Here is a 115,322-nt window from a genome sequence, read left to right on the forward strand (position 1 = left end):
AAGAGTGAACATGTCAATCCAACCCACTTTTATCTCAAAATCAGGTCATTGTTAAAGTGATGTTCAGTTCAGAGCAAGATCAACTAAAAAAAACAGTGTTACTGATGTGTAGCACTGAATGCAGACTGAGTCAGGAGACTTTTACTGAAGACTTCTACTGAATTCAGCTGGGTCACTTCATCTGGGTCCAAGTTCAGATCTGTAGATGTTGACCTGAGACATCACTGATCATCTAACAGGTCTAAAACAGACCATCTCAGCATCCTCAACCAGCTGTTATAGACCTGCTGCTGACACCAGTCTGGAACTGGAGCTTCACTGGATTATGTTCAGATTAAAGGGCCAGGATGAGGGTTGGGATTAGATTTTGGGTTTAGGTTAGGGTTAGAATTAGGGTTAGGGTTTAAAGATAAGGTTAGAATTAGGGCCAGGATAAAGGTTAGAATTAGGGTTTGGGTTCAGGTTGAGGTTAGGACTAGGGCCAGTGTTAGATTTGGCCCACTTGCTTCTTTTCCTTTCAGCAACAGTCCTGTATCTCTCAGCTTGTCCAGAAATGCATTTGAGAAGTGTGTTTTAAATTTTTAATTTAAACTTCCATGGCATCCAAACTCTTCTGACGCTGTTATTTTTAAGAACAGTGTACCTTCTCCAGAGCAGATGGTTCAGCTTCTTTTTATCACCAGCAGCCAAGGACAACAAAAAGCTAAAACGCTGCCGATCTTGGAAGGCGAAATGCAAAAGCGGACCACCGCCGGTGAGGGCGTGCTCGCAACTGGAACCCACCCTTAGAATGTGTGTTTTCAGCTAATAAAAGAAAAAAAAACCTTGCAAGTCGGTGGGTTCCTCTGCACGAATGAGCTACGATCCAATTATAGCCACAGAGCCCCAGAGAGCGTGAGGCGAGCTGAGCTTCACGCAGTGTGTGAAGAGGAGCCTGTGATGTTCACATTGCTGCGGCGTGTGGGGATGTAGGCCAAGAGCTCACACGTGGCGATGGCAGATCACGCAGGTAGGAGAACAAGGTGCCTCGGGCCTAAAGCGTGCCGTTTCGCTTCCGCTCCCTTTACTGCACTGGATCGTTATAGCTGTCGTGCTTGGATTGAGGAGGTTCAGTGTGTGTGTGTGTGCACATGCTGGGGGGGTTGGAGGGGGGTTGTGTTTGCTGCTGGGCTCCAGTAGGAGTGATCTGAGGAGGGAGGTGCATCCTGCTGTGTTGCTGGGGGTGCACAGCCCACCCTGTAGCGTAGGAGTGCTGTGTTTGCTAATGCTAATATTGAAAATGCTTCTAGAGAGGAAGCTCAGTCTCCTGGGACAATCTCTCTCTCTCTCTCTCTCTCTGTCTCCATGTTTCTCAGTCTGTGGGAGGTGGTTGTCAGCCGCTGTGATTGGCAGGTCAGTAAGCAGGGCAGAACGAGCATGACTGGGTTGTGTAGTGTAGGTCTGTTCATCAGTCTGGGCAATTTTTTGTCTGTTGCTTGTTGAAGCATTAGTTTGGCCAAAAATCTAATTTACACAATCTTTTCCTGCCCAAATGTAGTTAATAAATGAAGGCATGTTTGGTATTTAAAGTTTGCTTCATTAGTTTTGCACTGGCGCTGAGAGGCTAATGTAGCTAATGAAGTAATAATACCTTGTACCCCACCAATTTGATGACCAGACCATCTCTTTAACCATAGTAGCAATCAACACATCCAGTCTATTGTGCAGAGTAGCACATAGAACATATTACTCATGTCACATTATATGAATATATAGATGTAGTAACTTGACATAAGAAGTACCATTATATAAACCGCTATAAATGAGGAGACCGGCCATTGGTTGAAATTTGAATGGGACTTCTCGTAACGCTCAACAATGGCGTCTGCTTGCGGATAAAGTCTCGCTCTTCAGCAAACAAGAAAAAACAGGCAAGCCTAGTTTTGCCAGACCTAGTTTGGCTGCATAGAATTGTCAGTAGAATTTCAACATTGGAGGTTGGGGTCAAAATATCTGCTCTTCATTTTGAAAAGCTTCTGTGGCATAAAATGACCTCTATTATGTTTCATGTACCATTTCATGTGACCCTGCCTGGAAAAGGACTCAAGTTTCGCCCCCAGAGCCTTATAATGTAGACTAGTTATTAACTAGTTTTCAGATGTGAAGACTCACGCCACGGTAGCAATGCTGGCTGAAGCTGGCAGCCGTCGCAATAGCAGTGGGCCTTGCCATGGTCTTAGCATTGCGGATCAGTTAATGGATCAGACACAGCAGTGCTGTTGTCGTGTTTAAATACTGTCTTCACTCACTGTCCACTCTATTACACACTCCTACCTAGTTGGTCCACCTTGTAGATGTAAAGTCAGTGACAGAAGCTCATCTGTTGCTGCACAGATTGTGTTGATGATCATCTAGTCCTTCGTCAAAAGCTCCAGCAGCACTGCTGTGGCTGATCCACTTGCACCAGCTCAACACACACTACTAACACACCACCAGCATGTCAGGGTCAGTACAGTGCTGAGAATGACCCAACACCCAAATAATAGCTGCTCTGTGGTGGTCCTGTGGGGTCCAGGCCTTTGAAGAACAGGGTAAAAGGAGACTAACAAAGTATGCAGAGAAACTGGAGAAGATGGACAACAGTCTGTAATTACGGAACTACACAGTGCTCCTGTGTGGTGAGTGGAGCTGATAGAATGGACAATGAGTGAAGAAACAGGAGGTGGTATTAATGTTATGGCTCATTACTTGTATTACTTGTTACATTACATTTAGACAGGAAGCTTCAGTGCAAAACTAGAGAAGCAAACTTCCAAGCAAAGAGCAAAGAGTCCAACCATGTCTTGGCTGATAGACTGTGATAGACTTTGCCTTGACAGTCCCAACCTGCCCCTTTTCATTAGTAAGACTCGCATACTGCGCTCTGTCTTCCTCAGGTGTTACACAGGGTCAGAAACTGAGCATTGTCTCTGCTGCTGTGTGGGTAAAGAGAGAGAGAGAGAGAGAGAGAGAGAGAGAGGTTTGTTGTGTTTGTTGACATGCAGACAATAAATAAACTCATCACTAAAATGATAGTCATCAAGGTTTATTGAATATTTTTGGGTTTGGCCAAAATTGGATGGCTCTCTGAGATTGCTCCTCTTTTTGAGGTTATTCTGGAGTCAGACAGATATTTTTACATATTTTGTGAGAGTATGGAAAGTTGTTGCATTTCATATTACTGCTTCAATTTAAATGCATGAATTTTACATGAGGCTGGAAGATTGTCTACAGAGACACTCAGTGCTGAGCACTTCTCTAAAATGACTTTGTTAGATTGCCTTATTCAGAGATTGATAGACACATTACATTATACAGAGATACAGAGAAAGATACACGTCACTGCTGTCTTATCAAAACGCCATTCTTTCATTTTTATATTTTGCAGAGTTTTAAAACACCAGCTGTCTTTTACCTTATGTGAACGTTCCATAATAAGTGAACCAATAAAGGTGGTCTAGAAATGTATTAACACACATTAGTCCTTCAGTACAAAAGTGTTTTTTCTTTCTTTCATAAAATCACTGTTTCTTAGAATTTAGGGTTTCTTACAACATTGCTATAATGTACAGTTTAATGCATAGGTTTGGCCGCCTCTAGTCGAGAAGCAGTAAAGTCAGCCTCCTAAAAGCTAATCAAACATTAAACACAATATTTTAACACAAATATTAACACAAAATTAGGGATGTCCCAGTCCAATACAGTGCATCAGAATCAGGGCTATCCAGGTATATTATAAAGGACCGGGTATTGGCTATTTTAATATCAATCCAGTTCTGAGTATTTGTTTCAACCACAGTGTCCTAAAGGCGCCATTAACAGACATTGTTTCAGTGCGGACGTTCTCAGACGGTAAATAAAGGAGTTGAGAGTCTGCAGTGTGGAGCTATTTTACAGTGGAACATGAAAACAGAGCATAATATCTGACGCTTTCTAAAACCATTACTGAAACGCTCTGTTTTACCAGCGGGAGAACCGCACACCCTTCTCTGTTTTTAAACCAGCACTATAGAACACATTCAGAATCGAGTGGAGGCTAACGCTAATGGTAATACACACACATATGCTATAGAAATCCAATCACACACTGTTACACATTCACCCACTATAAACCAGTTATTACACACCAGTAGTCGACAATAAGAGATATTGGTTCAGAGTGTGTACCACTACACACACACACACACACACAAAGGCAGTCTTTTGACTGCAGTGTTGTAAAGGAACTGGGAGCTGATTGGTCAAGGAGGAGAGACATTAAAAATAAAGGGATTTTACTGAATGTATCAATCATCAGCTCATCTGATCTAAACTGTGTTACTGTGTTATTTATATAAACACAAAGATCAGATCAGCTCAGATCGGCTGATATTCAGCATTAAGAGACTCAGGTTTGATCAGGGGGTAAAATAATTTACATTTACATTTAAGGCATTTAGCAAACACGCTTATCCAGAGCAACTTACAAAAGTGCTTTGCTATTTAGTCCATGAAGCTTGAGTGCACAGCGTTGCTAAAACCACTAAAGGGCATCTCGAGGTCACACACTAAACAATATATTGCTGTAATAAACTCTCGATTAATCCCTTTACCTCTCCAGACCTTAAAACACACCTTGAAGTACACAGTGTACTAGAAGTGATAGGTGGAGAGCTACTGCATCATGGACGGTCTGAACTGTCCCACCCGCCTTTCCTCCACTAATTCTCTCTCTTCATTCTGCTGCTTCTCATATAGTGAAGTTGTATATTCAGAGGCCTTTTTTTCTTTTAGATGTTCTGTCCCTGAAAGGGTCTGTCTCCTTTTTGCAGTTATGCTGCTATGGGAAATGGAACTGTATTGCTTTGTGGCCTGTGACGGCACAGAGAAATGAGAGAAAGAAAGAGACAGGCCGAGTGTGAGTGAGAGAGTGATTACACGAGTTTCAGACGAAATCCAAATCTGAGTAATTGTACCCTCACTACATTGTTACATGTCCCTAATTTGTGTTCATGTAGATTCTAGCAGTTACCCTATAAAGTTATGCATTAGTCCAAGTTGTTGGATTCCCCGAAAGGAAGTTTGACTCCCCATTTGTGATTCAGTTAGCCAATCGAAATGCATGAACAACCATTGGTCAGAATGATTGAAAAACAGGAGGAAATAAGATGATGATTAAATTGAACTAACCAATCAGAATGAGCATTGTTAAAAATTCAAAAAGCCAACGTGAACACATAAGGGAAAATGTATCCAAATAAGAACACAAGAAGGAACAAAAGGGCAAACTGATTGCAAAAAGTCAGCTAGCCAATTAAAATGTAGAATGTAAAATTACAATACTGCAAAATATTTAAAAAATCAACTAGCCAATTAAAATGTAAAATGTAAAATTACAGCATTGCAAAAATATTTAAAAAATCAGCTAGCCAATTAAAATGTAAAATGTAAAATCACAATACTGCAAAAATATTTTAGAATTCAGCTAGCCAATTAAAATGTAGAATGTAAAATCACAATACTGCAAAATATTTAAAAAATCAGCTAGCCAATTAAAATGTAAAATGTAAAATCACAATACTGCAAAATATTTAAAAAATCAGCTAGCTAATTAAAATGTAAAATGTAAAATTACAATACTGCAAAATATTTTAGTATTCAGCTAGCCAATTAAAATGTAAAATGTAAAATTACAGCATTGCAAAATATATAACAATTCAGCTAGCCAATTCAAATTCACAAGGTAAGATTAAATAAACAATAATGGCTTTAAAATTCAGCTAGCCAATAACAATTCAGGAGGGAAGTCTGAACTAACAAAACACTTTGCAGGAGGAAAAGGGACTATTTCTATTATTTTTAAAACAGTGGAACTTAAAATACATTTTGGATACTCTATAGAGCTTCGCGAGACGTCCTAAGGGTGAACAATACTTATGTATTAATAATGATCCCCACCATAGCCTGTCAGAAAAAGAGACCCTCATATAGAACCTCAGTGAACATCATACAACTCATCTGCTGATGAAGCCTCCTTGAATGAACTTTGGACAACCTTCTCAGCTTGTCTGTTGACCAAGCAATCATTTGGTTTGCTTTCCCTCCAGCTTCCCTCCAGCATGTGCTCCCCTAGCTTTATAGCTTTACATGTGTTTTTGTGGTTCGGCCTGAAAAGGGGATCAAAATAACCTGCACCTCTGCGTCATCAGAGGCTACGAGGTTTTCTCTCTGTAGAGTTATTGAACTTAATACATCCAAATAACTGTGTGTTAGTGCGGCAGCTGTAAGAGAAAACATCACTGCCAGTAATATTATGTTATTACTGTAATGGCTTTGGTTGGAACAACATCTGTGTCACTAAAAATACAGCCAGAACTCCCTCTGCCAATTGCTGCATTTTTTCCCATTATGGGCTGACAGAGTGACAAAATCATGGGCAGGGCTTTATTTCCGTGCTAGCACAGGTGGAACAGAACTTTTCCAGATTTACTGTCATATGTCAAAGACGTTTATCCCAACTTTTAAATGGTTCTGCAACCAGTAAACCACAGAACCATATAAGCATTTACATGGTCATTATTTTTAGTAAAGAATGGTTGAGGAGCTCCTTTTGCAAAGCGTATAAAACCTCAGTAAAGCAAGTAAAATGATTTATTACAAACCACATGCTAAAGCATGTTATATACACTTTATGGACAAAAGTATTGGGACACCTGCTCATTCAGTGTTCCTTATGAATGTTTTAAAGAGTTTATCCTGCTTTTGTTGGAAGAACTGTCTCTACTGTCCAGGGAAGGCTTTCTACTAAATTCTGTAGCATTTCTATGAGGATTTGGTTGCAATCAGCAACAAAAGTGTTGGATGATCACCTCTCCACCTCATCCCCAGCTCCCCAACTCATTCCAAAAGTATTGGATGGAGCATCATCCATCATTCCAGATCACAGTCCCACTGCTCCACAGCTCAATGCTGGGGGGGCTTTATACTGGCGTTCATGTTTATCTGCTCCAGAGAGTCCTATTCAATTGGCAATACTTTTCTACAGGGAATAGACAAGCTGTGTGTGCTTCCATTTGCAGTACCACATTGGGAGGAAAATTCTAATAATTTGTTAAAAATACATATTTTTAAGTAATATTTAAGAATTCAGGTACAGCTATCTGCAAATGCTGTTTTGCTGATTTTCTGACTGAAAATTTGCAAACATATCCTAAAATAAATGAAATTAATGGTTCTTCTTAAGGTTTCTTCCTCCAGCTCTGAGGGAGTTTTCCAACCCACTGTCCCCTGTGGCTGCTCACCATGGGTTGTAGGTTTTCATGTTGAACTCTTGCCCTATCACTGACTCCTGCATAGCACTTTCTACACCAAGCAGCTTTACAGGAATCAAAATGCATTTGGCACACTCTCCCCCCCATTACACGTATTGCTCCTGACACATGGAGGGTGAGGACAGCAACCAGCCACCACCTCTTTTCAAACTGCTGATCATGCAACGGCACCGGGCAACCAACACGCTTGGAAGAAGGCGCCGGGTACCCAGCTCTGATGCACTGGCTAGCAGAAGGCCATGCTGGCAAGCATCACACTGAAGTGATGTGGGAAGAGTGAGCGAGCCATCTAGCCACCTAGAGAGAGCAAGGCTAATTGTGCTATCTTGGGCTCTGGCTGCTGATGACAGGCAGGTGGTGACATGATTTTTAGCCTACCATCTCCATGCCACCAATTTTTGATAATACAGTTTACTGCAAACCCTGTTGAGCTACTCAGTATCAGTGCTGCTCACAGCAGATATGTTTTATTATTTTGGGACTTCTCCAAGTTTGTGTGAATGAACGGCAAGATGATATTTACACTCATCACTGTGAGGCAACCAAATGACCTTGGATGAGATTACAGTGCAGATGGAGAAAGTGGAGAGCTATGGCTTTCACATATTGAGGCCATTGAGTAGTATAGGCCATTAATGTTCCAGACTATCTGACTATTTCACTGCTTTGCTTATCACAGTACTGCTGTCTGTGCATTCAGGAGTTCTTTGGAGCTCTCAGCTGTATTTCACTCAGCCTTTGTGGAACGGGACGGTCTGTGCAGGGCTGCCATTCATATCTGCCTGTGGCCATGTGATTTATGAACCCCCGCCTGCAGTGCCTCACCTTGAATACTTAATTAAATTAAGGCTAATGGGTGTTGTGGGCAGACCTGGTTCACATTTTACTAGGGATTTTCATGTCCCAACTTATTTCAAATACTTTTATTACTAATGTGACCTGTTTTGATTGTTATATAATATTTAGAAAGGGTTATTTGACTCTTTTTGGTGCTATTTACACATGGTTATATTTGCTTTGGTTATATTTTTACATTTGTATTTGCTAAATATACAGTACAAACAATGTAAAATGATTTTTGAAAAGTTTTTGAAAATGACATGCATGTACAAAATTACTTTGCCTGGCCATCTGAAATCAGAGGTCTGGGGTTTGCCTCCAGGTCCACAGCAGGTATCTACTCTCTAGACTGCTTGTTTTGCTTGATTGTTTTTTTTGCCATGGATTTTGCCAAGTGACTGCTTTGACTTCTCGCCTGCATGGCTAATAACCTTCTTTGAGAATGGATCCTTGTTTGCAGGTGTTCCTGCATGATAAAATGGCTTGATTGCAGAAAGTGCTGTTCTTCTCTAAATGAGAGTTTGTATCCAAACAAATTCAGGAAAAGCAATAAACGGATAATCCTAGGTCCTACTATTTTGCAAAAATGAAAAATCTGAAATTGCAAACTATCTACGGTTCGAATGGAATTCTTCTGTGTGAAAGCACACCAGCAATAATCAGATCCTCCTCTAAACAAGCCCATAATATTGTTCCTGGGTACCGGACCCATGTATTCAGGCCAAAATGCCCTAGCTTGACATCTCAAAGAACCTTTTGGACGTTAAGATGGTTCTTTGATGCCTGGTTGTAGATGGTTCTTATATATATATATATATATGTGTGTGTGTGTGTGTGTGTGTGTGTGTATAAAATATACCATATATATTTTATATGTAATATATATATATATATATATATATATATATATATATATATATATATACATACACATATAACACAAAAAATATATAAACTATACAGAAATAGTTCTATGTATCCCCAAAATAGGTTCCACTATCTTTACAGTCAAAACACCTTTTTATAACTTCCAAATGATCGTACTAACCTTTAATTGGGTTGCACTGTATTCTGAGAGTTCAGTACTTTGTAGATGGTCAAGATAGTCTTCAACTACAATTCAACTAAACATAAATGATATTTCTTCAAACATTGAGCAGAATATAATTCTAATAAATCTGCCCTTCGCTTAACCCTCACTTTAATTTCAATTTAAGATCTAAACTTGACACTTAACCAAGTATTTATTTAACTACAATATGCATTTACATTTAAGTGCTGTTCATCTCAAAAAAATGAGCAAGTAAATCATCTCCTGCCTAATGATGCTTTGACTTCCATTACGTATTTACTGACTGAGTCCCGCCACCAGCCCTTCGCTTCCCCAGCCTGCGACACTGTGCAAAAGATTCAGTACTGAAACCTGCTCTAGATGTTGTGAGAGCAAACATTTAACAGCCATTTCCTGTGTAAATGGGTGGGCAAACACAGGAGCCCATGAGAGGCAGTAATTGCGTTGCCATATCACGTTACATAAAGCGTTTGATCGTGAGGTCAGAGAATGCTTCATCACTGAGCGCTTTGCTACCATTCACCTCTCATTTTTTCCACTAGGACCCAGCTCCACGTGTGCTGCTTGCCCTTTGTTCAGTCATCATGTGTCTGTCTCAGCAGACAGCTGTTTTAAAGATGCACTAGAATGGAAAACTGTATTTATCTTGGTGTAGTTAAATAATGAGGGGTTGGTAATTGGAAGTGACAAACCTTGAACCTCAAACACTACTTCCTCGTTTTTCAAAAGCAAAATCCAAGTAAACCAAAGCCAGAAAATGGGCCAATTCTGAGCCCAAAACTGTTAGACATATTGAAAATGTATCCTGTTTTATCCTGTCTGGGAAGGATATCTATTAGATTTGGAAGGATTGCTCTGAGAATTTGTTTGCATTCAGCAACAAGAGCGTTAGTGAGTTCAGGATATTGGATGACTGCCACCCCACCTCATCCCCAACCTGCCATTAGTCATGGTGCCAATAGGTTCATGTTTATTTGCTCCAGAGAGTCCTATTCTATTGGCAGTACTTATCTACTGGGACTAGACAAGCTGTGCATGTGCATGTGCATTTGCACATCTGTGTTTAAGTGTAATGGATTAATTGGAAGCAGTGTCTATAAACGTTTAAGCATGTAGTGTATTTACGCTGCTGAATTTGACCTGCACCCAGCCCAACAGCATAGGCTAAACACAATGGCTGAATTGGAGGAACATGGAAGTGAGGTTAAAAAGGATAAAAGCAGACCTGAGGAAACGTCACTGCGGGGATCCGTGCGAATACCGCAAAGGAGCCGGTGAAGTCAGCGAGCATCCATGCTAGCCTAAATGCTAACCCTAGCAGGCCCGTCTACAATCTCTTTGGCTAGCTAACCGTGAAGGCCACTGACTGGACATCGACAGCAACACTACGTTATCTGGAAAGACTGGACAATATTTACAAAAAATAATTACAATATTCTTCTTACACTGCTTAAAAACAAAGCTATGCTATGCTAAATGTCTACTGTGAGCTGCCATGGTGACATCAACCAGCCAATTAGACATCCAACTTACATATTTTTTTGTTTCACGAGCCTATCATAAAAAGGAAATCAGCATTCAGTCATTCTGAGGCAGAATAACAGGGTTGTAAAAAGCTTGCAAACATCCCATGCCTGTGATTTCAATCTTCAAATGCATAAAATTAATTTTCTCAAAAACAATATCACATCTTTACAGTAAACTGATCAGCAGCAGTGTTTTACTGTACAGACAAAATCTTTTTATCTATAAAGTCCTCTGACACTGACCAAATCACCTCAAAGCATTTTTTTTAAATGAAAAGTGTCTGATTGGCTCTGTTATATGTTTCCCACTCCCCATTATACCCCTCCTCCTCAAGCAATCATTAATCAGCTGACAAGTGTTTTTGTGTTCAAACCTGCTGATGTTGAGGTTGGATATACACTTTAAGTGGTTTAAGATGGTTGTGCTTCACTACATCTTCTGCCTTTGGTTTTCCACACCTGATTTCCCGAACTATTTAAATGAAGAGGTGTGTATGGGCAAAGGCATGCTAAATTGGCCTGCCATGTGTGTATAAGCTGTGTAATTTGATTAGCTGAGCTGCTTTGTGGCTTCAGATATTGATCAGACACGCTTTGTGTGTGTGTGTGTATGTGTGTGTGATTGCAATTCTTGGATCAGCCTCACTTTCGTTGCATCTGTGGCCTTTGAATCTGAGGCTTTTTTACATTTCTTTATCATTTTGTTTGAGAATAGACTTCATCATGGACATCATTGCATATCTAGCGTTTACATAATTCCATGTATAATAATAATGTCGTTTCAACTATATACAGAGTACAACATAACAATGTTTGTCCGGGTCTGTGGTGCAACACATAACACAGTGCAGACAGAAACACAAGTGCAATACAGAACAAGAGCAGACAGACTGTACAACACAATGCAGACAGTACAGTACAACACACTGAGTGCAGACGAGAAAGTGTAATGTTATTGTGGAGGATCAGCCAGAAAACAGTAGAGTGCAGCACAGGTTAGTGCGGGACTCTAGCAGCTACCTTTAAAATTAGCTGGTCAAACAACAACCATGAAGTGTGTTGACTGGCGATAGCTTTGTATAGTGTACAATCATGCCAGTGTTTGACTAATTTCCTGGCTCATGCAAAGGAATACTAAAACTAGGCTTTAGAGTGAGAAAAAGGGATCTCACCTAGGCTTTGCTGCAGTGTCAGACTCACAGGCCAGAGTTTTCGGCAAATTCACTCAAATTGAAGGATTGATGGTACCGAGTACAGTATTCTGACACCAGCATCCTAAATCCCTGGGGACCATTTATAAGCAGTCCATCACCTCTAAAACGAGTCATTTATCAGTGGCCCAACACCCCCCTACCTGAGGTTGCTCAGTCAGCCTATCAGGGAGAGAATTTATGTCGCCACTGAAGGACACTTCTGGAGCTAATTACACCTGAAAGCAGGGTTGCGATCTCATTTGATCGGCTGTGGGCTTCTTGGTTCCTGCACACTGTAAGTCACCTCGAATGGAACTCTCAGTATCTGCTTTGCCTGCAAAAGTCTGTGAAGCTTATAAAATACCTACCTATGATTTACCTTGTGTGTTTTTGTTTAACAGTCCAGCTTCTGCTTTTGTTTAAATCCTGGATAGACTACCGCTCCTAATCAGTGAGTGTCATATCTGGTACTTCCAGAAGGCCCAAGGACAGGGTAGGGTCCTATTTTAGTGATCTTAGGTGAGCTGGGGGGTGTACAAAGGTTGGGCATGCGCCTGTGTTGACAATTCACTACCAAGATAGCAATGAACGTCTGACTGTTGACGTCTGCCTAGGTTGTTTTCAGTCAGTGGCGCACCTGTGTTTTCCGTTTTCCGTTGCCAGGCGGAAGGCGTGAAAATAGACTGTTGGCAGGGTGTAAGATAGCAATGAGCATTGCAACAGTGTAGGATAGGGCCTGTAGACTCACTGTTGCATATATGTTATCTACACATATCCTGACATTGCAAATGCTCACGCTAGCATACCATCCCAGCAGGGGGTGCTTATACCTCACAAAGTTTGATGTCAAATTTATCAAGAAGCAGCATAACAGCCAAATCAGACCTAAATACAGCACAATCCTAAAGCACACTAACAACAAAGATTTGCTCACATCAGGTCTCCATAACTAAACTTCACACACAGCTTCAAAACACAGTTTGTATCAAGACAGCGAAATTGACAATATAAAAAAAGGCCATGGTGACACCAAGTCCCTGAATCACCCATACACTCCTGATCAAGCAGGAAAGTGGATTTTCAGTTGCTTTTTTCTAAATCTCAGCACAGTATGTTGTGCCACAGTGTAATGAATTAGGGGTGGGGACAAATTCCATTCTTAGATGTATGTTGATTCGGATGATTCTGAGCCGGACAGTCATCAACATTACACATAAAACTCAGAAGACAGATATGGTTCACTGATTATTTTATATAGTAGATAAACTTGTATTTGTGCTGTAGACATTACAGTATATCCCCCACTATATTATTTCATAAAACCTGTAAAGAAATCAGCATCAGTACATTTCTCTACAACTAACATTTCTGCACTTCATCAACATTTAAAAGTGTCAAGTGTCAGCTCCTGTAGTTTTCTGGCAGCCGTGTAGGCCAGTCTGTGAGTGAATGCCAATGAGCTGCCAAGTTAACGACTGTAATTCTGTACTGTAACGGATTTCAATAAGAATAATCACTTTTACCAGTGAATAATCTATTGGTTACCAATGTATTGTACACCTCTAATTATGTTTAAGGTAGAGAGAACAAGAAAGAGGCATAAAGAGAGAGAACCTGATTGAACTCATGTTCAGAGGAATGGCAGGCCTCTGGGAGTGTGTTCTTTGGTGATTAGAGAATCCACTACTGTAATTCAGAGGTTAAAGCAGTGGACGCCTGTCTTCATTTGTGAAATTCAGTTTTTCCTGGGACCACACAGACTGAGGACAACTACATAAAGGAGCTTCAGCTTCAGTATGTGACATTTTGCGCATCCAGTTGGATGCCAAACACACAAGGCGCATAAGACGCACACACACTTCCCCCTGCACCTGACTGAGACCGTATGGCATGTTTTCAGGGAGCGTCCGGTACCATCTGTGTGCCCGCCGTTCTCGAGAATAGGGCCTTTTCAGACCCGACTGCAGCATTATGTAATATGATATGGGAATGGAAAGAGGGCGCATGTAGGCTATACTCAGAATGGTGACAGCTGCCACTTGTCTGTTTTGAGAGTGTTGTGTTTTGTGAGTCTTGACAGCTTCATTTCACATTTCTTCTAAAAACTAAAATTGAAAAGATTTGAATAATTAATGGACTTGGCACAAATACCATACTATTACAATTTCTGATTAAAAATTAAACTCAAGGCCAGCTTTGGCTGATAACTTGTTTCAGAAAGTCTAATCAGGTCTTTGATGGCCATGGGGTTGAAAGCTGGGGAATAAAGTATATTTGTTTGAGTTCAATGGTTTTACTGATCTACCAGCATGACCTGGTTGACCAGCATGACCAAGTTGCTCATCAAGGTGGTTATGCTGGTTGACTGTGATTGCTGGTTGGCAGTGTCAGTGCCATTATCAGCATCAGCATCATCAGCATCATTATGCATTATCAGTATCAGAGTCGGCATTATCAGCATTATCAGCATTAGCAGCAGCAGCAGCAGCAAAATCATCATTATCATCATCATCATCATCAGTGTTGGTAAATCATTACCATCAGCACACCCAAGATAATCACAGCATCGTCAGCAACAGCATCATCATCGGTTTTAACATCATCATCATCTACATCAGCAGCATCATCAGTATCATCAGAATCAGCAATCATCACAATTAGAATCAGCAATTATCATCAGCATCAGCACAGCATCAGCATCATCAGCACAATATGAGCATCAGCATCATCAGTATCAGCACAATCAGCATCATCGGCATGTCATCAGTAGTCATCAGCAGCAGCATCACCAGGACAGCATCAGCAATCATCAGCATCATCAGCACATTCAGCATCATCAGCACAGCAACAGCACCAACCTCATCATCAGCATCAGCACATTCAGCATCATCAGCACAGCATCAGCACCAACCTCATCATCAGCATCATCAACAGCATTATTAGCATCAACTTGCATTAGCATTAGCATCATTATCACATTATCACTTCAGTTCCTAAATGTGTAATTTAATAAACAGGCCACTGTTAACTGCAAATACAGACTGTTTTTAGGTTTCTATTAAAACACAAAAAGTCCACTCTAAATGGACTAGGATACAATTTGAGGATTGTTGGTTTGAATCCCAGGTCATGCTGCTTGCCTCAGCAGCACAATGGGCCTTGCTCTCTCAGGGGTGGATTATATATATATATATATATATATATATATATATATATATATATATATATATATATGTGTGTGTGTATACATATATGTATGTGTGTGTATATATATATATATATATATATATATATATATATGTGTGTGTGTATACATATATGTATGTGTGTGTATATATATATATATATCTACATATATATATATATATATATATATATATATATATATATATATATATATATATCTACTTGAATATAAATAAGGTGTACATTTTGCAACTGCTGCGTTTGTGGTCATAATGCCCAGCCCTAGTTGCATTTGGCATTCATTTCAGGTTTTGCTGGAGCACATTATAAATAATATACAGGACATCATGAATAAAATGAATTATAAATGGACTTGTGATTGAAGAGGTTGTAAAATGTCTGTATAAAGAGCCGGGTGCGAGTCAGATTAACACAGTCCAAATAAACATGCATTAGTGCTGTGCCGGAGCAAAGCTCAGAGCAATATCAATGGTTGCCATCGTGGCTTCATTCGGCCTCAGTACCTTTTGCGGAGAGATGAATATCTGATCATTTCTGTTCACTGCTTTTGCTTCTGCTTCTCTTTATAGTTCTGTCTTGGGTTTTTCCCACAAATGCACTATGTGTGTGTGTGCCTTGGTTACGGTAATAGTTCTAGGGCTTTTAACAGTTGTGCCGATTCCATGGAGGCAGACGGATGGCGTTTGTATATTGGAAGAACCAATGGCTTGGTCATTGTACTTGCCCTGTGTATCTTAAAGTGCAACAAGCAGATGGATGAAGATTAGGTGAAAGTTAAAAACACTTTCTGAAGTCCTTGATAATCATGACACTGGAAATGGAAAACTGTGATTTTATATTATGCCTACCCAGTGCTCCCCCCCCTCACCCCCACGTATAATCAGTCCATCATCAACCAAGACATGTTTAGTGTAACAGGTTGTCTTACCCTTGTGTTTTCCCTAGTCCTGCCTTGTCATTAGTGCTCCCATCTGTGCCTCCTCTGTAGCCCTGCCCTCTTGTTAGTCTCAGGTGTTCCTTGTTGGTCTGGGTTTAAGTAGATCCTTTGTTCCAATGTTTCTGTGTATATGTGTTTGTGGGCCTGCCTGCCAGCCAGCCTGCCTGCCTGTCTGCCTACCAGCCAGCCAACCATTTGTGTAATTCTCCAGTTTTTGTTTATTTCGTCCCTTTTTTTGCTTTGTTTTATTTGATGTTAAATAAATAACCTGTTTTTACGCCTGTCTCCAAGTGCCACACTCTGTGACATTTAATGTGTTGCCTAATTTTGCACGAAATGTTTTAAGGCTAATATTTAGTATTGTGCATGCCTAAATCATCTCATGCTCAGAGGTATAGTATTTTAAGCTGTTGTTTATGTGTAAATAATAAGTATGTGATTTTAAAATGTCCATATGTAGTCTAACAAGCCTACAGCCTTACAGCCCTGTTACTTTACCTCAGAATGAAACATACTGATTTTCCTTTTACAGATGGTTTGTAAATGTTAAGGGCTGATTTATTGGCTATTTCTCAGAAGCAGCATATCATAGCATAGTTCAGCAAAACTGAAGAAGCAAACTTCAGACATGAAAAAACGTGCACATTTTAGTTGTGCTCAAACAGCAATGCTGCTCATGCTAGTTCTGTGCATTCTCCTGATTATACTACTATTAAAGTCCATAGCCAGCATTACAAACAGGCTTCTATTTCCGATTACTGCTGCTGCTGAGTGTGTGTGTGTGTGTGTGTGTATCCTTTTTCCCATTTTGTTTGATCCCAGGAACATTGCTGACCAAACAGAAAGATTTCCATCTTCAGTTACACAGAAATGACATCTAGGACCTCACGTAGCACACATACAGTACTGCAAACAAGCAGGTCAGGAGCAGCAACATGACCTGATCATGCATTTTTAAACAGCAGTAACTACAGTCACCGAGATGTGATTTGGGTACAGTGGAAACCTGAATGGCATGACAACAATAGCCCTGACAAAAAACAATGCATTGGCATTGGAAAGTCAAGTCAAGTCAAGTCAAATTTATTTGTATAGCGCTTTTTACAACTGTTGTCGTCACAAAGCAGCTTTACATAATTATTACTTAATAAAGAACAGAGACAGAGAAGAAAGAAGAAATAACATGAAGCGTCAAAGACCCCCGTGAGCAAGCCAACGGCGACAGTGGCAAGGAAAAACTCCCTCAGAGCTGGAGGAAGAAACCTTGTGAGGAACCAAGACTCACAAGGGGGACCCATCCTCCTCTGGCCAGACTGTTTTAAACATTAATGATAAAAATTACCAAACCAGGTACAACAGAAAGTTAATAGTTTGTGATATTAATAGTGTCAGACAGGCACGAGTCCATCTAGGTTTCAGCACGGCCACCAAACAGGCAGCAGCGGCTGGCGGGTGAGCCATGGGTGGTGGTGGGTTGGGGGGGGGGCCCGCTGGCTGGACTGGTAGGTGGCAGCTGGTTAGATGCAGGTAGAGGGGACCTCAGCGGGCAATCTTCCTGCAGATCGGGCTGGGTGGCCATTTACTCGGGGAAGGTAAAGAGAGAGAAGTTAGTTCTAAGAGGAATTTTATGGAGTGCAGAGAATGTTGATCATCAGCATCTGGGTATGTCTGATGACTCCGGCAGGTCTGATTATCACAGCATAATTAAAAGGAGAGAGCCAGAAGGTAACACGGACACGGGCGTACCCTGAGAACACCAGCATCTATCTGCTCCACCGTCAACAAACCTGAGTGATCGCGTGTAAGCAGCGAGACGACAGCTCCAGCATCTCAGAGTACTACAATTCCCTGGGTCCGCGAACCCCTGGACCTGCAGCCCTTATCTAAGAAACATTAATTACCAAAAGCTAAACTAAACATATAAGTTTTCAGTTTAGATTTAAAGATTGAGACTGTGTCTGAGTCCCGAACATTATCTGGAAGGTTATTCCAGAGCTGGGGGGCTTTATAGGAAAAGGCTCTTCCCCCTGCTGAGGTTTTCTGAATTTTGGGAACGCGTAAGAGGCCAGCACCCTGAGATCTAAGTAGTCTTGATGGTTCGTAATATACTATAAGATCCTGCAGGTACTCAGGAGCGAGGCCATGTAGGGCTTTATATGTTAATAAAAGAATTTTGTATTCAATACGGAATTTAACTGGGAGCCAATGAAGTGCTGATAGAACTGGACTGATATGGTCAAATTTTCTAGTTTTAGTAAGGACCCTGGCTGCAGCATTTTGCACCAGCTGAAGTTTATTGAGGTTCCTGCTGGAACAACCTGACAGTAATGCATTACAGTAATCTAGCCTTGAGGTAATAAAAGCATGTACTAGCTTTTCTGCGTCTTGTAGTGATAAGGAGTTTCTTAGTTTGGAGATGTTCCTAAGCTGCATAAAGGCTGTTCTACTAATATTAGCTATATGTTGCTCAAATGATAAATCTGAGTCGAATGTGACGCCAAGATTTTTAGCTGCTAAACCAGGAATGATGGGAGAATCTGCCAAGTCTAACATTAAGTCTGATAGTTTATTTCTAGAGTCTTTTGGACCTAAAAGGAGAACATGTGACATCCAGAGTTTTATATCCTTTACACAGTCCTCCATTTTCTGTAATCTAAATTTATCGTCAGGTTTGGCTGATATATAGAGCTGTGTGTCATCTGCATAGAAGTGGAAATTAACGCCATGTCTGCTTATAACTGAGCCCAGTGGTAACATGTATAATGTAAATAATAGTGGTCCTAAAATTGAGCCTTGCGGAACTCCATATCTTACATCTGCGTAGTTTGAAGATAAATCGTTTATCTTTACAAATTGGAAGCGTCCCGTTAGATATGATTGGAACCATGATAGGGCTGTCCCTGTGATTCCAACCATTTTCTCTAATCTTTCTAGTAATATAGAATGATCTATTGTATCAAAGGCTGCACTAAGGTCTAGTAGGACTAATAAAGATACGTAGCCTTGATCAGAGGCAAGAAGGAGATCATTCGTAATCTTCACTAGGGCTGTCTCTGTGCTGTGATTGAGTCTAAATCCAGACTGGAATTTCTCATACATGTCATTTTTACTCAGGTATAAGCAGAGTTGTTGGGCCACAGCTTTTTCTAATATCTTAGATACGAATGTTAAGTTTGAGATGGGTTAAGTTTGAGATGGGAAAGCATCCTTAATGTTGTCAACATAGCTGACATCATGAGTCACTCTTACTCCATGACTTCACTGGAAAACATGACTTTACATAAGTGAAAATGTCTAGAAATCAGTCGAATGGTGTAAATGATTAAATCATAAGGATTAATGGTATATATGGAGTAGCATCGAATAGATTGGACACCCCTGTTCAAATGACATTTGATGACGTGAAGTACGCATGCACAGAGAACACACTTCTCCTCACATCATTTTCATGCAAATTTCAGTGATTTCACAAATTCTATTTACTTACTGCATTTACCATTTCCCCCAATATGTTAACTTATGTTAACAAGTAAACAGTACCTGTAAATGAGCAGGAGTGTGTCTCTGTAGATGATATGTTTACTTATTTGTTACCTTGTTATTTGACCATTGATGGCGTCCAAACTTCTGCACAAGACAGTATTAACTACATAGGGCTTAGCAACATGATGTATGTCAATATCACGATAGATTAGTGTGAAGTTCCTGTAGAGAAGTACTGACAATAGAATAGGACTCGTAAACATGAACCTGTTGGCACCATGCCTAATGCCAGGCTTGGGCTGAAGGGATATAAAGCTCCCAGCATTGAGCTGTGGAGCAGTGGAACTGTGTTCTCTGGAATGATGGAAGGTGCTTGGGGAGTTGCCGATGAGTTGGGGTGGTAATCATCCAATATCCTGACCTCGCTAACACTCCTGTTTCTGAATACAATGAAATCCTCACAGCAATGCTCTTCCAAAATGTAGTAGGAAACCTTTCCTAGACAGTAGAGACTCCAACAAAACAGGATAAACTCTTTTACTGCCCTTGATTCCACAATGAACGCTTTTGGTGTCCCAAAACTTTTGTCCACATACTGCACTTTTATGTGCATGTAATAGATATGGTAGATACTTCTAGAACACTGACACCTATGTGTTCACTTACAAAGAAAACACATTTAGCCCTGGTTAACTGGATCCACACTCCCCGATTTTCACTTTCCAGGACAGTTTTTTTTTTTTGGTGCAGTATGGAGTGAAGTTTCCTGATCACTTGGGAAATCTGTCAAATGCTCAGTAATAAGCTATTCCTCCAGTAGGCAGACAGCTGCAGCATCTGCTGTGGGGGTGTAGTTCCTCTCAGATTACTATGGATACAAAACCTTGTCAGAGAGTGTGTGCGGTTTTCATGGTACAGTAGTTGTGGAGGAACCTAGTTGATGTTCCTCCCTGGAAAAAGTGATGTACTGAAAAGACCTGATTCAATAATAAACATGATTTCCACATGGAAACACATTTCTTACTTCCACTTTTACTACTTCTGTACTTTACTACTTTTGCTAATATTTAGAACTGATTCAAGGCCCTTCAGTGCAGTTTCATTGTGTATTCACACACTCTCTAAGCATTTAGAGAATAAACCATCAATGACCGGCCAGGTTCGACCAAAAGCAGGATCCCACTCTTTACAGCTCTGCTGACCCTCACAGTAAGATGCCTGGCACACAGATTTATTTTGATCCTCTGCTATTTCAACACTTGATGAGACGGTTTTTCCAGCTGAATGACCCTCAAAGTTCCAGGGCCTGAGTGTCCTGAGCTGACCTCAAATGTATCAGCTGTCAGTTACATACAAATGAGACACTTCATGCTGAGATGCATCCTTATGAGATATCCTATCAAATACTTCAGGTCAGCAGTTCCCAGTGCAGCCCTGGAGGACCCTCTGCCTGGACACATTTTGTTCTATTCCAGCTTCCAAAGCTCCTGAGCCAGCAAACAGAGTGCAGTTGGACACCGACCTTCTGGCTCAGTCTGGACTTGACTGGATTGTCAAAATTTGACAATATGAGGCTCAACTTGTCAGAATAGACAATACTCACTGCTTGACATGAACTTCAACTTTTTTGGACTATGAAGATGTTCGAAGTGGCATCAGCGAGGAACCCCAGCTCGTTATGATTTATCGGTTAATTTAAACAAGTAAAAAAGGCCTCTTTAAGGTTACCCTTATTGGTATTATATCTGGTTAAATGGGACTTATCTTGGAAAAATGGTTCTAAAAGCTAGAGCACAAATGCTTTGTACTAGATTTATGGAGCATTGCTGTGAGGATCTCAGAATCAGAATCAGAATCGGACTTTATTGGCCAAGTATGCTTACACATACAAGGAATTTGTTTTTGGTTACAGTAGCTCACAGTGCTCGATAACTGACATTACAGAAGTAACAAACACACCCAACCTACACACACACACACACACACACACACACAAACACAGTGACATACACGCACAGATACACCTGTAAACTTAACATGTGCAGAGTTGTATATTTAAAGTAAAGTGCTAAGTGCAGCAGTAAAGAACAGTGCAGACTGAATTAAATAGAAATAAATATGGAGAACAGAGGAGTCACTGGTTGAGACGGTAGTACAGATTGTTCTGAGACACTATCAGAAAAATAAAAGTGCAGTACAGAGAAAGGAGAGTGAGAGAACATCTGGATAGGATGTATGTATGTAGTAGACTGTATTCAGAATGTAGTGTTGTAATGTTCAGCTGTTCATGAGTGTGATGGCATGTGGGAAGAAGCTTCTCTGTACCCTGGAGGTCTTGATCCTCAACTGGCTGAAACGCCGACCTGAGGGAAGATACTGGAACAGGTGATGTCCAGGGTGTGACGGATCACACCTGACGATGTTCTCTACACGCTTCCTGGTTCTGGCCGTGTGCAGGTCCGGTAGGGAGGGTAACTTCACACCGAATCTGACTGCATTTAGTGACAAGAAGCTTTGGCTACTCGTAGGCCATCGATTTCGTAATATTAATATTTTGACTTTTACTTTTACTCCCAGGTTATGTGCATTATATTTTCATATTTCAGTCAACTGGGCACTGCAGTAGAAATGTAAGGCCACCATAAAGTTGAATAGTTTTGGTTTAGATGAGATTTCTGGCACAATACTGTTTTGTTATAAAACAGTTGTCTTTTTAACTGCTTGAAGAGAAGATAAAACTTCAATAACCAAAATCTCCAACCCACTTTATATTTTTTTAATAAGTGTTGAATGTTGAATGTTTATTTAATTACATATGAATTTATTTTTTGTAATGGTATCATTAGTATTGAGAATTGCAGAATTTCAGTAGTATTGGTACCGGCCACCAAATTTCTGGTCTCGTGACATCCCTACAGAGGTCCAACAGAAATAACCCACAGCGTCAAAGACTGTGAGCTTGTTTCTAACTGTTGAAGTGAAAGTGAATGTGTGAAATAACATATTTGTGGGCAAAGCATGCACACAAAAAAATAAAGGTGCTACCGAGGGTTCTTTGATTGATGCCAGAGAAGAACCACTTTTAGTCTAATAAAAATCATGTTTGTGGAAGGGTGTGTTAGTGTGAACCCTCACATTAGCTGCACAGTAGTATAGTGTGTGTGTTGTACAGTCCAAGGGACCTGGGGTTGTGGGTTCGATCTTCTCTCAGGTCTTTGTCTGTGAGGAGTTCGGCCTGTTCTCCTCTTGACTGTATTGCTTTTCACAGTGGAAGGTGATTTCCTTAATTGTAGATAGGTGCTCAATTGAGCCTAGGTTTGAGTGAATGAGTTCCCTGTAAGTGTGGTACCTTGTGATAGACTGGTACCCTGTCCATGGGGGATTCCTGCTTTGCTTTGGGCCCACCACGGCCATGACTTAGACAAGGGGGTGAATATTTATGCAATCACATAATCACATTTTATTGTATATATATCTTTATATAATGGACATTACTTACTAGATATCTGTTTTCATGTTGACATTACATAGTTATTGATATTGACCATTTATAAAAGGAGGAAATATCCCTATAGACTCTGTAGATTCCTGAGAATGGTGAATTGACTTTATGATGAATTTGGCATTCGAGGCTTTTCCATCACATCATAAAAACTAAGGTTTGAGAAAGTAATGATAAAACAACAAGAAAAGCAGAAGTCTCCAGTGTGTACAAATATAGCTCCACGAACAAACACTCACTTGTTGGAAAAGAAAGCTGCATAGTTGGACCGACTCCTTGGCCACATATCACCACATGCACTGTGATATTCCACCTCGCCAATTAAGTTTTACAGACGGAAAATGCATCGCACTTTGTGCTGGGACAGAAATAGCATCTCACTTCCATTCAAACAGCCTCATAACAGTCTGTCACTTCTCCTATTTGGTGCCAGTTTTTCGACTGTGCTTTACTCAGAGACGAGATGAAGGTGAAAATAAACTGGAGGACTAGAAAATGGGCTGGAGCAAAACTTTCTCCGCTCGACTGTAGATGAAGTTCATTTTCATTTTGGCTTTATTGTTCCCCGGGAAAAGAAACTGTAATTATTTTCAAGTTCACAAAAAAGGGTTGACTTTAATGAGACAGAAATGTGGATGTAATTGGATTTTCGGCCCGGAAATCAGCATGTGGGCTTCTCATAAGCCTAATAAGATAAACACAAACTTTTAGGAAAAAACACAACAGCCTCCAGCCATGTGCAATTATCATGAACCTAAACGTGTGATCTAAATGCAGCTAGTGTACACCATCAACGTCAGCCATAACATTAAAACCACTGACAGGTGAGGGGGAACATTGATTATCTGGTTTCAATGGCACCTATCAAGGGGTGGGATTTACATATCAGTCAGTTCTTGACGATGATTGTTGGAAGCAGGACAAATGGGCAAACGTAAGGATCTGAGCCACTTTGAGAAGGGCTGAATTGTGATGGCTCGACGACTGGGTCAGAACATCTTTAAAACGTCAGGCAGGTCTTGTGGGGTGTTCCTGTCATGCAGAGGTCAGCGCCTATCAAAAGTGGTCCAAGGAAGACAACCGGTGAACCAGCGACAGGATCATAGGCTCCTAATACTCATCGATGTAAGCCATGGAGGCCCCACCTCACAATTTACAGGACAGGATCAGCTGCTAATGTCTTGGTGTCAGATACCACAGGACACTTTCAGAGGTCTCATGGAGTCTATGGCTTGATGAGTCAGAGCTGATAGGACCTACACAACATTAAGCAGGTGGTTGTAATCTTATGGCTGATCAGTGTATTACATTTAATGATTGTGAGCCATATCCTTTACCTTCCCTGTATTTTGTTTCTCTCTCAAGGTGTCCAAATGTTTGTGGACACCACTTTTAATGAATGCATCCTGCTACTTAGTTGCAACCATTGCTGACAGAGATGTGCAAATGCACAAATACACAGCTTGCCTGGTCCCTGTACAGAAGTATTGCCAATAGAATTTGACTACACATTAAAACATAAACTTATTGGCAGTCAGTATGGACATGGAATCAAAAGCATGATAAACCCTTTTAATACCCTTGATTTCAGACAAAAAAAAAGAGCAGTCCCAATATTTTTGTCCACATGGTGTGCTTGTTTGGGTTTACATTCCTAAACAAGGATACCATGTTTGAAATCACTGTTAAAAAGCATTAAATCAATATAAAACCAGGGCTAGATTTTCCATTCCCAATAACTGTTGCTGTTTTGTTTAGAGTATGCAAATATGAAATGAATATGATGAATATGATATTATTGTTTATAAGTAGTATAAAAATTATTCCAAGCTTTTGAGAGAGTATTTAAGACTCACATATGTTAATGAGATCTGTTTTGATTGGCTGCAAACTGGGTGGAAACACTCCTATATTGTCAGCATAAGTGGGAGGTGCTAAACTGCAGCAGATATGTTGTATATATTTGTATATATATAGCAGATATATTTGTTTCTCAAATATTAACAACTGAACTTCCAAATTAAGGTAGACTGAGGAATCATTTCTAGTGAGGAATGTTCTCTGAATTCTTCTCTCCTACATGTCCTCAAGTCGTACACTAGTGTAGGTGGCTAAAGGGAAAAACACTCAGCTATCCTGAAGGCCAGACTGACCTCCGGAACCTCCATTCTGGTGCCCAGGTGTCCTTGTGTACGCATGTCTTTATGTCTACTGCCTCCTGGTCATCAGTGATGTGACCCCAGTTTGACTCCTCTGAGCAGCTGGTGGCCATTCAGGGGTCGTTGCTATGATGGCAGCAAACGTTTGCATGAAAACAAAACACAACAGCACCAGGGAATAGCAGCTGAGCGGCAGCTTTAATCTTATGGGTGTAGAAGTCCCACAAGATGCTAGGGTTCACACCAGTGCATCAGAAACATCACGATTACAAACACTGTAGAGTTAAACCTGGTTACCCCAGGCAACCACTGGCTAATGTTTTGTTTTTTCTTTTTTGTAAGATAGAAGTTTTTCTGAGTTAGGCAGTTTGTCATTTGTTGAGTTAAAATTTCACGTATACTACACTCTAAGCAAAAAGGGTTCTATGTCATTGTTAAATAGGGTTCTTTAAGTCAAGATGCTACATACACAGTGCTACATAGAACCATGTATAGATGCTTTATAGATGCTATATACACAGTGCTACATAGAACCATGTATAGATGCTATATAGATGCTACATACACAATGCTCTATAGAACCACGTATAGATGCTATATAGATGCTACATACACAGTGCTCTATAGAACCACATATAGATGCTATATAGATGCTACATACACAGTGCTACATAGAACCATGTATAGATGCTATATAGATGCTACATACACAGTGCTCTATAGAACCACGTATAGATGCTATATAGATGCTACATACACAGTGCTCTATAGAACCACATATAGATTTCCAGCGGTTGCTAATGCAACGTTATTGAAGAGCTCAACATGCCTGGAGGAGAACACTAACCGATGCCCCACTGACCCACCCACAATACCATACCCACCCAGACATTCTTGAAGACAGATGGCTGTGGCAGCCTTTCATAGCATTTTATTCTCAATGATTTTTATTACAACTTTATTTTTTATATTAAATTATAAACTGGGCTACCATATCATAAATGGAATTTCTAAAACTGTATGTAATGATAAATACTGTGCTTCTCTGTTTACAGTATTTATTTTAGGTTAGATTTGATTGAAATATGAATATTAGTTTTAGTACAAAGTCATTATTGATGTTCTACAGGTTTCCCAGTCATTTTAAAGTCATCTCCAGCTTTGTTCATCATTCTGAACACTTCTTAGGTCCCTAAATGAAGCAGTTCCTCAAACATTGTTCTGGAAATTCAAAACGCTGCATGTCTACCTACAAACTTAATTCAACCCCATTGGTTTCCTCCTGATTATTTAAAACCTTCGAAAACATGCAGGACTAATATTTAGCGACAAGAGTGTTAGTGAGGTCAAGATGTTGGATAATCAGCACCCCAACTCATCCCCAACTCCGCAACTTATCCCAAAAGTATTCAATGAAGCACCATCCATCATTCCGGAGAACACAGTTCCACTGCTCCACAGCTCAATGCTGGGGGGCATAATACCCCTCTAGCCCACACCTGGCATTAGGCATGGTGCCAATAGGTTTGTGATTATCTGCTCCAGAGTGTCCTATTCTATTGCCAATACTTCTTCACAGGGACTCAACAACCTGTGTGTGTCATCTTACATCATTGTGACGGCCATGGGTGCAACTTAAAGTAGCTGAATGCATTCATTAGAAGGGGTGTCCGCAAACATCTGGACATGCAGTGCATTTTTGCAATCTGCCAAGTTATTATTATTAAAACATAAATTCTGAACTTTGAAGAGTGAAAAGTTCAAAAAGCTGAATAAAGCAACCATACATTCGCAACGTTGTATTGTGACCTATTTGGGCACTTTTATTTTGTAATAATATATAGCAGACTATAGACTATAGCAGGATACACTCTATGTTTTTGCACTGAACATTGCAATGCTGTGATGTACCTTATTGATTACATAACCAAATATGTAATCTTGTGTGTAATGTGATGTGAAATTACCTTTTTGTGTTTGCCAGAAGCCACAGGAGGTTGTTCAGTTGGTCCTGGCGAGTTCCAGAGTGCCATTTCTGGAGGCAAACACTGAAGACAGCATTTGACATTCATCTTAAAGGTCATCTTCTGTGATGCAGTTCCAAGAGCATTAAAAATCACTGGGCAGATCATGGTCAAAGCAGTAATGGAAAAACGATGATCTTTATCTAAATGGCCATCTTAAAAATGATGTTGGATGAATAGTATTTATTAAGCAGAATTATGAAGAGTCTTAGAAAGTGGCTCAAGGCTGCCAAACTCAAACTCAGTCACACTGAAGTACACTGAGTACTTCTAAGATCTACATCAACAAAGGGTGTTTGCTGGCTTGATTGTATAATTGTATGCATGATAATTATCATACATGCACATAGGAAAGAGACAGAAGAGAGAGAGAGGGAGAGAACTATACATAGTAATTTACTAACACATATAATGTTTCTAACATGCTTCTATATTTAGACAAGCTGTGAACATCAAACCTAAAGTTGTAATAAAATTCATTGGATTTCATGGAAGGCTGCAACAGTCATCTGTCTTCAAGAATATCTGGGTGGGTGGGGGGTTCCTGCACTGTCAGTTGGGCATTGGTTACGTTGCATTAGCAACAGTTGGAAATGATGCAGTGCCGCTTCAAGTGACCCAGGGGAAGCATGTGCTAGCCATTTGGGCCGTGGCATTGTGTGAAAGGTACTTTCATAAAGGCCATGGTTCTATATAGCCTTTTGTATATAGCATCTATATAGCATAATATATAATATTCCAGTCCAGAGTGTGTACCACTACACACACAGGAAGTGATTAGAGCAACTTATGGATGAATCATGTTACACAGATGAATGAATGTAGCGTTATCAACCTACTACACCAACTGACAGCTAGACACCTAACATCACACTTATATAAGCTTGCTGGACATCCCATTCCAAAACCCTGGCCATATGACCCCTCTTTCCAGCTTAAGCAGCCTCTTTTGTGCACAATGGCACAATCATGCTGGAACAGAAAAGAAGGTCTTCCCCAAATTGTCATCACATTTACAGCATTTAGCTGACGCTCTTATCCAGAGCAACTTACATGGTTACTCGTATTACAGGGGCAGGCCAATGCAGTGTTAGGAGTCTTGCCCAAGTGTAGTTAGTGTAACACAGCACAGCACAGTCACCCAGACCAGCAGTCAAACCCCTGCCTCCCACAGGGTGTAATAGCTCACTGGCAGGTAGGGGTGTTATCTGTTGTGCCACACCAACCACATGTTGGTGGCACATAGTTGTCTAAAATGTCTTTATATGCTGCAGCAGTAACGTTACCCTTCACTGTAGCAGAAGGGAGCAGAGCCAAAATCCTGAAGAACAGCCCCAGACAATTACTTCTCCTTCATCACACTTTACTATTGGCACCAATGACTTCATGTAACGCACAGAAAGGGCACGATGCAGATCCGGCAGATGACTGGTCTCTTCCAGCCAAGACTGTCAAGGAGTCCTAAGTGTAACTCCGCCTTCTGTCTTTTCTGGAAATAAAAACAAATGTTAGCACAGGAAAACCCCTGGATTTAGACACTGCAGATGGAAACATAGTTTAGAGGAGGAAAATGAGATGGAAAAGGACTTGAAGAACATATTGGGAAGGGATGCACATCATGTTTCAATCAGCCAGCAGAGGCGCTAGATTTGTGGTTGCTTCACTTTTGAGAGATGTCCATGTTATTGTCTACGTTTTCTACAGTCATTGGTTGGCACTGTGTTGTCCAATAGGTGGGGTTCCACTGGTTTCTTAATCAGAGGTACTTCCACATCTGTAACCACAAGCTTTACAATACCGTGAACAGTTCTGACGACACTGATGCCCGAGCTGCAGCTAAGTGAATCTAAAAATGTTAGTTGCTTCTTTTCTTTTCTCATTCTAGTGTGTCCCACTGTTGTGGGTTTATCATCCACCAAATGTTTGTGAATTTGTATTTTTTTATTTATTTATTTATGCTGGGATGAGGTGGAAACACTCCACAAAGAACATATCCAAAGAGAACTGCAATTAAAAACTGATGGAAAAGGTTTTTTTTTTCCAAATAAATGATGACGTATAAAGCCGTAAGTCTCAAGTCTCTCTTATCAGCTGGCACAGATGGCTGGTCACTGAAAACGACTGGCCCTACAAAAAGTCTGATCATGACGCACAGTTTTTCAGAGGTTGCTTTCAATATGTTGAAACGCTGAATCCAAAACTGGTCAGAAAAATGGCTCTGCACTACTCTCCCAGAACTGTCCGGTGTGTTTGCGCTCCTAGATGTATGGTGGACATCATTGGGGTGGCACAGAAATTTCAGCCCTCATTAGGTGGGCCACTGCTCTTCTCTGAACTGCAAACAACAAACCAGCCTTAAAAAGTCAAATGCAAATGGCTGAACAAACGATTCTGCTCAAAGCAAAGACTTCCAAACCACAGTAGCTGACATCATCTAATGTTTCAGCAAAACTGTAGTGGATGGAAACACGACTTAACATATGGCAAATATAAATTCCCAGTTTCCCAGACCTATTCATCCCACAAACTCTGACAGTATTGTCTTAATTCAGAGTTTGCTGGTTCATAGGCACTTCAGATACTCAAATGTATGCAATCAAGCACAGGGGTAGGCTCAGTTTTTCCTAATATGTCACCTTTAAGATGACATTACTTTTTAGCTTGACACCTTATATGCAATATTATGTGATATAAATGCATTTCCCTTTAGCTGGGGTCTTTAAAAGGCCATAAAAGAGCACAGCTTTTTGTCTGAGAAATTCTGCAGCAACTGTTCAACTCAACTCCAGCTCTCATGAAACCGTGGAGGACAGGCCTGAAACCCAATACCCGATATCATTCACCACCACATAATGTACGTGCCTTCAGCAGCAGGAAATGGTGGAAGTGACAGTTGTTCAGCATTGCTTTCTCCTGCCTCTGTGTAGTACTACAGTAGCGGCATACAGCAGGGTTACTGAGAGCGGGTTTGGAAGATGTGGGGCTTGTTGGGGTTGACGAAGAGGCAGAAGATCATGGACCATGAATAGAGAGAGAGAGAGAGAGAGAGGGGGGGGGGGGGGGGGGGAGCATGTGATGAAAGATAATCCAGCAGCAGATGTGTGGCACTTCCTCTGTCTCTCTCTCTCTCTCTCTCTCTCTCTCTCTCTTTCTCGTCACTGGAAGGCAAACATAATGAGTCATGGTCGTCTCTCCAACACACCACAGCCTGCCTACCAGCTCCACCACCCACGTCACCATGGCAACCAGCCCTCTCCCCCAGCAGCTCTGGGATGCATCATCATCATCGTTGTTGCATGCACTCAGGAGAGGCGGTGAGGAGAGAGAGAGAGAGAGAGAGAGAGAGAGAGAGAGAGAGAGAGAGAGAGAGAGAGAGAGAGAGCAGAAGAGAAAGCAAGTCATGCTAAATCAACCTGAGAGAAAGTACAGTCACCTTATTGACAGTTAGAGCTGATGACAGTAATATTTGTACCAGGCCAATCAACACTGCAGTAATTACTGCTAAATCTGGTTGACCTTACAGCTTCCGCTCCTTAATATTGTATAACATTCTCTAATTTTATGCTGATAAACGAATAGATACAATAAAAGATCGCTTGGTATATTATTATTGTTCTTATGAGAATATAACTGCTGTCTAACAAAAAACATGTATCTCCATTTTTGTCTGTTTTTAGTTTTCTCCATGGTTTGATCCCTGTAGCTGCTTAAAGGATTCTGGATGAATAGACCAACAGAAATCCTCTAAATTACTTGGAATAAACTCTTATTTTACATTGACTTCTGTTCAAAGTTAAGAAGTTGTATTTTTGCTGTCTCCTGTAAAGACAATTTTGAAGAAACACATTTTTCATTGGACAGCGATGATGTACTATAGTGTTCTATTAAAACTTATTAAAACACTACAATAATAATAATAATAATAGATTGTAATATAATGGTAAGCCTGGCAGAATATAATATCATACCATGCTACAACGTAACATATATATATATATATATATATATATATATATATATATATATATATATTCTAGCATGGTATGATATGATACGTTAATAGAATATCAAAGCATAAGTGGACCACGCCCCAAACTCCTCCTCCTGTCCCTCAAGCCCCTTATATAGCCCAACTTCTCAGTTCAGCTCGTGATGAGCAAAGGTCACACTCACCCCCACCTCATCTCATCCCTTTCTTCCATCACTTACCGCACCAACAGGGGGTCCGACTTCTTGTGCAGACCACAGGAAATCAGGACCGGACTCCAAGCCAAAAATATTCCTTTCCGTTCCGTCTCAGGGCGTGGTCCGTACTAGCAAATGGATATATACTACAGCTGAATGGAAAGGTTTTGGCACCCCAGGTCAAATAATTTGGTTGATTTTGATTATGGAAAATAAATGTGAAACACACAGAAACGTTATCAAACCTGTCAATCAATAGGCCGATGTGCTAACCGCTCAGCTGTCACTGCCCCAATTCTAATTATAACCAGACCCAAATTATAATGTCACTGTCACGCAAAAATCACAGCTCTCCAAAATAGCAAGTTTACAGGCAAAGGCAAAAACCTTCGCAACTTTCAATGGAAGTCATTTTGGAGCATTTCTATTGGTCCATTCATTGTGATATTTACAGTTATGAATTATATTATATTATAATATTTAAAATGGTGCTAGAAGAAAATATTCAAGTTTTAGCAACTGTTCATCATCAAAGTAGTATTGATGTTCAAAATACTATGAATTCATTGTTGTTCTCGTTAGCATTTAGCAAACTTGTCCCTTTTAGCTGCTTATCAGAGCTTGTGGCTGAACTTTATTCACACCTCCTAAAGCACAGGTTTCGAGTGTGCGGTGGCAGGAAATTGGGGGGGAAATGACAATTACTGCCTCAAAAATAGCTTCGTCTATACCAGCAGGTGAATGGCATTGATTTTTCTGAATCACCGGGAACCTTCTCGCTTCACTTGTCCTTCTGAAGCAATTCTACGTCTCAGAGACTGCGTACAGTACGCCCCGCTCACAGGAGGAGGGATAAAAATACTGGCTGCCGCAGACGTTGCTGTGGCAATGAAAGAATGATGCAGGGCCCCCGGTCGGAGCGCTGGGGGAAGTCAAGGGCCACTGACAGCCTTTCATTGTTCTGACCCGTTCGTTCTGACGTGAGCATGAGGCTAAAACACAAGATATCATCACACAGGCACACACACGCACATGCAGCCGCACACGTCGTCTCTTCAATGGCTAGATTTGCACAGCCATTAAGGTTTCAGATGGAGGATGTCTTCTAGGGCTGACCGATGTGAATATGCTGGTATTAATCCTATGCTAAACCTTCTGCTAACCAATAATATAAGCTGATATAAATTGTATATGATCAATATATAAACAGTTATGTTCAATTACACACTCCTTTACTGTCCAATATGATTTCATGTTAAACACATTAGAAACTCATAGGGTCCATTTACCGGATAGTGAATAAACTATTCCTTTCAATAGAAAATCTTCATCCAGAATGCTGTGTTTTCAACACATTACTTAATAAATATAAGTATGAATATTGATAATACCTGATGAGCGCTTAAATTGTAACACTAACAGTCTTCATTTTATGCTTACTGTGCTGATTTAACAATGGCAAATTTGCAGTGTGATTACAAAACAACTTAGCTTAGCCAAAAGTTCCCCCAACTCAAATGTTTTAGTTCTGCAACCCAGTTTGGTCAACAATACATACAGAATTGAGTTGAACAGACTAAAACATTCCTAAATGAGTTACTTAAATATTATTACTTATACTACATAAATATATTACTTAAATATTGTGGAAGGTGTTTAATATGTGTTCCTCCTGCTTCCTTTGTTTTACTGTCTTTTCCCATCTGCAGGTTAGAACTTCACTTATCACATAGGGAGAGGCCTTCCGATTCTCAGACTCCTGGCCATTGGGGCTGTTGTGTCGATGGGATTTGAATGGATGATTTCCTGTCTCTTGATAATCAAGCAGTTAGATAGTTGTACCACTTTGAGTAAGGAAATAAACTTGTTCAGTTAAAGCAACATTGGGCAATAACTGGCATTTCTTGTTACTGGGCTGGCCCTGCAGTCAGGATGTAGAATTTGCGCTTTGAGCCGCCACTAAAGGACATGCTTTTTACATAGGTAAAAGGTGCATGTATTTGTCACTGTACAGGGAAATGTGTTCCCCACATTTAACCCATCTGTGGTAGTACACACACACCCCCAGAGTGGTGGGCAGCTGACTCCAGCGCCCAGAGAGGGTAAAGTGCCAACAGTGGCAGTGCCAAGCCCGGGAAGCGAACCCACAACCTTGTTATCGATAGCCCAGCACTCTAACCGCTGAGTCACCACTACCCCTACTAAGAGCTTCAGAATGATCACTGAAAGTGAAATAAGCATGTGGACTGACACAGTAGAGTAATATTACAGGATTTTACACAAATACAGCTTACACAGCATTGTGCAGTTCTCGCTGAGCGTTATCCTGATCACTTCACCAAAGTTACATGCAGTTTCTGGCGTGCCAAAGTTTAGTGCAGTTTTTGCCGTGCTGAGCCCAGAGTAGCAATGATATCAACACTACTTTCTCTATTACAGGTCAGTGGAGCGTCAACATGTTTTGACATGAAGTAAAAAAATCACATACAGGTGCTTTAATGTATGCTACATAATGCTGCTTCAGTTACTTTATCGTTTTAAGTTGTCCTGACTTGACAAGGTTTTTTTTTTACAGTGTAGACATTTATATTTTATCTAGAGAGCAGGCATAGTGTATTGTTTGATTCTACCTGTTGGGTATTGTTTATGTTTGAGTATGTTTGAGTAGCAACACTGACTTGTATTTAGCTGTATTTGAGCTATATTATAGCTCAAATACATATATTAGTAGTATATATATATATATATATATATATATATATATATATATATATATATATATATATATATATATATAATAGTATCTTTTGACTATTCTAGTCTATTTACAATCCTGGGAATATTTTCTGAATGGATAACTGTTCTGAATGACAAGAATGATGTCACTCTGGATAAGAGCTACTAAGCTAATAAATGCAAATGTATGTAGCTTGATGCATCTACATGAGTACGCATTTAAGTGTTTTGTTTTCATAATGATTTGATGATGAAGCAATAAGACCAGGTTGCCTGATGGCTCTTGTAGGCTTTGCATTTGGGGCAGTTTTCATTCATTTTTCTGCCTTTCTGTCTTTGTCTCAATATAACTGTATTCGTCCATTTCTAGAATTCTGTTTTACTTAATTTGACTTAATATCTAAATGGACATTATGTCTTTGGTTTGATGTTAAGGTTTTTTCGCACTGGGTGGTAGAACCCTTGGTGCTTTAGATTACACATTTCTGATAGGGGTAATTCAGAGCTTCTGGACATATAAGGATAAGGATCTTGGTAAACTTAAAATTCTTTAAATTGCCTTTAAATGCCTCTGGCAGAAGACCTCCTCGCCTCCTCAAGAGGATGTAAAAATAGCCGGCGGAAGAACAGAGCGGAAGTTTGCTGGAGCTCAGATTCCCCCCACGTTTTCTCACAAAGGCCCTATCCATTAAAGATTCATAAGTGTGAGAGGGCTGCTGATTCAACAGTGAATATTCAGCCCACATGGTCAATGCATGGGCGAAGGTGACAGTGTAAACAGTCACTGAGAAAGGCGGTTTTGGCATCTGTGCTCTCTATTTTTTAAGCACCGTAAAAGTCATTTTTTTCAAAATGGCTTTTTTTTTACAGTGATTAACTTACTATTTATCAGCTGCTTCAAAACTAATATGCGATGTACGTAGTTACACAACCCGCTGGCCCACCAGCAGCTCCATGGGCGAAGGCCTTACACATTTCATATATTTATAGAGAGACTTCCCAGCAGCCTTTAATATTTGCATTTTGATATGCACTCAGAGGTGTTTATGTACATTAGTCTTGCTGTGAGTGCACCAGCGAGCCCTTACATTAAATATTTCTCCTCACTCAAACATCCCCCACCCCCATCCCATAAAAAGCATTTTCATGGCAATGTGTTGGCACCTCATATACACTTTATTGGGCTGTAGAGCAGAGCGTTTTCAATTTCTCAGCTAAAATATAGAGAGCGCGCCAAGCTGTAAAATTCACTTCGTTAAGAATTTGCACTACTGCCTCATTTTTCACTTTCATAACATGCTTCTATATATGTGTGGGGAAATGAAAGCCTGTCCTCAGCTGCTTGATATTCATCATATCTCACTTTGCTGCTAATGCACTCTGCTCTCATAGTACTGCATTGTACATTGGGTCATGTTTTTGTCAAAACTGTGAACGTTCAGTACTGAAACACACAGAAATGCAATGTTTTTTATTCTAATGTAGATCAGTGGGTACCACAGTCCATTTACATTAGTCATGGATTAGGTACCTTGGAGGTGTATTCATATGTTTGTGAATGTATTCAGCTATTTCACCCATTCCTGACCCAAATGTGCAAATACGTGTCAGGGTCTGCATCTTAAAAGAAAAATAAATAACCTTACATTAGGTCATTCCAGACCCAGTTTCTTTCACTTTCAGTCACGGTTCGGTGTTCAAAAATGTATGTAATGTACGCTCAAAGCGTAAATTACACTCACATAGTGTTGCTTTAATGTCCACTTATAAAGTTTGTATGACTTTATGCTCAGAAATTGATCATAATTGCTTTTTTACACAACCATTTTCCAACGTCTCTTTATCTCTTAGACATAAACTTTTGTCTATGCATTTTTTACAGTAGCAGTTACACATCAGGTTGAATGTGTGCTGATCATCACCTTAAAAACTTAAAATTTGATCCAATTGCCAGGGTGACCATATGGTTGTTTTACAAAAGTGAACTCTGAATACACATGGGTATCCACCACAGTTGTGGCAGGAGGGTTTATTGCATGTGTCAGTAAAAAATAACTTAGGTCATTCCAGACCCAGTTTCTTTAATGCAACAATTGAGTGCCTCACTTTAACAGTGTGGATGGCTCACTGTACCAATATCATCTGAAAATATATCTTTAAATAGTGTAAAAATAAACTATGCTCCTATATAACTATGCTTTATATATGGCATTAGGATTATAGGAAAAGGTAACAGAGAGCATGAAGTTTCCAATATATATGTATACACACATGAAAAGGCTGGATTTTCTATCTGTTTGTATGTACAGTATATTATGTAATACCTGATATTAATTTCAGTGGCGGAGGCCTGTTCTTTGGCTAATTCTGAGCATTACAATTTGACTAATTCTCAGCCTTTTGATGCTAATATGGCTGTTCTCACAATTAACATTATAAAATCTAAATAATTGGGGCTGTGATTTGAGCTAATTGCAGTGCTTTTAGTTGACACTTTGCAGGCTGGCTCTGGCTGAGTTTCTGACTTCTGAAACATTAATTCATTCTCTGTCTCACTCTCTCCTTTTCTCTCTCTCTCTCTTTCTTTCTTCCCCGCTGGCTGAGTCACTAGCCCTATACTCCTGCTGACATTACACAATGCCCTCCGCCTCCTACACAGCCACAGGCACGGCTGCCACCGTCTCCATGGCGATTCTTAATCTCCATCAGCGCTGTGGCCTCGCTGGTGTAGTTAGAGCCGAGCTGCAGAGCCCCTGCAGAGAGCTGGACGGCAGGCCTTATCACTGTCACCCATCCAGCAGAGATACAGCAGCTCTTTTTAGCTCATAACCTCCCCCCCAACCGATACCCACCCCACCCACTCTACACCCATTCAACTCAACTGTACTGCTGATTCTGGAGATTGTCAGCCACAATTCTATCATTCCTAGTCTTGCACCTTGATTTCCTGATTTGTTAATGTATGCAAAGGAACAAACAGGTGGTAGTGTTCGGAATTAGCTGAGTTGAAACTACACAGTTTATACCAGCGCTGTCCTTAACAAAAGACCACATCCAAACACACCCTAAAGCAGCAGTTTACCTGCAAATAATTAACATTTCCCCATCGCAAAATACAGTTGAACTGCACAGCCATATTTGGTGTCTAAAATTTGGGTATTTAGTTTTGCACTAAAGCTATGAGGCTATTAAAAGTGATAGAAACTGCAATCTGCATCTCTACATCATTGCAGCAGCAACAATGCTATTAAAGCTAGTGGTTGTCAATTTGATTGGAAGTACTATATTAAAATTAAGATGCTCCTAAAGACCTATGATGGTCAAAATTAATGTAAAATAGAAAATCATCATTAAACATGTAATTTGTGTGCATTTCAGTCTGCACAGTGATTGATGTTTCTTGACTTTAATTTAAAAGCAACACTATGAAGTATTTTTACCTTAATAAAACTCATTGTGATGCTCCACTGCCTTGTCATGAGGAAAATAGTGTCTCTATCATTGCTGATCTGGGCTTGGCTCACTGCTACTGCACTATGTAACTTTGGTGAAGCAGATATGATATTGTTCACGAAAACTCATAAGAGGACTTATATTTTGTATATATTCATGAAATATTACTCTACCACATTAGTCCACATGCTTATTTCCCTTTCAGATACGGTTCTGCATCTCTCAGCTTGTCCAGAAATGCATGTGTAAAGTGTGACCTTTGGTGGTGGCTCAAAGAATGAAATACACTCTTATACTCCAAAAATGATCCTAATTCCTTGTTTACACAACCCCTTTTTACAACATCTCTATATTTCTTAGACTTAAACCAGTTGTCTTTGTTACTGTAGCCTAGGCTAGGCTTGACCACTATGTTATAGAAGGCTGTTCCAAAGGACCAAAGGACCCTGCTATGTAGCCTAGAAATGCAGCCTACATTCTGAGCAATTTGGAGGACGCAACTGATGTATCCTTCCCAGTCCACAGTTTTTTGTGCACACACAATGTGAAGGTGGTAAAAAAAAAAGAACACCATGAAAATTGGTGGAAAACAAAGCCTTTGGAGCAATGAATGAAGCGGGACTATTGCAAGAGGCAGGACCTTTCCGGTGACGCCACCAGCCTGGGCTTTGGAAAGCAGATTGTGTTATTAAGACTCACCAAAGATAAGCATGCTCTGTTCTGATTGGCTGCCGTGTATTGTGCCTCATTCAAAAATCCCTCAGAGCTGAAACACTCCTGAGAGCTGCAATATGAATTGGAGGGGCAAAACTGTGGTATCCTGAATAGGCGGAGATATGTAAATGAGTGGGTTCTTGAGACATCAGAGAAACAGTGATTTACTCCAAACTCTTTGGGGCTGTGATGGTAACAGAGCAGTAAAGGTAACAGTGGTTGACAGCTTTTCCTATAGTTCTGTAACAACGGACTCTCCTGAGGAGATAAATCCACCTAAAATCAACTTCACCTTCATTCGGAGAGAGAAGAGGTCAATTTGGCGATGATATAAATGAATGAGACTGACGCGGAAACTGCATTATGCAACACACACACTCACAGTAACATGCGTGCACACACACATACATAGACGAGCAGTCTCTGCATGGCCCGGCCTTTGAATTATTCAAATCAGATTAGAGAGAGAGAGAGAGAAAGAGAGAGAGAGCAAAAGAGAGACAGAGAGAGGGAGAGAGAAAGAGAGAGAGGGTGAAGTGATGGAGGGGCCATTGTCGTTGTTTTGACACTGAAGTGGCCAGACAAGCATTTACAGACAGATTTAGTGCTTTGAGACACTTGAGATTCGGCCTGTGGATGCACTGCAGGGTAATACAGGGCTTAATTAACACTCTGATATGGATTTAATTGCCAGTTTTGATTTAACATGCAGGACCAAAGAGAAGCAGGAAAGGCCAAAGGTGAATGTATAATACACTGAACATTGTGCGGGGCGGGGATCACTGATTTCTTTAAATATTTACATAATTAAGGTATTTAGATGTGAACAAAGATATTCAGAGAGCTTTAATGTGAAGAAATATCAGAAGGTTGTGAGAAAGGTGTTGGAAGTTGTTGGAATGACTGTTGTTTCACCACTCGCTGTAGTGTCTTGCGCTCTGTGCTCTGTGCAGTTCCCATCCCAAACTGGACACACACACAGCTTGTCTGGTCCCTGTAGAGAGGTACTGTCAACAGAATAGGACTATTTGGTGCAGATAACCATGAACCTAATGCCAGACATTGGCTTGAAGTGTATAAAGCCCCCCAGCGTTGAGCTGTGGAGTAGTGGAACTGTGTTCTCTGGAATGATGGTTGGTGCTCCATCCAATACTTTTGGGATGAGTTGGGAAGTTGAGGATAAGGTGGTGTGCTGATCATCCAACATTCTGACCTCACTAACATTCTTGTCACTGGATGCAATTCCTCACAGATCCTCACAGCAATGCTCTAAAATCTAGTAAAAGCCCTCCCTGGACAGTAGAGACAGTTACTCCAACAAAAGCAATAGAAACTCCTTCAAAATGCCCTTGATTTAGGAAGAAACAATAAATAAGCAGGTGTCCCAATACTTTTGTCCATACAGTGTAGCTTCCTATAGATTTTTTTAAAGTTTGGACATTCCTGATTGAATGGGTTCAGGTGGCTTTGCTTCGTGGAAGGAAGCCAAGTGCCCCCTCTAAAGTGTGGAGCCAGGAATGATAGATGACAGGGTTAAAGGGGATGTGACGGGGTGGTGGAGGATTGCGCAGACTTGACATAGACACATGGACAAGGTAGAGATGGAGTTTATAGGACGTTAGATTAGGGAAGAGTGGCTTCAGGCCACTCTTCACTTATCCTTTGTGTGTCTTCTCAGACATTGCTCTTCAACTGACAGTAGTACACAATAGTCCCCTGAGCGTGGGCGTCTCTATTTAATCAGTCCCGTAAAACATTTAGTGCAAGTGTGGAAAATGATGCATGCACACGCAATCAGCTTTTTAGGAGCTGAAGGTGTGTGTATGTTGAGTTTATAATGCTAAGGCTAGATTGCATTAGCTTGTGATACTGTCAATGCCTGTAGGCCTCATTCAGACTTGTGTTTCTTTCATGCAACACTAATGTACACTGGCTCAAAGCTGCATGAAAAGAACATGGTCATAAAGAGGCTTTGCGGCTAGCAGGCTGAGTGAGTGCTGGCAGGTGCTCTATTATGTTGTCTAAGCAACTTCTCTCTGCAGTAATGAGCCACGTGGGCTGGTAGGATGCTAGTCTGTTTAAATAAGGACGGATTCTCATAGCCTCTAGAACGACCAGTCTATATGTTGAGGAGTTTGAACCAGATTGGGTTTGATGGAATAGTCACTATTCTTGACTTTAGACCTTAACCCACATTTATTCATGAGCATCTTCTGATTGAAACATCTAATAACATGATAATTCCACTTTCAAACCTTGTGCTACCCAGTTTGTGTCGGAGAGGAGAAGTCTGGGCTCTAGAAATGTTCAGGTTTAACTAATACATAAGTACAGTAATGAAGTACAATAAAGTTCAGTATTTATTCTGAATGCCACAATCCCCAATATCTGCTCAAAAACCTGCAACTTCTACCTTCTAGTAGCTGCAAATATTCTGGGTCCTCTACAGATATCATTGATATATTTCTTTTGTTCTCAGGTTTTTAATCACAGACAGACCTACTGCATAAACAAAAGTTCTTGGGGAATTCAATACACTATATGGGCAAACGTTTTCAGGATTTTGGATGACCATCACCATACCTCACCCCAAAAATATCGGATGGAGTACCATCATTCCAGAGAACACAGTTCCACTGCTCCACAGCTCAATGCTGGAGGGCTTTATACCCCTCAAGCCCATGCCTGGCATTAGGCATAGTGCCAACATGTCTCCAGAGAGTCCTATTTTATTGTCAGGAACTAGACAAGCTGTGTGTGTGCATTTGCACATCTGTGCAATTTAAAGTACCTGAATGCATTTATTAAAAGGGGTGTCCACAAACTTTTGGACATATAATGTTTGTTTATTTCTTTCTTTATTGGTTATGTGCTGATCATTTTCAGTGGATGTGGGTTTAAGCTGTAGCTGTCTTAAAGTGAAGCCATTAGGTGCAACTTACTGGGAAATGTGCTAATCAAATGTACACGGTCTAAGCTAATTTAGCAGCCTCATCAGAGCTTTCAGGACATGGGTGTCCACTCGTATTATAATATACACATCAGGGTCCCTTTCAGGATTGAATAAACAAACAGCAAGTCTGATTAAAGTTTCTGTAAGCAGTGGGATTTTAAATGATATGAAACTTACCTTTTCGCACAGAAGGAGCCTTTCAGATGTATACAGACACTATATGGACAAAAGTCTTGGGACATCTGCTTATTCATTGTTTTTTTTGAAATGTTAAAGGATATTAAAAAAGGACACATACCCTGCTTTTTTGGTAACTGTCTCTACTATCCAGGGAACACTTTCTACTAGATTTTGGAGCACTGCAGTGTGGATTTGATTGCATTCAGCAACAAGTGTGTTACTGAGGTCATGATGTTGGATGATCACCACCCTACCTCACTCCCCAACTCATCCCAAAAGTACTGGATTTCAAACAACACAGCTCTACTGTTCCACAGCTCTTTATACTTTATACCCTTCTAACCCAACCCTTCGGTACCACCACATTAGGCATGGTACCGAAGGGTTCATGTTTATCTGCTCCAGAGAGTCCTATTCTTTTGGCAGTACTTCTCTACAGGGACTCGACAAGCTGTGTGTGTGTGTGTGTGTGTGTGTGTGTGTGCATTTGCGCATCTGTCTCAGCAATGGGTTCAACTTATTGTAGCCAAATGCGTTCATTAGAAGGGGTGTCCGCAAACATTTGGACATATAGCGTAAGCAGTCCCTTTTCAACACCATCTCATTTCCACTGAGTGCAGACTGAATGTTCTTATTAAATAGCAGCAGCAGCGCTGCACGTTTAGCATCTAATCCCATTAGCTTAATGCAACAATCAGATGCCGCGCTTTGGCAGGTATCGTCAGCATCTCATTAAGATCCCACTGGGTAAAAACTGCAGATGCACTGTTGATCCAGTGTCATCTGGTGCCTAGTCGCAGTGATTGGAATCATCAGCATCAATTGTTTTGTATTGAAAGATCAGTTTAATACAGGGTAAGAAGCCACTAGTGACCTGGCCGCCTTAACATTTTGCCTCTGGTAGTGAGAGAACTAGGAGTCTACACTGAAGTGAGGCTACATGCTCAATTTTTGATCACAGTTCAAACACACACATACTAGTGCTGTCAATTCACGTGTTACTGTTTGATTGGGTTGGACATCGGCCAAAAAAAGAATAACTCTGATCAGACCATTTAACAAATATGGTTGGTGTGGCGCAACAGATAACACCAATATCTACCAGTGATCTGTCACACCGTGTGGAAGACCGGGGTTTGATTATCAGCCTGGGTAACTATGCTGCACTACACCAGTAAGAGTCCTTAAGCAAGACTCCTAATACTATGTTGGCCCACCTCTGTAATATGAGTCACCTGCTAAGTAACTCTGGACAAGAGCATCAGCTAAATGTAGTAAAGTGTAAGTGTAAACAAATCTAACCTGAAACAGCACACACTAACACTGTAAGATCTGATGTTGTTAGCTGTGTGCTTCTGAATGTGGGGTAGTCAAGAGTGTGAGCAGGATGGTCTACTTTTAGATGCTCACCCTATGCCAACCATTCCCTCGAAGGAGGAAGGCTCTAAAAATCCTTTTAAAAGACTGAAGACTGACACATTCTCACATCTACAGACAATTTATCATTACTCACTTGCAGGACCACTGTTTGCAAGACTGCAACTAGATTCTTTTTGAAAGTATTTCCCATAATGCTACTGGTGGAAATTTGCAGAAAGATAAACTGTTGAACAATGGAACAGAAACAGAAGCAGCTTTTGGCCACAGCTGCCCTCATGTAAGCAAGCTTCCAAGAGAGCTCCCCTATTGGTTACCTACAATGTCCATGTCCATATTTCCTTTATTCATGTAGCTTTTAAGAATCTGTCGCTACTGATGTATTTAGTCTGTGATTACGTGTACCGTGATAAATATTGTGTAATGTGAAAATATTGTGATATAGTATAAATATATATGATATATGGATAAATATTGTGAGATAGTATTTTTACCATATCACCCAGCCCTAACTGAGACCAAGTATACTGCTATTTATTAGTTTTCACTTTCTTTTAACCACCACTAACGAGTACAGACTCATCCTCAAGCAATCCAAAATCAGTCATTTCACCTACCATTGTTTTGACTGGCTTTTGTTGGATTCCTAAAGAGTGAGCACTGAATGCTGACAATCACAGGATTAGATATCATAAAGAAAACAAAATATATATATATATATATATATATATATATATAAATATTAGTAACAGCATCAGTAGTAACAGTATCTTAGTCTCAGCCTTCTTTACACCCAATCTCCACTAATCATGGTCTTTCTTTGACTGGACAAGAGTAGTTTTGACTATAGTCCTAATACGCATGCATCTGAGGTACACTACATGTCTAAATGTATGCCCAATGGTGCCCCCCATCCAGTACTTTTGGGATGAGTTGAGGAGTTGGGCATGAGGTTGGGTGGTAATCATCCAACATCCTAACCTCACTAGCGTTTTTGTCACTGAATGCAATCAAATCCTCACAGCAATGATCCAAAAATCTTGTTGAAAGTCTTCCCTGGACATTAGAGACAATTACTCCAACAAAAGCACGAGAAACTCATTTTTAATACCGTTAAATGAGCAGGTGTCCCAATACTTTTGTCCATATTGTGTATTTCCTAGATTATGGTATATAAATATTTCAGATTCAGGATCAAATGCATCAACGTTCTTTATTTTTGTGACTTATATACAATAATATATAAACTTGTAGGCACACATGATGTTTTACAGGCATTTCATTAAAACAGTATTACATTTGTTTTACAATTCTGGCATAACAAACAGGCTTGAGTAACTTCAGCACTGAATCTAAGCACATCCCTTGCCCAAGTAACACATACCACCAACTCATACTGGCACAACTGGTGTGCCTATAGCTAGAGACATTTTTTTGGATATAGGTGTCTGGTCGTCTACTGCAGTTTCACTGTGGAGAAGTCTATTTGTCATTCTTTTACTTCTTCTGGTTACATCCATACTAGTGACATTCCTGTGACAATACAGCACTTAATAACAGATAAATAGCTTTACTGTCATACTGTGAGCAGTACTGATGTAAAGAAAGACAGCCAAAGCAGCAATAATAGACTAGCCAAAAAGCCAGATTCTACCATTATAATTACAAGACCCATCATGCTAAAATATACACATATATGTAATTCCTGTCAAAAGGTTGTACTCAGTTGATATTTGAGTTAGGTATATGGAAAACATACTGGATTGCTTGTTAAGCATGGTGTGGGAAAATTACAGAGGTTTTTTTGTTAGCTTTGCGTAGCCAGTTTTTGAAGCTCTGCTGCTTGAATCATGCAATTCTATCACCAGATTCTTCCTGGCTTCCTCCTTGCTTTATTCAACCATACTACTTCATTGATTACCACATTGATCTACTTGCAAAATAAAGGCCACTTTCTGAAAAGAATGATAAAATTTAAAAAATAATAATTTTAGTTGTTTAGTTTTGTGGGCAGTTAGTTGAACTACTGCATTCTATTTCAGGACTATTTCCATTGAACGGTGCTTAATTCTTGGAGCTGTTTATATTCCTTCACACTGTAACAGTACTGAATAGGTTACATTTCCCACTGCTCAATAAATGTATTGTCTGTCTCTGGACTTTAGTTTGACAAAACACTGATGGCTGGAACTGGAACATATCTTTTACAAGTCTGATCCAAGTTTTTTTAAATGAAAAAATGATCTTAACTGAGCTGTATTTGTGTTTTACATCTATACCATTCTGCTTTTGAGACTGAAGGCTGCTTTCACTTTGATGAAATCAGCTCAGTCAAACACAAAAGATTTAGCATTAAAACATATGCCCAAAACAAGTTACGTTGGTACTGAGCAGCACTTAAGATGTACTCTGTAAAATACTTATAAAAGTTATGAAACTAAGGATATTACTTCACAGTCAAATGCTTGGAATGTATAGGGTATTTTAGAGAGTAAGATTAGATATATCAACCAGTTCCTTTGTTCTTGCAAGTTATACGTAGAGCTTTTGGTACAATTTTTGCATTTTGTCCAAGTAGAACCAAGCAGATTGTTACCTTTACTTTAAGAAACGTTGCTATATAAACTGTATTGGCTGTTTTAGAAATATCAACGCAATTGACTGGCTCTGCTCTTTTTTTTTACTGTGCAGTTGATTCCAATTTTTATGTATCAAATTTCAACTTCAACTGCCTTTTTAAGTATCTTTTTTTATATTATGATACTTGAGCAACATTCACACATATTGCTTTGTGTAGCATGGGTTTGGGCGCAACATTTATCATGCAGAAACTTTGACTGCCTTTGATTTTCTGTCATATTCACAGTCGGTGGTTAGTAGTGCCAATCAACGGACCTTTAAGTTACCTGGACTTGAACTGTGCAGTCTTTGGAGAATGAGAGAAGTTGCCAGGCACTAAGCATTGCAGTTGGGTACTAAGATCTGGTGCAAACTTGCAGTGGGTGAAACTGAACCCATCCCCTGACAAGCATGGGATAGCATGTCTTTTGAAGCATCACTGTGTGAAAGTGGCTGAATCTGAGAATGGCTCTCCAAGGTTTTGTGTGAGTGTTGGTGAGGTCCAACTTAATAGTCAACCATCCTTTCACTTGCTGTGTCTCCAGTCCAGGGAAAATGTGTCATGGTTAAGCATGCGTCCCTCTCTTCGTCAGGTGTAAACGATGTTAGCCAGAACTGCTATGTCATGAGAATCTGTTGTCCTTGGTCTCTGTCCAAATGCAGAGTGCAGACACCCACTTTCTTCAGTTCACATAAGTACACACTTGCCCTTGAGCTTCTCGGCCCGTTTCTGCTGCTTGTTCTTTTTGCCGTCAATCTGGAGGCTGACAGTCCTGCGCTTCTCCAAGTTGAGCAGCTCCTGGAAGAGCTCCTTCACGTTGTGGTTCGTCTTGGCGGACGTCTCCATGAAGGCGCACTTCCACCTCTTGGACAGTGCCTCGCCGTCGTTGGTTTCCACTTCCCGGCCGCTTGTCTCGTCAGTCTTGTTGCCTACCAGCATGATTGGGATGCTCTCCACGTCGCCTTTGATCTGACAGATCTGCTCGAAGATGGGCTTCAGCTCCTCCAGGGACTGCTTGCTTGTGATGGAGTAGACCAGGATAAAGGCGTGTCCCTTGGAAATGGATAGACGCTGCATGGCAGGGAACTGGTGGCTGCCCGTGGTGTCGGTGATCTGCAGGGTGCAGATGCTCTTGTCACAACTGATTACCTGTCTGTAGGTGTCCTCAATGGTAGGGATGTAGCTCTCACGGAAGGTTCCCTTCACAAACCGCAGGACCAGGGAACTCTTCCCAACTCCTCCGGCCCCGAACACCACCACCCGATAATCGTTGCTCTGCTCAGGCATTGTTCTTTATGAAGTCTTAAAGGGAGATGAAACAAAAAGAGATAAAAAGGGGTCGTTCAGTGGTTCTTTAGTAAAGATAACAGTTTTATATAACCATTCAAATGTTATGACCGGTCAATGCTGTGTATGGCTCTTAACAGAACCATGTTAACAGGTTCTATATAGCACTAAAAGGATTCTGTCCGTGTTATATAGGACCATTTTGAGCATAGGAACATTAGCAAATACTTAACTTTTTGGTTCATATTCCAAATATTAGGCGGTCAAATGGTTTTGAAAGTGTTTATCATGAAGCAGGACTTTATGCACACTCTAAAAACGAGGTGCTACAAAAGGTTATTTAAATTGGTCCTCAGGGATCCTCAGATGCACCAGGTTTTTGCTCAAAACTAACAGGAACACAAAGGGACAGAGCACAAATGTGGACCATTTGAAGGGGGGTGGGGGTCCCTGAGGACCAATTTGGAAGTCATGTCCCAAAAGAACCACATTAGATAAAGAGGTTTGTGAGTGTGAGCAATCTTTTTACATCTGAAAGGATATCCTGAAAAGTCCTGTACCAATCTAAGGGTTGTTCAAACAACCCTCACTACAGCATTTAAGGTTTGGCACCTTGGTGTTAAAGAGTGTATTTTTCTTAAGAAACAATTTTTTAAATTTAGCTAAAGGTTACTAAAAAGGTTCCTCACATATATCTCAAATTTCACTCTACAGTAACTGAGAATACACCCAGGAGTGCCTAGCCAACAGTAACGTCCCTTAGCCTGGACCTGCACCATCTCTCTCTACAGCCATGCGCCAGACTGCGAGTGCAAGTACATACACAAGCTAGCTACACTCCCTGTCTTTCTTTCCTGATAAAAAAGGATGTTCATTTTTTTTTCGTTTAAACATTGCTGGATATGCTCTCCTTTGCTTTGGAGCGCTTCTTTTCTGGAACCAGCCCATCAGTTTCTCCTAAAAAGCCTTTATCGGTCAAAATGCAGGAATAGCAAAGCGTAGCTCGGTGCTCGTGGAGAGGATAGTTTGAGATTGGTGGAGACGCGCGTGCACAGGGGCAGGTTGGCGTTTTCTGTGCAATTCAGCCTAATACTTATTTTATTATTATTATTATTATTATTATTATTATTATTATATTTTAATAATAATATTTATATATTTATTTGATTATTTTTGAAGCTGTTGGGCTACTCCGCTGCTGGACTCTATCCTGCTGCTGCTGATGCAGGCAGGGAGGGAGCGATGCAGAGACGATGCCGCAAAGCTTAAAGCCACAGAGAGAGAGAAAGCCGTGTAGCGTCCTGTAAGTATGATGACGTCTATCCCACTTTTATTCACTTTTGCTTTATTCATTTTTAATTTAATTGAATAATTAAATTTAATACATTAATTAGGTAGGAACCTTCACTGACTTATTCTATTGCAATGCACAAAACAAACTCGAATAAAAACCGACAGGGCGTCGCCGGTAAATTACAAACACACACACACACACACACACACACACACACAAACCAGGGCCACTCACCTCGAAACCGCGGCGGATAGAGAGAACTTCACACGCCTGTCATGGTGCTGGACTAGGCGATAATGGGCGTTCGTGCTCTTCTTCCCCTCCTCATGTGAGGACTGGAGTCGGCGCTGGAAAACCCATTTCGAGCTCAGACTCTGATATTTAAAGGTGAAATAAAAAAAAATAAAAAATAAATAAATAAAACAGTCGCGCGGAGGGGAAATTCGCCTCCCTGTGCGACGTCACACTCGGTGACGTAAGGCGGAATCTCACCGCTCCACTGCGGGCGGGTTTGGTGTATTTTGCTTTGCTCCCACCCGTTTTCCGACAAGCCCCGCCTCCCGAGCGTCAGGACTGGCTGGTTGTAGCTCCTGCTGTGCGCTAGGATTGGCTGATAGTAGCCCAGCCTTTGCGCTACGATTGGCTGGTACTGCACATATTAAATCCGAAGGAGCCAGTGCTGAAGGAAAGCAGAATTGAAGCTCAGGGTGAAGACAGAGATCTGAAAGTACCTCCAGAGAGTAGAGTTATTGTGTGCAGCCTGTTTTCTACATTACATTAGAGGGAAAAAGAAAGAAAGCCATGCACTTTTAATGTTCAGACCCTTTTAGTCATGACTTTTAAATATGCAACAAAAATACTGTTCAGACATACACTGTCAGAAAAACAGGGGAAGCCCAGCGTACACATAATGTAAACATAACCTCAAACGTACGACAATAGTTTAACAGTCTTAAGGCTTTTGTTTGTTTAATGTTAATTTAATTTTCCTCTCTTTTGAAGAGACAAAAAATATGTTTTTAGGCTGTATTATGATGAAGTATTATGTAAACATTTATTCCCAGTCCATATAAATTAAGCTTTACAAAATATTGAATTCATTATTTTTTGAATGCCACAAAAATCTGCCTATTTAGCCTATCTCAGTTTAGCCCCACCCATTCACAGTGAAGTAATAAGGGGTGTTAGGACTGCAAATCAGAACAGAGGTCATTTACATCTAATCTATCTGTATTAACAGTGCAGGTACAACAAAAAATCTATTTAATTCTATGGATAAAGAGCTTTGGAAATGGTAATGGAAAGATGAATTATGAATGTGGCTTTATGTTGTTGGTACATAAAGCCACATAAAGCGAAATAAAGATTTTCTGTATCTACAGAAAACAAAAACAAACTAAATACAACAAAAAAAATTAGCTTTTGGACACATTAATGTCCCAACACTACATTCTCTTTTCACTTGTTGGTGCATTTGCTTAGCTTAACCCAAGAGTTCTACCATAGCATTAATGTAGACTTTAGGGAGAATGAACCTGATTTAACCTAAATTAATAAACCTTTTTTGAGTTGAGTTGAGAGTGTGTAATAAACTAAGCAGGGCAGTGGTACTACTCCAGGACCAGACCGGTTAACCTCTGTTCTCTACCCTGAGAGACAGGAAGAGGTTAATGCAGCCAAATGCTTGACTGCTTGTAAGTGAACGACTGGCCTATCCAAGTGCAGGAGGGCGGGCCCTGTGTGAATACGGGTGGAGAAACAGTGAAGAAACCCCCGCAGCGTGGGCTGCTTGCTAGGAAGCCAGCGCTGGGAGCATCTAATGTAAATGCGTTTAGAGCCACCATTTATCGTCAGGTAGATAATAAAAAATGAGAAATCCTGCGGCATCATTATGTAATGAAGAGTGTTGTGTAGATCTGTCGAAGCTGAAATGACAGCGGTGATCTAACAGTGGCGTAGGAGAAAAATGCAGTACATTGTAATTTATAAGTATAATGCAATACAAGTATATATATATATATATATATATATATATATATATATATATATATACACTGTGTGCAGAATTATTAGGCAAATGAGTATTTTGATCACATCATCCTTTTTATACATGTTGTCCTACTCCAAGCTCTATAGGCTTGAAAGCCAACCACCAATCAAGTAAATCAGGTGATGTGCATCTCTGTAATGAGAAGGGGTGTGGTCTAGCACCCCTTAGGTGGGGGGGTGTGGTCTAGCAGATAACCATAAACCTTTTGGCACCATACCTAATGCCAGGTGTGGGTTAGAGGGCTATGAAGCCCCCCCCCCAGCACAGAGCTGTGGAGCAGTGAAGCGGTGTTCTCTGGAATGATGGCTGGTGCTCCATCCAATGCTCTTGGGAGGAGTTGGGGAGCTGGTGATAAGGTGGGGTGGTGATCATGCAACATCCTGACCTCACTAATGCTACTGTTGCTGAATACAAACTAAAATCTAGTACAAAGCTTTCCCCGGACAATAGAGACAGTTCAGAGATTGGTTAGGACGTAGCTGCCTCTTTCCAGTCTCCTACCCTCCCACACACACACACACACACACTACAGATTTACAGAAGTGCCTTGTGATCGAGTGATTGTTGGCATTCATGGGGAAGTTGTCTCATGTCTTCTGTGCTTTCTTTAATAACATAATGGTAAATATTACAGGGGCTTTGGATCTGACATCTGCTGTGGTTTAAAATAGGGAACTCACAGTAGCTCAGACATCGAGTTCTTCCTCTTATGGGACTAGAGCTTCTCTACAGGCCTGCTGCAAATCCACACGGTTTACTTAGATGTTTCCTGAGTTTTTGTCTCTTTATTGGATATAAAACAAATGAATTAGTTAGTATTAGTAGTTAATAGATACTTGTCAATGCAAAACCTGTGTATCACAGAACAGAGGTGAGTGTTTGAAGGATTTACTGCCATGTAAAGTTTTTGCCCTCATTAAGGCCTCATTGTCACATGCAAGAGGGCCTTTCGTAGTCGCAGCATGAACTGTGCTGGGGATTAGTTCCCTTTAATGCTTATTATATAGGTCATGGCTGTGGCACAAAAACTCATTTCTCCAAAATGGCAACTTCACGAAGAAACTTAAACCTTCTTAAATTTAGTGGAAGTCAATGTAAACGTTTTTATTCCAGCTCGCTTTGGTGCATGTCTATTGGTCCATTCATAATTCAGATTAACAAACAACTGCCAGAGTCACAGTATGTCAAAAAGTTACAAATTCTGTGCTGTTCTTTTTCACCCCATGATTTTAGGTGATTTTCCTCAAGCACTATTCTGCCCTCTGTTGGTGGTTGGTGGAATTGAAAGCCATTCAGCCTCATCAGGGCGTGTGTAGTCATGCTTTGTGCACCTGGAGAGTAAGATCAGTTCCGGGGGCTTCCGCTGAGCTTGCAGGGGTCTCTAAAAATAGTTTAAAGTATGAGACCTCTAGCTCTGCATCCTCAGATTGCATGATGAAAAGAGAAGGGCTTTTTAAGCACAGAGTAAAGTCATAAGAAGAAGAATAAGGAGCGTTTGGAGAGTTGCCACATATGATGTAATAGCTGTAGCTGAAGCGAGTGCGCTGACTTAAATGTCACTCAGTTGCAAAATGCAGTCTGACAGCAGTTTTAGCCACTGCTGAACAAGATTTTTTTGTGTGACAATATATTACATATACATGAAAAAGATACGTGTATCTTGTTGTATGTGATCATTTTTCAGTCACAGTCTCAACAGTCAGGGGTGGTCAAAGCAGTAATTGCTAATAATGTATAATAATAATGGTGCTCTTTGTTTTAACACAATTACTATACTATACCACAGTGTGCCATAATATACTGTACTGCACTATACTGCAGTGTACAGTACTGTAATTTATACATATACTATACTGCAATACACTATAATGTACTACAGTGCACCATATATATATATATATATATATATATATATATATATATATATATATATATAAATTGTTGTATACTATGCTGTACTGTACTATACTGCACTGGACTGTAATATACTACATTGTCATATACTTTACTTTGCTGCAATTATCATATGCTGCACTAAACTACAGTGGACTGTAATCTACTGTAATATACAGTAATTTGGTGTGCCATATGTAAACTGTAATGTATTATACTATACTGTAATGTACTGTACTATAACAATATTTATACTTGAAATACAAAAGTGACAATTTATACTAATTATTTAAAATATATAAATTATATCATATTTATATTGTTAACATATTCATTTTGTATTTGTTGTTTTTTTAAATAACCTGACAGTTTACTGTATTGATTTCATATTATACAGTTTTTGCTGGTTTATAGTTTCTATTACATTGATGTGATTTTTTTCACAGCTTTTGAAAAACTAGCAGGTCAGATGTGCAGATTTCTCCATACAAGAAGTAAACAGTGTGCAGGTGGAGTGCATGAAGGCAGTGTGCTGTAACCAGGCCACTATCACTAAACATCACGACCCGTTTCACCTCACTGATCTGTGACATGCAAACACACTACTGCACGTACCATAACACCCTGCACCATTACATCAGCTCAAACTCTACTAAAGTCTACACTCTCTCTACTACTGTCTTAATTATATTCATACATACAGGTTAACCTCTTATTCTGCTGCTAATGTGAGGTTAATTACAGAGGGTTTACAGGTGTGAGGTCAGGAAAGCATTGATTATTGTTTAACATATTAGATGACAGAATTCTTGTTTGCATATGGTTCTGTCATTCACAACTATTCAACAGATTTCAACACAGTGATGATCTTGTATTTGATCATCCAGCTGTAGAGTTTTGATAAGCTTAATTAAAAACCCACCCTGTCTGCTGGAACTGACGAAAATGATCTTTGGACATACGCTGGATTTTTGTGATTAATTCTGGTCAAAATATATTTAGCTGCGCTGGACGCATTTTTTTTTCCCCCTGAATATAAAATCATTCAAAAATGAACCTCAAACCAGCACAGCATATGACACAGTGGCTCAAAAGCTATTGGTCATCTAATTTCAGTTTCGCTTCTCTTGGCCTTCTAATAGCGAAGATTTGCTCTTGTCGGCACTGTCGGTTACTCAGAGCTCACACTGACTTGCAGAGGCTGTGCTCTAGTTTCCTGCACAGCGAACAAGCAGTAAATCACGCATGATACATATGGGCTACATGCCAGCAAACAGGCAACAAACACACTTCATTATTTATTTATGCAATAACTAACATTATTTTGCATTTAATAAGCCTAACCCTGGCTCTGGCCCTAATCCCAAACCTAATCCTGAATCTAATCCTAAGAATTACTCTTTAAAACTTTATCATTAACCCAACAGCGATCTACTGATAACTGTTTTTAAAAGAAATTCTATTATCTATTTCTATTTTCTATTAACCCAAACTTTAACCTTTTCCTCCCCTAAAAGGGTCCTAATCCCAGCCCTAATCCTAACCTAAATCTGAATCTAAACCTGACCCTGGCCCTTGTCCTAACCTTAATGCTGGGCAAAATTCTACCCCTAATCCTGGCCCTAACAATTGAGAATCACCAGATAATTTGTTTGTTTATAATTGATCATCAGTAGATAATCTATATATATTTAGTATATATTACATTTTCTGTAAACAGGGATTTGAAAATATGAAAATAATGAAAATAATATTTTTGGACCCCTATGCCTAGCCAAGAACACTTTTTTGTGTGGTGTAAAAATATTGTGTATCAGTGACAATAACAGAAGCTCAGATTTGTATAATTAATGCTTTATAGTTGTAAATATTAGAGTTCAAATTATTATGTTAATGAGGGTCATTTCTTCAAAATTCCAGTAAAGGTCACAGGGCAGTAATTAATGTCTCACACACAGACGTATAGACAGTGTAAGAGGTTTTCTCTCTCTTGAAGACTTCAGTCCATTTGCATTTCTTGCATGTCAGATAAAGGGGAAGTCATGCTTCAAAAAAAGAAAGAAAAACACCAAAGGAAGTAGCTACAAGTAACTTAAAATGAGGAAGCTCACCCAAGAGTTCCAGTTAAAGCTGATGCCTTTTTTTAGACTTGCGACAAGTTCATTTACTGTTTTACAGGGGAACGCCAGCTCGATTTTAGATGATACCCACGCACCCCGACGGCCCTACGCGCTAAACGCCTTCTGTTACAGTGAGAGGTCCTGCTGGTGCTGCAGTCTTTGAACTATCCAGCTCATTTTTGGCCATACCACATCCTGTTCAGATAGACAGCACTTCAACATGGTCGCCATAGCGCATTGCCACAGCCTCAAGTAGACGAGCGGCGTGAACTCGGCAAAGGTACAGTCATGGTTCTGGTTCAGGACTGCTTTGTTTTACTTCTAAATGGATGTATGATTATGTGTTTGTTTGCGACAGAAATGACCTGTCCACCTTTTTCCTAGCTGGACATAAAGACCGGTGAAAAGGCCGCTAATGGCCTCAATCTCAAAACATTGTCTTCATTCGCTTTGATGTATTTCTTTCAAGCTTTTCGTTTGAGCTGTTTGCTGTTGATAGAACTTGATAGAAAAACAGATAAGTGTGAAATTTGTTGCAGTTTATTATTAGTTGAAATTTTTGATGACTTTTGATGCAGTTTTGAAAATAGATCATGATGTCTATTAAAAGAAAAGAAGGCCGGTAATTGTGCAGCTCTTGAAATGTAGCCCTAAGAAACTGCGTATTTATGAAATATGCAGGCTTTATTCTTCATAAAGTGTGTAGCAGATGTGTGTTGTGGCTGATGCATCTGATCTCTCATTAGACAGACGCTTTGAAGGAAACATATGTGAAAATATGCTCCACAGACGTGTAGCGCTTTTCATTTTATTTCATTTCCATTTTCTGATCCTTGATATCGATGTTGAGTTGTTCAGAGTGTGGAGTGTGAGAATGACCCATCACACAAACTACAGCATATAACTTCCTGTGTAGTGTTTTCATCTTATTTAGCAATTTTGGAAAGTTCAAAATGTTGCTCATAAACATAACAACTGGTATCACTGAATGGATGAAGGGTCCTTAGATCTGTGCATCTGGGAAAAGTCAAAACGTGCTAATAGACATGTGCTGATATTGAATTATAAGGCCCATAATGTGATATTCAACACACAATGATGACATCATGCACGCTTTAAAATACACCAAATGCACTGTAGTCAAGCATTTTGCAGTTTTACCAGAACTTTCTGGACACCCTCTCACTCCGCTGACACTTACCAACATGTTCTTGATGTTCGTACAGATGTTTTAGTGAGTTGTTGGTCACAGTTCCTAATAAAGGCCATTGTACAGCTCTTTCAAAGTCCACATGCTGTGTAGAGTACCAAGACTCCTGTCACCTAGCCTAGAAGCCTACATATATGTTCCCTACATTCATGTACACGTACATGTATTCTTTTTCTTGCTGTCACACAAAAATCCTGTATCTCCAGTTTAGCTGTTTTTCACGTTTTGACATAATTTGAACCTGGTAATGGCAAAAATAAAGGTGCTTCAGATGGTTCTATGGGTGATGCCATAGAAGACTGTGGATCTATAAAAAAATGTGTGTAATAAAGATGTGTGAAAGGGCCTTTTATAATGCGGAAAGGCTTATTACACACTAAGGTGTTTACTCAGTAACTACAGGGTCATCTGTACAAACTGGTGGGGCTATTCTCTGGTAATAGAATTGTGTACTAGCCCTTTCGTTATTAGTTGAAGCCCTTAATTTTTAAGAGTGTGGTCTTAATATTGTGATGATGAATGGACCAAAAGAAAATAATGAATTGACCTAGAATAAAATCTTTTTAGGTTTACTTCCATTCAGCATTATTTGTTAAAATGTTTGTATTTATTATGATGTAAAATATTTATATCAGCACAAGCCAACATGCAGCTGATCTGCTTACACTTGCTTAGATTTGCAAGTTAAATTAAAATGCCTTTCTCATTTCCTTTCCAAGAAGTCTTTCAGAGCATTTTCTGCATGACAGAATTGCCTTAAGTATGCAGAAAGTGTTCAACTGGTGCATTTATTGTTTATTGTGTATTCATTTCTGTTTTGTTTAGCTCTTGGTAGCAGGTATTTTTATATACTCTTTTTGTTCTGCATGAGAAATGAAATTACGATGAAGAACTGAACTAATAGCTTTCAGAGCTGCGCTATCCTTCTGAGGCAGCTGCAGAACATGAGGAAAAACAATTGGAGTAATGTGAGTTGAATGGATGGTATGGAATTGTAATTTCTTTATTTATTCATCTAATTTACTCCGCTGGCGCACTTTAGTCCTTGTGTAGCGTTTTCATCATTCCCAATGGTACAATAAGGATGGAGAACTGAAATGATAGCTTTGATAGCATCGTTTTGAATCAGCAGCTGAACTTCATGGTTGAAGAGGTCGTGCTGAAACTGGAATATTGGATTGACTTGAATCGGATGGACCCCAGCCGAATGATCTCTTCGTTCATATCTCTAAATTAGACAGTTGGCGCCTTTTTCACTGTTCAGTCTGAGGCGCCCTTACCAGAACAATGACCTTTCATGCCCAGTGAAGCCGTCCTCCTCTGTATGGAACCTTTTGCGGTCAGGTTTTTTGTGTTCGGAGAGCCGCGCTTCTATACCTGTGCTCGCCTTTTTGTGTTCTTTCAACTACAAGTGTAGCACTGAGGTTTTGTTGCTGTGTCTATACCTGCCTTTTTTGATTGCGTCTGAAAAGGACAGCAGGATGTCTACCTTCCTGTTGCTTTATTTGACTTGTTTTAACTGTACAGGCATTCATTCTGCTTCTTCAGTACGTAAAACAAATAGGCAAGAGGTGGAGGAATCCAAGTGAAAGTGTGTGTTAGACTGGATGTTGGGTTTATATGAAATATTCCAACCTGATGTTTCCACAGCTTCTATGAGACTGACACTGATTTACTTCACTTTATAACTGCGTTCTGAATTTTATTGCCATGCATTTGAGAAAGATTGCACGTAACACCAGGACACAAAGACATGGAGCACATTGGCATGTTGTTTAGATTTGTTCTGAATTAATGGAAAAAAGAAAACCAAACTACGAAAATTTGAAATGAATGAAGCGTAATGAAGCCTAAAGAAGTGTTGGCTCAGGATACCTGTTCACACACTGTGATAAAAGCCTAGTCTGAGTTATTTTGTTCTTTAGAAAATTAGAATAACATAAATTAGCTTGTAAAAGTGCTGAAAGTCATTCAGCTCTATTTGATCTTTAGCCTTGCACTCAGCGTTAGAGATGCAATGAAGTCAAGTGAGAAAAATATGCAAAGCCTTAAAGTTGAGATGGGCAATATGCCAGTAAGACATTGTCTGTCAGTCAAGCGAAAATGTTTTTTTTTTTTTTTTGCAATTTTTCACTTTTTATCATAATGTGAATCTGGCAGCAGGTATTTACATTGTGTCTGAATTCATGATGAATGGACCAATAGAAATGCTTCAAAATGATTTGGAATCAAATTGTTTTACATTGCCTTTCATTGCCTTTTTATCTTTTCCTGTAAAGCTGCCAGATACAAGGTTTTTTGTGTGACAGTGACAATATGCTATAATAAATGACATTAAAATACTCTCCAGAGTTTATCATGGATATTGTAAAAAAAAAAATTAGAACCAAACTGTGTGGATGATGATAAAGAAGTATTTAGGCCCATTTTAGAGAGTCAACAACAACCAGTGTACCAAAACTTCACAATAAACAATGAACACATTTGTCTCTGTAGGCGATTGTAGTTGGGCTTTTTCCCACCTTGGTTCTTCACAGCCTAGTGGACTCTTTGACTTTTTATTACATTTTCAGTAATTCAGGATAATTAACATAACATAAACTGGTTGTGAGGTTTCGGAGTTGTAAAAGTAAGGAAGTCCTAAACTACAGATTGTTTTCCATTATTAAGATAATTAATATAAGTGTAGCCTTTTAAAACGTGGCTTCAGTGTTTTGTCCATTCCAGCTTGTTGTTATTTATGTTGTTGTGTATTCTTGCCATATCACCCTTATTGTAGTAATGTAACCACCCTCCCCCCAATTGTTTTGAATCAGCAGAAAACAAGATATTGCTTAATCTATGTTTTCATTTACCAGTCTTTAACTGAGAAAAAGCATGAAGAATTAAAAAAAGAAGTGTGAAATAAGGCGGGACTGGCAGCTGACAGCGAAAGGCTTGCCCCTCTGCTGTTTCCCGAAGCAACACCCACACTGCAGTGTGAGCTTACGGTTGTGAGAGCGTTGTGATAGCTGTAAACTTAACTGCTAGTGAAATGTGCCATTAGAGTTACATAAAGAGCTGTGCATCGAAATACAGCACCACCTTCATGATTTGATAGACTGTAGTTTTCAATCCCCTGCTTTATTGATCTCATTGGATTTTGAATATAATAAGCCTGATAGCTGATTTTCTCTGTATCTCTGGGTGGTAAACCGGCTCTAACACCTCTACATTACACGCTTCTCTAAGAAGGCCTTGCATCATATACAAGAACCGTTTGACCAGGCAAAGAACCAGTTATATGCATTCAGATGGTTATTTGATTGTCATTAGTTAGACTGTAAACTGTAAACCCAGAGGTTACTTAAGAGACAGCTTAAGAGAGAAAATGACTGCCTACTTTAAGTCTCCACAAATTTACATAACTTTATTAAATAGTTCTTTCTTATGTAGTGTATTAGATATACTCTAAAGTTCAGAACTAAATACAATTTCTAAGTAATGTTTCCTAGAAATGGGCTATCATAGTTTTAAAAATAATGAATTATTATTCATATTAAGAAGTTCTTTGTCTCGTTTGCTGGGAGAAGTGGTTCTTCTGTAAGGAGTAAGTGTTGTGTGTGGTTCTTTTGAGAAATTGTAAAAAATGGTTATTTATAGTACTAAACATGGTTCCACTATTGGTGATTTTAGTTCCTTCGTTCTTTGGGGGTGGGTGGGGGTTCCTCAAGGGTTTGAGGAACTGTTTAGTAAAGGCACTTCTTATACTTAGAACCAGTGCACCTTAAAGAACATCTGAATGCTTAAACTGGTTCTGTTCTTCTTCTGTATGATGGAAAATCTTGTGTATATGGTTTCTTTAAAGAACCTTTTTAAAGCAGTTCTGTGTGGCACCATCAATCAAAGTCAAATAACCCTTTTCAGTGTCAGTGTACAGAGACAGGCAGGTTCATAAGTATTTGGACAGGGATATTTTGGACAGTAATTTTACCTCTCTACATCACATCAGGAGATTTGAGTGAAGTGTGGACCTTCAGCTATAATACAAAGAGTTTAATTACACTCCAGTTCCCTCCATTAGTACAGGCTCAAAAATAACAGGACAGACTACCATGGTAATAAATAAGAGAAGTATTTTAATGCTTAAATGCAAGTCATTTGACGGTTTCTCCTATTTCCCTTGAGATGCTTGGTCAGGTCTTGTATTTCTTTGCAAAGAAGCTTTTGGGTTGTTTTCGGTAATGTGGTATGTGTTGGATAATCATCTATCTGTACTGTGGAGTGCCGTCCTTTCAGTTTTGCAGCATTTGATCCGGGCAGAAGGAATAGCTCTATACACTTCAGAAACCCTCTTATTGGGTATCCTTAAGTTAGTCCTGGTTTCATCTGTACAAAGACTCTCGTACCAGCATTTGTTAGATTTTCAGAACATGTTTTAAGAGCCAGGAGTAGTGAAGTCGCATTTAGCTCTTATTCTGCTGACAGCTGCAGCTGTGAAACAGTGCAGAGCATTTGTGCCCATCTGTCCTTGTGCTGAGGTGTGTTCATCAATACTGTTGAAGATGTTTCATGTGTGAAGTTTGCAACTTTACAGAAGATACTGATGCATAAAACAGTGTGAAAACCCGCAAAGCCAGTCTATTTAAAGTGGCAGTATATTTTTTGTAATTTTTTAATCAAAAAGCTTTTCCACACACATACTCCTTATAAGTGATTTTTCCAACAGTAACAGTTTTATGCTGATAACAACCAACAACGTTTTTATATTTAAAATATTAAAAATAAATAATTGATTATTCAGATGATGAATTGCTCAATTACCAAATAACTTTTAAAGTAAAATAAATCTAGCTTGTGGTTGTTTTAATGCATTTGGTAACAATGTAGACAAAACATGAATTCCTTGTTCAGAAGAACTTTCCTGCTGATATAAAAGATAAAAAATAATTGATTAAACTTCAGTATATTTTCCCTGTCGAATGTTTAAACCAAGGCTGTGCAAAGTAGATGTCATAAAATATAACAAAAACAATCATGTTTTCTATTATTTTTCAGATCAGAAAATAGAAAAAAGGGACAATTGTAATTTTAGCTTTTAGCTTTAAGGTATTTTGTGTTACTGCTGACTGCTATTACTGTTATTGTTTGTATTAGTGACTTTTATTTTGACACTTTCTGGCGAGAGCCACAATGATAGTCCCAAAGTCTAGGTTGGATTTGGCGGCCGCTACGTGAAACACCTTTCATATACAGCCTAGAAAACAGTTGCGATTTAGATGGTGCAGCTGATGTATCCTTCCCGGCCCTCAGTTACTCACAGTTCTGTGTGCACAAACAGTGCAGGACAAAAGAAAAAACAGCATGATGGTGGAAAAAGAAACATCCAGAGCAGAGTTTGTTTATAAATGATAATTTTTATCCAAAAACTGGTGCCATGTTTAGCGATATGAGAACTCCCATTCATTTGAACCCGTGACCGGCCTCCTCATTTACAACGTCTCTTGATTTACCTAAAGATTTCTCCTTCTACACTCAGCCTGTGTCCACATGACACTCCCACACCTCACAGACATAACTCTACTCATAACTCTGCCTCCAGATTAAGAGAATTATTACTGTAAAAAGTAAACTGTATTCAAAAAAGATCTTCTTTTTTTTTTTGGTGCGTCCTGAACCATTTCTCGTTGACGCAGGAAACACGTGTGATGACCAACTAATCGACTATTAAATTAGCTGGCGACTAGTCGATTAGTCGCTGGCACCCCCAAGTAGTTGAAAATTCGGTCCTGCTGCATCTAAAATTGTAAAATTTTCCCTCTAGGAAGTAGATGTGGGTGGCGACCTTCAGAATGTTAGGGCTCCAGCTAGTTGCCACAGCAACAGCTGAAGCAGACAAGCCCCTGATTGGCTTATTTCCACCCTGCCTGTGTCTCGTTAAGCCCCGCCTGCACTTAGATGGGATACAGTGCCAGTTCTTCCTATACACAAATTGCATCTGGGTCCTCACCTGCCAAAGGGGGCCCATCATAGTACCAATGACACAATATATATATTTATTTATCTCATGGAACATTATGGAAAGGCTTAAAAGTGAGGTCTATCATTTAAACCATCACCATCACTAGTCATGAGATTTGTTGTGTGCTTTGTTATGCTGATATCACTGACCTCAATAGCCTCAAGAAAACCTCAATTCAAAAAGGTCTGTTTTTTTCATCAGTAGCTTATTCAAGCAAGTAAACGGAGGAAGTACTTGGTACATGATTAACAGCAGATTGTTCTAAGGGGAATTAATATATGTGTGTGCGTGTAGGTACTTTGGTACAGGATATAGATGTGGTTTAGGTGAAGCAGGTGGGGGCCCCCGAGTCAAGTCAAGTTTTGCTTGGGGCTCAGGTAAGGCTATTATTGGGATTGGTGGGATATTAACATCCATTACTTATTAGCTTTGTTCAAATCTCAAAATACAAAACTTTGGAGTCTCAAAGCTCCAAAACCAAAATAAAGGAGCAAACCTCAGACATCAGGCATGTTTTTTATAGACGGGTTCTCTCTGAGCTTTACAGCTGGCTGATTCTCTTTTCTGTTGCCTACAACTTGCACAACAAGTGCTTTATCTTGTAATTTATCTTGTAATGGTTAACCTTATAACTTAACCCTCAGAAGTTGTAGTAATCACCAGCGTCATCAACGGCATGCTGTAAGTTTATGTGTGGTTTTTATGTGATTTTTTAAACGACATCTCACTTATAGCTTAGTGAAATAAGCAGAGAAATTCCAGCAGGGAATGCAAATCAAATGCAAATTAGTTAAGAAGGTTTTTATATTGGAGATATGACATTTTTATGTGACAGCAATAAAATGCAACATGTTATGCTATGTAAACTAATTGTATAACTAATGAACTAATTATGTAATAACATTTAAATACAATACAAGTCAAATCAAGCAAATAGTTTAAAACCATTGACAATAAATGTGTTTTTGTATGAAATAACTACATTCTAACAAATCTAACATTGTATAAATTGCTGATGCCTACAGCAAGTCTCTTCAGCCCTCCACTACCCAATTTCCTCCCTTTAAACCTGTCATCTGTCAATCCTGAATTCACTTATGAGGGGGCATCCTACCACAAGCAGGAGCCACCTTTACTCCAGCCCAAAGTTCTTGAGAGTTCTCTACCCACTTTTCAGTCTGCTCCATGTCTGAACTAGAAAAATAAACTTACAGTACAAAGTAGAGTAAAAAGAATAGCTGGTACCACGATGTTGTGCTAGAACAGTTTGCAGTGTAGATACCTAACCCTAGAATTACTTTGGTAATCCTAATCCTTACCTTAACACAGTTAAAAATCTACTTAACTTTGTTAAGTGTTACAAAAAATACAGTTCAAATAAATGTGAGAACAAATCTCCTATTATTATAACTATAATGTCCCAAAAAAAGAAATGTCCTATTATAATTATATTATAACTCCTATTAATCAAACAAAATATGTTGAATTCTACCTTTCAGCCGCATAAAACAGCTGCTTTTTGTATTGCCGTTTTTTTTGTTTGTTTGTTTTGTTTTGTTTTTCTAAGCAAATAAATGTTGGCTGGAATTTAAATGAAGTGACAAATGATATAAAACCATCCCTTCTTTTCATCTTTCAGGTGACAAGAGTCAGATTTCTCGAGGCAGTTGGAGCTAGGTGAGCAGTCATGGCAGAAAATGTTCCGACCTTGTCGTTCTTCTATGGCAACATCACTCGAGAGGAGGCGGAGGATTACCTGAGACAGGCAGGCATGAGCGATGGCCTCTACCTGCTGCGCCAGAGCAGGAACTACCTGGGGGGCTTCGCTCTGTCTGTGGCCTACGGCCGACAGTGCTACCACTACACCATCGAGAGGGAGCTGAACGACACCTATGCCATTGCGGGCGGGAAATCCCATCGGAACCCAGTGGACGTGATAGAATACCACGCGCAGGAGTCTGACGGGCTTATCTGTCTGCTGAAGAAACCCTGCAACCGACCTCGTGGTGTGGAGCCCAAAGTGGGGGCCTTTGAGGACCTGAAGGAGCAGCTCATCAGGCAGTATGTCAAACAGACCTGGAACCTGCAGGTTGGTGGCAGCACAGCTCTATAGAGCATTCTGTTTTGTGGATACTGGTGCACAGTTAAACAGTAGAGCTCACTGAACACAACTGACTCAGCACATTCATTTGGAAGGCCTTCTTTAGCAAGATTCAGACACTGTGTTCATAGTAGGGCCTTAATAACTGCTCCCTTTATTGGGAAATTAAAAAAAAAGCTAGATAAATTCCTTGGTCCTACAAATAGTCCTACAATAACCCTATAACATCGTAATCAAAGTGGCTGTTGTTATGGTCACGCTTTAGGGGGTTTATTTCAGAGGGTGTTAATAATATCTTTAATTTTGATGCTCTTTTCCTACATGAAAGAACTTTTTACTAAAATAATGAGGTTAAAATACTCATCAAAAACACTTAAGATAAAAACATTACTCATAAATTATTTAGTTGTCATTTTTATATGATATACAATTTGGTTGGTGTGGCACAACAGATAACACCACTACCTGCCACTGAGTTACAACACCATGTGGGAAACCAGCGTTCGATTCCCGGTCTGGGTGACTATGCTGCGCTACACCAATAAGAGTCCTTGGGCCAGACTCCTAACACTACATTGGCCCTCCTCTGTGATATGAATAACCTTGTTTGTCACTCTGGATAAGAGCGTCTGCTAAATGCCATAAATGTAAATGTAAGAAAAGATAAATGCATTAGAACAAATAAAAATTACAAATATTTTTCCAGATGTGTCTCCAGTGGTTAGCAATGTAACAGGTAACATGCCCCCCAAACCAGTATTGCTTACATTGAAAAATCATGAGCCCTGACCTGCACACCCAACACATTTGTTTCAGCTATCGGGCCCTTTCTGAGATAAATGTAGTGGTAAGAGTAAGTGTAGGAAACCACTACAATCAGCAGAGCAAGAGGCCCTACAAGCTCAGGGTTGGAAACCACTGAAACAGAGCACTGTTTATATTTGAACGATCTATACGAACTGAAAAATGGTCTACACAATATTTTTTTATTTGCCATTAATGCTCCTCGCATGCTAAAAGAGGTCATCATTCATTGAGAGACTTCCTGAAAACCAGCACATCTCCACATCTGACACAGAGCTCACGTAATGTGTCTTTTTTAAACACATTTATCTTCTTGCAGGCGAGGGTAAATTAAGCTTACCTTAAACCTGTTGGTGGGTGCAGGATGCACGTCCTCACGCTGATAAATTGACCACACTTTATTTTGAGTGGGTCATCGTATGTTAAAGACGAATAAACTCTTTACATTTAGTGCATATCAGTACAGTAGCAGCAGTGAGAGATCTGAATACACTGAGGCAAATGTTGATGCACAATAACAATAAGAAGCTTTACTATTGATCTGTTGCATGAAGTAGACCTAATATCTTACTTCCATTAAGCAAAACCTAACCCTAACCCCCGGCTCTGTTCCTAACCTTAACCTCAATCAAAAACTACTGGTGTCAGCGGTCTTTAACAGCTGGTTGAGGATGCTGAGATGGGCTGTTTTGGATCTGTTAGATGATCAGTGATTTCTCAGGTCAACATCTACAGATCTGAACAGTACAGTCTACAGAGCTGAATTCAGTAGAAGTCCCCAGTAAAAGTCTCCTGATACTCTACTGAATGTTCTGATGCTGCTTCATCACTGAGATGTTGTTGAGATGTTACTGAGATAAATAACAAGTAAAGTGTCACCAGTTAATCTTTACATAAATTATATTGTACTTCCAGACTAGTTATTGATTATTTATATGAAGAAAGATTCCAAAAAATTAGTATGTTTTGAAGGGTTTGAATGGCAAATATTGAATTCTTTTTAGAGTTAAAGGAAGGCGACTGATGACTCTCTTTGCACATCAGCTCTTCTCGAATAACTCAAAGCTGTGTGTTGTTTAGGAAGCATGCGAGGGGTTAGTGAGTCAAGGTAAAAATAGTAGTGCATGTCGAGAAGCAAACTTACCAGCCTAAACCAACCACTGAGATGTAAAAATGTATTTTTAAACATCATAGAAATCACTATTTAAGTGCTTTAGTAATTGAACCGATGTGTTGAGCATATGTATAAACGTCATTCTTAAGGCCCACATTTCCTACTTGGTTTTCAGTAAAATGATCAGAAGGTGTCAGTTCTTTGTGTTGTAGGATGTGCCTAAACTTTCATGACTTTCTTTAACTTCCACTTCTCAAGATATTTTCAAGATACTTGAGGTCACTAACTGGAAGGGTTTTAGGAGTTCAGAAGATTGCCTTTCCCTTCTCAACTACTGAACAAACAATGCTCAGCAAGAGCAAGACAAGGGGTATATGCTGTATACTGACACACACTAACAAGACACACCTGAACACAGTTACAGGACAGGGTTTAAAAACAAGACATTGGTGGACTGGATAATAAGGGACTGGGCTCCGAGCTTTTGACCTATACAACTATTTTGGGACACTGGCAGAACTCAAAACTGACTCAAAAAAGCCTTCAAAGCCTAGGCTGCAGCCGAGGTAGGGCAGGTCCTAGGTAGGACTGTCCTATGAAAACTCCTACTTGTCAGCATGTTGGTTTCACAAATTCAATAGTCTAACCATGCTGTGTGGGGCTGCCACCAGAAAAAGTCCCACCTCTCGCAATTGCAGTGCGGAAGCGTTTTTCATCATGATCATGATTATAAAAGGCTCATAATTTTGAGCATTTACCACTCAGGGGCCCATTGTCCCAAAATAGATTGTCTTAACTGAGATTAATTATGTGAATCTCTATCTATCATTTAAAAATCTTGCTAAGAGGCTTTTGAGAACTTTTAGGAACAGTTTGGTAACTTCTTATTTCCGAAACAAGAAACCCCTTCATACTGGTAAATAGCTTAGAGTATGGCATCAAGTGTCTTCATCTAAACGAGGTGGAACTAAATACTAGTCTTCTATATGAACTGTTCCAACATCCTCTATCAGGTTTTCGCTCTAGACATCTTAAAGAGAGGAACAAGGGGAAGCTGACCAACAGATAAACTAACAGACAGACACATTTGTGGGCATGAGTAACTGACCACAAGACATTACACTGAGCAGCCATAACATTAATACCACCTCACCATTATATCAGCTCCACTTACCATAGAGGAGCACTGTGTAGTTCTATAATTCCAGACCATAGTACATCTGTTTCTCTGCATACTTTGGTCAGGACCCCACAGGACCACCTCAGAGTAGGTATTATTTGGGTGGTGAGTCAGCACTGCAGTGACACTGACATGATGGTAAGGTGTTAGTATTGTGTGTTGTGCTGGTATGAGTGGATCGGACACAGCAGTGCTGCTGCTGGAGTTTGTAAACACCTCAGGGTCACTGCTGGACTGAGAATAGTTCACCAACCAGAAAAATCCAGCCAACAGCATCCTGTGATCACTGATGAAGGACTAGAGGATGACCAACATAAACCAACAGTTCAGCAAGGTGGACCAACTAGGTAGGGATGTCTAATAGAGCAGACAGTGAGTGGACTGTGGAATGATGGTGGTGCTCCATCTAATTATTTTGGGGTGATATAGGGAATATGGATAAGGTGGTTGTTGATCATTTAACTTCTTGACTAACTAATGCTCTTTTTACTGAATGCAACCAAATACTCACAGCAATGTTCGAAAATCTAGTAGAAGGCATTCCCTGGACAGTAGAGAGTAGAGAGTTACTCCAACAACAAAAAAAAACAAACTTGATTTTGGAGGAAACAATGAACGAGTAGGTGTCCCAATACTTTTGTCAATATATCTTTACATAACATAGGACCATTCCATTTTATGATGCACAGACTTTAATCAGAAATGCGCTGAGCGTTAATGCTGCTTTAGCTTCATCATCTTTCAGACCATAATGTGGTATTCATGTGTTTGGGACAGGGGGCTGCACTGGAGCAGGCCATCATCAGTCAGAGGCCCCAGCTGGAGAAGCTGATTGCCACCACAGCTCATGAGAAGATGCCCTGGTTCCACGGCAGTATCACACGCGAAGACTCAGAGCTGCGCTTACACAGCAGCTCGCGCATCAACGGCAAGTTTCTGTAAGTAATCAGGCAGAACACGTATTTCTGTCCTGCACAGGCACTGTTTTGAGCCAGAACTGGCATGTGATGGGTACAGGTCTGAAGTACAAACAAACGGAAATGATTACTAAGCTAACAGAAAAGCAGTTTAAATAAATGAGAAAATAGCAGCTCATAAATGAACTGCAGAGGAACATCCTATTGCATCCAGCATCATTTAGCATAGGAACAGCTGAGAAGTCATTCTACTCTTCTTATGGTCTGAAATTGTGGTCTAGAACAATGACAAAATAGGAAAAAAAGATTTACTGTATTACTATCTAAACTGTAACTGAGTATGAAATCACAAATGTACACTAGTAGAAGTAACTTTTATTACACCTTTTATTACACTAAAGATTACTAATCAGAAACTACATGCAAAGTGACACAAATTGCCATAACAGTTATAACAGGGCGGTATAACTGGGTTCCAAGAAATTGAAGAGGTTAAAATATTGCCAAATATTGCAGCTAATTTGCCAGTGTTTCAAATTTCAACACTGGCAAATTTGTTATGTGCTCAGCAAAGTGCAAATTAACCAAGTAAATGTAGCCTCACCTAACTAGTAAACCTAGTAAACTAGTTACTACCCATATGGGATTTTATACTAGTGATGCAGTGAGTAGGGATGTATAGCAAATCTGTATACAGTCATGCAAAACTTGAGGCATGCCTGGTCTTATTTTCATAAAAAAAAAAAAAAATAAATAAATAAGTAAATAAAAGAAAATGTCACTAAAGCAGAATTAGTGTTCAATTAGCCTAATTTAAAACATTGCAGTTAAAATCAGCACATTTGGTATGTGCAAAAATAATGGCACATGAAATATATGCATATATATTTTTTTCAAGTCTGTTAAATGTAGGATATAAACAGGCATCTTATCCAAAATTAACAGAACCGTTTTGCAGTTAAGTTTGCTTCCTGTATAATATTTATTCACATATTTACACTCAAAATGTGTTTCACCAGGGGCGCCCAAACATTTACATACAACAGTAAGTTGCTAAATTGCTAATGAACCTTTTTTTCATATCAGTATGAAAAAATATTCGGAAAGACATTTATGTATCTCAACATAGAACCTTTCCTTAGGTACGTTTAAGGCTTATAGTATTTATTTATTTATTTATTTATTGTCATGCTAAGGATATTTCAGGCTTAATGTAATGTAATATGGGTGAACTGGGTTATTCATTGCATACACTGGCTGAATTGGACTGGGTGTGTGAATCATTTCCTACAAGAATATCATGTATTTTTTTGAGTTCTGAGCTTACACACAAACACACACACACACACACACACACACACACAGAAAGAAAGAGAGAGAGGCATTGTGGTTTCCGCTCTCATAGGACTTCCTGAAGTGACCAGAAAAAAACAGTGGAGGTGGAGTCTGAGAAAATGAGAATGTGTGTGTGTGTGTGTGTGTGTGTGTGTGTGTGTGTGTGTGTGTATTTCTGTTAGTGTGGGTGTGTGTGTGTGTGAGAGAGAGCGAGAGCGAGAAAGAGATAAAGTGTGAGTGTCTGTATGTTAGAGCACACAGTATATCGTATACTAAGCCTGTTGGAAAAGCACTACACCACTTCTATTGGGTGGGTTAGATTCCCGGGCTCGGCAAGCTGCCACTGTTGGGCCCTTGAGCAAGGCCCTTTACCCTCTCTGCTCCCTGGGTGCTGGAGTTGGCTGCCCACCGCTCTGGGTGTGTGTGTACTCACTGCCCCTAACACATGTGTGTGTGTGAGTGTGTGTTCACTACCAGATGGGTTAAATGTGGAGGACACATTTCGCTGTACAGTGTACACTGTACAGTGACAAATACGTGCACCTTTACCTATTGCAGGAAACCCTGCGTTTCTTTCAGCACAAAACTTCGTTTCTGCTAAATTAGATGATTTCAATTTTTTATGTCTCTTAGATTCATTTTGAGTTTCTACAGCAGCAATAAGAAAAACAATGAACTGTAGTAATATTTGCCATTCTGAGGGTCATGTTTTGTATCATCGCTGTCCAATGAAAAACATGTATCTCCAAAATGGTGACTTTACAGGAGAGGGCAAAGATGTCCTGACCTTGGAATATAAGCTAATGCAAGATAAGAGTTTATTCCAAGTCATTTAGAGCATTTTTTATTGGTCTATTCATCCAGAACTATTTACACAGTGTACAGAGCAGCTACAGGGTTTAAACCATGGAGAAAACTAAAAATGGAGATACATGTTTTTCATTGGACAGCAGCAATATGTTGATTTATTATAATGCCTTTCTTCGGCTCAGTAAACAGAACATCTTTATGCATTTAATGATTTAATTACTTATATGGTTATATAAACCAGTGTACGTTTGCAGAATATCTGTTGCCTTTTTTATACAAAGTACTAAAATAAACATCAGTTTCCAGCCCTTTTTAAATGTACAGTAAAGGTCAGAAATGTATCATCTATGAGTTGCATATTATTTCATTTTAGGACGAAGGAAGAACTTTTTTTGTTTTAGTTTAAACTGAAATATAAACACAAAATTACACTGCCACTCTTTAAATGCTTTGTAGCAACGGATTACTCCAGCTAACTTGGCTTCTGTTTTTGTCTGCAAACACTATAACTGATGATAACTGATGATAGCACTTTTTATTTGACTAATCCAAAAACTTACAAATAATCAACCTTAATCAAAATACTTAACACTCTTATCACATAACAAACCCACTAACAATGTGGGAAGCTGTGCCACATCTAGTAAAATGATGTTAAGTGGGTGGGGACTTGCTGAAAGTATTCAACAGCCTGAGAGCTATCACCAATACAACAATGAAAAAATAGATAAAGTAGAGATTAATTAATGTAATTTATTACAAATATGAATTACTAATCAAAACTGTAATTGAGTATGACGTTACTCGTACACTAGTAGAAGTAAAAGTATCATTTAACCCCCTGTGCTCTGTGACTTTTATTATACTCTAAAGATTACTACTCAGTAACTAAAGCAAAGCGATACAAACTGGACCAGTCGTTCCGGAGTTATAACAGTGCTGAAGAAGACAGGAAAACTGATCATTCCAAGAAATTTTAGAGGTTAAAATATTGCCAAATATTGCAGCAAATTTGGCAGTGTTAAATCAACACTGTACGTGTTACATACATCCCCTGAGTGTTCATTCAACTCTGGTAAATTTGTTGTGTGCTCAGGAAAGTACAAATTAACCAAGTAAATGTAACCTCACCTAACTAGTAAACCTAACTAGTAGTTACTACCCATGTGGGGTTTTATAGTATTGATACTAGGTGCATTTATTTATAATTACCTTTTACAAATATTAAATATACAAATATAATGCTGGTCTGGGTGGAGACTTGCTGAAAGTATTCAACAGCCTACATGCATCAATTTATACGTGCAACTACATCATATCTGCCGTTATTCCCTCACTAGTGCAAAGTCTGCACCTATACATACAACTAGGTAAACATAAATAACCTTATTCTCATCAAATGTAATATTTCCTACATTATTTAAATCAGTAAATCAAACTGAGGGACATTGTTGCTGTTGTTCAAACTGTCAATCAAGTGTCAGTAAGCCAAATGTGATTTATTTCATATACTTAGAATGAATAAATTGTCAGTCTCACTCAGTACAGGCTTACTGGAGTTTATTGGTATTGGATTTGTGATGTAGTTGGATATGTTAATTTTATTTACTCAAGCTAATTTCAACATGGGAAATGACAGCATATTGAACATGGAATGCTGAAATCTTTTATTTCCTAACTGATTCAGCCTAATATATATATAACTATTTATATATATTAATAGTTGTTGTATATAGTCCATATATGTATGTATATATATATATATATATATATATATATATATATATATATATATATATATATATATATATATATAGTCCTTCATCTGTCGTTAACCATTGATCTTAATAAATCAGTCATATAACAACATTTAACAGTGCATATATCATAAATATTAACATACACACTGTACTGTAGATTATTTTGGAGGATGCTGCTGTAGCATCACCTAGTGGTTTAGAAAGAATAGTGACTGTAATGTTGTGGTCAGCTACAGTGTCTTGGTATCAAAGGCATACAGCGCGGGAAAGGTTTTCACATTTTGTAAAATTGTGTTCTGTCCTCTCGATGTGACTAATTTCATTTCTCTCCTTCTGACAGAATCCGCCAGCGGGACACCAATGGCTCATTCGCACTCGGCCTCTTACACAACAACCAGGTCATGCACTATCGCATCGACAGAGACAAAGCTGGCAAGCTCTCCATTCCTGATGGGAAGAAGTTTGATACGCTTTGGCAGGTAGTTCATATACACATATATTGCGACTATGCAGAAAGTTTAACCAAATTAACATTTGAAAATGAGCTCAGATCTAAAACTGATACTACAGTTTACAAATATATTGTTTTAAACAATTCATATATAGATTTTACTAGTTAAGATATAGAAAATATTTAGGTTTAGCTCTTCAGCCAAGTTGTGGTAAACCTGCTGAATTCAGTGAGACACACTTCTTATCAACACACACTGTTTTAGCTGGTGGAACATTATTCCTACAAACCTGATGGCCTGCTGAGAGTCCTGACAGAAGCCTGCCCAAAGCCTGACGGTAGCCATTTTAATTTCCTATTAAACTGAATGGATGAATGGATAATGTGAAAGTGAGTGTATGTATCTATGAATGTGTGTATGGATGGACTGAAGGGTGGGTGCTTGGATGGTTAAACCAATTAATGGATGGATGAACCAATTATTGATTGGCAGATGTGTGTATAAATGGATAGATGGGTGGGTGGGGGGATGGTTTGGCAGATTAGTGGAATGGATTACGGATAAATAGCTGGATGTGTATGGCAGCTGAGGGGATACCCCAGTTAAAAAAGGATAAATAGATGGATGGATGAACCAATATGGTTTGGCAGATGTTTGTATGAGTGGATCATGGGTGGGGTGAATGGATGAATAGATGAATGAATGGATGGTTTATAGATGAATGGGTGGATGAATGAATTATGGATGGATGAATGGCTGGTTTGGCAAATGAGTTGATTGATGGATGGATCCTTTGATGAATGGATGGATGAAAGAAGGGATGGATGAATAAATGGGTAGGTGGATGGATAGATAGATGAATGTGGTAAATCATCCTGTGATTAAATAATGAAGAGTTCATATAAAATCATAAAGTTAATGTTATACACTGTTGCTTATATGTTCATCCTTAGGCCGACCTGAGGTTCCTTCAAATCATCCAGGGGCAGGGGTAAGTTCTGCTCTATATTGTAATCAAACAAAGAAGTAGCAAATTGAAGGTTGGTGAGAGAGAGTAATTAAATGGAGGATTCACCACTTCCCAATATATTCTCCGACAGTTAGTTGATTTTGACACACACATAGACACAGACAGGCATTTACTGATAACTATTAAATGTGTTGCAGACTCACTGTAATCTCTGATGCATACCTTAATTGGTATTACATGCTAGAAAGAACGGATATGAAAGATTTATCTTATGTACACAAAAACTTCCATAAACTTTGCCCTCTTGTCTGCACCACAATATTGACACAGTTGTACAACACTGACTGGCAGAAGCTGGTATATCAGGAAACCTGTCCATTCAACGTAGTATCTTAGCAAGAGTCATTACACAAATGTTCTTCAGTGGTCATATATTGTGAGCAATAAACTGAGCTTCTGTATCATTTAATATTGATAGGAGAACATTTTGAACTTATTACCTTATTGTTCACCTTCAGGGTTAAAATACAGGTGCAGTTGGAAGAAAGTTGCAGTAAATGAACCCTTCAGATTTACCTGGGCTGCTAATACAGAGTGGTCTGATCTCTATAAGTCACAATTCTATACACAATCTAGCAGTTATTCTGTTCTTGTCTTTTATTGAGCACATTGGGTAAACATACACAATGCAGACTAGAAAAAGTAAGTGAATTTGTGAATAACATGTAGATCCCCTTTTAACAGCGGTTGTCTCCATCAAATCGTTCGTGTATCTGCAAAGACAATTTGCACCCCATTAAAGAGAAATTTTGGACCATTTTTCCTGCTTTGGTTCATCAGAGTTTTTGCCATCCCTTGTGTGCACAGCCCACATCCCAAAACCATTCTTCAGTTGATCTGTGCCCTTTGGGTCATTGTCTTGTTGCATCACCCAACGTCACTTCAGCTTGAGGTCATGGACTGCTGCCCTTATGTTGATATATCTTTTAATTAATTGTTTCCTCAAATATCGTAAGGTGACCTGGCCCTGAGGCAGCAAAGCAGCCCCAAACCTTGATGCTGCCTCCACCTTGCTTCACAGTTTGGATGAGGTTTTGGTGTGCAGTGTTCTTTTTCCACCAAACACTGCATTGTGTGTATGTTAAGTTCCAGTTTTGTCTCATCCACATTTAAAACATCTAGGTGATCTTGGGCAAACTTGAGATGGGCCACAGTGTTTGTTTTGGACAGCAGTGACTTCCTTTGTGGGCTCACATCCTGAACTAAAACACCCTTTACCAATTAGCTCTGGGAGAAATCATTAACACAAAGGTTCTCTTACTTTTTCTAGCCTGCACAGTGCTTGTGCTCAGTAAAAGACATGGACAGAACAGCAGCTTTGGTGCTGTTAGTTTAGTTAGATTGTGGTTGTGTGTAATTGTGGCAAAGATCGGACCAAATTGTACTAGAACTCTAGGTCATTCCAAAAGGTTCACTTACATGTTCCTGTACCTCATAGACTAAATAATAACATACTGCATGATTTTAACCATTAACATTGTTACTAATGTCATTGCATGAAGCAGTGCCTATGGGTTAGAAAGTGCTTCAGTTTAGGGTTCAGCTCAATAACATTATCCTCTCTAAAATTGTGGTTTCTGGCAGCTTGTTCCAGGACTTTTCAACAGGCTCAAATCCTACTCCTTCCCCAAACCTGGCCAAAAAAAGGTGCATAATCATGCCAAAACCTCCTCTCCTCCCCACTTACAGCGTATCGCTCTCATCCACTACTGCTGCTAACTCACCCCCACTGGGTTGCCTGCACCCTCTCTCATCTCTTCCTCCACTCAACCCCTGCACTTCATCTCCACTCGTCCGACATGAGCCCACCGTCCACAGATTCTCATTACTGTCTCACTGTTCGTATTTGGTGCCAAAATGTCAGTTCAGAGACTGTAAAGCTCGCAGTTTTGCAATATATGTTACACATCAGCAGTAATTGGTAACTGACACCAGTTTCCCCGTGCTAAAATCCTTCAGGCTACAGTTTTACGAACTAAATGTTCATTTTAATTTCCTGTCCCACCTGTAAAGGCATACCTGCTAACCTGTGAGCTTTGCAGTTTCCGTTTCGCTACACATTAAAGGGGAATTCCAGTTATTTTGCTGCATAAATATCTGCATAATTCAAAATTAAGATTAAAATGGAAACTAAGTTTGAGATGTAAACAAAGTTTTTCAGAGGGTGTTGATATTAAATGATGCATTGTAGACAAGCTTACAAGCCCAGATTTCTTTACAATGGCGGTGAGTGGAATTAAGTTTGGTCAACAATTTCCACATCACAAATATAGGCATTTTATTTGCTGTCCATAACAGTGAACCAGTGAACCTGCATGTATTTGTCTTCTAAGTTTTATATGAAATGTTAATAATGGTAAAACAGTGGTGAATCTGAACGCATGCCCTATCTTTGGGGACTACTTTGCAATGCAACACCCTGCATGTTCCCCTCCAGCATGAATGGACCAAAAAGGTGTACCACCAAATCCTCCTAATCTAAACTCTGAGGCATGAGGCAACAATTTTATAACCGTTTGTGTAATAACTTTCCAGGAGGGAGCTTTTAGAGGCATTCAACTCTTCAGACGTCTGCTTCCGTTCACCACCACTGTGATCAGTTCTAACCCTGTAAGTCTCTAGTATGGTGCATTTCGCACCAGACCACTCTGAATGAGGTTGTTTACATCCAAACCATTCATTAATGCAGAAATGTTGACAAAATGGTGTAATTTCCCTGTAATTTCCCGCATAATTTTACTGCTTTTAAATGTTCAAATCATGTTCAAGGGACTTCACAGAACCTCATAGAAGAGACTTTCTATCGTGATAAATTACTTAAAATAGGTCCAGTTAGTGCAGTTAGTGTCTGCATAGCACCAGCAAATAGCCTGGCACCAGTGTGGTCAAGTGAAAGCTTGGGAGATGCAGGTATGTTGTACACGTATTTTTAAACCAATTTGTCTGTAATACTTCTTAATCTTAATGTGGTCTTTTCCTAATGCTGAAACAAGTGTAGGGACATCATGGTACCACCTAGTGGTCACTTGAAAGATTTCAATTTGTAAGATGAAATTTCAAAATTGTTTAGATAACACAAAAAATCACTTCATCAGCAGGTAGAATTCAATAGGTGAGCGGTGTCGGACACTTCAGTACTATACATATTTATATATATAAAGAAGTACCATTATCATGCTACCACAAATCATTTCAACTGGCCCAGCATTCCCCTATGCCTGCATATGATTTGCTCTTTCCTTTTTTTAATACCTTACATGATGAATTCATCCTGTGGCTTTTTTTATCTATTCAAGGAATAAGATTCTCCTCTCATTCATGGTCTTCCACCAGAACTCTACAAGGTCAAGCCATGCACTGTTTTTTAATAACAGAGGAAATACAGCCAAAGACTGGTTTCAAAGGTGCAAAGATTTTTGACGCAAGAGGCCATGAAGGAGACTGGGAAACAGTGTGTGGTGTGATGTGCTTGTGTGTCGTTTCATCAACATGGTGTGTCCTCAGTTAAAAGTCTTTAACTGCATATCTCTATTATTGCAATCATTTTCATGTGTTTTTACAGCCCAGACCTTCATTGAGTCCCCAGCCAATCAACAGTGGGGGCATTAGCAATCCTTACGAAAGGCCAAAATCTTCTGGCACAGGTTAGCTGAAAGTGTTTAACCTATTTTGTTGCAGGGTTATTACTCATGATGTGGATTTCTATTAAAATTATATTGTCATCTTTGTGAAAACAAAAAAAAAACTCTCCAAGGGGAAACTTTACAAAGGAAAGTTCTTATTGTTGGACAATTTATTGGAATTACCAAATAATAATTTAAAAAAAGTTTTAATTTCAGTTCAGTGTTTATTGTGTAAAAGCTTGGTCACATGTACTTACTGCCATGCAAAAACCTTGTATTTCCAAATTGAAAACCTTACAGGAGAGTTTTCTAATTTTGGAGCATTTCTATTGGTCCATTCATTATGGATTCAAATTCAAATTATGATTAAAAAGTGAAAAAAATATGAAGATGGAGATACATACAAGGCTTTTCTAAATATACAAAATGGCTTTATAATTTTTATTAGTTTTTATTTTATTTTATTTACAAATTCTAAATGACACTTTATACTGTTTAGGTTCATTTAAAATGTAATTGCATATAAATAATTTTTAAAAATCTAAATATCATCTGCTTCTTTATTTACCCATGAAGTATCCTGTCCTGAGCAAACTTTACAACAGCAGAGCTCTGAAATTTCACGTTTGCCTGATTAAAACTAAATTTGTTGGTAGTTGATTTCCTTCTAAGAATGCCATGACGTAGGAAGGGGTGGAATGACCCAGTTGCATGAGTGATGAAAAAGGCAATCAGTTTCTCTTACTTATTTCTACTCTCTGTCTTGCCGAAATGGTTGGCTTGCTCACACAGATATGCCTATGGACACGGAAGTGTACGAGAGTCCATACGCTGACCCTGATGAACTGCGCACCACCACTGTGGATCGCAGCCAGTTGTTCCTGGAAGATGGGGAGCTGGGCTCAGGCAACTTTGGTACAGTTCTCAAAGGCATCTACAAGATGAGGAAGTAAGTCACTTAAGCACATGTAGAAACTTGTATAAACTTTGTACAAATTTGCTGCTATATTCAATTTGGCAACAGCAGAACAGCACCACCTAGTGTTGTGGAGTGGTGGTTTGAGTGTTTTGCACAATTATTGCTCATTATTTTTCACATACACAGTCGCAGTGAACTAGCAGTGAAATGCTTGGACAACATCTCATCATATAAAAGTCATATAAAAGAAATGCAAAGCCAAAAGATAAAAGAAAAAGGGAAAGATTTAGATATATGTACAGACAGGAAATAAAAATAGTAATACAAATGATCTAGACTTATTATCTAGAAATATCTAGAAATAGAGATTTAAGAATCAAAAGTGTGACGTTTTAATACACAGTTTACTGTGTGATACAAGAAAAGGATGAGTATCTGTATGGAACTAGAAGTGGTTATTAAAGTGGTGTTTATATTCAGGGTATAAAAGATCATTTGATACTTTTTTGACAAAAATACTGATAATAAATGCTGAGAACCTGATGCTGGTAATGGAGCTGGCTGAGCTGGGCCCGCTGCACAAATTCCTGCAGAGAAACAAGTACAGCACTCCTCTTCCCTCTTCCGTTACTTAATTTCATTTAAAAATTGAATAATAATACAGATTATAAAAATTGAATAATAATACTGATTTTATAAACTGATAATACTACATGACACCTAAATTAATGTGCAAATGTGCAGGTGCAAAAACCAAAACGGAAAAGGCAACCAAGCAAACATTGTAATCTCGTTAACATCATGAGCATCTGTACATCTATGGAAATGCAGTATTTTATCTACACCACAATAAACCAACCACAGGAGACTTCAGGCCCCCCTGTTATGAACTAAGCCTCAGTGTTTCTCATGTTCTACGTGTTTCAATCTTGCATGTTTTTTTGCTTTTTTGCATGAAGTGAGGAATCCTTTGCTCTTTGAAGTTATCAGATGTATATCTGATTCTCCAGTTAGTGGTTATTTGACGGGCTTTGACACACTGTTTTGACACGTAAAAGTCTCAGACATGTAACTGAAAGTCACATATCTGCCAGTCACATACCAGCCTAAATGTAGATGCCACTATTGAAGCTGTGTATGTGTGTGTGTGTATTGTAGAAAAGAGAAACCGGTTGCAGTGAAGATCCTGAAGAATGAGGAAAACAACGAGGAGGTCAAGTTGGATATGCTGCGTGAGGCTGAGGTCATGCAGAAGCTAGACAACCCCTACATTGTCCGTATGATCGGCATCTGTGAGGCTGAGAACCTGATGCTGGTGATGGAGCTGGCTGAGCTGGGCCCGCTGCACAAATTCCTGCAGAGGAACAAGTACAGCACTCCTCTTCCTCTTCTGTTACTTAATTTCATTTAAAAAGTGCACTAGGTAAAAGTGTAAAACTGCGCTGATGTTGTGCATTACTTAAAATGGGTGGCTCAACTCCACTTGAAATACTTTAATATTATAAATGATATAATTTTATCAATTATTCACCACTTTGAATAATGGTTAACACTAAATTCTTAGGTAATTTTCAAAAGTCAGGAACATATAGGGCAGCAAGTGAACAGTCAGTTCTTGAAGCTTGGACCAAATTGTGATGGCTAGATGACTGGGTCAGAGCATCTCTGAAGCACCGGGTCTTCCCAGTGGTGGTGTTCCCAGTATGCACCTACACAATATTAGGCAGGTGGTTTTACTGTTATGGATGATATGTTTATATTCCACCACTGCATAAATAGTAGCTATCAAAGATGGTCAGGAGTCCCAGAACCTGACTCTCTCAGAGTGATTAGGATGACTCTCCCCTCCCACCTTGTTTACTCAACGAGATGTTCCCGAGGCATCTTTTAGCTGATGTAACAGGACGGATATCTAGCATTCAGTGATGTTGCGTTCTCAGCCGTTTGTGGTTGGCTGGCTTCACGTGACTTGGTGAAAGCCTACACCATCCCAGCACTGGTAGCATTAGGTGATAGGGGGAATCCTAGCTAGTGGGTGGGAATTGAACCAAACTAATTTGAATCTAAATAATCTAATTATGGTCAAGATTCCACCAGATGGACAAACATAATTTCACACTACGTTACAAGACTGACTGCTCAAAATCTGTATGCTTTCAGGATGAACCTTTTACACATAAATATAATGTCAGTACACTTATAGCTGGTCCATTATAGATACCTCATAGATGCTCAGCTGACATTCAGCTAACATTCAACTGAATAAGTTAAATAACCTAAACCTTAAATCTAACCCTAAAGGTTAAGGTTAGGTGTAGGGTACCATTCAATATACAGTTACTTACATTCAACATCAGCAAAGATCAACTGCATTTAAAACATATTCAGTTGAACGCTTTTCAGCTAAATGTCAGGTGAGCAACTACAACGCATCTACAAAGTGATATGATTTTCAGTAACTAGGCCTACTTTATTATTGTTCATTTATTTGCTTGGCAAGCATCTCAACAATACATCATTTATGTAGTCATTCATTGTGGACCATTTATATACATACATAAGTAAAACAAAGAAGCACTGGAGTGATTTTGCTTGTTTTTGATGTAGACACGTCTCCTCGAAAAACATCACAGAGCTCGTGCACCAAGTGTCTATGGGGATGAAGTACCTGGAGGAAAGCAACTTTGTTCACAGAGATCTGGCAGCCAGGAACGTTCTTCTAGTCACCCAGCACTACGCCAAGATCAGCGACTTCGGGCTGTCCAAAGCACTTGGGGAGGACAAAGTTTACAGTGTAAGTCTCACGCCAGAATAGGTTTGCTGGAGTTGGATTGGTCTAAACTGTGGTCTGTGGAGAACATTTTGGAACCTGTGTCATAGGTTTTATCATTTTCACCCAGTCTATCCAGTCTATGTATGGAAACTAAGCTGCAACAGCTGCATGTTATGAATTATCATGGTTTTGTAACATTAGGAGTCCTTTCTAAGGGTTGATATAGTCTGGTGATCTTGTCCTGGCAGGGAAAGAAGACCTAAGCTGTGTCCGACAGCCCTCTTCTCTATCTAGTACACTACTTTGGGGTCTGCCATTTTGTGGTGGTATCTGAAAACATAGTGCAGAATCTGTGGAGCACTACAACACTCCCACAGTGCTCCGTAACAATCCCACAGTGCACTACAACAGTCCCACAGTGCACCCTAACATAAGTATTTTATTGTGTTGATGAAAAAATCTTAGATATCTTTGTACAATTTTGTTATTTTGCCTCAGAATAAAAAAATGCTGATTTTATGTTTACAGAGGACTCATGAAGGAAGAAGAACAACAAGATCTGCTTGTATTGACAGTTTTACAGCACAGTGACTGCTCACAAAACCCACATATTTATAACATTTTAAAGTTTAAACACTGAAGAAAACACTGTAATTGTTCGCTTTAAGTATTTCCAGGTAGCATTTCTGTTCTCTCATTGTTTTCTTTTAGTGCCAGGTAGCTTTTAGCCTTGCCCCCACTCGCTTCCCAGGGTTTGGCTTATGGTAAAATAACCCGATGCTTTCCCTTCTGATGTGTGTTTAGCTCCAATTTGGTTCTGCTGAGGTTTTGAGTCTGGTTTGTTTAGAGAGAGATCTCCTCAAATCCCCTCTATGACTTTCACTTTGTTGTGTGCTGAGCTTTTCATATGTGGATTCTGGCATAGAAAAACCCATGACAACGAGGTTTGGTTCACGTGGCAACCAGTATTTCCATAACTAGCAAAGTCTGTAGGTGATGAGCTGCTTTCCAGTATTAATAACACCATATTCTTCTGAAGTCGCCATCACGTTTCGCCAGCTTTGACTAGGGCTTCTGCTAGTGGGCAGGGTATGTTTACATTTTGGAAGTGCAAAAGTATCAAGTCAAGACTGTCACGTAACATTTTGGGGCTCGTTGTCCAGCTCTGGGCAGTGGTGGCTCAGTGGTTAGAGCACTGGGCTATTGATGACAGGGTTTGGGTTTGGTGGGTTTGATACTTGGGCTTGGCATGCTGTCACTGTTGGGCCCTCAAGCAAGGCCTATCACCCTCTTTGCTTCCTGGGTGCCACAGTGATGGCTGCCCACCACTCCAGGCTTGTGTGCTCACTACCACTGTGTGTGTTTGATCACTAGTGTGTGTGTCCATATGTGTCTAACACAAATCACAAAAACATTGTAAGTAAACCTGAAGGGGAAAATAGTTTAGTAATTCAGTAATGCAGAACTGATCAACTAAACCTGATAAACTGATAAACAATTGATGGGTCTGGAGAATGATTATTTTTCCTGCTAAAAGCTTGTGAAATTATTGACAGATTCCTTATGACTTAAAGGTGTTTAAAAAAAGGGAAACTCTACTGTGGATGAGGACTGTACTCTAGATGAGGAGGAGTTTAAGAAGCTGCTGAACAAAGCAATGACCACTGCTGTTTGTCCTGTCTCATGCAGTCCCATGGCGCCGGAAAGTGGCCTGTGAAGTGGTACGCTCCAGAATGCATGAACTTTTTCAAGTTCTCCTGTAAGAGTGATGTGTGGAGCTTCGGGGTTCTGATGTGGGAGGCTTACTCATATGGGCAGAAACCATACAAGGTATGTGGCACAACTTTTTACATGCATACCAGCATTGATTTTTAATTGAAGAGAATAATGACTAGGCAGGCATAGCCGAGGCCATTATGTGAGTTAATCATGTGGTTTTGGGAACGGGAAGGATATTTCAGTTACTGGACATATTCTTCTAGTGAGTCAAGTAACCACAGAGATTTGACTAGGCATGATTTGTCCTTTAAAATCAGGTCATAGATCCCACTGACTCAGTTCCACATATCCATGGTGGATCATTTGTTTAATTTAGTGAAAATCCTGACAAACCTATTTGACATTGGAATTTTCATACTGTTAGTTGTCATTGAAGGGCTGATTGATTCCAGATTTTAGAGTTGATGCCAATTTCAATTGCAGAATTTCAGAATTATGGGTGAAAACTGATGAAGCTGATCCCAAAATCTACTCCCACTTCTTTGTTACGTCAAAGCAATACAGGCTGGTCTTTACATGTGTCTCCTTATAGATTCACAAATGCATTTTTCTATCAGTTAAATGGCCCGACAGTCGTCGGTTGGTTGGATGAATGCATGGATGGATGGATGGATGGATGGATACTTTATTAATCCTGAAGGATATTTAGCAGCCAGTAACAGTAACACAGCACATTAATACAATAATACGGCACAGTAATACAATAAATAAATGTAAAAAAAAGTATGCATTTGAAACCTAACCAGAGTGCAGTTATAAGGAATAAAGAATAAAGAATGATGAATGTGCAAGAGGAGTGGGTATCAGCAGATAAATGACAATACTGATGAAACGTGTGCATATATTGATATTTAAGTAGAGTGTCAATAGTATCCAGGAGTGCAAATGTACAGGATGTACAGTAAAGTGTTACATCTAACAGTATTATCACTATACTGGCATGTTATCCATATTGTTTAGCCCTTATATCAAGCATGGTACAGCAAAGAACACAGTGAATAATAGATGCCTCTTGAATTCCACCATAAGCTACTAGGTGAGTAAAGTGCCTTTTTGCCTTTGCTGTTCAGGGAATGAAGGGAAATGAGGTGATCCAGATGATTGAAAGTGGGGAGAGAATGACTGCCCCAGCCAACTGTCCACCCGAGATGTTTGAACTCATGAAGAAATGCTGGACATACAAGTGAGTGAATGGTCTGACCTTACCGACAGATAGCAGATAACAGGCAAGCATAGCATTAGGAGTCTTGTCAAAGGGCTCTTAGCTTGGCCAGGGAATCACACTCTGGTCTGGCAGAGGCAGACACAATCTTGAGAGCGGTCTTGTGCACCACAATACACAGATGTGCTCTGATAAATGCCTTAGTCACTCAGTTCAGTTACTGGTTAATAGTGAAGTAATTATCAGCCAGCATAACCAACTAGAGGCTTGTTAAGAAGAAGGGGCAATAAAAGCTTTACAAGGACATTATAATGTACCTCTATATTGAAGTGCAAACATATTTTTAATTAGCTTGTCATGTGATGTCATACTATCATTACTAAGTGTCTTGTGTCTTCTGTCCAGGGTGGACGAGAGGCCTGGCTTTGCTGTGGTTGAGCCCAGACTGAGACAGTATTATTACGATATTTCTCACTGATCAGCGCACATGCTGGAAGACGACCTGCATTTGTTTGTACATGGAATATAAATCGTTTCAGATTTTAGGCCCACTTTTTCTAACATTAATTTCTAACATAATTATGCTTCAAGAGTCAGACAGAGAACAAAACAAGAATGGAACTTGAAAGACTGAACATTTGTCTCATTATTTAACTGAGAGCTTCTGCAGAGATGTTTTCGTTCAACACCTCAAGCCAAAGTTATGATCAGCAACTGCTTATCTTGCCAGTTTTCCTAAAGCAATACGCTGTTTGTAATATCAGCTTCTGTTGTATCATTTTTCTACATTTATACTGATCTTCAGCTTAGCAATACGATGCAGTCTAACAGAGGAATGGGTTTTGAACTTGAGCTGAAATCACAGCTGTGCGGTGCGAAAGGAAAATAACGAAAGCTGGAGGCTGTGCCAGTTTTGGAGAATGCATTTCGGTTGTGAAAGCAACAGCAGTGTGAAAGGACACCAGCAGCACAGCCAGTGAGGATGTTTTTTTATTGTATTTTGAACACATTGCCACAGTATTTTCAGCATATAATTAGCAGTGCTTTATTTGAAGAGTTCTGCATTATTCATCATGTAACACATTCATCAACGAAACATTGATATTCATAGTCAGAGCCTGGTGTAGAATGCTAATGACTGCTGAGACGAATGGCAGTTCAAACATACTGTGAGCGCAGAGCGACTGGTTTCCACAGGAGCGCAGAATAGCCTGAACCCACACTGAAGTAACAACAGTGTCAAATAAAATGTCAGCAGCTTAAAAATGCAAAAGTATGAAGACTATTAAAGTCCCAAGTGACTTTTAGAATTCCCTGGATCACCCAGAGTCTGAGTCTGAGAGAGCACTATTGGCCATGTTCTCTCTGGGTGTGTAGCTGGTGCTCTCTTAAGCAATGTATAATTTCCTAAATAACCAGTATATAAACTGAAGCATATTTGGAGCTTCTCTGTTTTGATCTAAACTAAAATTCTATGAATGAGCAAAGTACACCAGATGTTCTCACCAGCTAATCAGAATGAAATAAAAGACCAAATTCATTAGTAAGTAGATTTTGTTTTGTAAAAAGTAAAGCATTTCCTCATATACAGTGTATACCTGATTAGAAGTGAAAGTATTATTTAAAACACTCAGGAGTGCTCAGAGTGGCTCAGCGGTCTAATGCACTACTACTATGGTCTGGGGGTCTCGAGTTTAAATTCTTTGCCATCAGCAGCCGGAGTCAGAGAGAGCACAATTGGCCATGTTCTCTCTGGGTGGGTAGATGGTGCTCTCTCTCCTCATCACTCTTAAGCAATGTATAATTTCCTAAACCACCCAAAGTCTACCAGTATATAAACTGAAGCCTGTTTTGATCTAAAATTATATCAATGAGGAAATTCTAAACAAAATGAAATAAATAGATGCTAAAAGTATATATAAAAGTTTATTATTTTCCTCATATACAATTTACACAGGGTGCGGGAGAGCTGAGGACCTGATGCTTTTCTCCAAGCGTGCCGGCAGGTTGGCGATGCCGCATCGGCGTCAGTTCAATAAGATGCAGTGGCTGTCTTAACATGTATCAAAGGAGACATTACCCTCCTAATGTCAGGAGCATTGCTAGTGCTAGGGGAGAGTTGTGAATCGGGGGGTTAATTGGCAGTGCACAATTAGGAAAGAGGGAAAATTCACCAAACAAATAATAATAATAAAAAAGACTTCACAATCTTACTAGAATACGTTGAGCTGAGTAAATGGACAAAGTACAGAGAACTTATACTGAAGTGAAAGTGCACATGTAAAAAAACTAAAAGTAGAAGTATGGAACTAAAAAGTATATGTGTTAAATGACAATGTAAAATCTTAAATCTTTCTGGTTTGAACAAGTCCTCCAAATGTCTGATTTTATTATGTCTCCTAAAGATTATCTGCAGATGCTCAAATTATGCCAGTTCTCAACCAGGTAAGCTTTAGGATTGGGTTTAGGACCAGATTAGATTGAATAGACTCTGTTACAGTTGTGTTGTATTTAACAGACATGTAGGCGTCAGCTAAAAGTAAGCTGATCATCTTACTATGTACAGGTGACCATCAGAATAAAATGTTACCAAATACGAAAGAAAGAATAAATACTCAAGTATTTTCCACCTCAGACAAACAACAGTTAATACCCACCTCTGCTTGTTTCCCCACAAGCCCTGCTCACACTGATCAGCCACAACATTAAAACCTCCTTCCTAATATTATGGAACCCTATCGGGCCTGAAATAAACAGCTCTAACCTGTCAAGGCATGAACTCCAGACATGACTTCTGAAGGTGTCCTGTGGTATCTGGCACCAAGACGTTAGCAGCAGATCCTGTAAGTCCTGTAATTTGTCAGGTGGGGCTTCTGTACCTCACTTTAATGAGCATTGGGCATCCGGTTCATCAGTTGTTCTTCCTTAGAGCGCTCTTGGTAGCTACTGACCACTGTATACCAGAAAAACCCACAAGACCTGCCTGATGTTTTGGAGATATTCTGACCCAGTCGTCTAGTCATCACAGTTTGGTGCTTGTCAGAGTAGCTGAGATTCTTACTCTCGTCCATTTTCCCTCCTTCTAACAATTACCTGCTGCCTAATATGCATATCCCACATCTTGACAAGTGCCATTGGATTTCCATTGATGTTGTTCATGTCACATGTGAGTGGTTTTAATGTTATGGCTGGTTGGTGTATGTTCCTGCAGTCAATTTAAGCTACAATACAAGCATTACACGATACAGGTTTTCATTTTTCATTACTGTCTGATCTTTTTTATTAGTAAAGTTGGAAATCTGTGTTTGGGATGCTCTGGTCATTCTGTGGTCAGCGTTTCTTTATACGTTTAGAATCTCAGTTTAAGCCCCTCCCCTTTTATAAAGTGCAATGAAATTGTGGCGAATTAAACAGAACTACTCTGGAATCCTTCTCTTCTTTTTACCAGCTGTTCCTGCTGCTGTTCTCTTTGCACACCTTCTCTGGTCTTCCACGCTCTTGTACAACAGAATTTGACTGCAAACTTGTGACGCGTTTTGTTGGCCTGTGTACATGCAGCTCTTTCCAGCTGTTCATTGAATGAATAAATAAAAGAAGGATTTTAAACCATTGTTTGATTCTGTGGTTATTTCTGTGAAGAGCCCTCCTGATGAAACAACAGTGCACAGATATAAGCCATGAGCTCATTAGTTTCAGTAGCTCAGTGGTCTCCAACCCTGCTGCTGACGAGCCACTTTCCTGCTGACATTGGATTCCACTAATTACTGCCCTCACAAGTCATTGATTGGCTGAATGGGGTGTATTAGAGTTGGGTTGGAGCTGAAGCCTGCAGGAAGGTAGATCCCAAGGAGGAGGGTTGGGGACCACTGATGTGGTGCAGTTTTCAGTTTGGCCACTAGATGTCAGCAGTGATTCACTTCAGTGAGGAGTGCGTACAGGGTGTGGTGCAGGTACTAAGATCACCAACATCTTAATCCAGCAGTTTCCAATAATTAGATGCTTTATTTAACCCACAGACAGCCAAGCACTGGGTTTATTGACGTATGTTTGCTTTTAATAAACTATTGTTTATAACTATAACTTAGTTTAGTCAATATTCTCCTCACTCACATTTTTTACTTCTGCATATCAGTATAACCACAAAAACATCAGTTAATGTTCTGCAGCTGAAATTGATTAGTCTGTGGCTCCTCCCCCTCAATGTTTTTACTGCTTATTCTTATCTGCAGGTTAGAAATCTCTCTATCACATTCCTATTCTCATTCTCCTGAACATGAAGGGCTATGGTGTTGGTGGGGTTGGAACCTATGCTGTTCTGTCTCTTGACAAGCAGGCAGTTAGACAGTTGCTCTATTCTAGAGCTGAGAGGCCATCTACATTTCAGATTTACAGAAAGGTAAATTTACTCAGAGCTCGGGTTTTATGTAGTCAAATTTTCACTGCTCTTAACCGGCTCTACGGTCTAACTGCTGCTCATAAAGTGTGAGGAGATCATTAGTTCAAATCCCACCAAGGGCTTAGTGCTCCATTGTCAGACACGTCGTTTGAGAGGGGCGTTCTAACCTGCAGATGGGAATGAATACTAAACAGATAGAGGGGGCGGAGCCACAAGCTAAACATCTTAAACGGTTTTGAATCAGTTTTTGCTGGAGGCTCAACTAAACATGTAATGTTGACCAGACTGAGATGCTGAAGGTAGAGATTAAATTGACCCTTTATATTTTTTTACAGTGTTTGATCATTAACTGATGAGCAGAATCACAAATTGGAGGAGGGTCTATAATGTCATACATGGGGGCCGTGGTGAAAACTAAGGCCTGTGGTTGTACTTTTGCCCATTTTGCCAAATTATTTTATTTACGCTTTGTACTTTTCACTATATATGTCAGGATGTTTGCTGTGATGATTGCAGTACGGATTTGATTGCATTCAGCCACAAGCTCATTATCGAGGTCAGGTGTTGATATCGGATGATTAGTATTTCAGAGAACTCGGTTCCACTGCTCCACAGCCCAGTACTGTGGGGCTTTATGGCTACCTCCTGCTTGTAAACACCTGTAAAGACTCATTGGAATCCAGTAGCCTCCATAGTCCAAATATCACCATAGCACATTACATATGAGCACATGATAGCTTCTCTACAAAGTGTCAGGTCAGGGTATTGTACACCCACACGCCCACACACACACTATCACATACACACGACACTGCAGTGCAGTGGTAATGCTAGAGCAGTACAGGACAGAACCACAGGCTTCCGGCCTCACACAATCTCTAACCTCTAGCTTCAAGGACCTCACACACACATACACACACACACACAGTTTCATGGGGACTTTTTTTAAAGTTGTGTATCGGATTTGAGAGGAAAGACACACGTGTGTAAAAAGATGCGTGCGGTTTTCTGGAGTCTTCGAGTGTAATTGCTCTGTGTTTCCGGGGCTGGCTGAAGTGCAGGAAAGGAGGTATTGGTCACAAGAAGCGAGCCATTGATACGGAGATGGGTCAGATAGGTCACACCGAGGCCCAGCTTGGTCAGGTGCAATTGATTGTTGCATAATTTGTTGGGTGAATGAAGCCTGAGGTGAGAGGAGTAGGACTACGTCTGATGTCTGGGGCCTTTCGAGTTAGCAGGGGTCTTCCCAGGCATGGTGTGAAGCCTTTCGTAGTGAAATCAGGGCAGCTGGGCCACATTCACAGTGAATGCTGTGAACTAAACATAGGCTTGCGAGTGTGGCCTTGGTGGACTTTAAATCTTTTGTACTCCGGGTTTATTATTTAGTTATTAACCCTTTAAACCCCAAGTACTTGTGTGTAGGCTTGATTATAGTTTCTTACTCTCAGAAGCACATAACTTAGACATTTCATATATGTTCATCCAATGATTTATAAAAAATGCTGAACAATCGTTGCCATTATTACATTTTCTGTTGCTATCATAGTTTGGTTACTTATAGTCGCAGCCACACAAAGATGGAGCATTTCTATTGGTCAGTACATCATGAAATTTCGAGATAAAGAACTGCCAGACATCAAAATCATCAAAATGTGAAAAACAGCAAAAATTCAGATGCAAGGTTTTTTCGTGACAGCAACTATATAATTAACAACAATAAAAATGTTGTTAATCAAGTTTCTAATTAAATAATGTATATATATATATATAACTTAATACAGTTACTGTCATTTTGATGGTTTTAAATTAAACTGTGGGCCAATGTATAGGATTTAAGGGGTTAGTGGTGGTCGTTGTGGCCTAAAAGCCTACAGGTAAAAGGTGGGAACTGCAGCATGAAAGGGCTTAACTGACAATAAAGCAAATATAAGGTAATCGTTTTATGACATACTTTTGGTGTAGATATGAATAAATGATGTACTCAGGCAGTCACCCATTCACTCCAACCGCTCCAACAATCTTTCACTCTAAACTGTGAACCCACACCACTAGGCCTTCACCCCTCAAAATGGTGGGACGGGCCCCTATAAAGAGCATTTTTAGCAAACAAACAAAATCCGTTAGAGAGGAGCGCGAGAAAGAAACAGAGAAAAGAAGAAAAAAAGCTCTCTCTGTCGCACATCTGCTCTTACTGGAAGTCTCCCACGAGACCAAACGGAAGCAAGTCGGCCCCGCACATCAGCGCAGGAGAAAAGCATCTCTTTTTACGCAACCCCCCCCCTCACTCACCCCCCCACCACCACCACTCCCCATCATGCACACATGCATACTCACACACACACATACACACCTCCTCCCTCCTTCTGTGGTGGGATCCTCTCGGCCCTAGTAGCATCTGGGACATCTGCCGGAAGCAGGTCACCCACAGTGAGGCGAGCGTTTGCCTGAGGCTGAAGCCACAGCACAGGCCTGCAGCAGGGCCCTTGCACACACTGGCTCAGGCCAGGCTGCCTGCAGCCGGCTGATAGCGCCCTTCGGAAGCCCAGCAGCAGCCAGACCAGGATCTGACCAGTAAACCAGAGCCTATTTCTGTTGAGGCTGGGCTTTTGCGGTGGACTGGGGGAGGTGGGAGGAGCGGGGGGGGTTGGTCAGGATGGGGTCGGATGGATGTCACCTGTTCCGTGCCTGACAGGGCCTGAGGGGATTTCGGTTCGAAGGGAAGAGAACGGTGGGACTGAGGCAGGTGCTATAACCGTTGCCCTTAAACTCAGGCAGGTTAGCTGCAACACAGCATTAAGGTTCAGGTTAACCCCTTCAGGCTTACTGCATACCCCTTACAGAGGTTTGGAGTTAGGTGTATGGTTGTGTATGGGCTTGAATGCTCACTGATGTACTACCAGTGACTCATTGAACCCTAAGAGTTGTAGGCTTAATATTTAGTCATTAATATTGTTACTTTTATTTTTAACTATTATTAACTACTAAGTACATTCTTTATATTATATTTATTATTTTATTCCTCCTGGTGTTAATAAATGGATAAAAATGGAAGAACACCCATTCTTAGTCTTATACAAGAGAAAACAGGGGTATAAACTGTGGCTAGTTTAGGTTTAAGTGAGACGTAAATAACTACTATGAATAACTCAGCAACTACTATGCTAACTAATATATAAAGTATTGAGATATGAGGGTGAGGAATTGATGTGCAGGCCCGAATTCACATCTTAAGGGGTTTCCAAGCTATGGTCTTATACCATATTTCCATTTTGTGGCCTGATTTGTTTATGTCGTGGCTCCAGGTACAGTCATTTACATAACAGCCATATAGTAATCTGATATATGGCCATATATGTACGTAAGCTGTATGTCCAAATGTTTGTAAAGCTACTATATCAGCTAATGTGCACCTATTGCTGACACAGATGTGCAAATGCACAGCTTGTCTAGTCCCAGTAGAAAAGTATTGCGAGTAAAATAGGACTCTCTAGAGCAGATAAACATGAACCCATTGGCACCATGCCTAATGCCAGGTGTGGGCTAGATGGTTAAAAACAAAGCCCTCCAGCATTAAGCTGTGGAGCATTGGATCTGTATTCTCTGGAATGACAGATGGTGCTCCGTCCAAAATTTTGGGATGAGTTGGGAAGTTGGGGGTTAGGTGGATTGGTAATCATCCAACATCCAGATACTTTTGTCACTGAACACAAACAAATCCTCACAGCAATGCTCTAATATCTTGTAGAAGGCCTTCCCTGGACAGTAGAGAGAGTTACTCCAACAGAGGCAGGATGATTTTTTTAAATGCCCTTGATTTCAGAAGAAACATTGAATGAGCAGGTGTCCAAATACTTTTGTCCATATAATGTATACAGTAAAGGCTTGGGCATATATATGTACACAAACATATACATTAATATCAATTACAGAACATATATGATACCTTTATCATATATTTTTAAATGTCTGTATTACACATATCATATACAGCATTGTTTGATGATGGGCAGTTTCAAATAAAATTACATATATGTCACATATTTGTTGATAATAAGAGAATTCTATATATTCTAATATGGTCTAATATACATATGTCATATATTTGAAGTCACATTTCCATATGGGCTTTCAATATGAACTGTGAACTATATAAAACTAGAAGGAAAGCTAACGCTAAGCATTGCATTTATGACACAGCAGGCTTATTTGTGTATTTAAACATATATTAGATGTGTGTTAGAAGGTGCAGAGCTGATCATGAGCAAACACAAACATGCACCTGACATCAAAATGAGCTCCTCTTAAAATGAACTAATGTGAGCCACTATGTTATCTAACAGTAAGAGGTGAGGCGCTAAAGTGTGTGGTTGAATGTTTAATTTATTATGCACGGCAGCAGCTGCCAGTTCAAACCACCGGATATCCAATGGAAGTCTATAGAGTCTTCCCTGGGCCCTATGTGGTTGGCCTGCGGTGGAGCCACACGAGCTATGGCTCATGCTGAAAGAGGATAGCACTGCTTTACTGCAGACAGGAGAGGCCAAAGGCCTGTTCTACGCACAAGTGCTGCCTACGTGTACTTAAAAAGCTCACCTTAAGCTACTTCTAACACCAATTCCAATTCCAAACCTAGTAAATCCCGCAGAGTGCATGTGTGTCTTCTGGGATTAGAAGATGCTGACATCAGAGGGCTAAGCATCGCTCTGGTCTCACCCGTGGACTACGCACCTTCTTTGTAGACGTACAGCATAAATAAGAGCATGGTGGCCATCATAAAGGCCAGGATTTAACCTTTTAACAGACAGAAACACACAAATGGTTAGCTTCAGCAATCTACAACAGGTTTGATTTAGATGTTTGCACACTTTGATTGAGATCTGAAAAGGCTGAAAGGTTTCCAGTGAAGGAGCCTGGAAATTCAGAAGATTCAAGGAGATCCGGAAGATCCAAGTAGATTTCATTCAGTTGTTAGTGAATTTTAAAGCTTCCAAGATTGATCATTTATTGTCAAGGTTGCAATAATCAATGATACCAATGTTAAAACTTCCAGTCAGTATGAATGTTTAGGCCTGAGCTGGAGCATGCTTTCTTTGTTTGGGCCTTTCTACCAAAAGTGTTCATTACAGCCCCTGCAGGAGGGCGTACTGAAATAATGCGGCTAATGTTCTGGATCTCGGCCCACATATTTCAGACTCTGGAGGAGAGATGGGATGAGGCCAGTTGGGATTAATCCTATAACTTGGACTATGTATTTTTTTCAATGGAGAACCTCCATTCAGACTGCTCTGTAGTCCAGTACTAGTCCTAATCTCTACCTGGCAGTGTAAACGACACCTGTACACTGTGTCTTATAGTTCCCTCTTACTTTGTGAGCATCCGTTATTTTCATTTTCAGAACTCGGCAGCTACTTAGAGGAGCACATGGCTGCTGATTGTTGGCTAAACAGGAGTCTAGCCTTTCATAACGACTACTGTGAACTAGCCTTTGCCCTAACCAGCTGATGAATGTCCTTTTTTGACCTTTGTAAAAGTTCTGAGAGCTCAAATCTCTTGGGGTGCCCAAACCTTTGCACATGGCTCTTTTTTTTACTTAAAAATTTTGAAAATAATGTTTCATCTTTAAATTTACACCTTGACATCTTCATCTTCTCAGATAGAGAAGATCATAGTCATAGTCACTCACGTACCTGTTCTCTGTTCATATAATTATTAATAGACATTTTGACCAAGGATGCACAAGCACAACTTTTGAGTGTGTCCCATCCCAGAGTTCACAGTAGTCCTTCCCCATTTTAACTGCTATTGCTTGTTTATAGCACAAGGGGGCGCCCAAGAAGCACAGATTAATTTTCACACCAGTTGGTCTTCTGTTGAGTCTCTAGGAACACTGTTCTGTTGCTGTTCAGTGAGAACACAGGATGACCACAGTATATCTTTCGTCCATCTCTTCTGAAGATCATTTCTGGTGGTCCAGATCAAATTTCTGAGGCTGGAAAAGAAGCTCAGGTTCTTCTCAAACCAAGAAAACATTAAAAAAAATACTAAATTCTTCCACAGTTTTTTTTCTTGGAGGTTGTTGTGCCTTTCAACACACACATTCCTAGTCAGAACCTTGTGTACATGGCTGGTTTCACAGACGGTTACAAGGCTGAGGTGTTCCACTCTGTAGCTCATTAGACAGGAAATGATTGTGGACACAGCCAGACCCTCACAGATGATTCACCAGTTTGTTATGTGGATAGATAGATTGCTCTCTCTCTCTCTCTCTCTCTCTCTCTCTCTCTCTCTCTCTCTCTCTCTCTCTCTCTCTCTCTCTCTCTCTCTCTCTCTCTCTCTCTCTCTCTCTCTCTCTCTCTCTCTCTCTCTCTCTCTCTCTCTCTCTCTCTCTCTCTCTCTCTCTCTCTCTCTCTCTCTCTCTCTCTCTCTCTCTCTCTCCATTCCACCCCGTAACATTATGTTACACTGCTATAACACTTATGCAACACCCCAAAGTTAACTAAACAAACACAACCACAAGTGTTGCGCTAAAATATGAAAGGAAGTAGCCTACAGCACGTATTACTACATCTTCTCCCCTTAGGCTGGATCTCATTAGTGGGTTTGGTTATGAAATGGGTGCTGTGCAAGTGGATTTCAAAAGAATAATGGCCACGCCAGTGATGGTTAAAACGGGGCTTTCAGAGACTAAGAAGCCAGACTAGTGATAAACACTCTGAGAAGACAACAGAAATATTGATATCAGGAGGTTTACTATGATGAAGATTATTCTTATCTTTGTTGTGAAGCTAATCATGGTGTTAGCCATAGATCAGTGTTATCACTAGTTAAACATTATCTCACTTACTGTGGCTGTGAAACAAGCCGTGGTTTGTAGGCGAAGCTGTCAAAGTTCTCCACAATCTTCAAACGATGAAGTCACTTTTTGAGAATACGTGATGACTTGTCACTGAATCAGCTAGCTAGGCCTGGAAGACTGAAGAACTGAGTGAAGTAGGACCTGAAGTCACAATTTGCTGTAGCGTCTAAAATGCAGGGTGTAGAAGGATTGAGAAATGTAGCCCCTCGTATTTATCTGTGGCAGTGAACACACACAGTCCCCATTTACACCTGGTCACTTCATCGGTCTTGGGTATCAGGATTATATCTGGGTTAAGCCAAGCCACATAAAACTGCAAGTGTAAAACAGAAGCACGTAAGACACATTTTAACCAGATACAAATCCCATCACTCCAACCACTTCAGGAGGTGGTCTGAGATGCATTTGAGCCACATGTTATAGCAGTGTAAACGCATCCATCTCTCCAAGACACATTCAATAACCAAAACTCCTCCCAGCACAACCTAAACACCAGTAATAATTGCTGTGCAATGAGCGGATTTGCATATTCTGTCTAACACAGCAATCAGATTTCAGTCTACGGCTGAATGTATCTGAATGTATGCGGCTACATGTATCTTATCAGGATACAACCCAGATACTAGTCACATGAAGGGGCCGGGTGTAACAGGGTCATACACTAGGGGCAGAGAGCACATATGAATTCGGGGCGAAGGGCAGCCACCTCAGAGTCCAAGGAGTAATTGGGGGTTTGGTGCCTTGGGGCGCCTCACACGTGAATGTTGAGGGAGGTGAAAGTATTGTTCCTTTAACCCCCCGTGCCGAAATTCTTTTCTGCCGCTCCAGGGCACTGAGCCAGCGACCTTCTGCTCTCCAGCCCACTTCTCTAGGCCACCCTTAGGACACAACTACACCCATACTAGAAACCTTTCTGTGAGTGTGTAATGGGGTAGTGTTTGGCGGCAGCCGATTATAGCATGGTAGCACAGTTGTGAGCAGATTCCTTTTACACTAGTATGAATTTGCTTATACATTGAAATGCATAAGAGCTCAAATTATTGACATTGATTATTTAAATTATTGAAAGTCTAAATTAAAATTTCACACCCATGAGAACAATAAAAACATATATTTTTAAAACTGACATTTCCCTCCCACCGTTTTTGAAAATATCTCTGTCCACACAGGTATGGTGGGTACAACTTAAAGTAGCTGTATGCATTTAATAGTAAGTGGTGTCCACAAACATTTGGACATATAGTTGAACAATAATAATTTAAATGGAAATGTGCTTTACTGTCCTCATTACATAGAAAGGTCCTTCATTTACAAAAATTGCTGAACCACCCAGTATGTGGGGTTTTAGGGGGAAATAAAGTGGTGCTTCAAAGGAATGGCCCCACCTCTACTTCTCCGAATCCCTTCCCTAAATGGTGAACTCGAATACCAGTTAGTTCTTAAAGCTGCCCTTGGCTGCATTTCCCTAAAATTGTGCAAGGCAGTCATCATTTACTGTATGATAGTGTTTACAGCAATGTGATCACTGAAAAGGTTAAAGCTGTTTGGAGAGCTTTTGCCCTTTACTGGGATTCGTTCAAATGTCCATGAAATTGTCTTCATGGTCAGGAATAACAGTGAATTCTTCTGTGGAGAGTGGTCCCTTAACGGCTTTGAAATTATTACTGTTGTTTTGCAATTCTATTAACAAAATGTGTATTATTGCCAGCCACTACCACCACATCTAGGCATTGTGCTATACCCACAAAGCTTTTGGCCTGACATTCTTCTATTTCCCCTTTTGCCTACCGCTCAGTCTGCTTCATCCACTGAGTAAATGGAGGCCATGTCTCGGCGCACAGTAGCCTTGTTTGCTTGCCGCAACTGTGAACACTTTCTTTTTACTTTCTCAGCTAAGCAGATGTGGAATACTAGGAATATTCTCCAGCTCAGTAACAAAAGCAGCAGAGATGAATCTCGGTAAACTCATCAGCTCATGCTTTTGTTCCTCTCTGGATACTTTATCTACACAAGACGAACGTGACTGACAAGTTGTCAAGCACGCAGGGCTGCAGCTGTGAATGCAGAAAGACAAGAAGATATCCAACCAGCAGAGGAACTCTAAAAATAGTCAGAGTCATCACCAGGTTGCATTTTGTGATGAACTAAAAAAAAAAAAAAAAGATGAAGAATAAAAGGTCAAAGGTCATCTGGAGCTATTGAGTGTTTGTATGTTTATAATTATATATGTATATAAATAAATGTATAACACATGTGTTTACATTGAAATGTGTATATAAGTGTAGAATATCTAAAGAAATCTTCATGTTTAGCTGTTTGCCCCAGTTTCTGCAAACTGGGCCTCAGTTGAGAAATTTGGCTCAATTACATTATTTTGAAAGTCTATGGAGCAACCTTGTAAATGCCAAACACATCTCCATGACAACCACAGGGAATGTTTATTAATCTGGATTGGATAAAACAGTTAACCTCAATTTCCAAACTATTAAGACAACAGTAACAAACACAGTGTCACTGTATTCAAAAGTGAGCGGTCAGGATCATTATAACACAGGGATGCACTGATATGGGAATTCATGGGGATGTCCATTCATCCAACTTCTTATATCCTTATTCCCTTTTCAGGGTCACAGTGAGTCCAGAGGGTCTACCAGGAATTGTTAAGTGCAGGGCAGGAATACACTCTGGACCCAGTCCACTGAAGAGGCAGCCAAGGCCTTAAGGTTAGAGAAGCAGGCTTAGGACTGGAAGGCTGCGGGTTTAATTCTGAGGACCGACATTTATTCACAGCTGAGGTGCCTTTGAGCAACCCCCCAACCCCCCCAATTGCTCCTAGGGCGCTGAGGTGGCTGCCCACTGAGTATGTGTTCTCACTGCCCTAATCACCAGTGTGTGTGTGTGTGTGTGTTCACTACCACGGATGAGCTAAATAAGGTTAAATTCTGTGTTACTGCTGTGCAATGGCAGTAAAGTATGCTTAATCATACACACCCATTCATTCATGTCTAGGTGCAATTTAGTATAGCCAACTCACCTATCATGTGGTTTTGGGAGGAAACCGGAGCACCTGGACAAAGAACACACCAAACACCTCAAAGGCAGAGACTGGAACTAGGACTGAACACACAACCCTATGCCCTGGAGCTGTGCGCCACCATGGCACTCTTGAGTTGATGTTAATATCTGATATATTTCACAACCATGTGGGTAGAACCTTTTAAAAATGTCCCTCATTCACTGACTCGAATTATCGTCTGTTTACACTGATGTAGTTTAGACACTGTGGGCCTCATTCACTGATATCTTCCTAAGAATTCTCTTAAATTTGCTCTGGAGAAAAGTCCAAACAAAAAGTCCAACAAAAAAAAGCACAGAATTGTTCGCAGCACTGCTCATATAAGGATGGATCCCACTGCCATTGCACACTGAACAAATCCTAAATAGGAAAACACTGATGGGGGAATTTTTGTGCAAACTTCAAAAACGGGTTTTAGAAATAAAATAGATAATAAATAAAATAAATATGTATGTGAAGGTAGAAAATGTATATTATACATTTAAATGCTAATAAAAATATGCATGTAAATGCACACTAGTTGTAAATATGTATACAAATGTATAATATAAACAAATTTATATACGTTATACAAATTATACACGTCTTGGTGCCAGATACACCTGGGAAAAAAATCACCTGGAAAGGCATTACAGAGAAATATAACATTTCTTAATGGAGTGATTTATTTGCTGGTAACAGTTGCTGGTTTCACAGTATGTCAAAAAAGTGAAAAACTTCAAAATTTAAGATACAAGATTTTTAACACTGAACTGCACTGATCGTAAAAAAGACATTTAGACCAATTCTAGAGAGCCTGTAAACAACAGGCCGTGCATAAGACCAGCAAGACCGTGACTCACGCATTACACCAAATTAATTGCACTGATTTCTTCTGTTTTTTTTTCTTAAAGACTTTTATTTTCTATTAAATCTGTTTACAAAAATGTTTACATTTACATCTGGTCACTTCATGTGACTAGTATCTGGGTCATTACTTTATTAGATATTAGCCATGTGATTTTTTTTTTTTTCAGTCATTCAGACTGAAATCCGATTCACTGAAAGCAACTGTTACTGGTGTTCTGGTTGTTAAATGTGTCTTGGAGAGACGGATGCGTTTACACTGCTGGATTTTTGCTCAGATGCGTCTCAGACCAGCTCAGTAAGTGATCTGAGTGATGGGATTTGTATCTAGTTTAAATGCATATTGGGTGTGTTCACAATTGCATTTTTTTAAGGCCTGGACTTTTTATGGATCATTTATGGACCATTTATAATCCTGATGGTCCAGACGGATGAAGTGACCAAGTGTAAACAGGCTCCTGGTTTCTCATAACCTTTTTTGCTAGGAAAAAAACACTGAACATTATGATGCAAATTGTGTATGGTTGAACTATCAAAATCATGACGTCACATTTCTGACTTATCGACCCCTCTTTCGGGTGGGAACGCTACTTGATTATTTTGATTTATTGAGTATTCAGTTGCAAACAACAAGGGCAGTTTGGGACTGTTTAGGATAGCACCAACAGACTGACAGACTAGCCCTGTTCATAAACAATCAAACACCACCCACATCGCCTCATTTGAAAGCTCCTGGCACGTATCCAACAGGGACAGGAAGCGGCCTGGCCAGAGTCAGGCGAATTGTGCCACGGCATGCGCTAGACTGCACTGTGTTTTTGTGCTTGCCACTCTTAAATGGGCTCCATAATCTGGGTAATCAAGGCAGCATTGCATAATGTCTCTCACACGTTCTGTTCTCCACAGCTCGTGGAACCGGGGATTAACCCACATCTCACATGCCGGCTGTTTAGGGCTACTCATTGTTCTCTGGGAACGCTATGGGTGTCCAGTGTTGTTTTACAGCAGACAGGAAAAAGAAAACAAAATGGTGTCAGATTCAGCCTGAAAACGTGTCAACACAACAACACAGCAATTAAATGATAGCCTGTTTTAATCAACAAGTTATATGATAGGCTGGAAACCTGCTCGTAATTTGACTGCAGTAAAGGGAAGTCAATACAGTCCGATATATAGCAGTAATTAAACTGATGCGCGACGGGAATCAGTCGTATTAACTTCCCGCCGGCCTACATTTACAGCACTGATCTGCACGTGCGGCATATAGCCAGGGTTGACCACAACGCATTATATTACAGCAGCCGACTGTATAACAAAACTGCACAGTAAAAGGGTACATTGCCTTTGACCCGGGGTCCACTGTGGAACAGCTGCGCAAACCAAACACAACGCAAAGTATGTGTGTGTCTGCATATTTTAAGCTCTTTTTAAGGATCAAGTGTTCCCAGGTTGACAGAAAATGTCAGTTTTTGTAACATTGTGGGGAATTTTAGTCCTTTCTCACTTGGTTTAACAGAAATGCTCCTTTTAAGTACAAAAAAATAAGACCCCAACAGTTTGTCTGGGTGCCAGTCAGGGTTAGGGTTGAGTTAGGGGCAGAGCAGCACAGCTGCACGTAAAGCAATGGATACACCCCACAAAGACAGGAATACAAACTTGTGTGAACGAGTGTGTGTTGAACCTGTTGCCCTCCCATGCGAGCAGCATAAACAGCCGTGAACTGGCGGGCCACGTGAGGGGGCAGCTCCATGGTGGCCTCGCGCTGCCTGGATTAGCTTGTGGCTTCTCGCCAGAGGATCACCAGGCAGTCAGCAGCTGCAGTTTGAAGTGGCGCTTCAGTTTGATTCAGTACATTCGTGAATTGAGTCAACGATTCACTGATTCACATCTTAAGCATGGAGAGGGAATAGAAGTATAAAGAGCTGCTGTAGTATGACGTCGTGAAGTTGTATGAACTGTAAAGATTATTACTCAAGGTTTTCAGCTGTTAACACATTCATTATATGTCTAAATGTTTGTGGACACTCCTCCTAATTAATTAACATTCTGTTACCTTAGGTTCAAATCCACACACACACACACACACACACAGCTTGTCTAGTCCTTGTACAGAAGTATTAGCAATAGAACAGGACTCTCTTGAGCAGATAAACATATTGGGGCACTGAGGGGGGCTGGAACTGATACATGCCTCCTCCGACACATGTACAACCAGCCACCTCCTCTTTTCAAACTGCCGCCAATTCAACATCACAGGGCAACCAAAACGCTCGGAGGAAAGCAACTGTATATCCAGCTCCAATGCATCACATAGTAGACGCCAGTTGTGCTCTCTTAAGCTCTGGCTGCTGATGCCAGGTAGCATAACCTGGGATTGGAACCAGTGACTAAGTCGTAGCGGCAGTGCCTTAGTCTGCTGGACCACTCAGAGCCCTTTTCTTCAGTTTTCTGCAGCTTGAGTTTATACCTGCCACTATTGCTATTGGCTTGCTCACCATGGGCTTTATGTTCCGAACTTTTCTGTGAGATTTCTGTAAAGCTGCTTTGTAACATCAGCTGTAAAAAGTGCTACACAAATACATTTGATTTGATAACTCAAAACTCCACACTTTAACAGCATGTTGAACCAACCTTCCTTAAATTGACTCATATTTCCTCTCTGTACACTAAGGGGGCTTTCCTCTTTCTGTTGTGTGTTTGTGTTCTTGTACATAAAGAAGACAATGGAAAGTAGAACCTGACTTGTGAATCAGCACCCTGCTGACGTAGACCTGCAACGGTTGCTAAACAATAAAGGAAAGGCTATGAAAATGAGCTAGGTAGAGTCTAGTCATACCCCTGCCATGTAGTGTGGTATACAGTACATGATGGGAATTGAGGTATATTGGATACAGCAGTATTTAGTGTACACAGTTTACAGTGTTTGGAACATGCTACAAAGATGCTACCAGCAGAGCTCAGAAATGGATTTGGGACTGATTGTGCATCGACTGATTTAGTGAAGGGAATTGGTTCAAATGAACGATTCGCTTACACACCAGGAAGGCGGACTCATTTTGGTGGATGGTTGTGCTTTTTTGTTTTTTCGGGAAGAGCCCATGTGTTCTGCTGGTTGCTGTGCAGCGTTTTCACAGCATTTTGGAAAGAAAAGCAGAAACCTTCTCTGTTTAACAGGTGACTCAGTGTTTACTGTGCATCACGTCAGCAGGTCTTGTGAAGAGGGGCTGAATAAAAAAAATCAGGAGGAACTGAATGAATTAAACGTTGCACACAGGCAGTGCAAAATAAAACTGTAAGGATGGACGACACAAAAAAAAATACAACTGAAGCATTTAAAAAAAAGTCCATTATTGATTTCAATAAATAGTGATTTAAATGCACACACTGTAGAGAAGCATTGCTGTCTATGTACTCTCTGGAGTAGTGAAACATGAACCTACTGGCACCATGCATGATGCCAGGCGTGGGCTAGAGGGGTATAAAGCCCCCCAGCATTGAGCTGTGGAGCAGTGGATAGATGGTTGGTGCTCCATCCTGTTTTTTGGTATGAGTTGGGGAGTTGGAGACAAGGTAGGGTGGTGCAATCAAATCCTCACAGCAATTCTCCTCCCAAATCTAATGGAAATCCTTCTTCTTCCCTGGACAGTAGAGACAGTTACTCCAACAAAAGCAGGATCAACTCTTTTAATACCCGTCATTTTGGAAGAAACAATGACTGAGCAGGTGTCCCAATAGTTTAGTCCACACAATGTATAATAGCCAACAACTTTTGCACCAAAGCGTGTAAGAGTTTGTATTTAGGTCTTTGCAGGTACTCATGTCCTCAAACTGACCGAAATAACATGCACATTCTGCACTTTGACATTGTGAGGACATTCAGCTGGATTTTACAAAGATTTTTTGTCATGAAAAAGTAGCAACTAAAGAAAGAAGAAAGCATACAGTGAGAGAATCAGTGAATATAGAGGCTTAGAGGATAGCTGTAAATGTTTTATAGGGTCGTATTAACCCGCCTGTTACGCTGCAGGTCAAATTGATCAGGTTCAACATTTGAAAATACAGAAAAAAATGATTTTAATAATTTTGGAAGCATAAATCCTTTTCTGCTGAGCTTAATCAGTGTTATGAACATGCCAACAGAAAGTGACTCATTTAATGTGTTTATATTATGTATGTTAACATAATTTGTATTACACACATACTGTTCCAGTCAGTTTGATCTGGTAGCAACAACAGAGGCTTCCAAGGGTGTGTGTGTGTGTGTGTGTTTACATCGCTAAATAAACCCGCTAATACGTCACTAGGCTATGTAAAGAGAGGGGCATGCGGGAGGAAGTTGGGGCCAACTTGGTAAGATGATTAATTTGAGTTGAAAAAAAATGTTAACTTGTTAAAATTTGCAGATATTTCTTGTCTGTTAACGTGTTAATATTGACAAAACTACAAAAAATCATTTTAATAAAATAATTTTAAAAATAAGTATTTACACCTATTTTGTGAATTGTTAATTGTCATAAGTAAAAAAAAATGATCTGTAAAGAGGTGGAAATTTTGATTACACTAAAAATGGAGAAACGTATTTTTTTTAACTACCTTCGGATTGTTAAACATGGTAAAACAAGAGCCAGATTGACCTGGGAATATTATTACAAACATAATAAGAAGATTCATCACATTTAGAGATTTAGGCATGTAGTAACTGTGAAAAAGAACAATAATTAATAATAGATAGTCTTGTTCCTGCATGACCTGTGAAAAGCTGCTAGAACAACTGTTAAAAACCAGTCAAGTCACGATTCAAGAGAAGATTCAAGAGAAATTCAGCTGTTCAGTAAGTTGGAAGCTGAATCATGGAGGTTGCTAATAAGGCAGTGGACGTCCTCTTAAGTTCCCACTTTAAATTATTGGTACTGTCTCAGCTAGGATGTAGCCAGCTCAGACCCACTTATCTTCTTTGATGGATTTCCATCAACTGTTTAACTGTTTAATTACTGCTTTATTCATACCTTTGTCTTCCCCAACTCACCCCAAAGGCTTTGGATGGAGCACAGTCACTCCAGAGAGCACAGTTTCAATGCGCTCCAGCTCAATATAGCCCTCTAGCCCACTCTACCCCATAGTGCCAATGGGTTAAAGCTGATCTGCTCTTATTCTATTGGGAATACTTATTGGGAATCTACAGGGTCTAGACAAGATGTGTGTGTGTGTGTGTGTGTGTGTGTGTGTGCATGCATTTGCACATCTATGTCAGCAATGAATACAACTTAAAGGAACAGAGTGCATTCATTAGAAGGGGTGTCCACAAACATTTGGCCATATCTCCTAAATTAGTACAGTCAACTACTTTAAGGTGCATACACTGTTGATGCAGATGAAACACTGCACACACACACTGTAGAAACTCCATTAAAACCCCTGTGGGAATAGAATTGGATGCCGAAGAACAGCTGCACATGAGCCTAATGTCACCCTGCCCGGGACCAAGCACCAGTGTCCGAATTTATCACAAGCGCCCAAGTGAGTACATGCATATGCCTCTCTGCAGGAGAGACATTTCCTAATGTTCCGCGATGTGAGCATTTCTAAACAGCATGTTAGAAAATCACCAACGAGTCAACCAAGAGTATACAGGTTGCCATGCCCAATGCCAAACAGCACCTAGAGGGGTACAACGTGCCCCAGCACAGCGCACAGAGCAACTATAGAGGAACCATGAAGCTCCAGCCAATATATTGTAAGTCAGAGTGGCATTTGTGATCCAGAGCTAATGATGAGCCAATCTCTAAACCTGACCTCACTAATGCTCTTGTGGCTGAATGCAATCAAATCATGTCATGTCATGTCATGTCAAAAACATGGTTGGTGTGGCGCAACAGATAACACCACTCTACCTGTCACACACACGCCATGTGGGAGACTGGGGTTTAATTCCCGGTCTGGGTGACTATGCTGCGCTACACTAATAAGAGTCCTGGGGCAAGACTCCTAACACTACATTGGCCTAACTCTGTAATACGGGTTACCTTGTAAGTCGCTCTGGATAAGAGCGTCTGCTAAATGCCATAAATGTAAATGTAAGTCCCAACTTGTATTATAATAGCTTCCAGGATGAGTAAAGGCTGTTACTGCAGCAAATGTGAGGCAGAGTAATGACGAGTGATGCTCGACTTCATCAGAAACTCACCAAGTAAATGGGAAAGGAAAGGAAATGTTGGCCACATGGGAACACTGGAAAGAGGTAATCACAGTTGCTGCGGGCCTTGTAGTTACTCAGAAAGAAAACCAGCTTCCTTTCAGATAAGCAGGTGTCAAAAAGCGAAGGTTTTACTGGTTAGTCATAAACAATTACGAGTATCCAGAATAAATAAGGAAGAGTAACAGTGACAGTCCAAATATTTGACCTCAAGAAATGTAGGTCATGTTATTGACACCAACCAAAATCCCAGTGAAATGTTTATCTGTCAAGATTTACAGGTTTAATAACAGATCTTAATGATTTTATTGTGCCACTTTGAACAAGGTGCAATATGTTGTTTACCTTAAACTGTGTTTGCGAGCTGTATCATGCCTTTTACAACTACAAGAGAATATGATTCATCTCCACACTAACCAGGAAAGGCAACAGCTGAGGTCAACCAACCGCTTTCTTAATTGCCCCCCCTCCCCCCAAGTCTTCCCATAGCAACACGTGAGCGGTGCAGCTCATCAGGAACGTGATGTAGTTTGTAACAGCGAACTGATGCCGCATTCGGTGGTTGCCATGGCGACTCCCCCAACTTGCAAGTGAATCTGATAAAGTGTTCAGTGTAACCTAGATGTGCTAATGTGGCTCTAAGTACCACTTTGTTTTTTTCTCTACATCAACCCCCCCACCCCAACCCGCCCCGACTAGGAGAACTCGCTCCAGAGAAAGGCCAGGAGGACAAAGAGGAGGGAGCTTGCAGCACAGCCATCGTTTACGAGTGGCCTGTGAATAATGCTCTTTTGCGTCATTCCGCCTGGTTGGCGCACACTCCCACTCTCCTCGCCCCTTTGCATGGTTGCTGAGCAACGCATCTTCACCTAGATCCTCACACATGTGAAGGTAAAGCAGCAAGCACTGACCAAGGTGCCTCATAATGTGCCGTCACTATTTTTAACCAAGTTCACCAAGTTTGTTTTTCCCACAGCCGGAGCGAACGCCGCACTGTACTTCCAGCTACAATCAGTCCCAATCAGCTTCCAATGAACCACATCCTGCTCAGCTGCTCCAAAAGCGAAGGAAGCGTCAGTCCCACTCTGTAATTGTCCGATTCATACTGTATAACGTGAGAAAAGTCAAGATTCTCTTTCAAAGGTTTTTCTTTCTTTGATCTTTAGCTTAATAAAGAGGTTTTGTGGTGAGTTAATTAACCAACCATTACAGATCAAAGCCCACTTACTGAGGCTTCTCTACACTGATGTTTTCCTGTTTGAGTGCCATGAACTCCATATAGTCACTGTCCAATTAAATCACATCTCCAAAAAGGCAACTTTACAGCATGAGGGAAAAAACAACTTATTGTTCAATAAAAGTCAAAGTACAAAGCTTTCAATCCAAGACATTTTAGAGCATTTCTATTGGTCCATTCATCCAGAATTCTTCACAGTGAACAGAACAGTGAACAGAGCAGCTACAGGGTTCAAACAATAAAGAGAAATCTAAAGAAATGACAAAAATGGAGATACATGTTTTTCATTGGACAGCAGCAATATAATTACTGTAATTGTTTTAAGTACTATGAAGTACACTATATGGACTTATGTATTACTGAAACGGAAAGTATTCTTAGCTATTTACATTTCATATTTCATATACATATTTTACATTTGTACAGAGAAAGCAGTACCTTTTGCTCCTTGCCTCTGAAATTTGTACTTCTTGTTTTATAAGATATGAGATTACTCTTGTTGACTTGCTGCACATTTTAATTTCTTGGTTTAATTACATTTAAAACTTTTAATTTGTTTGTTTAAACTTTTTTACACGTGGTTAGCAAGCTGAAGAAAATTATAGCAAGTCGTGTTGGGCTAGCTTTTAGCCTAGCACCTGTCTGCTTTACCAGCCTCCCGCATGCCGTGGCTCTTCCCTTATGCTCCCTGTGAGGATAACCACAGTAGCTAGAGTTAGCTTTTAGCCTCACATACATTTTCTCCACTGCACTAAAGCCTGGACTGGCTTTCACTGGTGGGCTGGGTGTATGTATATTTTAGGGGCAGAAATATAAGAAGTCAAGGCTTTTTTAAAATTATTTTTTGATAAAATTTGTTAAAACATTTGTAAAATGTTTATTTTAGCGTTGTCTATCTATTAAAAAGTTGAATGTCGTTAATCACAACAACATTCTAAGTTAAGGTAAAATGCTAGCTAACATGTCCTTGAATTTTTGGGTGTCAACAAAAAATGTTTTTCTAAAGACGAATGAAACAAAAAAAGTTTTTTTTTTTAATAAAATCTCACTGTAGTTTTGAGAACACGACGAAGCTCAGACATAGAAGCTTTAATGAAGGAAAAAGCTTCATCATATTTTTAAGAGATAAATGGATAATCAGTCACTGGGCTGGATTAAGCTAAGAGCTTAGAGAGGGGCAGTTCATATTTCGGCATAAATAAAGTATAATCTTCCCGTCACTGAATAAAAGCGATAATACTTCACTAGGCTCTGTAAAAAGAGGGGCCTACGGGAGGAAATTGGGGCCAAACGTGGTAAGATGATGAATTTGCGCTAAAAAAGGTTAACGTGTTAAAGTTTGCAGATTAATCGTGTGCATTAATGCATTAACGATAACAGCACTAGTTTCTTCACTTTTTTTTCTTCTTTAGTCCATTTTTCCCAACTGTAATCAGCCAAGATGAGGTAAGTTGGTGTGCAGTGTAGTGGGTAACAACACTGCCTTCCCCATAGTAGATGAGTGAATCTCTGGGCAGGCAAGCACATCACACCACACTACCCCAATTAGAGTCCTTGTGCATTATGTTCACCTGTCTCTGAAGCATGGTTCAACTATACACCTCCTTGTTTCTTCATCACTGTCCATCAGCTCCTAACTACAGTGGATACCCATGTGTCCCCAGTGTCCCCCCAATATGGTCACCCTAGCATTTGGACCAAATATTTTTATGTGATGATCAGCAAATATTCAACCAGGAGCGTCCAGACTTCAGACTGGTATTGTACTTTGTCCAATTGCACAGTGACGTAGAACTCGGAGATGGGTGTCTATAGTGTGCTTCTGCACATTTAAGAAACAGGACGTTCTAATATGAACACAGACTGTAGGTTTACAGCTTTTAGACATATTGTTGACTTCCAGGTGGCGTCTAATGAGCAGCGAGAAGAAGTGAGAACAAGCTCTGAGGTCAACTCTCACCTTAACATCTAAGCTCTGCCCAGACTGGAGAAGCTTAACTGGAACGTTAGACAATGTCCTGCAAAGCCAGCCCAACTTCACTGCCGGTAGAAGGTTAGAAGGTGTGCTGCGGGTTGAGCACGGATGTGTCAGACATGTTTGTAAAGCTGTTGAGTGACAAACAAAGCAAATCAGCACTTTTACTCTCAGCACAAGGACCTATGCAAATGTGTGCTGACTCTGTGGGTCAACAGGTTTTCTCCACTCTGTGGGTCAGTCTGGGATAGGGCAGAAAGTGCTGTGCTAAGGTCAGCGTGTGCTAATGCTGACACAGGCTGGAGGGCACACACGTAGCAACACACACACACACACACACTATCAGATTTCTGAGGCACCACTGGGCTTTTGCTGTACTGCACACTGTACTGTGACCTCCACCCGCAACATGCTCTCACACACTGGGGAAAGCCTAGGAGTGTGTACAGTAAACATTACGAGTGTGTTTAAACATGTAACACAGCACTAAAGACGCATGCAAGAACGTACACATAAACACACACATACACAATTTGGATTTCCTAATTTCATTAATAATTTCTGCTTAATTCTTTTTCAGATTTCAAATATTATAAATAGTAAATATCATATAATATATACAGTTTTCATGTGTATAATAATAATAATGCATTCTTGTTATTATATGATAAATGATATACTGCAGTTATCTATTTTAAAGATTCAATTACTACTTTTAAATTGTGGGAAAATGTTTACAATGGCTTAATGTTTAATTTTATTATTAATTTTATTTACATAATTATTATTTATGTTATTATAACTGTTGATGCACTAAAGCTTTCCCAGATATTTTACAATAATCGGTTTATCTCGAATTACTCCGATCAATATATGGACAAAAGTATTGGGACACACTACTTAAATCATTTAACTCTTTCTTTTTCCTTTTCGTTCCATTGCTACAACTGTATAAAATCAAGCTCTTAGCCATGCAGTCTGCCTTTCCACACATTAGTGAAAGAATGGGTGGTTCTAAAGAGCTCACTGAACTCCAGCCTGGTTCTGTAGGTGAAACAAGAAATCAGTTGGTGACATTTCGTCCCTCCTAGATCTTCCACCATCAGCTATGAGGGGTATTATTGAAAAGTGGAAGGGTTTAGGAACCACAGCAGCTCAGCCACGAAGTGTCAGACCACTTACAGTTAAAGAGCCAGGTCACCAGGTGCTGAGGCACACAGTGCAGAAAAGTCTCCAGCGCTCTGCTGACTCAATAACTGAGGAGCTCCCAACCTGCTGTAAGAGCTGCAAATGGGGACCACCTGCGTATCAATGCCTTTAGATTTAGAATGGGATTTCATAAAAGCTTCTGTAGGTGTTGTGTGTAGGTGTCCCAATATTCATATTTCATAGATATATTTTACATTTGTACAGAGAAAGCAGTACCTTTTGCTCCTTGCCTCTGAAATTTGTACTTCTTGTTTTATAAGACATGAGATTCCTCTTGTTGACTTGCTGTACATTTGAATTTCTTGGTTTAATTACATTTAAAACTTTTAATTTGTTTGTTTAAACTTTTTTACACAAGGTTAGCAAGCTGAAGAAAATTATAGCTAGTCGTGTTGGGCTAGCTTTTAGCCTAGCACCAGTCTGCTTTACCAGCCTCCCGCATGCCGTGGCTCTTCCCTTATGCTCCCTGTGAGGATAACCACAGTAGCTAGAGTTAGCTCTTAGCCTCACTTACATTTTCTCTGCTGCACTAAAGCCTGGACTGGCTTTCACTGGTGGGCTGGGTGTATGTATATTTTAGGGGCAGAAATATAAGAAGTCAAGGCTTCTTTGGAAGACTCCTTTTACAGCTCAGTTTTGATTATGCCAAATGTTCCTTGAAAAGAAGAGAATTGAGGTTCACAGCATGTCAGGACCATGTACAATGTTGTGACTTTGCTGCTGGAGAAAATGTAGTAATCAGGGGTTCATGCAGCGAGCGCAATAAGAACAGCTTTCTCGATACAAGCAAAGCCTCCCTTCAATGTACTGCTGCTCAGATTGGGCTAAAGGCTGGCAAACACGCTCGAAACCATTAGCCTGGCCTCTTCTGCCTCCTGAAGAGCAAACACAGTTCAAAGCCACAACAGCACCCAGGAAACACCACCTCCACTTTATCCAATCACACACACACACACACACACACACACACACATACACACACACACACACACGACACTTCCAGTTAAAAGCCTTTCTTGAAAATCACATGGCTCCGGTTACTCAACAGTGGGAAGACTTGCTGACTCGCCCCTTCAACCCAGTCTACTACTCTTACATACATATATAAACACACACACATTATATATATATATATATATATATATATATATATATATATATATATATATATATATATATATATATATATATATATATATATATATATATTCTTAAATTTCAGTGGAAGTCTGTTTATAAAAGATTTCCAGGTCATTTTGGCATTTCTACTGGTCCATTCATCATGACCTTCTGAGACAGTGTGAAGAACAGCTGCCAGATTCACATTATGGAGAAAAGTGAAAAACATCAAAATGGAGATACAAGGTTTTTGTCCAACAGCAGTGACTATACACACACACATACTCCCTCACTCTCTCGGGAGCTGACAGCACGTGTTTCTGAGGGACTGTGATGAAAGCCTCCTATTTATAGGTGCAGGGTGAGGCCAGGAATAGAGCACACGTGAAGTAGAAGCAGCTGCACGCCGGCAGAGAGAGAGGGAGGGGTAGGGGAATATCGAGGAATGTGACCGCACACTGTGGGACACACACACACACACACACACACTTTTCTTTCTCTCACACTCAATCTGGTATAATTCTTTGGAATAACAGTAGGGCCTGTTGTGCTCTGCAGTCACATAAGTCCATGTGACGTGAAACACATTCAAAAAAAGTGCTGAGAAACAACAAGAAATAAAAAATAATAAAATGAGATTCAACATTTCATGTTTGTTTGACATGTTTGCCTCCTTTTTAAATGGCAACAGCCCTACATCTTCCCAAACCTGTGGAATTATCTGGATCTTCTGGATCTGGAAGCATAACCTATACATTTAAAAGAGTAAGCAGGTCTTTATTTACAGGGAAGCGTCACCATTAGTGTTGGAGCTACAAAAGGAAAAACACTACATGTATTTTTGTACTCTGTAGGCACTCCTTTTAGGCATACACACTCTTAAGAATACACATCTCTGTTACAAACGTGGTTCTTTAAGGAACCAAAAGAACCCTTTGAAGCACCTTTATTCTTAAGAGTGTACTAAGAAAGAACAGCTGGATTTTCTCATTCGTCTTAATGATGAGAGTAGACAGTGCTGTTCATCTGAAGTGGGCATTTTGAGAATGTCTACCAGGTCTTGCATGGTTGTTAGGAGTCCCACTTTCTTTAATAAAATGCTGTCATCATTTTCTTTAGTTTATGGCCCTTTCAACCCAGCAGAAATAGGTGTTTCTTTGTAACCCAGGTAGAGTCAGTCCCAATGTTCCAATGTATATGTGTCAACACTATGTGTCAGACTGACCCAGAATACTGTGCAAAAGTCAAAGTCATGCTTGGTCCCTGACTTTAGCGCAGTCTTCTGGATCAATGCCACAAAACATCTACTAAATACATGTCATTTCTTTAAATCAGATCATCAGATGTTTCTGATGAGATTTCAATGAGAAGATAATACGCTTCCATAAAGAAGGGTGAAGTCAAAGAGTCCCATTAAAGAAAGTGGGACTCCTGAAAACCATGCAAGACCTGGTAGACCTCTAAAACTGGCCCTTCACATGAACAACACTTTAAGAAGCCATTTAAGAAGGGTGTCCCAAAACTTCTGTCCATATATTGTGTTTTACACACTTTCTGTGAAACTTCACCTAAGTAATTAGAGGTAAACGGCATTAAGACAAATGAAGATCAAGCCCCACTCTCAAGGTGTTTTTCTGCCATCCTTCTGTTCCACTATTTGATTAAACCAAACTGCTGAAGCAACTGATGCATCTTTGGGTGATTGATTTTTGAGCAGGGGACCTGGAGGCCAAACCTTCTGGACCCAACCTGTGTGTCTACAAAGCAGCAGATAGTCATGGTGCGATCGCCTGGTTTATAGGTCTGCTCTAAAGTATGATGACCTTATTCCTGCAAGGTTGTAGCGGCACTACACACAAGCAGTGGAAAGACCAGCGCAGAGTTCAGATTGGAGGAAGTCCCAGGTTTGAATCACCTCATGCTTGGACAGTCTGGAATGTATCTAAGCCCAGAGGAACAGATGAGGAGGACATTAAAGGCAGAAGGGCATGACGCAAGACTTCACTGTCAGCTGCAGCTGGGGGTCGACTGTCCATAAAAGGGATGTCAATGCCAACAGAGATCTGGAAGACACATTAAACACAACACACACACACACACACACACACACACACACACACACACTTTTACGTATTTGTGTCTGCATTGCTCAACCTAAATAGTCATAATGGGGGGAGGCCTTCTTTGGAACTTCAGTGCACAAAAAACAAATCCAGCGTACATTCTGACGCAAGCTCGTTCTCAAATGAGTGAAGGACTACAGGACACACTTTGCTGGTTCCGATGAAGAACCTTTCAGTTGTGTTTATAACCCAGAAACCAGACGGGAAACAGACTGAAGGTTTACTCAGTTATAGGAGTGAGCAAAAGAAGTCAGGACCTGCTGGTAGGTCCATTTCACAAATGACTCTGAATACATGCTGGATTTAGTTGATGAGATGTACACAAAGTCATTCAGAGTTTGGTACAAAATTAAGCACTGTGGACGAACATGCTACTTTTCTTAAAAGAGGTGTTGAACGGAACCCGGGTTTGTTGTGTCTACAAAACAAATACAACCATTAGATTATCCAAAACAGCCAGTAAAACCCACACTGGTCTTCTGAGGTATGATATGCATGAATAATGTGGGAATAGTGGTCAATCTAAACAAACAAGTGCTCTTTGGGGACTACTTTGCCTTATAACACCCTACATGTATTGTTCCACCATAAAGGGATGTTTAAAATAAATGTTTTGGGTCAAACATTTGTCCAAAACTGTGCTAAATCAATACCTCAGGCATCAAACAATGCATTCTGACCATTTAAAGTATTACTTTTCTGTGATATATAAAATTAGAGGCTTTTAACTATTCTGGCTTAGACGTCTGGTTCCCATCGCCACCGCTGTAAACAATTTTGACTCAGTAAGATTCTCTAGAAAGGAACATTTCACATCAGCCCACCTTGATGTTATTTATATCCTAACACTTTAACTCGGCACACCTTTTGAAAAACTGGTGGATTTCCTCTTTAAAGGGTTTTAAAGACAAGAAATCAACAGCAGATAAGCCTTGTTCTCAATAAAGAATAGATTTTGCAGCCTAATCTAAAACACAGCAGTGCTTTTATCTTAATCACGTGTGTTTATCCACCTTATTTTCGGATTGAAACAATCTTATCTTTAAGGAAAAGTAGGTCATATGGGCATAATGCATAAACATTATAAAATGACCAACCCATTTCCTTAAACGTATTTGTAGCATGGAAGTAAGAGATATGTTTACAAGTGTGAGAGGAGGGGGTGGGATGTGAAGGAAGTAATTGACAGGCATGTTTAACCAAGAACTTGCACAGTCTTGAGACGAGAAAGCATAATGAAAAATGCCCTCTGTCTTTCTCGCTCTCGCTCTCGCTCTCTCGCGCGCATTGAAGATTAACAAATAAACTCTCCCAGCGAAAGCCTTGGAGGAGGGGCAGGTATTAAAGGGCTCTCTATTCCAGGAAGGAATGTGAGCTATTGGGTCAGAGAGGTGGAGGAGGTGCTCTCTGGAGCACGTAGGCCTAAACACACACACACTTACATACACTTGGCCACTTCACTGGCAGCTGCCCTCCGTGCCAGGGGCATCTGCAAGCTTCTCTTCACACTCTCACACCATTGTTTAACAGCCCAAACAAAATAAGTGGGCAAGAGTTTCCTTGCGCAACGATGCTAAAAAAGTGTGAGGAGACTAAACAGAGCACAAAGTGTGTGTGTGTGTGTGTGTGTGTGTGTGCATGCATTTGCACAAGTGTGTGTTGGTCTGAAGCAAGCCTGTGGTGCAATACCATGGTCAAAAGTTGACCCTTTCTGGCACAGCCATGTGCAAATGTGTGTGTGAACAGATAGAAGACCACAATTGTAGTCAGTTCTTCGGAAAGGCTGAAGGAAGGGTAGAGGGAAGTTCACTGCAATGTGAAACGGCTTCTTCTCAGAACCTGACGTTACTCATGCGGACTGTTCAGCAGCTGCTTGTTTGTTCTCTCCAAATTGCTGAAGTAATAAAAGCAGTTACGGTCATACATGTACAGTGCTATTGGCTGTTCTTAACATCTGGAGTGTAGGCCTTTAAACCCATTGCATCAGCCCCAAGTGTGAGCTCATAACTCTCACACACATTAGCAATCAGTGCTCACCTTTCACAAAGCGCCCAATGAGGTGCAGAATATTAGCTAAAAGTCAAGATTTAAGGGATATAAAGCACCCAACCCCCAAATCATTAAGCTGTTCTCTGAAAAAAATGGTTGTCAATCCAATACCTTTGTAAAAATAAATAAATAAATAAATAAAAATCACTTTAGGCTGGGAATGTGAACACAACCTTAGTGTAACTGGTTTTTAGTGAATGTGACACATTAGGATGCTATCAAATGTAGCTTGTTTTACCAGTAAATTACTCAATTTAAAGATTTTCTGACATATGGATTGGACACTTTCGTTGACAATTTGCTAATATTATCAAAAAAACATATACATATAAAAATAGAAACTCCTAAAACAAGATACTTCATCCTCATTTTCACACAGCTTTTGTGTTCACCTTTAAAGTAGCAGGTCATGAGGCACGTGTTTCTGAGGGACAGAGATTTCCTCCCATTTTCCTCATTCACAATGGGAACCAGTGCACATAACCTTATTCTTCTTGCACGTGAACCAGATACTGAATGTTTATGAGAAGGAGGTCAGCACATTTGAGCCCTACATACCAAAACTGGGGCATCCAAACAGGCCAAAAGCTACAGACACCAGAAAGACACAAACAAAAAAAACTGCCCAGAGGTTGCTTTGTTGTACATGATCTATGAGCGCTTTCTGCTGGTTTCTTAGACAAAGAGGTTTACTGCAACTGACCCAAGACCACGTCAAAAGAGCAACTTCCACCCAAGGCCTCCAAAGTTCCTGCTGCATACATAGCACCTTAGCCAGTCAGCCAGTTTATTGCCCCCCATCCCCCACCAACCTACCCCCCCAGCGTTTATTGGAACCCTTATATCAGTAACTATGAATTTTGCACCCATGAGTCATAAGTCATGAGCAACAGTGCACTTCAATCGCTAGTCCACATTAGAGCATCAGCATGGTGGAGACTGAGTAATTGTAGGACCTCGGCTGGAGGCCTTATTCTCCATCCGTTCTTCAATAGATATTTCTTTGCAGGTGTAACAGGTATTTCTGACATTCAGCAGTGTTTGGTATTTGGACAATGGGATCCATCATAATAAGAGCTGAGCTGTGACCAATTCTGTAGCTTATAAACATACCATGAATCTGACGTAGGACTTTTCTCA

At 40.0% G+C, this 115,322-nt stretch overlaps 2 protein-coding genes across 7 annotated transcripts; one reads left to right on the forward strand and one right to left on the reverse strand.

The window, feature by feature from the left end:
* Window positions 1–947: 947 nt before the first annotated feature.
* On the forward strand, window positions 948–86,713 carry syk (spleen tyrosine kinase). 6 transcript variants are annotated; one of them, XM_072659666.1, is made up of 16 exons: window positions 948–1,009; window positions 47,956–48,079; window positions 54,192–54,413; window positions 62,984–63,433; window positions 67,321–67,481; window positions 71,706–71,844; window positions 72,082–72,154; window positions 72,771–72,808; window positions 74,432–74,494; window positions 76,410–76,491; window positions 77,263–77,419; window positions 78,548–78,757; window positions 79,997–80,183; window positions 81,852–81,992; window positions 83,012–83,124; window positions 83,509–86,713. In XM_072659666.1, the coding sequence occupies exons 4-16, from the start codon at window positions 63,032–63,034 to the stop codon at window positions 83,579–83,581; spliced, it is 1,839 nt and encodes a 612-aa protein (XP_072515767.1). In that variant the 5' UTR covers window positions 948–1,009; window positions 47,956–48,079; window positions 54,192–54,413; window positions 62,984–63,031; the 3' UTR covers window positions 83,582–86,713. The 6 variants fall into 6 exon arrangements, with proteins under 6 accessions (XP_072515767.1, XP_072515768.1, XP_072515766.1 ...); XM_072659665.1 differs by lacking the exon at window positions 948–1,009 and adding an exon at window positions 47,580–47,837; XM_072659667.1 differs by lacking the exon at window positions 47,956–48,079 and having other exon boundaries at window positions 989–1,009.
* LOC140537310 (GTP-binding protein Di-Ras2) lies at window positions 44,064–48,444 on the reverse strand. The gene is made up of 2 exons (XM_072659672.1): window positions 48,305–48,444; window positions 44,064–46,791 (listed from the first exon to the last, which is right to left on the reverse strand). The coding sequence occupies exon 2, from the start codon at window positions 46,774–46,776 to the stop codon at window positions 46,177–46,179; it is 600 nt and encodes a 199-aa protein (XP_072515773.1). The 5' UTR covers window positions 46,777–46,791; window positions 48,305–48,444; the 3' UTR covers window positions 44,064–46,176.
* Window positions 86,714–115,322: the final 28,609 nt, after the last annotated feature.

The sequence above is a fragment of the Salminus brasiliensis genome, chromosome 16 (genome assembly GCF_030463535.1).
Source record: "Salminus brasiliensis chromosome 16, fSalBra1.hap2, whole genome shotgun sequence".
Taxonomy (NCBI): Eukaryota; Metazoa; Chordata; class Actinopteri; order Characiformes; family Bryconidae; genus Salminus; species Salminus brasiliensis.

What these genes read in the sequence shown, in the direction of transcription:
- LOC140537310 (XM_072659672.1), bottom strand. Translation starts at nt 46,776, where the DNA reads ATGCCTGAGCAGAGCAACGATTATCGGGTGGTGGTGTTCGGGGCCGGA.
- syk (XM_072659666.1), top strand. Translation starts at nt 63,032, where the DNA reads ATGGCAGAAAATGTTCCGACCTTGTCGTTCTTCTATGGCAACATCACT. An exon ending in AACAGACCTGGAACCTGCAG is followed by an intron (nt 63,434 to 67,320) that starts GTTGGTGGCAGC and finishes TGTTTGGGACAG; the next exon opens with GGGGCTGCACTGGAGCAGGC. An exon ending in CCAAACCTGGCCAAAAAAAG is followed by an intron (nt 74,495 to 76,409) that starts GTGCATAATCAT and finishes GTGTTTTTACAG; the next exon opens with CCCAGACCTTCATTGAGTCC.